Source organism: Heterodontus francisci, chromosome 2, assembly GCF_036365525.1.
Source record: "Heterodontus francisci isolate sHetFra1 chromosome 2, sHetFra1.hap1, whole genome shotgun sequence".
Taxonomy (NCBI): domain Eukaryota; kingdom Metazoa; phylum Chordata; class Chondrichthyes; order Heterodontiformes; family Heterodontidae; genus Heterodontus; species Heterodontus francisci.
Genome location: NC_090372.1, coordinates 57,309,990 through 57,454,168, shown reverse-complemented (window position 1 = coordinate 57,454,168; position 144,179 = coordinate 57,309,990). Strand labels below are relative to the sequence as shown.

Below are 144,179 nucleotides of genomic sequence, written 5' to 3'. Positions count from 1 at the left end.
GGTCACTGCTGAGTTCGGCGGTGAGCTGGTAAAATACAGCCCAAGGTGTTCAGGAAAGATAGGAAAGGGTAAAAAGGGGGAGGGGTGGCAGTATTGATTAAGGAGAGCATTGCAGTGCTGGAGAAGAAAGTTATCCCAGAAGGGTCGAGGTATCTAGCAGGTACCTCTCACAAATGGAGTAGGCTTTTTCCACATCAGTACGCACCCTGGAGGCAAACCCCACCAGTCTCTGCTTCCCATCACGCTCCTGCAAGAAGACCGCACTTAAGCATGCAGCTAAGGCGACTTCCTCAAGCTGAAACGGCAGCAAGGGATCCACTGTCTCCAGCGCAGGTGCTACCTGGAGCCTCCTTTTAGTTTCCTCAAAAGCTTTCTGTTGTTCTTCTCCCCATCCCCGTTTGACTCCTTTCCTCAGTAACACCTGCAAGGGCTTGGTGATTTCCGCATAGTCATCGATGAACTCTCGAGGGGGTGCAGTGCTGACTATTACACCGACAAGATGTGGATCACCATTGCCCAGACCAATCTCTGTTAATTGAATCAGTGAGCAATTGTTTTGTCTCTCCAAGTATGCAAATGTTTTTCTAGCCACTGCTGATCTCTTTCAACAAGTCATCTCTTTACCCCAGCAACAGTTTAAAATTGATGTTCATATGACGAAATTAATATGCCTCATTCTTGGCAGGTGGGGGTCTTCATGACAAGGCTACGCGGATTGAGCGGGGGAGTAGGACCAACAGGATAGTTTTGTGGAGAGCCAGCATGGGCTCAATGGGCTGTAAATGACTCTATGACTCTGAAGGAGTACTGAAGAGCCAGTATAAATGTCCACTTAGATTACTTCGATAACACAGAGTGAACATCTCTCTTGGTTGAACTGCAACAAAAGTTATTGGAGAAAGTAAGATCAATTCCTCCGAAAGTATTTCTGATCCATTACCTAATTTGACCTATGGTAATCAGAAAAAAAAATCTGGGATTATGTATGCCAGGGTCTGGAGAATCCAAGTAATCTATTCAAAATATTGAGCATAAACTGTTGTAATCCTAGGGCATGGGATTGTTAATGTAAAATATAAAAGCCTGTGCATAATATTTGGGCGGCACAGTGGCGCAGTGGTTAGCACCGCAGCCTCACAGCTCCAGGGACCCGGGTTCGATTCCGGGTACTGCCTGTGTGGAGTTTGCAAGTTCTCCCTGTGTCTGCGTGGGTTTTCTCCGGGTGCTCCGGTTTCCTCCCACAAGCCAAAAGATTTGCAGGTTGATAGGTAAATTGGCCATTATAAATTGTCACTAGTATAGGTAGGTGGTAGGGAAATATAGGGACAGGTGGGGATGTTTGGTAGGAATATGGGATTAGTGTAGGATTGGTATAAATGGGTGGTTGATGTTCGGCACAGACTCGGTGGGCCGAAGGACCTGTTTCAGTGCTGTATCTCTAATCTAATCTAATCTAAAAAAAATCAAAATCTAATCTCGCAGCTCCAGGGACCCGGGTTCAATTCTGGGTACTGTCTGTGCGGAGTTTGCAAGTTCTCCCTGTAACCACGTGGGTTTTCGCCGGGTGCTCCGGTTTCCTCCCACAGCCAGAGATTTGCAGGTGATAGGTAAATAGGCCATTATAAATTTCCCATAGCGTAGGTAGGTGGTAGGGAATATGGGATTACTGCAGGGTTAGTATAAATGGGTGGTTCTTGGTCGGCACAGACTCAGTGGGCCGAAGGGCCTGTTTCAGTGCTGTATCTCTAAATAAATATGTCTTTGTGTTATCATGGTAAATCCTGCAGTAAATCTTTTGAAACCATGAACTAGACACAGCTTATGAGTTATACATTCCCAGAACTTTGTATTTCGTTGTTGGGTTCAACCATTTTAAGGCAGATATCTTAGTTGTTTCTAAATCTCCATTCTATTTCATAACTTAAGTCAAAGCACCCTTTACTTCAGTGCAATCCTGAAGGAATGCTTCACTGTCTGTGGTACGAACAAACTTTCAGAAGAGGCATTATTCTGAGACCTCATCTGCTCCCTCAGGTGGACATAAAAGATCCCATGCCTCTATTCGAAGAAAAATAGAGAAGTTATCTTGACGTGCTGGGCAACATTTATCCCTCAACCAGCAGTTCTGAAACAGATTATCTGGTTATTTATCTCTTTGCCAATTGGAAGCCTTATTTTACAACAATGATTACACTTCAAAAGTACTTTATTGACTGTAAAGCACTTTGGGATATCCTGAGGATATGAAAGTTGCTCCATAAATCCAAGTTCTTTCTTTAATAGTGCCATCTTTGGGTTCAGAGGACAGTTATTAAATGGTTTAGGTAGTTTATGACATAGCCTGAAACCCTTTATTACTGCGGTATGTGATCACTGCTGGGTATCTCCATATCAATTAGGCTGCTTTTGCTGATCGACAGTAATGTGAGGTTAAGTCACTTCTTTTTGGGAGGTACAAATAGGTCAGAGAGGACAGCTTCAGCTTCACATTGTTGGCTGGGTGGTTTTTAAGCTGCCAGCATGGGATAGCCTGTTCATACTACACGTTTTGTTTGCACTGGAATGCTGACTTGGGTTGCATTAGACTGCTATAGTGGAAGTTTGGTAACTGAGGAAGTTCGGTGAGGAGGGAGCGAGGAGCTCCTTTCATTTCCTACCTGTCCTCAGAGTGAGGGGAGCCGAGAGCTTCCAAAGAGCACAGCTGACTGGGAGAAGACTCGGAGGGCGGAGTTCCAGACCGGTAAGTAGAAAAAAAACTTACCTCTGGTAAAAAAAACTGAAAGTGACGTCACAGGAAAGCTGTGACCTGATTGGCTGACAGGGAATTTTTACTGAATTTGAAAATAAAACATTGATAAAAATTGATAAAAACCCTAATTAACTAATAAGTATAGTAACTAAACTAGAGGGAGTAGATAACTGTATTTAGTTAGCATTTAATATTTATAATAGGAATCTAGCACTAGGGACCAAATTATAACAATTTAGTAAGGATTTAATAAGTATTTATTTATTTTAAATTAATTTGTTAATTAGTGCTAGAAATGTCAGTTAGTGGGGTGAAGTGCTTCACCTTTGAGATGTGGGAGGTCCGTGACGCTTCCAGCGTTCCGGACGACTACATCTGCAGGAAGTGTACCCAGTTGCAGCTCCTCACAGACCGCATGGATCGGTTGGAGCAGCAACTGGAGGCACTTAGGAGCATGCAGGTGGCAGAAGACGTCATAGACAGGAGTATTAGAGAAGTGGTTACACCCAAGGTGCAGGCAGATAGATGGGTGACCGCTAGAAGGGGCAGGCAGTCAGTGCAGGAATCCCCTGTGGCTATCCCCCTCTCGAACAAGTATACCGTTTTGGATACTGTTGGGGGAAAACAGCAGTAGCCAAAGCAGTGGCATTACGGCTGGCACTGTTGTTCAGCAGGGAGGGACAAAGCGCAGAAGAGCAATATTTATAGGGGACTCTATAGTCAGGGCCACAGATAAGCGCTTCTTTGGACGTGAAAGAGACTCCAGGATGGTATGTTGCCTCCCTGGTGCCAGGGTCAAGGATGTCTCTGAACGGACAGGGGGCATTCTGAAGGGGGAGGGTGAACAGCCAGAGGTTGTGGTACACATCGGTACCAACGACATAGGCAGGAAGAGTGACGAGGTCCTGCAGGGAGAGTTTAGGGAGTTAGGTAGAAAGTTAAAAGACAGGACCTCTAGGGTTGAAATCTCGGAATTACTCCCTGTGCCATGTGCCAGTGAGGCTAGAAATAGGAAGATAGTGCAGCTAAACACGTGGCTGAACAGCTGGTGTAGAAGGGTGGGTTTCAGATATCTGAACCATTGGGATCTCTTTAGGGACAGATGGGACCTGTACAAGAAGGACGGGTTGCATCTAAACTGGAGGGGCACAAATATCCTGGCTGCGAGGTTTGTCAGTGTCACTCGGGAGGGTTTAAACTAGTGTGGCAGGGGGGTGGGAACCAGAGCAGTAGGACAGCAAGTGAAATAAATGAGGGAGAACTAGTAAATAAGGCCAGTAAGACTAAGAGGAAGAGCAGGCAGGAAGATGTTGCGGAGCACAGTGGGACTGGTGGTCTGAAGTGCATTTGTTTCAATGCGAGAAGTATAACAGGTAAGGCAGATGAATTTAGAGCTTGGATGAGTACTTGGAACTATGATGTTGCTGGTATTACAGAGACTTGGTTGAGGGAAGGACAGGATTGGCAGCTAAATGTTCCAGGATTTAGAAGCTTCAGGCGGGATAGAGGGGGATGTAAAAGGGGTGGGGGAGTTGCATTACTGGTTAAGGAGAATATCACAGCTGTACTGCGGGAGGACACCTCGGAGGGGTCATGCAGCGAGGCAATATGGGTGGAGCTCAGGAATAGGAAGGGTGCAGTCACGATGTTGGGGGTTTTCTACAGGCCTCCCAACAGCCAGCGGGAGGTAGAGGAGCAGATATGTAGACAGATTTTGGAAAGATGTAAAGGTAACAGGGTTGCAGTGGTGGGTGGTTTTAACTTCCCCTATATTGACTGGGACTCACTTAGTGCTAGGGGCTTGGATGGGGCAGAATTTGTAAGGAGCATCCAGGATGTAGATAGTCCAACTAGGGATGGGGCCGTACTGGACCTGGTATTGGAGTATGAACCCGGCCAGGTGGTCGAAGTTTCAGTAGGGGAGCATTTTGGGAACAGTGGCCATAATTCCGTACGTTTTAAGGTACTTGTGGATAAGGATAAGAGTAGTCCTTGGGTGAAGGTGCTAAATTGGGGGAAGGCTAATTATAACAATATTAGGCAGGAACTGAAGAATTGAGATTGGGGGCAGCTGTTTGAGGGTAAATCAACATCTGACATGTGGGAGTCTTTCAAACGTCAGTTGATTAGAATCCAGGACCAGCATGTTCCTGTGAGGAAGAAGGATAAGTTTGGCAAGTTTCGGGAACCTTGGATAACGCGGGATATTGTGAGCCTAGTCAAAAAGAAAAAGGAAGCATTCGTAAGGGCTGGAATGCTAGGAACAGACGTAGCCCTAGAGGAATATAAAGACAGTAGGAAGGAACTTAGGCAAGGAGTCAGGAGGGCTAAAAGCAGTCATGAAAAGTAATTGGCAAACATGATTAAGGAAAATCCCAAGGCTTTTTATTCGTATATAAAGAGCAAGAGGGTTACTAGGTAGGGAAAGGGTTGGCCCGCTCAAGGACAGAGAAGGGAATCTATGTGTGGAAGCAGAGGAAATGGGCGAGGTACTAAATGAGTGCTTTGCATCAGTATTCACCAAAGAGAAGGACTTGGTGGATGATGAGCCTAGGGAAGGGAGTGTAGATGGTCTCAGTCATTATCAAAAAGGAGGATGTGTTGGGTGTCTTGCAAAGCATTAAGGTAGATAAGTCCCCAGGGCCTGATGGGATATACCCCAGAATACTGAGGGAAGCAAGGAAAGAAATTGCTGGGGCTTTAACAGAAATCTTTGTATCCTCATTGGCTACAGGTCAGGTCCCAGAGGACTGGAGAATAGCCAATGCTGTTCCTTTGTTTAAGAAGGGTAGCAAGGATAATCCAGGAAATTATAGGCCGGTGAGCCTTATGTCAGTGGTAGGGAAATTATTAGAGAGGATTCTTCGGGACAGGATTTACTCCCATTTGGAAACAAATGAACTTATTAGCCAGAGGCAGCACGGTTTTGTGAAGGGGAGGTCGTGTCTCACTAATTTGATTGAGTTTTTTGAGGAAGTGACAAAGATGATTGATGAAGGAAGGGCAGTGGATGTTATCTATATGGACTTCAGTAAAGCCTTTGACAAGGTCCCTCATGGCAGACTGGTACAAAAGGTGAAGTCACACGGGATCAGAGGTGAGCTGGAAAGATGGATACAGAACTGGCTCAGTCATAGAAGACAGAGGGTAGCAGTGGAAGGGTGCTTTTCTGAATGGAGTGATGTGACTAGTGGTGTTCCGCAGGGATCAATGCTGGGAACTTTGCTGTTTGTACTATATATAAATGATTTGGAGGAAAATGTAGCTTGTCTGATTAGTAAGTTTGCGGACGACACAAAGGTTGGTGGAGTTGCGGACAGTGATGAGGATTGTCAGAGGATACAGCAGGATATAGATCGGTTGGAGACTTGGGCGGAGAAATGGCAGATGGAGTTTAATCCGGACAAATGTGAGGGAATGCATTTTGGAAGGTCTAATGCAGGTGGGAAGTATACAGTAAATGGCAGAACCCTTAGGAGTATTGACAGGCAGAGAGATATGGGCGTACAAGTCCACAGGTCACTGAAAGTGGCAACGCAGGCGGATAAACATAGAAGAACATAGAACAGTACAGCACAGTACAGGCCCTTCGGCCCACGATGTTGTGCCAAACCTTTAACCTACTCTAAGATCAAACTAACTACCTACCCTTCATTCTACTATCATCCATGTACCTATCCAAGAGTCGCTTAAATGTGCCTAATGTATCTGCTTCTACTACCACCGCTGGCAGCGCATTCCACGCACCCACCACTCTCTGTGTAAAGAACCTACCTCTGACATCTCCCCGAAACCTTCCTCCAATCACCTTAAAATTATGCCCCCTGGTGATAGCCCTTTCCACCCTGGGAAAAAGTCTCTGGCTATCCACTCTAACTATGCCACTCATCATCTTGTACCCCTCTATCAAGTCACCTCTCATCCTTCTTCACTCCAATGAGAAAAGCATAGCTCCCTCAATCTTTCTTCGTAGGACATGCCCTCCAGTCCGGGCAGCATCCTGGTAAATCTCCTCTGCACCCTCTCTAAAGCTTCCACATCCTTTCTATAATGAGGCGACCAGAACTGAACACAATATTCCAAGTGTGGTCGAACCAGGGCCTTATAGAGCTGCAGCATAACCTCGCGGCTCTTAAACTCAATCCCCCTGTTCATGAAAGCCAACACACCATACGCCTTCTTAACAACCCTATCAACTTGGGTGGCAACTTTGAGCGATCTATGGACATGGACCCCAAGATCCCTCTGTTCCTCCACACTACCAAGAATCCTGTCTTTAAGCCTGTATTCCGCATTCAAATTCGATCTTCCAAAATGAATCACTTCACACTTTTCCAGGTTGAACTCCATCTGCCACTTCTCGGCCCAGCTCTGCATCCTGTCAATGTCCCGTTGCAACCTACAACAGCCTTCCACACTATCCACAACTCCAGCAACCTTTGTGTCATCGGCAAACTTGCTAACCCAGCCTTCCACTTCCTCATCCAAGTCATTTATAAAAATCACAAAGAGCAGAGGTCCCAAAACAGATCCTTGTATTACACCACTGGTTACCGAGCTCCATGCTGAATACTTTCCATCTACTACCACCCTCTGACTTCTATGGGCCTGCCAATTTTGTATCCAGACAGCCAACTTTCCCTGAATCCCATGCCTCCTCACTTTCTGAATGAGCCTACCATGGGGAACCTTATCAAACGCCTTGCTAAAATCCATATACACCACATCCACTGCTCTTCCTTCATCAATGTGTTTTGTCACATCTTCAAAGAATTCAATAAGGCTTGTGAGGCATGACCTGCCCCTCACAAAGCCATGCTGACTGTCTCTAATCAAACCATGCTTTTCCAAATAATCATAAATCCTGTCTCTCAGAATCCTCTCCAATAATTTGCCCACTACCGACGTAAGACTGACTGGTCTATAATTCCCAGGGTTATCCCTATTCCCTTTCTTGAACAAGGGAACAACATTTGCCACCCTCCAATCATCCGGTACTACTCCAGTGGACAGTGAAGACGCAAAGATCATCGGCAAAGGCGCAGCAATCTCTTCCCTCGCTTGCCGTAATATCCTTGGGTATATCCCGTCTGGCCCCGGGGATAAGTTAGTCAAGAAGGCATGCGGCATGCTTGCCTTCATCGGTCGGGGCATAGAGAATAAAAATTGGCAAGTCATGCTGCAGCTGTACAGAACTTTTGTTAGGCCACACTTAGAATATTGCATGCAATTCTGATCGCCACTCTACCAGAAGGACGTGGAGGCTTTGGAGAGGGTACAGAAGAGGTTTACCAGGATGTTGCCTGGTCTGGAGGGCATTAGCTATGAGGAGAGGTTGGATAAACTCGGATTGTTTTCACTGGAACGACGGAGGTGGAGGGGCGACATGATAGAGGTTTACAAAGTTATGAGTGGCATGGACAGAGTGGATAGTCAGAAGATTTTTCCCAGGGTGGAAGAATCAGTTACTAGGGGACATAGGTTTAGGGTTAGAGGGGCAAAGTTTAGAGGGAATGTGCGAGGCATGTTCTTTACACAGAGGGTGGTGAGTGCCTGGAATTTGCTGCTGGGGGAGGTGGTAGAAGCAGGTACGATAGCGATGTTTAAGAGGCATCTTGACAAATACATGAATAGGATGGGAATAGAGGGATACGGTCCCCAGAAGTGCAGAAGGTTTTAGTTTAGGCAGACATCAAGATCGGCGCAGGCTTGAAGGGCCGAATTGCCTGTTCCTGTGCTGTCCTGTTCTTGGTTCTTTGTTCTATTCAGTTTGAGAGTATTACCCCAGGGAAGATCAGCAAAATCAGCACAATCCAGTAACTGAACCTGGACCTGTACAGGTCCAACTAGAACAGTAATTTATAATTTGATTGTCTTTAGTACTAGAAAACCTTTTTTTTTTGCAGTTAGTTGATCTATACATTTTCCAACTTTTGTACTATTAAAAGATAGAAATGTAATTGCAACTGTTTTTGAATTTCTTTGGTACAGTAATAACAAAAACAAGAAGTTATCCTGTACTCAACAATTTTTTGTGGTTCCATTTCCTCTCTTCTGTCTCGTGACTATTTAATGGCTTTATTTCTTATCAGGAACAAAAGAGTCAATGCATTTATTTATTTATTTAGAGATACAGCACTGAAACAGGCCCTTCGGCCCACCGAGTCTGTGCCGACCAAGAACCACCCATTTATACTAACCCTGCAGTCATCCCATATTCCCTACCACTTCCCTGCACTCGGAGCAATTTACAATGGCCAATTTACCCATCACCTGCAAGTTTTTGGCGGAGGAAACCGGAGCACCTGGCAAAAACCCACACAGATACAGGAAGAACTTGCAAACTCCGCTCAGGCAGTACCTAGAATTGAACCCGGGTCCCTGGAGCTGTGAGGCTGCAGTGCTAACCACTGCGCCACTGTGCCACCCATTGGTGGAATGAAAATTGGGGATACTCAAGAGGCCAGAATTAGAGGAGCACAGATATTTCAGAGGACTGTGGGATTGGAGGAGATTTCAGAGATGGGGAGCAGCGAAGCCATGGAGTGACTTGCAAACAAGGATAAGAATATTAAAATCGAGACATTGCTTGACCGAGAGCCAATGTCGGTCAGCAAGCACAGGGGTGATAGGTGAACGGAACTTGGTGCAGCTAAGGACACGGACAGCAGAGTTTTGGATGACCTGAAGTTTATGGGGAGTAGAATGTCAGAGGCTAGCCACGAGTGAGTTGGAATTGTCAAGTCTACAGGTAACAAAGGCATGAATAAACATTTCAGCAGCAGATGAGCCGAGGCAGGGGCAAAGTTGGATGATGTTACAGAGGTGGAAAAGGCAGTCTTAATGATGGCATGGATATGTGGTCTGTAGTGCTGAAAACTTGTGCCCTAGAACTAACTGGGCCTCTAGCAAGCTGTTTGAGTACAGCTACAACATTGGCATCTACCCGACAAAGTGGAAAATTGCCCAGGTATGTCCAGTCCACAAAAAGCAGGACAAATCCAATCTCACCAATTACTGCCCCCTCAGTCAACTCTCAATCAATGTGATAGAAGGTGTTGTTAACAGTGCTATTAATTGGCATTTACCAATAACCTGCTCACTGGTGCTCACTTTGAATTCTGCCAGGACCACTTGCCTCCAGATCTCATTATAGCCTTGATTCAAACATGGACAAAAGATTTGAATTCCAGAAGTGAGGAGAGAGTGACTGTCCTTGACATCAAACATAGAAACATAGAAAATAGGAGCAGCAGTAGGCCATTCGGCCCTTCGAGCCTGCTTCGCCATTCATTATGATCATGGCTGATCATTCAAATCAGTAGCCTGTTCCCGCTTTCGCCCCATACCCTTTGATCCCTTTAGACACAAGAGCTAGAAGAACTCCTTCTTGAAAACATACAATGTTTTGGCCTCAACTGCTTTCTGTGGTAGCAAATTCCACAGGCTCACCACTCTCTGGCTGAAGAAATTTCTCCTCATCTCAGTCCTGAAAGGTTTACCCCGTATCCTTAGACTATGACCCCTGGTTCTGGACTCCCCCACAATCGGGAACATCTTTCCTGCATCTGCCCTGTCAAGTCCTGTTAGAATTTTATAGGTTTCTATGAGATCCCCCTCACTCTTCTGAACTCCAGCGAATATAAACCTAACCGACTCAATCTCTCCTCATACGTCAGTCCCACCATCCCAGGAATCAGTCTGGTAAACCTTTGCTGCACTCCCTCTATAGCAAGAACATCCTTCCTCAGATAAGGAGACCAAAACGGCACACAATATTCCAGGTGTGGCCTCACCAAGGCCCTGTATAATTGCAGCAAGACATCCCTTCTCCTGTACCCAAATCCTCTCGCTATGAAGGCCAACATACCATTTGCCTTTTTTACCGCCTGTTGCATCTGCATGCTTAAGTTCAGCGACTGGTGTACGAGAAGCATATTCCCCTCTCTCAGTTCACAGCCGTTCAAATAATAATCTGCCTTCCTGTTTTTGCTACCAAAGTGGATAACCTCACATTTATCCACATTATACTGCATCTGCCATGCATTAGCCCACTCACTCAACTTGTTCAAATCACCCTGAAGCCTCTCTGCATCCTCCTCACAACTCACCCTCCCACCCAGTTTTGTGTCATCTGCAAATTTGGAGATATTACATTTAGTTCCCTCATCTAAATCATTAATATATATCGTGAATAACTGGGGTCCTAGCACCGATCCCTGCGGTACCCCACTTGTCACTGCCTGCCATTCGGAAAAAGACCCATTTATCTCTACTCTTTGTTTCTGTCCGCCAACCAATTTTCTATCCATGACAATACACTACCCCCAATCCCATGCGCTTTAATTTTACATGCTAATCTCTTATGTGGAGGCAGCATTTGACTGAGTATGGCATCAAGTTGCCTTGGTTGAATTGACGTCAATGGAATTCGGGGGAAAACTCTCCACTGGCTGGAGTCACACTGAGCACAAAGGAAGATGGTTGTAAAACATAAGAGCAGAAGCACAGGTTAGGATATGTTGCCTTAATAACTATTATTTATACAAACACATGGAGTATAAGGAACAAACTGAATTAATTCAGGCGCAAATTCAATTTGGAGATAATGACGTGATAGCCATTACTAAAACATGGCTGTGAGATAGTCATAGAGTCATAGAGTCGTACAGCATAGAAACAGGCCCTTCGGCCCACCGTGTCCATGCCGACCATATAGCCTATCTATACTAATCCCAACTGCCTGCATTAATTCCCTATCCCTCTATGCCTTGCTCATTCAAGTGCCTGTCCAGATGCCTCTTAAATGTCGCTACTGTTCCTGCCTCCACCACCTCCTCAGGCAGCTCATTCCAGATACCCACTATTCTTTGTGTGAAAAATTTACCCTTTTGATCCATTTTAAACCTCCTCCCTCTCACCTTAAATCTATGCCCTCTAGTTTTAGTCACCTCTACCATGGGAAACAGACTCTGGCTATCTACCCTATCTATGCCTCTCATAATTTTATATACCTCTATCATGTCCCCTCTCAGCCTCCTTCGCTCCAGGGAAAACAGACCCAGCCTATCCAATCTCTTTCTAACTCAAGCCCTCCAAACCAGGCAACATCCTTGCGAATCTTTTCTGCACCCTCTCTAGTTTAATCACATCTTTCCTGTAGTGCGGCGACCAGAACTGCACACAGTACTCCAAATGCGGCCTAACTAACGTTATGTACAACTATAACATGACGTCCCAACTCTTGTACTCAATGCCTCGGCCGATGAAGGCAAGCATGCCATACGCCTTCTTCACCACCCTGCCACTTTCAGGGAACCAGGTACTTGCACCCCAAGGTCTCTCTGCTCAACAACACTCCCCAGGGCCCTGCCATTTACTGTATATGTCCTGCCCTGGTTTAACTTCCCAAAATGCATCACTTCACACTGTCTGCGTTAAATTCCATTTGCCAATCCATTGCCCACTTTTCCAGTTGATCGAAATCCTGTTGTAACTTTAGACAACCATCTTCACTGTCCACTATACCACCAATTTTGGTGTCATCTACTAATCATGCCCCCTACATTCACATCCAAGTCATTAATATATATGACAAACAACAGATGGCCCAAGACCGATCCCTACAGCAGACCACTGGTCACCGGCCTCCAATCTGAAAAACAACCCTCCACTACCACTCTCTGCCTCCTATCACCAAGCCATTTTTGTATCCAATTGGCTAGCTCACCCTGGATCCCATGTATTCGAACCTTCTGGACCAGCCTACCATGCAGGACCTTGTCAAAAGCCTTGCTAAAGTCCATGTAGACAACGTCCATTGCCCTGCCCTCATCAATCCTCTTGGTCACCTCCTCGAAAAACTCAATCAAATTCGTGAGACATGATTTCCCATGCACAAAGCCATGCTGACTATCCTAATCAGACCATGCCTTTCCAAATGCATATAAATCCTGTCTCTCAGAATCCCTTCCAATAACTTTCCCACCACTGATGTAAGGCTCACCGGCCTGTAGTTCCCTGGTTTATCCCTACTGCCCTTCTTAAATAAAGGCACAACATTAGCTATCCTCCAGTCTTCTGATACCTCACCCGTGGCTAACGATGATACAAAAATCTCTGCCAGGGCCCCAGCAATCTCCTCCCTTGCTTCCCATAGCATCCTAGGATACACCTGGTCAGGCCCTGGGGATTTATCCACCTTATTTATTTATTTTTTTATTTGGAGATACAGCACTGAAACAGGCCCTTCAGCCCACCGAGTCTGTGCCGACCATCAACCACCCATTTATACTAATCCTACACTAATTCCATATTCCTACCACATCCCCACCTGTCCCTATATTTCCCTACCTATACTAGGAGCAATTTATAATGGCCAATTTACCTATCAACCTGCAAGTCTTTGGCATGTGGGAGGAAACCAGAGCACCCGGAGGAAACCCAGGCAGACACAGGGAGAACTTGCAAACTCCATACAGGCAGTACCCAGAATTGAACCCGGGTCGCTGGAGCTGTGAGGGTGCGGTGCTAACCACTGCGCCACTGTGCCGCCTTTAATGCGCTTCAAAACCTCCAACACCTCCTCCTTTGTCAAGACTGGGAACTAAATATACCAGGTTAGCAGGTATACAGTTGAGATAGGGAAAATGGTAGAGGGAAGAGTAGCCTTAGTGATTAAGGATGAAATCACTTCGATGATAACAGAGGATATAATGAAAGATCAGCAGGCAGTGGGAGCTTTATGGGTAGGGTTAAGAAATAGAAAATGATTTCAGACTATAATGGGAATTGTGCGTAGGCCCTTTGGTAGCAGCTGTGAAAAGTAGATTGGACAAGCAGAGTGGTTTTAATGGAGGATTTTAACTTTCATACAGATTGGGATAAGCAGACTAGCATAAACCAGAAAGGTGAAAGACCTTAGAACTGGGGGGCACAGTTTCAAAATAAGCAGGCTTCCATTTAAGATGGAGATGAGGAGAAATTTCTTCTTTCAGAGGGTCATTAATCTCAAGGAGTCATAGAATTATACAGCACAGAAACAGGCATTTCCGCCCATCGTGTCTGTGCCGACCATCCAGCACCCAACTATTCTAATCCCATATTCCTGCACTTGGCCCATCGCCCTGTATGCTATGACGTTTCAAGTACTCTTCCAAACACTTCTTAAATGTTGTGATGGTTCCTGCCTCCACCACCTCTTCAGGCAGTCCGTTCCAGATTCCAACCACCCTCTGGGTGAAAAAGGTTTTCCTCAAATCCCCCCTAAACCTCCTGCCCCTTACCCTAAATCTATGACCCCTGGTTCTTGATCCCTCCGCTAAGGGAAAAAGTTTCTTCCTATCTAACCTATCAATGCCCCTCATAATCTTGTACAATTCAATCATGTCCCCCCTCAGCCTTCTCTGCTCTAAGGAAAACAACCCTAGCCTTTTCAGTCTCTCTTCATAACTGAAATGCTCCAGCCCAGGCAACATCCTGGATAATCTCCTCTGCACCCTCTCCAGTGCAATCACATCCTTCCTATAGTGTGGTGCCCAGAACTGTACACAGTACTCCAGCTGTGGCCTAACTAGCATTTTATATAGCTCCATCATAACCTCCCTGCTCTTATATTCTATGCCTCGGCTAATAAAGGCAAGTATCCCACATGCCTTCCTAACCACCTTATCTACCTGTGCTGCTGCCTTCGGTGATCTATAGACAAGTACACTAAGGTCCCTCTGACTCTCTGTACTTCCTCCGGTCCCACCATCCATTGGATATTCCCTTGCCCCCTAGTTCTAAATTCTCCCACGAGGGGATACATCCTCTCAGCATCTACCCTGTCAAGCCCCCTCAGAATCTTATATGTTTCTATTAGATCACCTCTCATTCTTCTTAACTCCAATGCGAACTTACTGATCATACCTCCTATATTCATGTCTAAATCATTAATGTACACTGCAAACAGCAAGGGGCCCAGCACCGATCCCTGTGGTACACCACTGGTCACAGGTTTCCAATCGCAAAAACAGCCCTTGACCATTACCCTCTGCCTCCTGTCACTAAGTCAATTTTGGATCCAATTTGCCAAATTGCCCTGGATTCCATGGGCTCTTACCTTCTTAACCAATCTCCCATGCGGGACCTTATCAAAAGCCTTACTGAAATCCATGTATACTACCATCTACTGCTTTACCCTCATCGACACATCTAGTCACCTCCTCGAAAAATTCAATCAAGTTAGTTAGACACGATCTCCCCCTGACAAAACCATGCTGACTATCCCTGATTAATCCCTGCCTCTCCAAATCCCTCAGAATTTTTTCCAATATTTTCCCAACCACTGATGTTAGACTCACCGGCCTGTAATTACCTGGTTTATCCCTACTACCCTTCTTGAATAATGGTACCACATTTGCTGTACTCCAGTCCTCTGGTACCTCATCCAGGGAGAAGATGCGGAGGGCGGAGTGCTGGTCCGGTAAGTATAAAAAAACTTACCTCGGGGATTTGCGGCCTACATCGAGGGAGAAGACTCGGAGGGCGGAGTTCCGGACCTGTAAGTATAAAAAACTTACCTCGGGGATTTGCAGCCGACATCCAGGGAGAAGACTCGGAGGGCGGAGTTCCGGACCTGTAAATTACCTCTGGCAAAAAAAAACCTGAAAAAAATATAAAAAACTGAAAAAGTGACGTCACAGGAAAGCTGTGACCTGATTGGCTGGTAGGGAATCTGTACTGAATTTGAAAATAAAACATTGATAAAAATTGATTAAAACCCGAATTAACTAATTAATTAATAAGTAGAGTAACTAAACCAGAGGGAGGAGATTACTGTATTTAGTTAACACTTAATATTTATAGTAGAAATCTAGCACCAGGGATCATATAGTTAATTGTAACATAATTTAGTAAGGATTTAATAAGTATTTATTTATTTTAAATTAATTTATTAATAAATGCTAGAAATGTCAGTTAGAGGGGTAAAGAGCTTCACCTCTGAGATGTGGGAAGACCGTGACGCTTCCAGCGTTCCGGACGACTACATCGGCAGGAAGTGTACCCAGTTGCAGCTCCTCACAGACCGCATGGATCGGTTGGAGCAGCAACTGGAGGCACTTAGGAGCATGCAGGTGGCAGAAAGCATCATGGACAGGAGTATTAGAGAAGTGGTTACACCCAAGGTGCAGGCAGATAGATGGGTGACCGCTAGAAGGGGCAGGCAGTCAGTGCAGGAATCCCCTGTGGCTATCCCCCTCTCGAACAAGTATACCATTTTGGATAGTGTTGGGGGGGGTGGCTTATCAGGGGAAAATAACAGCAGCAGCCAGAGCAGTGGCACCACAGTTGGCACTGTTGTTCAGCAGGGAGGGACAAAGCGCGGAAGAGCAATATTTATAGGGGACTCTATAGTCAGGGGCACAGATAGGCGCTTCTGTGGACGTGAAAGAGACTCCAGGATGTTATGTTGCCTCCCTGGTGCCAGGGTCAAGGATGTCTCTGAACGGACAGGGGGCATTCTGAAGGAGGAGGGTGAACAGCCAGAGGTTGTGGTACACATCGGTACCAACGACATAGGCAGGAAGAGTGATGAGGTCCTGCAGGGAGAGTTTAGGGAGTTAGTTAGAAAGTTAAAAGACAGGACCTCTAGGGTTGTAATCTTGGGATTACTCCCTGTGCCATGTGCCAGTGAGGCTAGAAATAGGAAGATAGTGCAGCTAAACACGTGGCTGAACAGCTGATGTAGGAGGGAGGGTTTCAGATATCTGGACCATTGGGGTCTCTTCAGGGACAGATGGAACCTGTACAAGAAGGACGGGTTGCATCTAAACTGGAGGGGCGCAAATATCCTGGCTGCGAGGTTTGCTAGTGTCACTCGGGAGGGTTTAAACTAGTGTGGCAGGGGGGTGGGAACCAGAGCAGTAGGACAGCAAGTGAAATAAATGAGGGGGAACTCATAAATAAGGCCAGTAAGACTAAGAGGAAGAGCAGGCAGGGAGATGTTGCTGAGCACAGCAGGACTAGTGGTCTGAAGTGCATTTGTTTCAATGCAAGAAGTATAACAGGTAAGGCAGATGAACTTAGAGCTTGGATGAGTACTTGGAACTATGATGTGGTTGCTATTGCAGAGACTTGTTTTTTTTTTAGAGATACAGCACTGAAACAGGCCCTTCGGCCCACCGAGTCTGTGCCGACCATCAACCACCCACATATACTAATCCTACCCTAATTCCATATTCCTACCACATCCCCACCTGTTCCTATATTTCCCTACCACCTACCTATACTAGGGGCAATTTATAATGGCCAATTAACCTATCACCCTGCAAGTCTTTGGCATGTGGGAGGAAACCGGAGCACCCGGAGGAAACCCACGCAGACACAGGGAGAACTTGCAAACTCCACACAGGCAGTACCCAGATTTGAACCCGGGTCGCTGGAGCTGTGAGGCTACGGTGCTAACCACTGTGCCACTGTGGTTGAGGGAAGGACAGGATTGGCAGCTAAATATTCCGGGATTTAGAAGCTTCAGGCGGGATAGAGGGGGATGTAAAAGGGGTGGGGGAATTGCATTACTGGTTAAGGCGAATATCACAGCTGTACTGCGGGAGGACGCCTCGGAGGGGTCATGCAGCGAGGCTATATGGGTGGAGCTCAGGGATAGGAAGGGTGCAGTCACGATGTTGGGGGTTTACTACAGGCCTCCCAACAGCTAGCGGGAGGTAGAGGAGCAGATATATAGACAGATTTTGGAAAGATGTAAAGGTAACAGGGTTGTAGTGATGGGTGATTTTAACTTCCCCTATATTGACTGGGACTCACTTAGTGCTAGGGGCTTGGATGGGGTAGAATTTGTAAGGAGCATCCAAGAGAGCCACTTAAAACAATATGTAGATAATGCAACTAGGGAAGGGGCCGTACTGGACCTGGTATTGGGGAATGAGCCCGGCCAAGTGGTCAAAGTCTCAATAGGGGAGCATTTCGGGAACAGTGGCCATAATTCCGTACGTTTTAAGGTACTTGTGGATAAGGATAAGAGTAGTCCTCGGGTGAAAGTGCTAAATTGGGGGAAGGCTAATTATAACAATATTAGGCAGGAAGTGAAGAAATTAGATTGGGGGCTGTTTGAGGGTAAATCAACATCTGACATGTGGGCGGCTTTCAAATGTCAGCTGATTAGAATCCAGGACCGGCATGTTCCTGTGAGGAAGAAGATTAGATTAGATTAGATTAGAGATACAGCACTGAAACAGGCCCTTCGGCCCACTGAGTCTGTGCCGAACATCAACCACCCATTTATACTAATCCTACACTAATCCCATATTCCTACCAAACATCCCCACCTGTCCCTATATTTCCCTACCACCTACCTATACTAGTGACAATTTATAATGGCCAATTTACCTATCAACTTGCAAGTCTTTTGGCTTGTGGGAGGAAACCGGAGCACCCGGAGAAAACGCACGCAGACACAGGGAGAACTTGCAAACTCCACACAGGCAGTACCCGGAATCGAACCCTGGTCCCTGGAGCTGTGAGGCTGCGGTGCTAACCACTGCACCACTGTGCCGCCCCGAAGGATAAGTTTGGCAAGTTTTGGGAACCTTGGATAATGCGGGATATTGTGAGCCTAGTCAAAAAGAAAAAGGAAGCATTCGTAAGGGCTAGAAGGCTGGGAACAGATATTCCCTTGAGGAATATAAAGAAAGTAGGAAGGAAGTTAAGCAAGGAGTCAGGAGGGCTAAAAGGGGTCGTGAAAAGTCATTGGCAAACAGGATTAAGGAGAATCCCAAGGCTTTTTATACGGAAAGTGTTGGCCCACGCAAGGACAGAGGAGGGAATCTATGTGTGGAGCCAGAGGAAATGGGCGAGGTACTAAATGAGTACTTTGGATCAGTATTCACCAAAGAGAAGGACTTGGTGGATGATGAGTCTAGGGAAGGGAGTGTAGATAGTCTGGGTCATGTCGTTATCAAAAAGGAGGAGGTGTTGGGTGTCTTGCAAAGCATTAAGGTAGATAAGTCCCCAGGGCCTGATGGGATCTACCCCAGAATACTGAGGGAGGCAAGGGAAGAAATTGCTGGGGCTTTGACAGAAATCTTTGTATCCTCATTGGCTACAGGTGAGGTCCCAGAGGACTGGAGAATAGCTAATGTTGTTCCTTTGTTTAAGAAGGGTAGCAAGGATAATCCAGAAAATTATAGGCTGGTGAGCCTTACGTCAGTGGTAGGGAAATTATTAGAGAGGATTCTTCGGGACAGGATATACTCCCATTTGGAAAGAAATTAACTTATTAGCGAGAGGCAGCATGATTTTATGAAGGGGTGGTCGTGTCTCACTAACTTGATTGTGTTTTTTGAGGAAGTGACGAAGATGATTGATGAAGGAAGGGCAGTGGATGTTGTCAGTATGGACTTCAGTAAAGCCTTTGACAAGGTCCCTCATGGCAGACTGGTACAAAAGGTGAAGTCACACGTGATCAGAGGTGAGCTGGCAAGATGGGCAGAACTGGCTCGGTCATGGAAGACAGAGGGTAGCAGTGGTAGGGTGCTTTTCTGAATGGAGGGCTGTGACTGGTGGTGTTCTGCAGGGATCAGTGCTGGGACCTTTGCTGTTTGTAGTATATATAAATGATTTGGAGGAAAATGTAGCTGGTCTGATTTGTAAGTTTGCGGATGACACAAAGGTTGGTGGAGTTGTGGATAGTGATGAGGATTGTCAGAGGATATAGATCGGTTGGAGACTTGGGCGGAGAAATGGCAGATGGAGTTTAATCAGGACAAATGTGAGGTAATGCATTTTGGAAGATCTAATAGGGCGGCACAGTGGCGCAGTGGTTTGCACCGCAGCCTCACAGCTCCAGCGACCCGGGTTGAATTCTGGGTACTGCCTGTGTGGAGTTTGCAAGTTCTCCCTGTGTCTGCGTGGGTTTTCTCCGGGTGCTCCGGTTTCCTCCCACAAGCCAAAAGACTTGCAGATTGGTAGGTAAATTGGCCATTATAAATTGCCCCTAGTATAGGTAGGTGGTAGGAAAATATAGGGACAGGTGGGGATGTGGTAGGAATATAGGATTAGTGTAGGATTAGTATAAATGGGTGGTTGATGGTCAGAAACTTAACTGGACCAGCTGTATAAATACTGTGACTACAATATGTAAGAGATGGTAATATTATTTGAATCGAAATTTGTGGTTGAAACCTGTGAGGCTATCCAACCCAACCCAGGAGCATTGACAGTTTAAATGAAATGCAGAAAGCTGTGCTGTATAGAAGTGTACAGAAAACTGAAAAAATCTGACCAGCATGCATTGCAAAGGCCAAAAGGGCTTTGTGACCTAAAGTAACCTGTTAACAGCTGCAAGCTGTTTTCATTACAGATAAACAGAGTCACTGGTGCAAAAACACTTTAAGGCAACAAAATGTTTAACAAGACGCAGAAAAGTCATATAAATTGAGTCAAAATCAATAAACAAATATACTTCGAAGCCATGTTTTGCTTTGATGCCAAGTTAGAACTTTGGAGAAGCTTTGTATACACATAATCATACAGTTACAGTGTCTGGAAACATAAAGATAAAAGATTGACATGACTTTTAAGGAATGCTAATTCAGCTGGCCCAAGTGGTCAGCTTTGAAAAGCTGCGAGAGTGACACAGACTGTTGTTGATTGATAACATCAGAGTTTGCCTTCTTTTGAAATGCAGAGAAGCTATAAATTCTCCAAGCAACAATTTGTAAAATGAAAAGGAATTTAAGGGACTTGGATTGTTTAATTATCTTGCTGGTCCTCAAATGTGAGTGTGACCAGGAAAGGAAGGTGCTATTGTGTTTACTGATAAAGATCTTGAAGGCATCAGTAACATCCATGAGAGGTAATGAAATTACTGAAGGGAATGTAAACATACGCTGATCATCAAGGTGGCCTCTTATATCATAGTTTGAACAAAGAATTAGACGCCCCATTGGACAATTGTAGTTTAAAGTGAAAACTGATAGGACAGTGCTGAAGAATTCATTAATTGGAAGTGACCGATTGCTGGGTGATTGTTTGTATAATTCCTTGTAACATATTTGTGACTAATGTTGTATCGTATTGTTAACTAGTATTACTACCAAACCTAGTAAACACATTAGTGTTTAATTTGGGCTTTGAGTGTTGTCTCGTTATTTCTCGTATCCAAACAGTACAGTAAACTGTCACAGTGTAGCAGGTTACATCTTACAGTTGGCGATGAGGATGGAATATGAGTGGGAATAATGACACACCCAAATCTCAAAGTGAAGACGATGGATGAGTTGGTCATTAAATATGTTGCAGGGAAGTTGCTCCTCTGGTAGGTGTCGGAGACAGGTCATTATAGACAGTAGTGATCGTGTATGCAGGGCTGAAGAGTGGATGCAGGGATTCACTTGCAGAATAGTCACAAAAGATCTGAAGAAAAGATGCCTCTCTGTGAGGGATGGGTATGGGTTAATCCCAGCGACTGTGTGTGTGTTTGATCACAAAGGTGTGACAAGGTGTTGCCCCTCAGAGAGGGGTGTGTATGGGTTCAGTCCAGGGACAGTATGTCCATTCGGTCACAAAGTATGTGACAGGAAGATGCCCCTAAAGGAGAGTGGCTCCCTTGTTCCACCTTCAGTTGCAAACTGCCTTCTCAATTCAAACTGTCCGTTGGCTATTCAAAAAACCTGGACCAGCCAGTTAATCATGTGACCAGCTGGTTTAACCAGTCCTGGCTTTGTGGATTGTATCATCTTACCAGGATGTTGCCTGGTCTGGAGGGCATTAGCTATGAGGAGAGGTTGGAAAAACTCGGATTGTTTTCACTGGAACGACGGAGGTGGAGGGGCGACATGATAGAGGTTTACAAAGTTATGAGCGGCATGGACAGAGTGGATAGTCAGAAGCTTTTTCCCAGGGTGGAAGAGTCAGTTACTAGGGGACATAGGTTTAAGGTGCGAGGGGCAAAGTTTAGAGGGAATGTGCGAGGCAAGTTTTTTACACAGAGGGTGGTGAGTGCCTAGAACTTGCTGCCAGGGGAGGTGGTGGAAGCAGATACGATAGCGACGTTTAAGAGACATCTTGACAAATTCATGAACAGGAAGGGAATAGAGGGATATGGGCCCCGGAAGTGCAGAAGGTGTTAGTTTAGGCAGGCATCAAGATCGGCGCAGGCTTGGAGGGCCGAATGGCCTGTTCCTGTGCTGTACAGTTCTTTGTTCTTTGTTCTTAGCAGTCCCTGGAATGCACTTCCTTACATCTTCAATGTCTGGTGATCAATATCCATTTGGGTTAATTGGATCAGGGATTAATTCTTTTGTCTCGCCAAGCACTGTCTCTTAGTATGCAAATGTTCTTCCAGCCAAGTGTCTGGTGATCTTCAAACAAGTAATTTCTTCACTCCAACAACAGTTTAAAATCAATGTTCATATGGCAAAATTAATATGCCTCATTCTTGACAGGCAGCTTTAACATTTTTGAATGTTTAATGGTGTTAATTGAAATTTGGGACATTCGAGGTGATTCTACTTGTTTAATCACCTTGTTTGTATTAAAAATCTTGGGTTGAAAATCTCTTTTTGAAAAGAAAGCCATAAGTTTGGAAACAATTACAGTTTAAATTTTAAGTTTCTAAATTGATTGATATGATTGGATAAATTAACCCATTAGGCTCTTAAGCAGAGCCACAATGGATTCCTTTTTCTCTTTTAAGCAGATTACCAGGTTCCCAGGTCCACATGAATACAGCAGCAAAGGATCTACAGCAAGTGATAAGATCGTATCTGCAGACATCCAATGTCACAGCATGGTGATGATTTGCCTTTCAAAGACTTGGCTTTAACCTATTTAGGGTGATTCACACCTTCGGGGATAATGCGCTCAAGAAAGGGAGATATTAATTACAAGGGTTCTGGCTTTGATGTAAAAATCACCGAGCCTTGTTTCTGAGATTGGAATCGATGCAATAAATAGATATGAGTTGCTATTTCAAGCACCCGGGAAAGGGAAGTTTTACTGAAGTTTAAAGGGAGGTTTAAATTTTCATTAAAAGGGACTAATGAAAAGTAGTCTAGGTGGTTCCTGAGTATCAAGGAATAAAGTTTCTTTTGGGTAATTTTGAAATGATATAATGTCAGGCACAAATTCAGGGATATTTCAGGGAAAGGCAAACAAAATGTGATAATGCCTGGAATCACGTGGATAATATTATGAGAACATTGTATTGAACTGTAAAGTTTCTCCAGGGCCAACCAATGAGTGAGTAATAATCCCTACTTGAAAGGTTCAAAATCATGATGTTCATGATGAAGGTACACTGGTAATTTTAAATTTAACAGGGTTAGGGATGCCGGAGTGGTGTAAACCTAAAACCGTGCAATTGTGTGATAGGTTGATGTCCAAATTGATTGTGGAATTTTGGGAAAGAACAAGTGATGCACTGGTAGAGAAATATGGAAGCTCTGTATCACAATGCCTTCCTGGATCATCATGGGTTTAATGCTACATCTGAATTGAATGACTTTGATTAATTAAGAATACTGAAGGAAACGACAGGAAGGAGAGGCATATCAGAAGATGGTGCAGCTTGTTGAATGATGTTGCTGCTATATTCAACATTGGCAGTTCCTTAGTTTTAGTCACGTTAGAAAACTCAGTGAAGATGGTGAGAAACCACTTAAGGAATCTTTTGAACAAAATGAATACTATAGAACATGGAGAAGTGAAGGAGGGCCAAGTCATGACCATACAGCGACAGGATGTGGTCAAGTATCTCAAATCCCATGCGAAAACAATCAATCTGATGTTAAAGGAAAATTGTAACACTTCTGACAAGGGTGTGAAATGATGTGTGTGCAATGTATGTGTGTAAAGTCCTGGGGAAAATTGATGTACAGAGAGATTTGGGTGTTCAGGTCCATTGTTCCCTTAAGGTGGAAACGCAGGTCAATAGAGTGGTCAAGAAGGCATACAGCATGCTTTCCTTCATCGGACGGGGTATTGAGTACAAGTGTTGGCAGGTCATGTTACAGTTGTATAGGACTTTGGTTCGGCCACATTTGGAATACTGCGTGCAGTTCTGGTCGCCACATTACCAAAAGGATGTGGATGCTTTGGAGAGGGTGCAGAGGAGGTTCACCAGGATGTTGCCTGGTATGGAGGGCGCTAGCTATGAAGAGAGGTTGAGTAGATTAGGATTATTTTCATTAGAAAGACAGAGGTTGAGGGGGGACCTGATTGAGGTGTACAAAATCATGAGAGGTATAGACAGGGTGGATAGCAAGAAGCTTTTTCCCAGAGTGGGGGATTCAATTACAAGGGGGCACGAGTTCAAAGTGAAAGGGGAAAAGTTTAGGGGGGATATGCGTGGAAAGTTCTTTACGCAGAGAGTGGTGGGTGCCTGGAACGCATTGCCAGCGGAGGTGGTAGACGCGGGCACGATAGCGTCTTTTAAGATGTATCTAGACAGATACATGAATGGGCAGGAAGTAAAGAGATACAGACCCTTAGAAAATAAGCGATAAGTTTAGATAGAGGATCTGGATCGGCGTAGGCTTGGAGGGCCGAAGGGCCTGTTCCTGTGCTGTAATTTTCTTTGTTCTTTGTTCTTTGTTCTTGTGGATCTTGGTTGATGGAATAAGCCTGGGAAAACCTGGAGGAAGGCTTCCTTCATGGATAACTAATCGACATTTGAGGGCTACCAATTCAATTTGACTGCATCAGGTCAGGAGATTAGTACAGCTGTACCTGGTAAGATATGAATGCAATTGGCTTGAACAGAGGGTATTACCCTGCTGGGACTGGTGTTGTATTACTCTGTCTTGCGTAGGAATGCAGCCCCTAGTCCTTTGTTTTGTGTGGAAAACATAGGGATACGTAAGGGTAACCACTTAGTGGAATATGAAGAACCCCTCGGGTATGTGATCCGTGTGGACGGGATCACCTGGGTGGCCCCAGACCTTATAGGGTGTACTCCAATGACATAGCTGAGCATACAGCTCCAGCTTGTGGGTTTAATTGGGATCACGGTGAATGGAATTGTACCATGAAGGTGACTGCAGGGTGGCACTTTCCCATGAGATCATCATACAGGGGGACAGTTGAATATTGTGTCACCACTATGCATTGGGAATACCAGTACAATAATCTGACCTGTCCTATTGTGACGGGTTTTAACCAGTCTGACCTGTAAGGATTGGAGCACGCATGTGTTATTCAAAATATATTCACATAAGGACGTGTGTATTGATGTAGAGGATTGATGTAGACCATAACCTGGGCACCTGGTAGAATTAATGAAGCATATTAATCAGTCTTAGAAGCTCTATTCTGGCTTATTGGAATTGTGAAATGAGGAAAGAAATACACAAGATTGGGGATGATACATCCTGGTGGGATATTGGTATGAATATTGAGATCCATCCATGGATAAGGATTATCTCCCATATTCTGGTCATTGTTCAACTGGTGATTGTACTGTATTTATTAATGATAACCTGCCATGTCAACAGGGGACGCAAGCAGTGAGAACAGATTAAGCTACTGCTGAAGATGCAAGACAAGGATGAGGATACCTCAGGATAAGTGTCTGGCACCATATCTCTTGGGGTGTACAGCTATTTAGAGGAGGGACTGTGAGTGATGGTAATATTACTTTAATTGAAATTTGTGGTTGAGACTTGCGAGGTTATCCAACCAAGGAGCATTGATAGTTTAAAAGAAATGCAGGAAGATTTGCTGTATGCAGGTGTATAGAAAACTGACCGAATCTGGCCAGCATGCATCACAAAGGCTAAAAGGGCTTTTCAAGCTAAAGTAATCTGTCAGCAGCTGCAAGCTGTTTTCATTAAAGATAAACAGAGTCACTGGTGATAAAACACTTTAAGGCTATGGAATGTTTAGCAAGAAGCAGAAAAGTCATAAAAATCGAGTTGAAACCAATAAACAGACATACTTCAAAGCTATATTTCACTTGATGCCAAGTTAGAACTTTGGAGAAGCTTCATGTACACAAAAAAATGAAGCCATGGTTTCTGAAAACACAAAGATAATTTAGCTCGGCTAAGTGATCCAAGTTGTTTTGAAAAGCTGCGAGAGAGTGACACAAACTATGGTTGACTGATGACATCAAGAGTTTGCCTTCTTTTGAAATGCAGAGAAAACTAGAAATTCTCCAAGCAACAGTTTGTAAGATGTTACTAATTTATGGGACTTGGATTGTTTAATTGTCCTGTTGTTTTAAAATGTGTGAAGAGACCAGGGGCTGAATTTTTCCAGCTCACCGCCGATCTCAGCGGCAAGCTTCAAAAATGGCACGGCGCACGTGCAACAAGTGCTTCACAGAGCCACCGTGATATTTACTGTGACGGCTCATTTACATGGCCGAGGCGGACTGCCACCCGATGATGTGAAGGGGGTGGGCGCTCTGTCCCGGCAACGGCGTCCGGTGCAACTGTGCCATTTTTAAAGGGCTTCCAACCCTTCCCTGTTATTTACATGTTTAAAGTTAGAGTAGTTTAAAAATTAAATTGGGAAATTCAATTAAAGTTTCAATCCCCTCTCCCACACCTCCAATGATTAAACAATTTATTAATTACCCCTTTCCCCCCCAAAAAACCATCTTTGTGATCCCGACCTTTCCCCCACAAAGTTTTTAGCCTTTTACCTTCAACCCCTTCCCACCATCCCTTCCCCTAATCGCAAGAGTTTTCCCCACTCCCCCACCCCAGCCCTGAAAACTTACCTGCTCCCCACTCCCAACCTCGGAACTCCGAATGGAGATCTGAAGGCACGGGAGTTCCGGCAACCGGCCGGAAAATCACAGCGGGACAACCTTCACGAAGAGGTAAGTATCTATTCATTCATTTAAATTTATTAACATATTTTAATTATGTTCCCTGCACTGAGTGGCGGGGGAGCTACCACGAGGCCTCACCACTGCCAGTAATATGGGGTGGGGCCTTCCCAGCATCAAGGCCCGTGGCAGGCCTCTCCCGGAGGTATTTTCCGGGACCCCAGGTCACGACACCTGACGTTGGGGGGGGTGGGGAGGGGCAGTAAAATCCAGCCCCAGGAAAGGAAGCTGTTATTGTATTTATTGAGAAAGATCTTGAAGGCATTTATAACATCCATGAAAGGTGATGAAATTACTAAAGGAAATGTAAACATATGTTCACCAAGGCAGTTTCTGATATCATAATTTAAACAAAGAATTAAATGCCATTGGATAATTGTAGCTTAAGGTGGATTTTGATAGGACAGTACAATCTTGTCAATGAAACATCCTGTCCACTTTGGAAAGAAACGTATAAAGATCGTTGCAAAGAGTGATTCGGTGCTTAAGACTAGCAACTTGGTCAGTTGCTATAGAGTACAATCAATGGGAGGTGACCGCTTGCTGGGTGATCGTATGTATAACTCCTTGCAAAGTATATGTGATGAACAGCTATATTGTATTGTTAACTGATATTCCTAACAAACTACTTCAGATATTAGTGTTTATTTTGGGCTTTGAGTGTTGGCTCATTATTTCTCATAATTCTCATATTCAAACAGTAGAGTAACCTATCAAGGAGTAGAAGATGACGTTTTACAGAATTAATGGTAAATTATTTTACAATTACCTTATTTTACTGTATATACTCACCTTATTTGTGATATTGAACATTTGGAATATGTCTGTCCCCGTATACCACAGCTGCAATGTGTGTGTGGGGGGGAGGGGAGGTGGGGGGGGCGGGGAGGGGGAGCAATGACGGTCTATGGGGACTTTTTAAAATATATGCTGTGGATCTACTTTTGAATAGACTAAAGTAAAAGGCATAGCACACAAGAGTATGTCCTGAGCATACTTGGCTTGGGTCACAAAATCCAGTGTGGAAGCAGCTCTTAAATGGTTGCAGCTCAACATTCAACAGCAAAAGGTGGACAAGTTATCCGAGTTGAACAAATGAACCTTGTAGGCAGCACTGCTTTCGCTGACTTAAAAGAGTTGGAGGTCCCACTGCCAGAAGTGTTTCAAAGGAGAGTGGCCTTATTTGGAATTGTTGATCATCTTCCAATTAGGTGCAGTGCCATATTTATAAAGGGCAAGAAAAGAAAGACTTACATTTACATAGCACCTTCACATTCTCAGACCATCCAAAGTGCTTCAAAAGTGATACATTACTTTTTTGAAGTCTAGTCACTATCATTTTGGAGGTAAACCTGGCCACCACTTTGTGACATCTCACAACAGCACTGAGGAGTCATAGAGTCGGACAGCATAGAAACAGGCCCTTCGGCCCACCGCATCCATGCCAACCATAATGCCTATCTATACTAATCCTATCTGCCGGCATTAATTCCATATCCCTCGATGCCTTGCTCATTCAAGTACCTGTCCAGATGCCTCTTAAATGTTGCGACTGTTCCTGTCTCCACCACCTCCTCGGGCAGCTCATTCCAGATACCCACTATTCTTTTTGTGAAAAATTTACCCCTTTGATCCCCTTTAAACCTCCTCCGTCTCACCTTAAATCTATGCCCTCTAGTTTTAGTCACCCCTACCACGGGAAACAGACTCTGGCTATCTACCCTATCTATGCCTCTCATAATTTTATATACTGCTATCATGTCCCCTCTCAGCCTCCTTCGCTCCAGGGAAAACAGACCCAGCCTATCCAATCTCTCTTTATAACTCAAGCCCTCCAAACCAGGCAACATCCTTGCGAATCTTTTCTGCACCCTCTCTAGCTTAATCACATTTTTCCTGTAGTGCGGCAACCAGAACTGCACACAGTACTCCAAATGCGGCCTAACCAACGTCATGTACAACTGTAACATGACGTGCCAACTCTTGTACTCAATGCCTCGGCTGATGAAGGCAAGCATGCCATATGCCTTCTTCACCACCCTGTCTACCTGTATTGCCACTTTCAGGGAACTATGTACTTGCACCCCAAGGTCTCTCTGCTCAAGAACACTCCCCAGGGCCCTGCCATTCACTGTATATGTCCTGCCCTGGTTTAACTTTCCAAAATGCATCACTTCACACTTGTCTGCGTTAAATTCCATTTGCCAATCCCTTGCCCATTTTCCCAGTTGCTCGATGTCCTCTTGTAACCTTAGACAACCTTCTTCACTGTCCACTATACCACCAATTTTGGTGTCATCTGCAAACTTACTAATCTTTGCCCTTCCATTCACATCCAAGTCATTAATATATAGGACAAACAACAGAGGGCCCAGCACCGATCCCTGCGGCACACCACTGGTCACCGGCCTCCAATCTGAAAAACAACCCTCCACTACCACCCTCTGCCTCCTATCACCAAGACAATTTTGTATCCAATTTGCTAGCTCACCCTGGATCCCACGTGTTCAAACCTTCTGGACCAGCCTACCATGCGGGACCTTGTCAAAGGCCTTGCTAAAGTCCATGTAGACACTGTCCATCACCCTGCCCTCGTCAATCCTCTTGGTCACCTCACCTCCTCGAAAAACTCAATCAAATTCGTGAGACATGATTTCCCATGCACAAAGCCACTCTGACTATCCTAATCAGACCATGCCTTTCCAGATGCATATAAATCCTGTCTCTCAGAATCCCTTCCAATAACTTTCCCACCACTGATGTAAGGCTCACCGGCCTGTAGTTCCCTGGCTTATCCCTGCTGCCCTTCTTAAATAAAAGCACAACATTAGCTATCCTCCAGTCTTCCAGTCCCTCACCCGTGGCTAACGATGATACAAAAATCTCTGCCAGAGCCCCAGCAATCTCCTCCCTTGCTTCCCATAGCATCCGAGGATACACCTGGTCAGGCCCTGGGGATTTATCCACCTTAATGCGCTTCAAAACCTCCAACACCTCCTCCTTTGTAATGCTCCAGGATATCGCTGTTCCCTCCCTTGAACTCACTAGCTTCCATGACCTTCTCCACGGTAAATATGGACGAGAAATATTTATTTAAGACCTCGCCCATTTCCTGTGGCTCCACACATAGATTGCCACACTGATCCTTAAGGGGACCTACTCTTTCCTTAGCTACCCTTTTACTCTTAATATACTAATAGAATCTTTTAGGATTCTTCTTTATCTTATCTGCCAGGGAAATCGAATGGCCCCTTTTTGCCCTCCTAATTTCCTTCTTAAGTGTACTCCTACATCCCCTATACTCGTCAAGGGACTCGCTCGATCCCAGCTGCCTATACCTGACATATGCCTCCTTCTTTGTCCTGATCAGACCCTCAATATCCCTCGTCAACCAAGATTCCCTAAACTTGCCAGCCTTGCCCTTCCATCTGACAGGAACATTCCGGCCCTGAACTCTTCCTATCTCACTTTTAAAAGCCTCCCACTTGCCAGACGTCCCTTTACCTGTAAACTGCCTCTCCCATACAACGTTTGAGAGTTCCTGTCTGATGCCATCAAAATTAGCCTTCCCCCAATTTAGGACTTCAACCTGAGGACCAGTCCTATCCTTTTCCATAACTATCTTGAAGCTAATAGAGTTATGGTCACTGGTCCCAAAGTGCTCCCCGCACTGACACATCAACCACCTGCCCATCCTCATTTCCGAAGAGGAGGTCGAGTGTAGCCCCTTCTCTAGTCGGGCTATCCACATACTGCTTCAGAAAACTATCCTGGACGCACTTAACAAATTCTTCCCCATCTGATCCCTTAGCACTAAGGCAGTCCCAGTCAATATTAGGGAAGTTAAAATCACCTACTATTACAACCCTATAATTCCTACACCTATCTGTGATTTCCCTACAAATATGCTCCTCCACTTCTCTCTGACTATTGGGGGGCCTATAGTATAATCCCATCAAAGTGATCACCCCTTTCTTACTTCTAAGTTCTACCCATATGGCCTCGCTGGACATTCCCCCCATGATATCCTCTCTAAGTACTGCTGTGATGTCCTCCCTAATCAATAGTGCAACTCCCCCTCCTCTCTTACCTCCACCTCCGTCACGCCAAAAAGATCGGTACTCCGGAACATTGAGCTGCCAGTCCTGCCCATTCCTCAACCACATTTCCTTAATAGCAATAATATCACAATCCCATGTACCGATCCATGCTCTGAGTTCATCTTCCTTACCTGTAAGGCTTCTTGCATTAAAGTAAATGCAGTTTAGCCGACCAGACCTTCCACGCTCCCTGTTCTGCCCCTGCCCAGCCTGCCTACTGGATTTGCTTGCTTTAACCTCTACATTTGCCTCAACTATCTCATCGGAGAGACTACTACTTTGGGTACCACCCCCCTGCAAGACTAGTTTAAACCCTCCCGAGTAGCGCTCACAAACCTCCCCGCAAGGATATTGGTCCCCCTCCAGTTTAGATGCAACCCGTCCTTCTTGTACAGTGGCGCAGTGGTTAGCACCGCAGCCTCACAGCTCCAGCGACCTGGGTTCAATTCCGGGTACTACCTGTGTGGAGTTTGCAAGTTCTCCCTGTGTCTGCGTGGGTTTCCTCCGGGTGCTCCGGTTTCCTCCCACAAGCCAAAGACTTGCAGGTTGATAAGTAAATTGGCCATTAGCAATTGCCCCTAGTATAGGTAGGTGGTAGGGAAATATAGGGACAGGTGGGGATGTGGTAGGAATATGGAATTAGTGTAGGATTAGTATAAATGGGTGGTTGATGGTCGGCACAGACTTGGTGGGCCGAAGGGCCTGTTTCAGTGCTGTATAACTAAACTAAACTAAAGGTCACCTCTGCATCAGAAGAGATCCCAATGATCCAAGTAGCTGAAGCCCTCCCGCCTACACCAGCTCTTCAGTCACGCATTCATTTGACTAATCCTCCTATTCCTACCCTCACTAGCACGTGGGACAGTGAGTAATCCTGAGATTACAACCGTAGAGGTCCTGCTTTTTAACCTTCTGCCTAACTCCCTATATTCATTTTGCAGGACCTCATCTCTCTTCCTGCCTGTGTCGTTAGTACCAATATGGACCACGACCTCTGGCTGCTCACCCTCCCCTTTCAGAATGTCCTGCAGCCGCTCCGAGACATCCTTGACCCTAGCACCAGGGAAGTAACATACCATCCTGGAGTCTCGTTTGCGGCCACAGAAATGCCTATCTACACCCCTTATGATAGAATCCCCTATCACTATAACTCTTCCAACCCTTTTCCTCCCCTGCTGTGCAGCAGAGCCCTCCGTGGTGCCACAAACCTGGCTGTTTCTGCTTTCCCCTGGGAGGTCAGTATCCAAAGCGGTATATCTGTTTGAGAGGGGGATGGCCACAGGGGACTCCTGCACTACCTGCCTGTGCCTACTGCTCCGTCTGGTGGTCACCCATCTCTTTTTTGCCTGTGCAGCCATTACCTGCGGTGTGACCACCTCACTAAACGTGCTATCCGCAACATCCTCAGCATCGCGGATGCTCCACAGTGAATCCACCCGCAGCTCCAGCTCCATAATGCGGGTAGTCAGTGGCTGCAGATGGATACACTTCCTGCACACATGGTCGTCAGGGACACTGGAAGCGTCCCTGATTTCCCACATAGCGCAGGAGGAGCATATCACGGGGCTGAGCTCTCCTGCCATGACTTACCCTTAGGTTAATTAGTTACTCACTGAATTAAAAAATACTAATTATACTAGGGGCCTTGTTCTCCCCACTTCAATCTAAAATTCTTTAAAAAAACACTTTAATAGTACTCACCTTATCTCCGGAGGTTTTATTTTCAACAAAAAAAAAATTTACCCTTTATTTTGTAAGATATTTTAACAGTTGCTACTCACCAACCAATCACCTTGCAGCTCTCCTGTGATGTCACTGTTGGCTTCCCCTTTCAAAACTCAGGCGCGCTGCTGCTGCTCTTTTTAAACACCGCTGGTCTCACTCAGTCTTGTTCTTTCCCACTGCCGCTGCAAATTTTAAACACCGCTGTTCTCACTCAGTCTCGTTCTTTCTCGCTGCCGCTGCACTTTTTAAACACCACTGGTCTCACTCAGTCTCCTTCTTTCCCGCTGCCGCTGCACTTTTAAACACCGCTGGTCTCACTCAGTCTCCTTCTTTCTTGCTGCCGCTGCACTTTTTAAACACCACTGGTCTCATTCAGTCTCCTTCCTTCCCCCTGCCGCTGCACTTTTTAAACACTGCTGGTCTCACTCAGTCTCCTTTCCCGCTGCTGCTGCACTTTTTAAACACCGCTGTTCTCACTCAGTCTCATTCTTTCTCGCTGCCGCTGCACTTTTTAAACACCACTGTTCTCACTCAGTCTCCTCAGGAGAATGGCCAATCTATTTTAGTGGTTTTGAGTGCTGGCCAGGACACCCAGAACTTCCTGCTTGTCTTTGAAAATGTGCCATGGGATCTTTTATGCCCACCTGAACATGCAGACTAGTTTGGCTTAACATCTCATCAAAAAGATGGCACCAAAGTCAATTCTGCGGTTCCCCTATATGGCACCTAAACAGTAGCCTAGATTATATGCCCAAGGGAGTGGCACAGTGGTTAGCACCACAGCCTCACAACTCCAGCGACCCGGGTTCAGTTCTGGGTGCTGCCTGTGTGGAGTTTGCAAGTTCTCCCTGTGACTGTGTGGGTTTTTGCCAGGTGCTTTGGTTTCCTCCCACAGCCAAAGACTTACAGGTTGATAGGTAAGTTGGCCATTGTAAATTGCCCCTAGTGTAGGTTGGTGGTAGGAGAATTGAGGGAAAGTGGGGATGTGGTAGAAGACATAGGATTAATGTAGGATTAGTATAAATGGGTGGTTGATGTTCAGCACAGACTCAGTGGGCCAAAGGGCCTGTTTCAGTCTCTATGACTCTATAAGGCTAAATCATGGTGGAAAAGGCACTGGGGCCAGATGATCTGATTTATCCCAGTTTACTGAAGGAAATGGCTGAAGTCATTGGTGATACTATTATAATAACTTCAAACAGTTCAGAGAACTGGACAAGTGGGACATGTTTGCAGGAAGGCAAATTTAAAATGAATAAAATCACAATTTAGAAACTATAGATTAGTGAGTTTACCCTCATTGGTGTGAAAATTAATGGAAAACATAATTAAGGACGCTGTTAGCGATCATGTAGAACACTTGGCTTGATAGGGATTTAATGATGAATATACAACATGGCTTCAGAAAACAGAGATCATATTTGACAAACCTGATCCAATATTTTGAGGAAGTCAATAGATTGGTAGATCAGAGAAATAATGTAGCTGTCTTCTACTTGGATTTCCGAACAGCTTTCAATATAATGCCAACGAGATAATGCTATAAAATGGATCACAAATTGGTTAAAGAACAGTAGCCAAAGGCTGGTTTTAAATGGAGTGGTTTCCCAATGGGTACGGTTCCTAGTGAAGTATCTGAGAGCTCTCTGCTGAGTCTCCTCCTGTTTATTAACAATCTAGAGTAGGACATAGGTAGTACGGTTATTATTTCTGCAGATGATACGAAGTTATGTGGCAGGTAAGGACCTCAATAGTAGAAGAAAAAGGTTACAACTGGACTTGTTTAGATTGAGGAAATGGGCTCAGGGTTGTTCTTCAATTTAGTAAGTATGAAGTTATGCATCATTTGCTGTGCAGGCATAGAGTAGAGCATGGGTCAGTGTTGGTTCAGGTGATAAGTAGGGAGAAATATTTTGCAGCTATCATTGGTTGTTCCCAAAGGTGATCAAGGTCCTGAGCTGCATAGCCCAAATTATTCAGGATAAAACTAGGGCCAAAATAATAGTATTATTTAAGCATTTGGTAAGACCTTACCTAGATGGAGCACTTTTGGTCCTCCATCTCAAGAAGGATATTTAGCTCTGGAGAAGGTATAGAGCAGAGTAACAAGGATGAGCTGAGTACATTGAGCTATGGAAATAGACTTGGATTTGGATATGCCAGAGAAGTAGTCATTTAAAAAGGACTTGATCTGATTCAGGTCTTTGAAATGATTTACAGTCATTGAGGTAGTCAAGAAGGTATAGGGCATGCTTGCCTTCATCGGTCGGGGCATAGAGTATAAAAATTGGCAAGTCATGCTGCAGCTGTACAGAACTTTAGTTAGGCCACACTTAGAATATTGCGTGCAATTCTGCTCGCCACACTACCAGAAGGACATGGAGGCTTTGGAGAGGGTACAGAAGAGGTTAAACAGGATGTTGCCTGGTCTGGAGGGCATTAGCTATGAGGAGAGGTTGGATAAACTCGGATTGTTTTCACTGGAACAACGGAGGTGGAGGGGCGACATGATAGAGGTTTACAAAGTTATAAGCGGCATGGACAGAGTGGATAGTCAGAAGCTTTTTCCCAGGGTGGAAAAGTCAGTGACTAGGGGACATAGGTTTAAGGTGAGATGGGCAAAGTTTAGAGGGGATGTGCGAGGCAAGTTCTTTACACAGAGGGTGGTGAGTGCCTGGAACTTGTTGCTGGTGGAGGTGGTGGAAGGAGGTACCATGGAGACGTTTAAGAGGCATCTTGACAAATACATGAATAGGATGGGAATAGAGGGATACGGACCCCAGAAGTGCAGAAGGTTTTAGTTTAGGCAGGCATCAAGATCGGCGCAGGCTTGGAGGGCCAAATGGCCTGTTCCTGTGCTGTACTGTTCTTTGTTTGTTCTTTAATGCTTTATGGACATCCCCATTCTCAATAATGGCACAGCCCAGCAGGTGAGTGCAAACAACAAGGCTGAAGTATTTACAACTATCTTTAGCCAGAAATGCCAAGTGGATGATCCATCTCAGTCCCCCTTCTGAGGTCCCCATGTGATATCAAGAAACAGCTGATGACACTGATTACGGTGAAGACTATGCACCTGAACAACATCTTGGCTGAAGATTCGTGCTCCAAAACCAGCCACACCTCTAAGCAACTGTTCCAATATGGCTACAACACTGGTATCTGCCCGACTAAATGGAAATTTTCCAAGGTATGATCTGTCCACGAAAAGCAGGAAAATCTAATTTGGCCTATTACCGACGCATTGGATACTTTTTTTCTTTTTGCACAGTTAAATTAAACTCAGTAATTACTGCATGGTAATTTAATACTTGCCAAATGAACTGATTCAAAGAACATTTACTGGAAGCCCTGAAGGATTCAATTCAACTCGAGTTGCCCTGACACAAGTCAAATGCCATTTGAAGGATTATAACTCTGATAGTCGAAATGAGCTTTTGGTTTAACATTCAAAGTTTAGCTGGTCCTTAGGTCGGACAGCACTAGTGTATACTGTTACTGCACTGGACTGCTAATTGCGTTGCTCATATGTTCGGAGAGCAGAAGATCTTGATTTAGACATACAGCTGGGACTAATTATCCATCTATTCTTTCAACAAGTTCATCACATAAATTCAATGACCATGTTCTGCTTATGAAACCATTTAATACTTGATTTATAGCTACCTTTTCAGGTGGTTTTCTCTCAATGTACATTGACTATTGAGTACAAACTAAGTGAGGGAATGTTTGAAAAGGCTAATGTGCGCACAGTATTTTTTGAAGAAGTTATTTTTGTGGGATTATTTTGAGTAAGTTTATGTTGAGAAGTTAACATAGCAGTGCCTATTTTAAGTGCCCAAAATTTGGCAGCAGAATCTGCATAGAATCGGTTCCTTCAAGTTGGTTTGGGTCTTAGAACAAAGTCTGAGGTGGGCCTGACCCAATTCAATGCCTGTCTTGAATTCTGGATTTCTCATCATTTAGATTCTAAAATACAGATCAGGTTCAGCAGAATTACTATGCAAATATGATGTTTGTTTGTAAGACTAAACAAATTACGGACATACTTTATTTAGGGTGAGATGGGGCATCATTTGCTCTGGTGTGAATGTTAGAGGATTTCCTTTGTTCACTTGCAAAATTGTAAAATCATTCTAAAAGAACAATTTGAATTTGTGACAAATAGCAATAAGAGGAAATCTTCTCATTGCCCTTCTGATGTTGCTAACACACCGCGAAAAGAGGAAATCGTCCCTTCCTGCTGTTGTAAACAGGGCCTAGCATTTAAAAGGACCACTTTGGTAAACTGACACTGCGGTTATATTGGCAGCAAATTCTGTGGATGTTCCTATTACCCCTCCTGTTCATTGGCACCTCCACTTGTTACCGTTGGATCATATAATAGATTATGTCAAAATTTCAACATTGAAACAAGCTGTTCAGCTGAACCAATCCAGTTGGTGTTTATCCCCCACATGAAGAATTGTCTTAATCTTATTTGCCCATTTGGTTCCCACTTCCCTTTATTTTCCCTTCCCTCAATCACATGGTTAAGCTACTCTTAAACTAAACTGTATTACAGTACAGTAAAATCTGCAATACCCAGATTGACTAAGATTAACTTTATCATCGTCAGTCCAATACAATCTGCAGATCTGAATAAATTAAATGACTATATTACAGTATGGTAGGTCCTGATAATAAAACATATTTTTACATTTGTACATGTGCAAATGGGGGAACACATTTGTCTGTTAATTTTTACCTGACACTTTATCTGAATAAGTCCTACCTGAGAAGGTATGTATTGTTTTAAAACATTAGACTAAAATTTTATGAAATCTTAACAGGTTCTTTTTTTTTCACTGATTGTCATTCAATTCGTTCTCAAGGCAAATCAGCTAGAAGATTTATTAGCAGTCATCTTTCATTTTTATGATCAATATTTAATGCACAATGGAAAAAATTAAGAAAGTTCTGATAATTTTTTGATTAACTTATGTTATTTGTTCTCAGGATAATGGGGATGCTGGCAAGGCGACTCATGTTACGGGATTTCTGTCTATATTACCACAGGGGACTTTGGTATAACATATATGAAAGAAACAACCGTATTAAATTGAGATGTCAAGTGTTGAGATTTACAGGACAGCATGACTGGGAGCTGTAGGTTTTTAAAAATGGCAGCTTGCAGGCACAGGCCATGTGCTGCCAAGCTTCTGCGATCGAGCGGCGGCGCCTCAGTTCCGTATGCGGGGCAGTCCTCCCCCTCCAATCATGTAGTGGGGGGGGGGGGGGCTCTGCTACACCGGCAATGGCATTAGCTGCCTCTGTACAGGCGCCATTTTTACAGGGCTGCCAGATCTGCACAGAGAGAAAAAAGTTCAACTCCGGACCCCCTCCCCCTCTACACTGTACATATAGGTGTGACCCATCCACCCCCCCAATACACAGAAAATAAATTGTAGCCCCATTCCTCCCCCACCCACAATACTTAAATTGAACAGCTGATCTCTGCCCCCCCACAACTGCCCAAAGTGCAGAGGTCACTCCTTCCCCCCCACCACACTAGAAATACAGAGTTGAACCCCCCACTGTAGCAGAGCCCCCCCCCCCACTACATGATTGGAGGGGGAGGACTGCCCCGCATACGGAACTGAGGCGCCGCCGCTCGATCGCAGAAGCTTGGCAGCACATGGCCTGTGCCTGCAAGCTGCCATTTTTAAAAACCTACAGCTCCCAGTCATGCTGTCATGTAAATCTCAACACTTGACATCTCAATCCACTAAAAAATCCTAAGTTCACCCCTTCCCCACCTTGGTGGCACTAGCTTTCCCTGGACAGGAAAGTGAGTCCCTGCTGTCGTACCGAAAATCGTGGACAGCCGGTAAGAGCATGGGGAATGGTATGTTAATGTATTCATGTCCTTTATTTAAATATTTAAAGTTGGGTCCAGTTGCCGAGTGACAGGGGGGAGGGGGTGCTGCCATGAGGCCTCGCCACCGCTGGGAAGATTGGGCCCGGCAATCCCGGCGTCGGACTCCGTGGCAGGCCACTTCCACTCCAATCTTCTGGCCCCACCCCCGCCGCCATGCAGCCCGAAGTTGGGAGCTCAATAAAATTCAACCTGATGTGTGAACTGGCGTGCTTCAGACAATTAAATTTAGTTTGTACATTTCAGTAACCAATTCTTGTCAAGGTGACTTAATTCATCAGAGTTTAGCATGAATAATTGTCGCAGGGTCCTCTGGTAAGATCCATTTCCTGACTAGAATTAACAAAGAGGGAACAAACACATTTTCAGGGCAAGTTACATCTAGCAAAGACTGCAAGAAAGTGGGTCTGGACCTGAGCTAGCCTCTTATGCCTGCAGAACCGGTTAGTATTTTGCTCCCATTTCCAGATACAAAGTACTGTTGGAATGTGTCTGTGCCTGGACTGCATTTGTCTCATATGAGATGAACCTGCAAACACAGGCAGAGCACATTTCAGTTGTGCTCACCTTGACTTGTGTGCAGGTGGGGAGGGGCGAGTTTATTGTTCTCATTCAACCTTACATGTCCTTTAGTTTCGTATCCGCAGTCCAGGTCAAATAGCCTGCTTACACTTCATCTAAGTTTCTCAATATTTTAAATCTGTGGATTATATTTGCCATTGGTATTCTTTTCTCCATTTAAAATAAATTCAGCTGTCTCCAAGCTGAGAGCCCAAATCCCAGTATCAACCTTGTCACTTTTCTTTGAATATTCCCCAACACATCAACGTTACTTCCTGCTGCAACTTATTTTTCAATTAGTTTTGTACTATATAAGATCAAACCTGTTTGCTACTGATTAAGGATTACATAAGAGGGCACAGAAAGATCTTATGGGATATTACTTCATGCCCTAAGTGAGCTGAACCTGGTGACATGCTTCAAGTCGCAAATAAATAATTTACTACCATTGAACCAGTGGAATATAAATCCCACTTGCTCTTTATTATATATTATTTTTACACCACAGGGCCAATTTTACAAACGTGCACTCCTCGGGGATGAGACTCCCATCCAGCAGCACTCATCCATGAAATCAGTCTTGACATAGTAAAAAAGTTAAGCAGATAGAGGTAGAAGAATTTAGTTTATTATTGTGCCCTAAAATTGCATCCTTGGCCCCAATATTATCTGTATGTTATCCCCTGGCAGCATTATCCATAAGAAAGGTATTATCTTTCATATGTATGCCAGTATTATACCGTTTAGCCTCATCACTGTCCTCGATTTCAGAAGTGTCATAAATGCTATTTGAATGCCTGTTCAACTTCAATTCTGGATGTTCCAGAATGTATTGTAGTTCTGCAATGGTAAGATTGAAGGCATTGTGAAAGATGCTCACAAGAAATGCCACAGATTAAACACTGATTTCATCTTTCTTCCTGAATGCCCACTTAAGATCACACAAGGTTTTAACCCCACTTCCCATTGTCGGGAACACCAATTTCAACTACCATTATGTTGCCAACCTTATCTCTGTCACACCCTCCTTAATGCCTTTGTTATCTCTAGTATTGACTCAGCCAATGTTCCCTTTGCTTGCTCAGCTTCACCCTACATAATTACCACAAAGGCAAAATACCGGATGCCGGAAATCTGAAATAAAAACAAAAAATGCTGGAAATGCTCAGCAGGCCAGGCAGCATCTGTGGCGAGAGAAACACTGTTAATGTTTCAGGGCGAAGATCTTTCAGCAGAACAGAACGTTCTGACAGGTCATGTACATAAACTCCAACTTGTTTAGAAGTCTGCCATTTGAATCCAATCCATACACAAAATCTTGTTCATCTATCTCCTTTTTCCAGTCAAACCACATTGGCTCCTTAACCATCAACTTCACATTCTTACTCTACAAATCCTTCCACAGTTTTGCTCCACACTATCATTGTAACCACCTCCAGCCATTATAGCCCTGCTTGCACCCTCCACTCTTCCAACAACAGTCTGCTGTGCATTCTCCTACTATTAGTAGTAAAGCCTTCAACTAATTTCTCCCCATATTTTTGAACACCCTTCCTAAACTTTCCTGCCTTCAAAAGCCTCCTTAAAACCTTTGCTTTGACTAGTCTCCCCTAATTTTTCCCTCCAACTCGTGTCTGATTCCCAACTGTGAAGTGCCTTGGGACATTTTTCTATGTTAAAGACACTATTTAAATGGAAGTAGGTGTCAGTCTCCCATTGTGGGTTGGTATGTGTTCCTTCATCCCTTTGATTCCCTCCCCTCCACCCCACCACCCCCCCCCCCCCCCGCCCCTTTGGAAAGTATCTTGGGCCATTCTTTCTGTTGAGGACGTTATATGGATTAGAAAATTTATTCTGCAGTTTTACAAAGTACATTTTTTTGCAGCAACACATTCACTGACACAAATGATGTTCATGTTGCTTGTGAACAGACATTGCTGAAAAACTTTTGCCAAACATTTTTGAGTCTTGAGTTTGAACTTGCTTGAGTTTTTTCATGAGGTAGCAGAGCGCTGATAAGGGTAATGTGGTTGATGTGGTGTACATGGACTTCCAAAAGGTGTTTGATAAAATGACACATAACAGGCTTATCAGCAAAGTTAAAGCCCATGGAATAATAGGGACAGTATCAGCATGGATACAAAGTTGGTTGAGTGACAGGTAACAGAGAGTGGTTGCGAACGGTTGTTTTTCCATCTGGAGCAAGGTATTTAGTGGGGTTCCCCAGGGGTCAGTGTTAGGATCCATGCTTTTCTTGATATCGATTAATGACCCAGACTTGGGTGTATAGGGCACAATTTTAAAATTTGTGGATAAAACAAAACTCAGAAGTATTGCGAACTGTGAGGAGGATAGTGATAAACTTCAATAGCACATAGACAGGCTGATAAAAGGGACAGACCAGTTACAGATGAAATTTAACACATGGAAGTGTGAAATGAATCATTTTGGTAGGAGGAATGAGGAGAGGCAATATAAAATAAAGAGTGCAATTCTAAAGCGGGTGCAGGAGCGGAGAGACCTGGGGTTATATGTGTCCAAATCATTGAATGTGGCAGAGCAAGTTGAGAAAGTGACTAATATAGCGTGCAGGATCCTATGATTTATCAATAGGGGCATAGAGTACAAAACCAAGGAAGTTATGATAAACCTGTAGAAAACACGGGTTCAGCCTAAACTGGATTATTGTATCTAGTTCTGGGCACTGCACTTTAGGAAGGATGTGAAGGCATTAGAGAGGGTGCAGAAAAGATTTACGAGAATGATTCCGCGATGAGGAACTTCAGTTATTGTAGAAGTTGAGGCTGTTCTCCTTGACGAGGAGAAGATTTAGATGAGATTTGATAGAGGTGTTCAAAATCAAGGATCTCGACAGAATAGCTAGGGAGAAACTGTTCCCATTGGCTGAAAGATCCAGAACCAGAGGACAGTGATTTAAGGTGATTGGCAAAAGAAGCAACAGCGACAAGAGGAAGAAGTTTTTTACACAGCAAGTGGTTAGGATCTTGAATGTACTGCCTGAGAGTGTGGTGGAGGCAGATTCAATCATGGCCTTCAAAACAGAACTGGATAATTAACTGAAGAGAAAACAAATTACAGTGCTCCAGGGTAAAGGAGGGGGAATGGGACTAGGAGAGTTGTTCTTGCAGAGAGCTGGCACAGACATGATGGACCAAATGGCCTCCTCCTGTGCTGTAACCATTCTATGGTTCTAAGATTCTATGTATCATAATGGCTTTAAGAGAAATGCTCCAAAACCCTCTCAGCAACATTCAAAACCCCGGATCAGCAAACGACACAACCACACCCTCCAAGCACCATATCTAAAACACATATTTGGTTGTTAGATCATTAAAGCCTTTTCATTAATTTGGCATTTGGCAAAGAAAATAAACATAAGACTCAAGTCACAATTCACCTCGACTCTTGCCACATTGTTTTGTCCCTTTCTCCCCCACTTGCGACCTGATCAGTTCTGGACCAGCTGCAAGTTTACACAGAGCACAATCTCAATATGATACATATTTATTCATTTGTCACAATTGCTTCCTAGTAAATTATGTTTCACAAGTATAAACATGCCTTGTCTTATTCCACAACACCCACATTAAAGTACAGATTTGACCAAGACGCCTTTGGGTTTCCTACATTCTCTCTGAGCGCATGAATAAAAACCCTGCTCTTTATTGGTGCTAGCAGCGTTGCTGTGTCTTGCTTTAGTTCCCATTTCTGCTCTTGTTGGGTTACACACTAACCTCCAGCTCAAACCCTGACCACCAGGCTGGTCCATTGAGCTGTCAATCTTAACTCAGATCCTCATTGGTTCATCACGTTTCCTCAGCGTAAGGTTGATTGGTTGTGTGAGCTGTCCGTCAGAATACGGTAGTTGCTCAAAGTGAAAGTTGCAGGAGCGACAAACTGAGAAGTGAGCTACAACAGGATGGGAGCTTTCCTCTCCAATCATAACATCAATTCTACTATGTCAGGTAAATGTTGCATCTCCGTTCATTGTTTGGAAAAGCCTTGTTAGTCAGCCTTGTAAGCTTTCGCCTGGCTGTGTGAAGGAGGATTCCGCAACCTTGGCGTCCCTGGGAAATGCTTTGAAGGGGAACACGCCTCTCTTGTGTATTTGGTTATTTGCTTTTGGGGTTTCGTGCATTTGCTTATTTGCAACAGATGATAAGCAGCATTTAGATTCACGGAGCGTGTGGTGTCCAGTGATGGTGGACGCGATATTCAGTGAATAAATGGGGTGCAAGAACGAAGAGTTAAGGTGAGTAGGTTATAGAGGAGAGAAAGGTATCCAGTGAGTGAGTGGATGTAATCCAGTAAATCGCTAGTAAGTGGATGGGCAGTAGCCGATCATTAAATATGAGCTTTTTTTATTGGGAATATTATAATTTATTCAAATGAACTCAGCCAAGCATTTTTAACACTTTACTTAGATTCTTTATAGGTTATTGACTCTTTTCAAACATATTTTTGAGTAATCTAACTTAGATGCTTTATTTTCTTGCTGATGTTCTATTCCTTTCATTAAGTTTTGACTTTTTATGGTTTTGCAGATACCCTAAGTGGTTTTTATCATTATGAGGTTGATCCCTTCAAAACCTCTCTCCTCCCAGTTTCCATAATCATCTTCAGTACGACAGCCTCACTAACTCCATTCTCACTGCTCCTCTGCATCTGATCCCTTAAACAAATCAAGACAATGTCTACCTGTTCAAGTGGATGTTAAAGATTCTATGGCACTTTGGCTGACATCCCACATTCTACATTCTGTGAACTTGAGGTCATCTAAAACTCAGCAGCCTGTTGTCCTTACTCGCACCAAGTCCTGTTATCTATCGTTGACTTACATTGGTTCCCGGTCAAGCGATGCCTTGATTTTAAAATTCTCATCCTTGTTTTGAAATCCCTCTATGTCCTCACCCTTCCCTATCTCTGTAGTCTCCTCCAGCCCAACAACCCTCTGAGATATTTACTCTCATCTTATTCTGGCCTGTTGAGCATCTGTGAATTTAGTCACTCAACCATTGTTGGCCTTGCCTTCAGCTGCCTAGGCCCTCAGTTCTGGAATTCCCTCCCTAAACATCTCTTGCTGCTTTTAATATGTTCCTTAAAACCTACCCTAATATTGCCTATGTGTCTGTATCAAATTTTGCCTTATAACACTCCTGTGAATTGCCTTGGGATGTTTTATTGCATTAAAGGTGCTATATAAATATAAGTTGTTCAAAGAGAAGGGCAGTTTTTCCAGTGTCTTAGTCAATGTTTATCCTTGCTGTGTTTGCTTACTTTACATCTCAAAAGTATTCATTGGTTGTAAAGAGCTTTAGGACAATAAATGATGCTGTATAAATACAGCTTTATTTGTTAACCATATCTCTTCCTTTCTCAACTCTCCTCTCAAACCACCTTCCTCCACTATTGCTCACCTCACCTGCAACCCTCCATTGAGTTCCCCAAAACATCCACCAAAGATTGGTGGTGAGAAGTCAGAGGCCCTTGCCCTGAACTAGTTTCCAACATCCTAAATTCCCCTACCCTCTGTTCCCATTTTCCTCAAAGGCTTTATTTACTTTCAAAATTAGGCTTGTGTTTTTTTTTAAAGAGAAAGTAACTTGAATGAATCTGCCTTTTTCTCTCTTCCCCATCTCCTATGTAATACAGGTGTAAGGTCTTACATCAATCTTTTCTCACTGTCAACAAAAATATAGCTGCAGATAATCATTTGGAGTTACAAAATGCAACTGCTATTTTTTCAATTGATCTGTGCTTATCTTTAAGAGTGACATATATATGAAAATTGGGCTACTTTTTAAATGATAGTGAGTGGAGACACAATACACAATAAACGGGAGGATATTGAGAGGGGTAGAAGAAGTGAGAGACCTTGGAGTGTATGTCCACAGGCCCCTGAAGGTGACAGGACAGGTAGATAGAGTGGTGAAGAAGGCATCTGGAATGCTTTCTTTTATTTGCCAAGTTCTAGAATACAAAAGCAAGGATGTAATGCTGGAACTGTATAAAACGCTGGTAGGCCACAGCTGGAGTATTGCGTACAGTTCTGGTCACTACATTACAGAAGGACATAATTGCTCTGGGCAGAATACAGAGGAGATTCACAAGAATGTTGCCAGGGCTTGAAAGTTGCAGCTATGAGGAAAGATTGGATAGGCTAGGGTTGTTTTCCTTAGAATAGAGGAGGCTGAGGGGTGACTTAATCGAGGTGTACAAAATTATGAGGGGCCTAGACAGAGTAGACAGGAAGTACCAGTTTCCCCTAGCGGAGAGGTCAATAACCAGGGGGCAAAGATTTAAGGTGATTGGTAGAAGGATTAGAGGGGACCTGAGGAAAAACTTTTTCACCCAGAGGGTGGTGGGTGTCTGGAATTCACTACCAGGAGCGGTGGTGGAGGCAGGAACTCTCAATTTTTTAAAAAGGTACCTGGATGTGCACCTGAAGTGCTGTAACCTGCAAGGGTACGGACCAGGTGCTGGAAGGTGGGATTAGATTGGGTGGCTAGTTTTTCGGCTGGCACAGACACGATGGGCTGAATGGCCTCCTTCTGTGCCGTAATCTTTCTATGGCTCTATTTCTATGGAGACAGGCCTGGTAGTAAAAGAAAGATTATTACAGTCCTGATTGCTAAATGACAATACTGCTAAGTTTTGTTAAAATTGCTGTGATATAGCCCTTTATCATAATGGGATACAATTGTGTTATAAGCACTTGGGACATTTCAAATATTTTTTAATAGTGGTCAAATGGAATAGTGTAGGTCAGATGGTTTCACAGGTCGGCGCAACATCGAGGGCCGAAGGGCCTGTACTGCGCTGTAATATTCTATGTAAATGTATATTAGTGTTGATAAATCTATTTAAATGTACAGTTATTTGTTTAAAGTTGCATTATGTCCTGCATATAAATGCTGTATGAGTTGATTGGGATACTTTAATTTATTACTGATTATTTGAGTCATGTACAATAATTTATATAAGCAAGTAAAACAAGACTTTTTACATTCTTTCGTGGGGTTGAGAGAGACTGTCGTGCTTAATAAACCTGGGCAGTATTTGTTTTTGGATAGAATTGCATTCACTGATAATACTTCATTTTAAGTTATGTATTACTGTTGTAACCTCTATTTTAAATATGGAGGATTGGATTGGAAATAAAGCACAGTAGCCAATGACCTGTGCTCATTAGCTCCTTTTTAATATAGCAAAGTGACCCAAGGCACTTCAATGGGAATGGACAACAAACAGGAGTTACAGGGTTGACATATGGTGCTGTTAATGAGGTAAGTGTTGGAAGTGGAAGAGAGGCATAGTACACCATACAGCAATCTCGTACTGCTGTGAAAGTGCTTCTGCTTTTCTAAATTTTTTTTGAGGATTCATATTTGAAAATCATGGGCATTGGTTTACTTGGGAAAACTGAGAAGACTCCATGGATGATTTTTTACAAGGGTCACTGAGAGGTCTTGTTTGAAAAAAAACTTTACCGAATGTCACATGCCTTAAGCTCAATAAACAATAGAAACTTTGGTGACTTGGGGGAGATGTTTACAGAGAAGTGACATGTCATGATTTAGTGGTCAGGAGGTTCTGATTTGCTGTTTGGGGTTTCGCTTCTGAGGTATTGTTTTGATTGAGTTGGGGTGTGGACTGTGTTGAAAAGCAGTTGGAGATCAACCTGCCAAGGGAGAAACACCCAGATTATCTTTCCTGCACCTCTCTAGGAGACCTAGGGAAATCCAGTGTGTCAGCTGCTCTTTCTCTACCTCTTTGTAAAACCTGCGAATCCAGAGTGGGATAACTAAAACCCCTGATGTGCCACATTTCTCCTAGAAAGCCTACCAGACTACTTCTCGACATCTCTAGAATGAACTGCTCCAGGAAAGATCCCAGTTATCCATCTCCATATACCCTGAGGCCAGACCAAAAGGGAACAACTGACATCCTAACATATCTTCTCTTCTTTTGCTTCAGGAATTAGCAAGTATTTAATAAAAGTATTCTTTTTCTTTTTATTTGTAAAAGCTCTGCAGAGAAAATCTCTTTATTTTTCTGTTAACCTGTGCGTGTGTGTGTGTGTGTACGCACACATGCGCGCATGTGAAGGGCTAAGGTAAAAAGGGAACTTTCATATTTCAATCTATGTGTTAATGCTTTGCTTCGTTACTGGTTAAGTCTTGGTTTATAATAAACTGATAATTTTGTTGCTTATTAAAGAAACCTGGTTGGTGTATTTTATTCTGGGATAAAGAGTAGAGTATATGATTGACTGACTGTATTGGTAACTGGGTAAATATTTAAATACATGTTGTGACCTGTGGAGAAGTAGAACTAGAAAAGACAGTGCACTCCTCCCACCTCAGTAGTAACAATACTAAGAAACAAAGACAAAGTTTAGATTAGATTAGAGATACAGCACTGAAACAGGCCCTTCGGCCCACCGAGTCTGTGCCGACCATCAACCACCCATTTATACTAATCCTACACTAATCCCATATTCCTACCAAACATCCCCACCTGTCCCTATATTTCCCTACCACCTACCTATACTAGTGACAATTTATAATGGCCAATTTACCTATCAACCTGCAAGTCTTTTGGCTTGTGGGAGGAAACCGGAGCACCCGGAGAAAACCCACGCAGACACAGGGAGAACTTGCAAACTCCACACAGGCAGTACCCAGAATCGAACTGTGAGGCTGCAGTGCTAACCACTGCGCCACTGTGCCGCCCTCTGGGTTGTATCTGGGTTGTTTTTGCGATAGAGTAGTATACTGGCACCTGTGAAGTTATTACAGCCTGTGGTGCCTTTCTTACACTTTTTCTCTACCCAAGCAGAAGGTATGGGATAATTTTTACAATAGAAAATGATACCTGATGATTGATCAGCATTAATTCATATATGCTGCTTCCCCCATATCTCTTAACTAAAACAAGGCTACAAATGATAGAACCTCGGGCAGGTGATGTTCATATGCCCAAAGATTATTCTGTCCAAATTATGAGTCTTTGTTGGCTTCTTTGCCAACCCCTCTCTTTTGATAAACTGTTTGTCACGTATCCATGTCTGTTCTCAGACATGAGTACCTGTTAAAGCATTGTCTTCGCCAAGGCCATGCTTGCATATACATGCTTATTTCTTGCTCGGAAGATGACATTAGTCTTGTACAGCTGTCATTTTCTCAAGCATCAGAAAAGGTTTAAAAAATATATTATGCTACCAGGCCAAAGCATAATTCAAATTACCTTTTGAATTTGATTATGATAGAGAGGTTTAGGAATTATTGACTGCAAGACCATGAGGGCTGAAGCTACTGCCACCAATGACAAAGTGGGAGGACAGGGAAGAAGAAACAGTAGGCTAGAGAATGTAAGTCAGGATGTAAAGCTGAAGAATGTTGCTATGCTAAAGTGCATTTTGGCCCTGGAAGGTTTTGTAAAACTATACGTTCTGAAAATATTTACAGGCTTTTTTTTTTACCCTTCCCCTCCACATCTTCAGTTATGATTTTCGTTTGCATCATTTTATTTGGGGGAAAAAAAGAAAAGAAAGACAGACTTGCATTGATCTAGTGCTTTTCACGACCACTGTTCACCCTCAAAGTAGCAAGTGAAGTACTTCTTGAAGTGTCTTTTCTTGTGCAGTGCCTCGGGATTGAGGATGACTTGCTTCCACTCCGGTTCAGTGGGTTCTGAGATGGCTGGTAAGTCTGATCTGCAGACTCTGCCACATGAAGGGCAGGTGGTGCTTGATGGGACAGGTAGATGAATAGTTTGGAGGTTTGTGAGCTCTCTCCATTTTCTCAACATTGTCTCCGCATGTTCCCGACCAAGTCCCTCCATGTGTATGGTGCCTTCCTGAATGAGCTTTCTCCACCTAGGATGATCACGAGCCAGAGACTCCCACAAGTCAATGGGGATGTTTGATCTCTTCAGGAATGCTTTGAGGACATCTCTAAAGCATTTTTACTGATCTCCTGGGAGTCTCCTGCCACAACCAAGTTCTGGGCAGAGCAGCTGCTTCGGGAGTCTGGCGTTAGGCATGCGAATGACATGTCCTGCCCAATGGAGCTGGTTTTGGATGCTGGGCAGGTTGGTTTGGGAGAGGACACTGCTGTTGGACTGCCTCTCTTACCACTGGATTTGGAGGATCATGCGGAGGCACCTCTGATGGTACTTTTTACAGTTCTTTGAGATGCCTGCTGTAGGTTGTCCAAGTCTCTGAAGCATATAGAAGTGCAGGGATCACTGTTGCCTGGTAAACCAGGATCTTAGTCTCGGGTTTGAGATCCTAATCCTCAAATACTCTTTCTCAGCCAGCCAAAAGCTGAGTTGGCACATTGGAGACAATGATGAACCTCGTCGTTTATGTCTGCCTTCGCCTAAAGGAGGCTCCTAAGATATGGAAAATGGTCCACATTTTCCAGGAACTCACTATTGATCTTGTTTGACGGGGAGCGGGCGGGGGGAGGTGTTGTGCTGTGGGAGCTAGTTGGAAGAGGACTTTCGTTTTCTGAGTGTTAAGTGAAAGACCCATTTTCTCATGCTTCGGAGAAGGAGTCAACAATGATCTGAAGTTTGGTTTCAGAGTGAGCGCACGTGCAAGCATTATCTGCATACTGAAGCTCGACTACTCAGATTGGACTGATTTTGTTTTTGGGTTGAAGGTGGCGTAGGTTAAACAGTTTCCCGTCTGTTCTGTAGATTATCTCCACATTCATTCGGAAGTTAGAACTGATTAGGAAACAGTGATTATGAAGAAAGCTATGCATTTCACAACACTATCGACAAGGCATGCTGAGACAGTGAACCATGAACTGTATTCTTCACTGATTGGCAGCTTAACAGACAAATTCAAACAAAAGTTTGCGGATTTCAGGAAACACTATGGTGAACTGAAGTTGTTCGCAGATCCATTTGGAACTGATGCCACTGACGCTCCTGACATGTTCCAACTGGAACTATTGAGCTCCAAAATGGCAGTGACATGAAGAGAGCTTTCATGGAGCATGACCTTCTTACATTTTATAGTCGATATGTTCCAGCAGTGTCTTACCCAAATGTGGGTAGTTTGCTGGAGGCGAGGTGCAGCATTGCAGCAAGGAAAATGGAGAAGAGGTTTGGTGCAATGACAGAGCCTTGCTTGAATCTGGTCTTGACTGAGATAGGGTTTGTAGTCTGTAGTAATGTAAGAAACATAGCAGCCAATTTGTGCTCAGCAACACCCACAAACAGCAATGTGATAATGACTAGATAATCTCTTTTTTGTGATGTTGATTGAGAGCTAAATAATGGCCAGGCCATCAGGGATAACTCCTCTGCTCTTCTTTGAAATAGTGCCATGGATTCTTTTACATCAGGGTTGTCCAACCTTGTCTGGTGAGGGGCCACATTCCAATTTTTGCTCGGCCTATGGGGCTGGTGAGCAAGTTTTGAAAGATAAAGATAAAATTTATCTTACTAATAAAAGCAACAACAAATGTGCATTTTTGTAAAGAAACTTAAATTGAACAAACTAATTAACTTACTTTCACACCATGATGTTGAACACTGATTTAGTGAGATGCCTGGCATTGTTTTTGCTTGCACAGGTCTTCCCGCACACTTGATGTAGCGATGCGGAGCATTCCAGAAAGATGTCCATCTGTCAGGAGTGACCTTGATCTTGTTTTGATGCTTTTCATTATTGAAATAAGCTGCTCGCAGCAATATGTGCTGCCAAACAGTGCAATGAATCGAAGGGCATGTTTGGATACATTTGGGTAAGACACTGCTGGAACATATTGATTATAAAATGTAAGAAGGTCATGTTCCATCAAAGCTCTCTTCATGTCACTGTCATTTAGGACCTCAATTAGTTCCAGTTGGAACATGTCAGGAGCGTCAGTGGCTTCAATTCCAAATGGATCTGCGAACAACTTCAGTTCACCACAGCGTTTCCTGAAATCCACAAACCTTTGTTTGAATTCATTCGTTAAGCTGCCGATCAGTGCAGAATATATTTCATGGTTCACTGTCTCAGCATGCCTTGTCGATTAGTGTTGTGACGTGCATAGCCTTCTTCATAATCAACTGTTTCTGAATCAGTTCTAACTTCTGAATGAATGCTTGGAAATGCTCATACAGTTTGTGGACAAATTGATCTTTTCCTTGCAGTTTCACATTCAAGTCTGCAAGAAACCTGGTGATGTCAGTAGCAACACCAAGTCATTCAACCACTCATCATTGTCCATGAAGCTTACATCTTTTCCTTTGCTTGTCATGAAGGTTCTTATTTCTTCATGCAGCCACCAGAATCTCGCTAGCGTGGCCGCCCTGCTGAGCCAGCCAACGTGGCTGAAATAAATGACATCATTATGGCCTGATCCTACCTCTGCAAGAAAGGCTTGAAACTGTCTGTGATTGAGCCCCTTGGAGCTTATGAAATTGACTGTAGAAATAACCTTTTCCTTCACATGTTTCATCTCCAGGGTCTTTGCAAACAGCTGTTCTTGTTGAAAAGATGCAGAACGGGTTTCCTATTGTTATGAAGTTGGATGGAAAGCCTGCCGATGAAATTAATGAGACTCTGCTTGGGAGTTGAGTGGTGGTTAAAATAGCCTGGGTCTCAAATCTTCTGCAGTAGGCGAGTTTTGTACTTGCTCCGCATGGAGTTAAAATCAGGGTAAAGTTTCTGAATTTTATTCAAACCCACACAGCACGCCAACACAATTAAACTACAAGCTACATAGTTGCATAACACTTATTTTTAGCATGGAAAACAGTTCTTAGAAACTCAGAGAGAAAACATTTTCACTTTCCTTCGAAATTCGCAAATCGATTTGGGCTTCTTGATCAGTTTAGATTTCATGGTATGACTTTCTTTCTTTTGGGCCTCCTTATCTCGAGAGACAATGGATACGCGCCTGGAGGTGGTCAGTGGTTTGTGAAGCAGCGCCTGGAGTGGCTATAAAGGCCAATTCTGGAGTGACAGGCTCTTCCACAGGTGCTGCAGAGAAATTTGTTTGTTGGGGCTGTTGCACAGTTGGCTCTCCCCTTGCGCCTCTGTCTTTTTTCCTGCCAACTACTAAGTCTCTTCGACTCGCCACAATTTAGCCCTGTCTTTATGGCTGCCCGCCAGCTCTGGCGAATGCTGGCAACTGACTCCCACGACTTGTGATCAATGTCACACGATTTCATGTCGCGTTTGCAGACGTCTTTATAACGGAGACATGGACGGCCGGTGGGTCTGATACCAGTGGCGAGCTCGCTGTACAATGTGTCTTTGGGGATCCTGCCATCTTCCATGCGGCTCACATGGCCAAGCCATCTCAAGCGCCGCTGACTCAGTAGTGTGTATAAGCTGGGGGTGTTGGCCGCTTCAAGGACTTCTGTGTTGGAGATATAGTCCTGCCACCTGATGCCAGGCTAGGGAAAGGAAAAATATACAGGCACAAGAAAGTTTCCAAATACACATTTGGATTTTTTTTCCCTCCCAGGTGAGAGATGCCCCTGTCATTAGGATGACACCTTACTTTTTCCACTCAGCATCATAGGTCAAAATACAGGTCTAATGCAGCGTGGACCATGCTTTACTCTGGTCTATAAGGGTACCCTTCAACAACAATAAATATATAGTACCTTTTAACATAATAAAACATCACAAAGTGCTTCACAGGAGCATTATAAAACAAAACATGACACTGAGCCACAAAAGGAGATATCAGATTAGATGACCAAAAGCTTGTTCAAAGAGGTAAGTTTTAAGGAGTGTCTTAAAGGAGGAAAGCGAGGTAGAGAGGCAGAGAAGGAGTGTGGGGAGCGTATTCCAGAGCTTAGGGCCTAGACAACTGAAGACATGGCTACCAGTGTTAGAGTAATTAAAATCAGGGATGCACAACTGGAGTATTGTCCAGTTCTGGTCACCACACTTTAGGAAGGATGTGAGGGCCCTTGAGAGGATGCAGAATGGTTGCACGCATGAGGGATTTTAGCTGCAGAGTTAGGTTAGAGAAGCTGGGATTGTTCTCCTTGCAGCAAAGGAGATTAAAGGGAGATTTGATGGAGGTGTACAAGATTCTGACAGGTTTAGATGAGGTAGACAAAGAAAAGCTGTTCCTATTATCTGTTGATACAAGGACTAGGGGACACAGATTTAAGGTTTTGGGCAAAAGATACAGGGGGGATGTGAGGAAGAACATTTTTACACAGCGAGTAGTAACGACCTGGAACTAACAGCCTATGAGGGTGGTGGAAATGAAGATGATGAATTATTTCAAAAGGAAATTGGAAGGGCAGTTGAGGGAAATAAACTTGCAGAGCTACGGGTAGAGCCAGTGAATGGGACTGATTTGATTGCTCTGCAGAGAACTGGCATGGACTCGTTAGGCCGAATGGCCTCCTTCTGTGCTGTTACGACTCTATGAACTCTATGAATCTTGAGGCCAAAATTAGAGGAGCACAGATATTTTAGAGGGTTGTGGGGCTGGAGGAGATTACAGAGATAGAGAGGGGTGAGGCCATGGAGGGATTTGAAAACAAGGATGAGAATTGTAAAATCAAGACCTTGCTTGACCAGGAGCCAACGTAGGTCAGTGAGCACAAGGGCGATTGGTGAATGGGACTTTGTATAAGCTAAGACGCGGGCAGCAGAGTTTTGGATGACCTCAAGTTTACAGAGACTGTTATGTGGGAGAACTGATGGGAGTGTATTGGAATAGTCAGATCTAGAGGTAATGAAGGCTTGATGAGCGGATGAGCTGAGACAGGGGTGAAGTCAGGCAATGTTACAGAGGTGGTCTTAGTGATGGCATGAATGAGGTCACAAGTTCATCTTGGGGTCAAATGTACCAAGGTTGCAAACAGACTGGCTTAATCACAGACTTTTGCCAGGGAGAGGAATGGAGTCGGTGGTTATGGAACGGAGTTTACAGTAGAGACCGAAAACAATGCCTTCAGTGTTCCCAATATTTAATTGGAGGAAATTTTTGCTTATCCGGTACTGCATGTTGGATAAGCAGTCTGATTTCGCAACAGTGGAGGAGTCAAGGGAAGTGGTGGTGAGGTAGAGCTGAGTGTCGTCAGCATACATGTGAAAAATAATGCTGTGTTTTTTGAGTGCCCTGTGAGCAGCGGGAAACAGCAGGAGTGGAGAAGGGCTAGCTGCTGCTGCTACTGCCAGTCTGTAGGTTCAGATCTGGCGTTCGGAAAGAAAAATCGAAGTGTGACGTCACAGGAAAGTAGGTAGGTGATTCGCTGGTGAGTATTTTCTAGTTATCTTATCTAAACTAGGGAATAAACTGGTGTGTCTTTTTTTTAAGGTAAGGTTTATTACTACTAGTAAGGTGTATTAAGTATTAGGGTTTATCAGCATTGGTAAAGTTTATTTGTATTGGTAAAGGTTTATTAGCAGTAGCAAGGTTATTAACTAACAGATAGAGAAATGGTAGGGCTGCTGCAACCTCTAGAGTGCACATCTTCTGCAATGTGGGAACTCCAGGATACTTCTCGTATCCTGGATAACCATATGTGCAGGAAATGTTATCATTTGCAGCAGCCTGAGCTCCGTGTTTTGGAACTTGAGCAGCAGCTGGCGTCACTGCAGTGCATCTGTGATGATGAGAGCTTTGTGGATAACATGTTTATAGATGTGGTCACCCCACAGCTTAAGAGTATGCAAGGAGAAGGAATGGGTGACTGTCAGACAGTCAAGAAGAAACAAGCAGGTAGTGCAGAAGACCCCTGAATGCATCTCACTCTGCAACTGGTATTGAGTTCTGAATACTGAAGAAAGTGTGGTTCCTCTGGGGAGTGCAGCCATGGCACCACGGCTGGCTCTGCTGCACAGAGAGGGCACAAGCAATACAGGAAGACCGATAGTGTTAGGAAATTTGATAGTCGGAGAACAGACAGGCATTTCTATTGCCATAGATGTGAATCCAGGATGGTGTGTTGCCTCCCTGGTGCCAGGGTCAAGGATGTCACTGAATGGCTGCAGAGCACCCTGAGGGGAGAGGGTGAACAGCCAGCAATCGTGGTCCACATTCATATCATTGACTTAGATCGGAAAAGGGATGTGGTCCTGCAGAAAGAGTTCAGTGAACTAGATAAGAAATTAGCAAGCAGGACCTCAAAAGTAGTGATCGCTGGATTACTCCCAGTACCATGTGAAAATGAGTATAGAAATAGGAGGCTGGTGAAGATGAATGCAGGAGGGAGGGCTTTAGATTTCTGGGACACAGGGACCAGTTCTGGTGAAGGTGGGACCTGCACAGGCCGGACGGGTTGCACCAGAACAGAACTGGGATAAATTTCCTTGCAGGGCGATTTGTTAGTGCTATTGGGGAGGTTTTAAACTAACTCGACAGGGGTGTGGGAACCAGGTGGAAATATCAGAGAGGAATACCAAGTTGCGTAGAATACTGGGAGAGATAGATAGCACGAGAGTAGGGAATAGTAAGTTATTAGGTGGGGGCAGAGTTAGGGAGAAAGTAATAAAGTCTAAATCAGGGTTAATGTGCATGTATGTGAATGCATAGAGTGTGGTTAATAAGATTGGTGAGTTACAAACGCAGATTGACATGCGGAAATATGATTTTGTGGCTATAACAGAGACCTGGCTCAACGAAGGGTAGGAACATAGGAGCAGGCCATTCAGCCCATGGAGCCTGCCCTGTCATTCAATATGATCATGGCTGATCATCCACTTCAATGCCTTTTTGCCACACTATTCTCATATCTCCTTATGTCATTTGTATTTAGAAATTTGTCAATCTCTGCTTTAAACATACTCAATGACTGAGCTTCCACAGCCCTCTGGAGTAGAGAATTCCAAAGATTCACAACCCTCTGAGTAAAGACATTTTTCCTCATCTCTGTCCTAAGTGGCTTCCCCCTTATTTTGAAATTGTGTCTCCTGGTTCTAGACTCCCCAACCGGGGGAAACATCTTTGCTGCATCTACACTGTCTATTCCTTTAAGTATTTTATAAGTTGTAAATATTCCTGGATACAAGGTGTTCAGGAAAGATAGAAAAGGGCAAAAAGGGGGAGGGGTGGCAATATTGATTTGAGGAGAGCATTGCAGTGCTAGAAAAAGAGGATGTCCCAGAGGGGTCGAGGACAATCTATTTGGCTAGAGCTAAGGAACAAAAAAGGTACAGTTACGTTGCTTGGTGTTATCTATAGGTCACTAACTAGCGGGAAGGATGCAGGGGAACAAATTTGCAAGAAATTAGAGATGTGCAAAAATTATAGGTTAGTTATAATGGGGAACTTTAATTATCCAAATATAGACTGGGATAATTGTAGTGTAAAGGGCGGTGAGCGGCAAGCGTTCCTAGAGTGTTATTAGGAAAATTTTCTACAGCAGTATGTTTCTAGTCCAACAAGAAAGGAGGCACTGCTAAACCTAGTTCTTGGGAATGAGGTGGGCCGAGTGGATAAATTATCAGTAGGAGAACATTTAAGGGACCGTGATCATTGTCTCCTAAGGTTTAGGGTGACTATGGAAAAGGACAACTAATGATCCAGAGTAAGAAGAATTAGCTGGGGGAAAGCCAACTTCAGTGGGATAAGATCAGATCTGGGACGAATAAATTGGAGTCAAAGGTTGGCAGGAAAAATGATAGCTGAACAATGGGCTACTTTCAAAGAAGAGAAACTTCAGGCGCAGTCAAGGTATGTCCCCTCAAAGGGGAAAGGTAGGATAAAAATAATCCAGAGCTCCCTCGATGACAAAAGAGATAGAGATTAAGATAAAGAAGAAAAAGTGTGCTTATGACAGATGTCAGGTAGAAAATACTATTGAGAACCAGGCTGAATGTAGAAGGTTCAGAGGGAAGTGAAAAAGCAAATAAGAGAAGCAAAGAGAGAGCATGAAAAGAGACTGGAAGTTAAATAAAAGGCAATCCCAAAGTTTTCTATAGACATGTAAATAGTAAAAGGGTGGTAAAAGGAGGAATGGGGCTGATTAGGGACTAAAAAGGGGATTTGCTCATGGAGGCAGAGGGCATAGCTAAGGCATTAAATGAATACTTTACATCTGCCTTTACTAAAGAAGAAGATGCAACCCAGGCAATGGTAAAAGAGGAGGTAAGTCAGACACTAGAAGTGTTTACAGTTGATAAGGAGGAGGTATTGGATAGGCTGTCAGTACTTAAAATAGATAAGGCACTTTATCTTCCGACCAAAATGTATCACTTCACATTTCTCCATGTTGAACTTCATCTGCCACATGTCTGCCCATTCCACCGACTTGTTTATGTCCTTTGAAGTTCTACTCTATCCTCCTCACAGTTCACAATGCTTCCAAGTTTTGTACCATCCGCAAACTTTGAAATTGTGCCCTCTGCACCAAGGTCTAGGTCATTTATATATATCAGGAAAGCCAAGGGTCCGGATGAGATGCGTCCAAGGATACTGAGGGAAGTGAGAGTGGAAATTGCGGAGGCACTGGTCATAATTTTTCAGTCTTCCTTAGACTCGAGGGTGATGCCAGAGGACTGGAGAATTGCAAACGTTACACCCATGTTCAAAAAAGAGTGTAAAGATAAGTACAGCAACTACAGGCCAGTCAATTTAACTTTGGTGGGGAAAATTCTAGAAAGAATAATTCGGGACAAAATTAATAGTCACATGGATAAATTAATTAAAGTTAATTAAAGAAAGGCGGCTTGGATTTCTTAAGGGAAAATCATGTTTTATTAACTTGCTGGAATTTTTTGAGGAGGTATCAGAGAGTGTTGATGAGGGCAATGCAGTTGATGTGGTTTACATGGACTTCCAAAAGGCATTTGATACAGTGCCACACAACAGAGTTGTGAGCAAAGTTATAGCTCATGGAATAAATGGGTCAGTAGCAATATCGATACAAAATTGGCTGAGTGACAAGAAACAAAGAGTAGTGGTTAATGGATGTTTTTTGGGCTGGCGGATGGTTTTGTAGTGGAGATCCCCAGGGGTCACTGTTGGGACCTTTGCCTTTCCTGATGTATATTAATGACCTAGACCTTGGTGTACAGGGCACAATTTCAAAATTTGCGGATGGTACGAAACTTGGAAGCATTGTGAACTGTGAGGAGGATAGTGTAGAACTTCAAAATTGGAATGGGCAGACAGGTGGCAGATGAAGTTCAACGTGGAGAAATGTGAAGTGATACATTTTGGTAGGAAGAACATGGAGCAACAATGTAAAATAAAGGGTGCATAAGCAGAGGGACCTGGGTGGAGATGTGTGTAAGTCATTGAAGGTGGCAGGACAGGTTGAGAGAGCAGTTAATAAAGCATACAGTATCCTGGGTTTCATTAATAGCGGCATAGAGTACAAGAGCAAGCAAGTTAAGTTGAACTTGTATATAACACTAGATTGGCCTCAGCTGGAGTATTGCGTCCAGTTCTGGTTGCTGCGTTTTAGGAAGGATGTGAAGTTGTAGGAGAGAGTACAGAAAAGATTCACGAGAATGGTTCCAAGGATGAGGAATTTCAGTTATGAAGATAGATTGGAGAAGTTAGGACTGTTTTCCTTGGAGAAGTGAAGGCTGAGAGGAGAGTTGGTGGATGTGTTCAAAATCATGAGGTGTCTGGACAAAGTAGACAGGGAGAAACTGTTCCCACTCGGGAAAGGATCAAGAATGATTTAAAGTAATTGGTAAAAGAAGCAAAAGTGACATGAGGAAAATCTTTTTCACACAGCAAGTGGTTAAGGTCTGGAATGCACTGCCTGAGAGTGTTGTGGAGGCAGGTTCAATTCAATATTCAAAAGGGAATTAGACAGCTATATGAAAAGTGTGCAGGGCTATGGGGAGAAGGCGGGGGAATGGTACTAGGTGAAATGCTGATTTGGAGAGCCGGTGCGGACATGGTGGGCCAAATGGCTTCCTTCTGTGCTGTAACAATTCTCTGATTCTGTGACTTTTGTGATTCTGCATGATGTCGCAGAGAGGTAGCATGTAGATGAGAAATAGGAGGGGGCCAAGAATAGATCCTTGGAGGACACCAGAGGTAACAGTGTGGGAGCAGAAAGAGGAACTATTGCAAGCGATTAACTGGCTACCATTAGATAGATAAGAATCAAACTAAGTGAGAGCCATCCCACCCAGCTGGATGACAGTGAAGAGGCATTCCTTAGACAAATAATACTGCTCCAATGCAATTTTATTTGTATTTCCTATCTTTATTTTCTTACTGAATAAAATGTCATTCTATTTAGAGCTATATAAGTTATTAATGTTTGCCTATAGACTTGCACCCAATTGGAACTGCATTGACATTATCCCAAACTTGTTGATATTCCAGACACATTTTCCATGAACTCTTGGAACCTGCAAAGAGAGGAGCTGTCATCTCATCCCACGCATTTGGATTGCATTTGAGTCCCGTTGCTAAAACTAATGCAATGCAGCATGTATCCCCCACTTTATGACAGTGTTTTCATAAGAATTTGAATCTTGATAATTAAGAAGATTCTTTCATCTTTGAGTCTTCACAGTACTTATACAGAGAAATAAAACCCAGTTCTATTAGTAAAAGCAAAATACTGCGGATGCTGGAAATCTGAAATAAAAACAAGAAATACTCGAACCACTCAGCAGGTCTGGCAGCATCTGTAGAAAGAGAAGCAGAGTTAATGTTTCGGGTCCTTCTTCGGAACTAGCAAATATTAGAAATGTCAAAGGTTATAAGCAAGTAATCCGGGGGTGGGGCAAGAGATAACAAAGGAGAAGGTGTAGATTGGCCAAGGCCACAGAGCTGACCAAAAGGTCATGGAGCAAAGGCAAACAATATGTTAATGGTGTGTGAAAGACAAAGCATTAGTACAGATAGGGTGTTAACGGACTGGAGATTGAACAGCAGCACGTACAAACATTAAAAAAAAACAATGGGTAAGCAAACTGAACAAACTAAGATGAAATGAAATAAACAAAAAAAAATTGTAAAAAAAGAAAAAATAACTAAAAATAAAAGTAAAATGGGGGGCCCGTCATGCTCTGAAATTATTGAACTTAATGTTCAGTCCGGCAGGCTGTAGTGTGCCTGATCGGTAAATGAGATGCTTTTCCTCGAGCTTCCGTTGATGTTCACTGGAACACTGCACCAAGCCCAGGATAGAGATGTGAGCACGAGAGCAGAGGGGGAGTGTTGAAATGGCAAGCAACCGGAAGCTCAGGGTCCTGCTTGCGGACTGAGCGGAGGTGTTCCGCAAAGCGGTCACCCAGTCTGCGTTTGGTTTCCCCAATGTAGAGGGGACCACATTGTGAGCAGCGAATACAGTATACTACATTGAAAGAAGTACAGGTAAATCACTGCTTCACCTGAAAGGAGTGTTTGGGGCCTGGGATAGTGAGGAGAGAGGAGGTAAATGGGCAGGTATTACACCTCCTGCAATTGCAGGGGAAGGTGCCATGAGACGGGGACGAGGTGGTGGGGGTAATAGAGGAGTGGACCAGGGTGTCGCGGAGGCAACGATCCCTTCGGAATGCTGACGGGAAGGGAGGGGAAGATGCATTTGGTAGTGGACATGGTAAGTGGTAGAGGTCATGGGTTTGGAAGGTGCTGTCGAAGAGACCGTGGTGAGTTGCTGCAGTGCATCTTGTAGATAGTACACACTGCTGCCACTGTGCATCGGTGGTGAAGGGAGTGAATACAAAGAACAAAGAAAATTACAGCACAGGAACAGGCCCTTCGGCCCTCCAAGCCTGCGCCTATCCAGATCCTCTATCTAAACATGTCGCCTATTTTCTAAGGGTCTGTATCTCTTTTCTTCCTGCCCATTCATGTATCTGTCTAGATACATCTTAAAAGACGCCATCGTGCCCGCATCTACCACCTCCGCTGGCAACGCGTTCCAGGCACCCACCACCCTCTGCGTAAAGAACTTTCCATGCATATCCCCCCTAAACTTTTCCCCTTTCACTTTGAACTCGTGTCCTCTAGTAATTGAATCCCCCCACTCTGGGGAAAAAGCCTCTTGCTATCCACCCTGTCTACCTCTCATGATTTTGTACACCTCAATCAGGTCCCCCCTCAACCTCCGTCTTTCTAACGAAAATAATCCTAATCTACTCAACCTCTCTTCATAGCTAGCGCCCTCCATACCAGGCAACATCCTGGTGAACCTCCTCTGCACCCTCTCCAAAGCATCCACATCCTTTTGGTAATGTGGCGACCAGAACTGCACGCAGTATTCCAAATGTGGCCGAACCAAAGTCCTATACAACTGTAACATGACCTGCCAACTCTTGTACTCAATACCCCGTCCGATGAAGGAAAGCATGCCGTATGCCTTCTTGACCACTCTATTTACCTGCGTTGCCACCTTCAGGGAACAGTGGACCTGAACACCCAAATCTCTCTGGACATCAATTTTCCCCAGGACTTTTCCATTTACTGTATAGTTCACTCTTGAATTGGATCTTCCAAAATGCATCACCTCGCATTTGCCCTGATTGAACTCCATCTGCCATTTCTCTGCCCAACTCTCCAATCTATCTATATTCTGCTGTATTCTCTGACAGTCCCCTTCAGTATCTGCTACTCCACCAATCTTAGTGTCGTCTGCAAACTTGCTAATCAGACCACCTATACTTTCCTCCAAATCATTAATGCATATCACAAACAACAGTGGTCCCAGCACGGATCCCTGTGGAACACCACTGGTCACACGTCTCCATTTTGAGAAACTCCCCTCTACTGCTACTCTCTGTCTCCTGTTGCCCAGCCAGTTCTTTATCCATCTAGCTAGTACACCTTGGACCCCATGCGCCTTCACTTTCTCCATCAGCCTGCCATGGGGAACCTTATCAAACGCCTTACTGAAGTCCATGTATATGACATCGACAGCCCTTCCCTCATCAATCAACTTTGTCACTTCCTCAAAGAATTCTATTAAGTTGGTAAGACATGACCTTCCCTGCACAAAACCATGTTGCCTATCACTGATAAGCCCATTTTCTTCCAAATGGGAATCGATCCTATCCCTCAGTATCTTCTCCAGCAGCTTCCCTACCACTGACGTCAGGCTCACCGGTCTATAATTACCTGGATTATCCCTGCTACCCTTATTAAACAAGGGGACAACATTAGCAATTCTCCAGTCCTCCGGGACCTCACCCGTGTTTAAGGATGCTGCAAAGATATCTGTTAAGGCCCCAGCTATTTCCTCTCTCGCTTCCCTCAGTAACCTGGGATAGATCCCATCCGGACCTGGGGACTTGTCCACCTTAATGCCTTTTAGAATATCCAACACTTCCTCCCTCCTTATGCCGACTTGACCTAGAGTAATCAAACATCTGTTCCTAACCTCAACATCCATCATGTCCCTCTCCTCGGTGAATACCGATGCAAAGTACTCGTTTAGAATCTCACCCATTTTCTCTGAGTCCAAGCATAACATTCCTCCTTTGTCCTTTAGTGGGCCAATCCTTTCTCTAGTTACCCTCTTTCTCCTTATATATGAATAAAAGGCTTTGGGATTTTCTTTAACCCTGTTTGCTAAAGATATTTCATGACCCCTTTTAGCCCTCTTAATTCCTCGTTTCAGATTGGTCCTACATTCCCGATATTCTTTCAAAGCTTCGTCTTTCATCAGCCGCCTAGACCTTATGTATGCTTCCTTTTTCCTCTTAGCTAGTCTCACAATTTCACCTGTCATCCATGGTTCCCTAATCTTGCCATTTCTATCCCTCATTTTGACAGGAACATGTCTCTCCTGCACGCTAATCAACCTCTCTTTAAAAGCCTCCCACATATCACATGTGGATTTACCTTCAAACAGCTGCTCCCAATCTACATTCCCCAGCTCCTGCCGAATTTTGGTATAGTTGGCCTTCCCCCAATTTAGCACTCTTCCTTTAGGACCACTCTCATCTTTGTCCATGATTATTTTAAAGCTTACGGTATTGTGATCACTATTCCCAAAGTAGTCCCCTACTGAAACTTCAACCACCTGGCCGGGCTCATTCCCCAACACCAGGTCCAGTATGGCCCCTTCCCGAGTTGGACTATTTACATACTGCTCTCGAAAACCCTCCTGGATGCTCCTTACAAATTCTGCTCCATCTCGACCTCTAACACTAAGTGAATCCCAGTCAATGTTGGGAAAATTAAAATCTCCTATCACCACCACCCTGTTGCTCCTACATCTTTCCATAATCTGTTTACATATTTGTTCCTCTATCTCACGCTCGCTGTTGGGAGGCCTGTAGTACAGCCCCAACATTGTTACCGCACCCTTCCTATTTCTGAGTTCTGTCCATATTGCCTCACTGCTCGAGTCCTCCATAGTGCCCTCCTTCAGCACAGCTGTGATATCCTCTTTGACCAGTAATGCAACTCCTCCACCCCTTTTACCTCCCTCTCTATCCCGCCTGAAGCGGGATGTTGAATGTTGAAGGTAATGGATGGAGAGCCAATCAAGCGGGCTGCTTTCTCCTATATGATGTCGAGCTTCTTGAGTGTTATTAGAGCTGCACCCATCCAGGCAAGTGGAGAGTATTCCATCACGATCCTGACTTGTGCCTTGCAGATGGCGAACAGGCATTGGGGAGACAGGAGGGGAGTTACTCGTCGCAGAATTCCCAGCCTCTGACCTGCTCTTGTAGCCACTGTATTTACGTGGCTGGTCCAGTTCAGTTTCTGGTCAATGGTGACCCCCAGGATGTTGAGCGTGGGGGATTCAATGATGGTAATGCCATTGAACATCAGGGAGAGATAGTTAGATTCTCTCTTGTTTGAGATGGTCATTGCCTGGCACTTGTGTGGCGCGAATGTTACTTGCCACTTATCAGTCCAAGCCTGGATGATGTCCAGATCTTGCTACATGTGGACATGGGCTGCATCAGTATCTGAGGAGTTATGAATGGTGCTGAACATTGTGCAATCATCAGTGAACATCCCCACTGCTGACCTTATGATGGAGGGAAGGTCATTGATGAAACAGCTGAAGATGATTGGGCCTAGGACACTACCCTAAGGAACTCCTGCAGTGGTCTCCGGGGACTGAGATGATTGACCTCCAACAACCACAACCATCTTTCTTTGTGCTAGGTATGACTCCAGCCAGCAAAGAGTTTTGCCCTTGATTCCCTTTGACTCCAGTTCTGCTCGGGCTCCTTGATGCCATACTCGGTCAAATGCTGCCTTGATGGAAGGGGTGGTCATTCTCACCTCACCTCTTGAGTTCAGCTCTTCTGTTCTCTTCTGTTTGGACCAAGGCTGTAATGAGATCAGGAGCCGAGTGGCCCTGGCGGAACCCAAACTGAGCAGGTTATTGCTGAGCAAGTTCCGCTCGATAGCACTGTCGACGACTCCTTCTATCACTTTGCTGATCATCGGGAGTAGACTGATAGGACAATAATTGGCTGGGTTGGATTTGTCCAGCTTTTTGTGCACAGGACATACGTGCGCAATTTTCCACATTACTGGGTGGATGCCAATGTTGTAGCTGTACTAGAACAGCTTGGCTAGAGGTGTGGCTAGTTCTAGAGCACAAGTCTTCAGTACTATTGCCGAAATGTTGTCAGGCCCCATAGCCTTTGCAGTATCCAGTGCCTTCAGCCGTTCCTTGATATCACGTGGAGTTAATCAGATTGGCTGAAGACTGACACCTGTGATAAGAAATAGGAGCGGGAGTAGGCCTGTCGAGCCTGCACCACAATTCAAACGGATCATGGCTGATCATCTACCAAATGCCATTTTCCCTAATATCCCCATATCCCTTGATGTCATTAGTATCCAGAAATCTGTCGATTTCTGTCTTAAACATGCTCAATGATTGAGCTTCCACAGCTATCTGGGATAGAGAATTCCAAAGATTCATCACCCTTTGAGTAAAGAAATTCCTCCTCATCTCAGTCTTAAATGGTCTGCCCCTTTTTCTGAGACTGTGTCCCCTTGTTCTAGACTCACCAGCCAGAGGAAACATCCTATCCACATCTACCCTGTCACGCCCGGTAAGAATTTTGTAAGTTTCGATGAGATCACGTCTATCTCTCTAGCCACCTCTTTCAGTGCTCTGGGATGTAGCTCATCTGGTCCAGGGAATTTCTCAACTTTCAATCCATTAAATTTTTTGAGTACTACCTCTTCATTGATACTAATTTCTCTCATTTCCTCATTTTTACAAGTTCTTTGGTTCCCTAATTTTTCTGGGAATTTTTAGTGTCTTCCTCCATGAAGACAGACACCAAGTTTAGACTCTCCGCCGTTTCCTCATTCTGCACCACAATTTTTCCTGTCTCCGCCGGTAATTTTGGCTAGCTTGTATTCATATTCCCTTTTTCGTTTCTTGGTTCTCCTTTGCTGGAGCTGCGGACTGACGAGTCCCCGGGTCCTCATGGGCTTCATCCTACGGTCTTAAAAGAGGTGGCTAATGAGTAGTAGATGCATTCAGGAGCGGAGAGCAATCGGACCTGTGTGGAAACAACCAGAACCGGGAGCGGATAAATCTAGCTCGGGGCCTTCACTTACCGTCAGGAGCAGAGAGCAGTCAGACCTCATACAGCACGCCAGAGTTTTGATAAAAAAAGCCAACAGTGTCGTCACAGGAAAGCTGCAAGGTGATTGGTTGGTGAGTCACTGCTGTTAGGGCATAGCTCTAAATAGCTGGATAAGTATCGAAGGTAAGAAAGGTTTACAGTTTATTTCATATATAGAAAGTAGTGTTTTTTTAGGGAGTCCTGTAGTAACGAACACCAGGGAAGAAGGGCCGTAGAGTAACTGATATTATTTGACATTAAGACCTTCCAAAAGATTAATTTGAAGGGTTAAGTCATGGCCGGGGAGCTCAAAGCCGTGGTGTGCTCCAAGCCGTGGTGTGCTCCTCGTGCTGCATGTCGGAAGCGGAGAACATTTCCAGTGCCTGGGACCGGCATGTATGCAGGAAGTGTCTCCAGTTGCAGCACCTGGAAGCCCTCGTTTCGGAGCTGGAGTGGCAGCTGGGGACACTGTGGGGCATCCACGAGGCGGAGAGTATCGTGGATAGCACGTATTGAGAGGTGGTCACACCGCAGGCTCAGACTCCACATGCAGGAAGGGAATGGGTGACCACCAGGCAGAGCAAGAGGACTAGGCAGGTAGTGCAGGAATCTCCTGTGGCTATTCCCCTGTAAAACAGATATACTGCTTTGGATACTGTTGGGGGGCATGGCCTCTCAAGGGAAAGCAGCAACAGCCCAATTCGTTGCACCACAGTTGGCTCTGCTGAACAGGGGAGGAGTAAAAAGTGTGGGAATGCAATAGTTATAGGGGATTCAATTGTAAGGGGAATAGATAGGCGTTTCAGTGGCTGCAAAAGAGACTCCAGGATGGTATGTTGCCTCCCTGGTGCAAGGGTCAAGGATGTCTCAGAGCGGTTACAGGACATTCTGATGGGGGAGGGTGAACAGCCAGTGGTAGTGGTACACATTGGTACAAATGACAGAGGTTAAAAAAAAAAAGGATGAGGTCCTAAAAGCAGAATATAGGGAGCTAGGAAGTAAGTTCAAAAGTCGGACCTCAAAGGTAGTGATTACAGGATTACTACCAGTGCCACGTGCTAGTCAGAGGAGGAATAGCAGGATATATTTGATGAATACGTGGCTGAAGAGATGGTGTGAGGGGGAGGGTTTTAGATTCTTGGGACATTGGGACCAGTTCTGGGGGAGGTGGGACTTGTACAAACTGGACGGGTTACACCCGGGCAGGACCGGGACTGATGTCCCAGGGGGAGTATTTGCTAGCGTGGTTGGGGAGGGTTTAAACTAAAATGGCAGGGGGATGGGAACCTTTGCAAGGAGTCAGAGAAGGGGAGATCAAAGCCAAGAACAAAAGACAGGGGAATAAGAAAAGTGATAGGCAGAGAAATCAAGGGCCAGAATCAAACAGGGCCACGGTGAGAAATAGTGGGAAGAGGACAAGTAATGTTAAAAAGACAAGCCTTCAGGCTTTGTGCCTTAACGCACGGAGCATTCGCAATAAAGTGGATGAATTAATCACACAAATAGATGTAAACGGCTATGATATAGCCGGGGTACGGAGAAATGGCTGCAAGGTGACCAGGGATGGGAAATGAACATCCAGGGGTATTCAGTATTTAGGAAGGACAGACAAAAAGCAAAAGGCGGTGGAGTTGCATTGCTGGTTAAAGAGGAAATTCACGCAATAGTGAGGAAAGATATTAGCTCTGACGATGTGGAATCTGTATGGGTAGAGCTGTGAAACACCAAGGGGCAAAAACATTAGTGGGGGTTGTATATAGACCCCCAAACTGTAGGGGTGATGTTGGGAATGGCATTAAACAGGAAGTTAGAGCTGCATGCGATAAAGGAACATCTGTAATTCTGGGTGAATTTAATCTGCATATAGATTGGGCAAATCAAATTAGTCACAATACCGTTGAGGGGGATTTCTTGGACTGTATACGGGATGGTTTTCTGGACGACTACGTTGAGGAATCAACTAGAGAACAGGCCATCTTAGACTGGGTATTGTGTAATGAGAGAGGAATAATTGACAACCTAGTGGTGCGAGAACCCTTGGGGATGAGCGACCATAATATGATAGAATTCTTCATCAAGATGGAGAGTGACGTATTTGATTCTGAGACTAGGGTCCTGAATCTTCGTAAAGGAAACTACGAAAGTATGAGGCATGAGTTGGCTATGACGGATTGGGAAACATTACTTAAAGGGATGACGGTGGATAGGCAATGGCAAACATTTAAAGAGCACATGGATGAACTGGAACAACTGTTTATCCCTGTCTGGCGCAAAAGGAAAACAGGAAAGGTAGCCAAACCATGGCTTACAAGAGAAATTAGAGATGGCATTAGATCCAAGGAAGAGGCATATAAATTTGCCAGAAAAAACAACAGAGCTGAGGATTGGGAGCTGTTTAGAATTCAGCAAAGGAGGACCAAGGGATTGATTAAGAAGGGGAAAATAGAGTATGAGAGCAAGCTTGCGGGCAACATAAAAACTGACTGTAAAAGTTTCTATAGGTATGTGAAGAGAAAAAGATTGGTGAAGACAAATGTAGGCCCCTTACAGTCAGAAACAGGGGAATTTATGAAGAAATGGCTGACCAACTAAATGCATACTTTGGTTCTGTCTTCACAAAGGAGGACACATATCAAAGAAAAAGGAAGCATTTGTAAGGGCTGGAAGGCTAGGAACAGACGAAGCACTTGAGGAATATAAAGACAGTAGGAAGGAACTTAAGCAAGGAGTTAGGAGGGCTAAAAGGGGTCATAAAAAGTCATTGGCACACAGGATTAAAGAAAATCCCAAGGCTTTTTATACATATATAAAGAGCAAGAGGGTAACCAGGGAAAGGGTTGACCCACTCAAGGACAGAGATGGGAATCTATGCGTGGAGCCAGAGGAAATGGGCGAGGTGCTAAATGAGTACTTTGCATCAGTATTCACCAAAGAGAAGGACTTGGTGGATGATGAGCCTAGGGAAGGGAGTGCAGATAGTCTCGGTCATCTAATTATCAAAAAGGAGGAGGTGTTGGGTGTCTTGCAAAGCATTAAGGTAGATAAGTCCCCAGGGCCTGATGGGATCTACCCTAGAATACTGAGGGTGGCAAGGGAAGAAATTGCTGGGGCCTTGACAGAAATCTTTGCATCCTCATTGGCTACAGGTGAGGTCCAAGAGGACTGGAGAATAGCCAATGTTGTTCTTTTGTTTAAGAAGGGTGGCAAGGATAATCCCAGGAAATTATAGGCCGGTGAGCCTTACGTCAGTGGTCGGGGAACTATTAGAGAGGATTCTTCGGGACAGGATTTACTCCCATTTGGAAACAAACGAACCTATTAGCGAGAGACAGCATGGTTTTGTGAAGGGGAGGTCGTGTCTTACTAATTTGATTGAGTTTTTTGAGGAAGTGACGAAGATGATTGATGAAGGAAGGGCGGTGGATGTTGTCCATATGGACTTTAGTAAAGCCTTTGACAAGGTCCCTCATGGCAGACTGGTGCAGAAGGTGAAGTCACACGGGATCAGAGGTGAGCTGGCAAGATGGATACAGAATTGGCTCGGTCACAGAAGACAGAGGGTAACAGTGGATGGGTGTTTTTCTGAATGGAGGGATGTGACTAGTGGTGTTCCGCAGGGATCAGTGCTGGGACCTTTGCTGTTTGTACTATATATAAATGATTTGAAGGAAAATGTAGCTGGTCTGATTAGTAAGTTTGCGGACGACACAAAGGTTGGTGGAGTTGCGGATAATGATGAGGATTCTAAGAGGATACAGCAGGATATAGATCGGTTGGAGACTTGGGCGGAGAAATGGCAGATGGAGTTTAATCCGGACAAATGTGAGGTAATGCATTTTGGAAGGTCTAATGCAGGTGGGAGGTATACAGTAAATGGCAGAACCCTTAGGAGTATTGACAGGCAGAGAGATCTGGGCGTACAGGTCCACAGGTCACTGAAAGTGGCAACGCAGGTGGATAAGGTAGTCAAGAAGGCATTCGGCATGCTTGCCTTCATCGGTCGGGGCATAGAGTATAAACATTGGCAAGTCATGTTGCAGCTGTACAGAACCTTAGTTAGGCCACACTTAGAATATTGCGTGCAATTCTGGTCGCCACACTACCAGAAGGACGTGGAGGCTTTGGAGAGGGTACAGAGGAGGTTTACCAGGATGTTGCCTGGTCTGGAGGGCATTAGCTATGAGGAGAGGTTGGAAAAACTCGGATTGTTTTTACTGGAACGACGGAAGTGGAGGGGTGACATGATAGAGGTTTACAAAGTTATGAGCGGCATGGACAGAGTGGATAGTCAGAAGCTTTTTCCCAGGGTGGAAGAGTCAGTTACTAGGGGACATAGGTTTAAGGTGCGAGGGGCAAAGTTTAGAGGGGATGTGCGAGGCAAGTTTTTTGCACCGAGGGTGGTGAGTGCCTGGAACTTGCTGCCAGGGGAGGTGGTGGAAGCAGATACGATAGCAACGTTTGAGACATCTTGACAAATATATGAATAGGAAGGGAATAGAGGGATATGGGCCCCGGAAGTGCAGAAGGTGTTAGTTTCGGCAGGCATCAAGATCGGTGCAGGCTTGGAGGGCCGAATGGCCTGTTCCTGTGCTGTACTGTTCTTTGTTCTTTGTTCTTTGTTCATACCAGAAATGTTGGGGAACCCAGGGTTTAGTGAGAGAGAGGAACTGAAGGGATTCAGTATTAGTAGAGAAATGGTGTTGGGGAAATTGATGGGATTGAAGGCCGATAAATCCCCAGGGCCTGATGGTATGCATCCCAGAGTAAGTAAGGAAGTGGCCCTAGAAATAGTGGATGCATTGGTGGTCATCTTCCAAGATTCTATAGACTCTGGCACAGTTCCTACAGATTGGAGGGTAGCTAATGTAACCCCACTATTTAAAAAGGGAGGTAGAGGGAAAACAGGGAATTATAGACCAGTCAGCCTGACTTCGGTAGTGGGGATAATTCTAGAGTCCATTATCAAAGATTTTTTATAGCAGAGCACTTAGAGAACCCTGGTAGAATCGGGCAGAGTCAGTACAGATTTACGAAAGAGAAATCATGCTTGACAAATCTACTTGAATTCTTTGAGGATGTAACTAGTAGAGTTGATGAGGGGGAGCCAGTGGATGTGGTTTATTTGGACTTTCAGAAGGCTTTCGACAAAGTCCCACATAAGAGATTAGCGTGTAAAATTAAAGCGCATGGGATTGGGGGTAGTGTATTGCGATGGATAGAAAATTGGTTGGCAGACAGGAAACAAAGAGTAGGGATAAATGGGTCTTTTTCCGAATGGCAGGCAGTGACTAGGCGGGTACCGCAGGGATCGGTGCTAGGACCCCAGTTATTCACAATATATATTAATGATTTAGATGAGGGAACTAAATGTAATATCTCCAAATTTGTAGATGACACACAACTGGGTGGGAGGGTGAGTTGTGAGGAGGATGCAGAGAGGCTTCAGGGTGATTTGGACAAGTTGAATGAGTGGGCTAATGCATGGCAGATGCAGTATAATGTGGATAAATGTGAGGTTATCCACTTTGGTAGCAAAACAAGAAGGCAGATTATTATCTGAACAGCTATGAACTGAGAGAGGGGAATATGCAGTGAGACCTGGGTGTTCTCGTACACCAGTCACTGAAGGTAAAGCATGCAGGTGCAACAGGCGGTAAAAAAGGTAAATGGTATGTTGGCCTTCATAGCGAGAGGATTCAAGTAGAGGAGCAGGGATGTCTTGCTGCAATGATACAATTAACACCAACGTAAAAACATAGAAAATAGGAGCAGGAGTAGGCCATTTGGCCCTTCGAGCCTGCTCTGCCATTCATTCTGATCATGACTGATCATCCAACTCAGTAGCCTGTTCCGGCTTTCGCCCCATACCCTTTGATCCCTTTAGATCCAAGAGTTATATCTAACTCCTTTTTGAAAACATTCAATGTTTTGGCCTCAACTGCTTTCTGTGGTAGCGAATTCCACAGGCTCACCATTCTCTGGGTGAAGAAATTTCTTTTCATCTCGGTCATTGAATATTTTTAAGGCAAAGTTAGATCGATTCTTGTTGGGCAAGGGAATCACAGATTATCGGGGGTCGATGGAAGTGTGGAATTCGAGGCAGAAACAGATCAGCCATGATCTTATTAAATGGTGGAGCAGGCTCGACGGGCTGAATGGCCTACTTCTGCTCCTAATTTGTATGGTTGTATGGTCGTATGGATTCTAAATTGTTCCCAATCCTCGGGCTCACCACTTTTTCTGGCAACCTTATAATCCACTTCTTTTGATCTAATGCAATCCTTAACTTTTGTTGTTGGCCATGGTTGATTCATCTTCCTTGTTGGGTTTTTGTGTCTTAGGGAAATGTACATTTGTTGTAAATCATGTAATACCTCTTTAAATACTAGCCATTGCCTGTCTGCTGTCAAATCTTTTAATGTATTTTCCCAATCCACCATAGCCAACTTTCCCCTCATACCTTCAGATTTGCTGGGGATCGCAGGAGGAGGCCAAGATGGATCATCCACTCGGCACTTCTGACTGAAGATGGATGCAAATGCTTCAGCCTCGTCTTTTGCATTGATGTGTTGGGCTCCCTCATCATTGAGGATGGGGTTATTTTTGGAGCTTGGTCTGCCAAGTAAACAGCTACAGATAATTGGTAGCTAAGATTCATCATTAAGATTCATCTCCTGCTAAGGTTTCATTGCTGAAGGTTTATTGGATTTTTCAGCTCAGACTGCCTCTGGCATTTGGTCTGTATTCCCTTCCAATTCATAGCTGTGACCTATATATCTTGCAGTACCATCTCAATATTAAATTTGCCCTCTCTTTAAGTAAGCTGCTTTTTTTCCCCATGAGTACTTGTCTCATTTTAAGTCTGTTCCCTTTCAAGAGAAAATGGCCAAATTAAGAAGGGAGGGACCCCATTCTTCTGCACCAATGTTGTAACAATAGGCGCAGCATTCTGGAAGAAATGACCTGAAGTGCCCTTATCATCAAACTTAATTTACTAACTTGAGTGACATGGCCATGTTTATACACTTCTACCTAGTGTAAGTAGTTTATAACTATTAGTGGAAAAGTAAATACTTATAGTGTGCTCCACAGAATAGTTTACAGAGCAAGCTAGCCCCCTATTAGCTGAGTGCCCAGTGAGGTCTGGCATTTTCACTCCTGTTAGATTCTGGTTGTTAGCTTGTAAACTGATCGGCAATTGACACAAAAGCATTTGTAAAGAGGAAACTGTACTATATTTATCTGCACCAATACAGTCCTGTTTACTATGGCCACTGCCTCCTGACACAGTGCTTGATTTTTAAGGGTCAGTTTTAAGTTCCCTTACTTCCAGTTATTGTTAAACTGCATTCACTTTATTCTGTGCGTGTCCTGCAGTCTCAAAAAATTTTCAATAGAATGGCCAGTTCTTTACTGAGCACTCATAGCGGTAGAAAAACTACTCCATCCCTGGGACAGAGCCATGCAACAACAACAAATTCTATTTTTAGAGCGCCATTAATGTAGTAAAAAGCCCCAAGCTGCTTTACGGAGTGTTAGCAAACAAATTTTGACACCAAGCCACATATGGATATATTGGGGCAGATGAGCATAACCTTGATTAAAGAGGTAGGTTTTAAGGAGTGCCTTAAAGGAGAAAAGAGAGGAAGAGAGGCAAAAAAAGTTTAGGGAAGAAATTCCAGAGCTTAGCATTAAATCCCAGAGATGGATTGGGTTCTTTGTTGCTATAAATGCCAGGTAAAGTGCTTCCCTATTCCACAAAAAACAATTATTTCACAAAACGCGCTGACCAGCATGCCCTGTGTTTTAAGTTGTAAAAGAGCTTAGTGCAATGAAGACTGTTTGTAGTTTACAAGAGTCCATTTTTTTTTCAGAGTACCTCTTGTATATTTTACCATGCAAGTTTATTTGGGTCTTTCAATGTGTTCATTTTTTTGGGAGTCTCAATTTTTACAGTTTTCACTGTATATTGAGTGCCATTTGAAAATCTAGGGTCAACTTCTTCAATTGTTCCAGATCCTCCTTCAATCTGTGTTACTCTTAAAGGTAAACCTCAATTTGATGTCATCTGCAAATTTAATTGCCACACTGTCACATGGTATTGTTTCTTCCTTTTGGGTGGCTGTGTGTGTTTAGGAAATGGAGCATAATTTTCACTGTGTAGATGTTAGGATGGCTTATCTCAAATATATTAAATTATCTTGCTGATTTGATTTTTACAACAGGGTCTAAGGGCCACGTGTAGATCATGAAACCTTGCAATTCAGCCCTTAGCTGAGGCAGCTCTGTTTTAGTGGAATTGTATTTCTTACTCATTGATTTGTCCATTTGGAATACTGTGTGCCAGGATATTTAGAAATGGCTATTATTAGTACTGGTGCCTCATTGCTAGATAAATCATAAATCATCAGCTTGAGATGCATACAAATTACTGGCAACATGTATATATCTCCCAAGGCACCAAGGTATGCACCTATGTGTCCCTTGAAGCCAATAAGCTCAGGTGCTACTATCCTGCTGTAATTATTCACTGAGAATGTGTACTCACTCAAGGTTAACAATTGATTTACAATGTGTATAGTATAAAAAATAATTACCTGCAGAGAATGCCTGAGTGGCTTGAAGAACTTTTCAGTTGACCTTTGGCTACTTCAGAAAGGTTGTCTTCAATGTCCATTGTTGCTTGTTGATGGATCTGGATCAGTGGTTCTCAAACTTTTTTCAAATGGATTAGTAATCCCGGTCTTCCCGCCATCTAAATTATACCACGATATAATACCCATAATATGAAAGTCCTGCATGTAGAGTGCTCTAATAATTTTTTTTTCAAAAAGTCTTTATTTACAGATATCAGTGAGATGGGTATACTTACTTCTCACTGCAGAGTCTCATCCCCCAGTTTGAGACTCTCCGTGCTATAGGATTAAATGTCAGCTTTATGCTTTAAAGTTTAATGCAGTTTAGCTGCATTTTAAATGTCAATGATTTAATTAGTGAAATGAAGGAGTGGCTATAAATTCTGTGAAATTGCAGCCTTATGCAGGAGCACAGAAATAATCTGCGATCTGTGAATCTGTGCTTCACACCAACACTTTCAGACTGCGTGTCTCATATTTTCTGTTCCCCAAAGTTGTTCAAACAATATTCTGAGCTTTGGGGTGTTTTATTTTCCCCCTCTGCATTTTTTGGTTAAATAGTTTTTATTATATAAGATGATTGGGTTGAAAGTGTTAACGGAACCTGTTTGTTTACTGACTGTGGTTAATATCAGCTTGCAGTGATATGAACCATCTCACTGGAGGATTGCTGCCAACTGTAAGTGAATGTTTCCCTGTCCTTTCTTCATGTCAGTTGAAGCATTGACCCTTGCACAAACCTTTTTCATTGGCACCAAAATAATGGAAGTATGTCAAACAACTGATCAAATGATACTATACACACTTTATTCTGTAGAAAAGATTTAATATCCCCTCCTTGCCACTATGGTGAGTGTCTCTATCCAGCTATGTGCAGTATAAGGATGTAAAGGGTTAATAGGACAGCGAGAGAGATTCCTCCCACTATATGAGCGATGATTTAACAGTCACATGAGAGGCTTGAGAAGAAGAAGGTATAGCAACACGAAGGATGCTAGCTTAGGTGGCTTGCAGAGAGAGTATGTAATAATTGTAAATAATAGACTTGTTAGTTAACCTTTACCAGAGTCTAAGACTTTCTCTAGAATGCCCGACAACGCTACGAATACAAACCCAACAACACAATATGGTGGCAACGGTGAAAGGAGAATTTGAAGGTCTTGCCTTTGGAAGAAACACCAGGAGAAGAACAGAGAAATTTAAAGATAAGTACTGGTCTGGTACAGTAAGAAAACTACTTACCGGCAGAAGAGGCTGTGAAGCGCTCTGCAGCCTCTCCGACCTCACCACAGCAGCGTGGGGCTCTGCATCAGTACTTCCAGCACATTTTATTTATTTAGAGATACAGCACTGAAACAGGCCCTTTGGCCCACCGAGTCTGTGCTGACCATCAACCACCCATTTATACTAATCCTACATTAATCCCATATTCCTACCACATCCCCACCTTCCCTCAATTCCCCTACCACCTACCTATACTCGGGGCAATTTATAATGGCCAATTTACCTATCAACCTACAAGGCTTTGGCTGTGGGAGGAAACCGGGGCACCCGGCGAAAACCCACGCAGTCACAGGGAGAACTTGCAAACTATCCAGAATCGAATCCGGGTCACTGAAGCTGTGAGGCTGCGGTGCTTGCCACTGTGCCGCCATGCAGCATTTGGGTCCGAGTCTTCGTGCCAAGCGACGATCCAGGATCGGTGAGTTTGTGAAACTCGCCATTTATTTAAATGGCACACTGGGGAAAAAAATCAGGTGCAGAACGCGATCACGATCGAATCGGCGACAAGGGAGGTGAATACAGTCGGCAGCCATTGTCAGCCTCGCCGAGGAGAAAAAGCGAGGTAATTGTCACAAAGCGCAGGTAAGACCAGGGAGCGCGGAAAGCCCCGAACAGAACACGCGCACCTCAAACCAAACCTGAAAAGTTTAAAATTAAAGCGGAACAAAGCCTCGCAAACAAAAGGATGCAATATGGATCCAAAATTGGGAATGCCTGAGATGTTCCAGAATCAAGAAGTTCCCAATCAGGTCCAAAATTGGCTAGTATGGAGAGAAAGGTTCTTCAGGTTCAGAATTGCTTCTCAACTCCAAACCAAATTTGAAACAGAGCAAATGAACACCCTCCTGTATTCAGTAGGAGCAATAGCAGGCGACATAATTGTCCAACAAGGGACCAATGAGGCTACCGACAAATTCGAAGAGATACTCCAAACCTTTGATAAATATTTTAATCTCTGTACCAATAAAATCTTGGAAAGAGACAAATTTAATTAGCGGGCGCAGATTGGTGAATTTGTAGACTTTTTTTTATTCATTCATGGGATGTGGGTGTCACTGACTGTGCCAGCATTTATTGCCCATCCCTGATTGCCCTTGAGAAGGTAGTGGTGAGCTGCCTTCTTGAACCGCTGCAGTTCATGTGAGGTTGGTATGCCCACAGTGCTGTTAGGAAGGGAGTTCCAGGATTTTGACCCAACGACAGTGAAGGAACGGCGATATAGTTCCAAGTCAGGATGGTGTGTGATTTGGATGGGAACTTGCAGGTGGTGGTGTTCCCATGCATCTGCTGCTCTTGTCCTTCGAGGTGGTGGAGGTCGCGGGTTTGGAAGGTGCTGTCTAAGGAGTCTTGGTGCGTTGCTGCAGTGCATCTTGTAGATGGTACACACTGCTGCCACTGTGCTTCGGTGGTGGAGGGAGTGAATGTTTGTGGATGATGTGCCAATCAAGCGAGCTGCTTTCTCCCGGATGGTGTCGAGCTTCTTGAGTGTTGTTGGAGCTGCACCCATCCAGGCAAGTGGAGATTATTCCATCACACTCCTGACTTGTGCCTTGTAGATGGTGGACAGGCTTTGGGAAGTCAGGAGGTGAGTTACTCGCCGCAGGATTCCTAGCCTCTGACCTGCTCTTGTAGCCACGGTATTTATATGGCTACTCCAGTTCAGTTTCTGGTCAATTGTAGCCCCAAGGATGTTGATAGTGGGGGAATTCAGCAATGGTAATGCCATTGAATGTCAAGTGGAGATGGTTAGATTCTCTCTTGTTGGAGATGGTCATTGCCTGGCACTTAAGTGGAAAGAAACATTTGCGCCACATATCAGCCCAAGCCTGGATATTGCCCAGGTCTTACTGCCTTTCTACACGGACTGCTTCAGTATTTGAGGAGTCGCGAATGGTGCTGAACATTGTGCAATCATTAGCGAACATCCCCACTTCTGACCTTATGATTGAAGGAAGGTCATTGATGAAGCAGCTGAAGATGGTTGGGCCTGGGATACTACCCTGAGGAACTCCTACAGTGATGGCCTGGAGCTCAGATGATCGACCTCCAACAACCACAGCCATCTTCCTTTGTGCTAGGTATGACTCTAACCAGCAGAGAGATTCCCCCCTGATTCCCATATTAATGACCTTTATGGATTGGCAGAGGGCTGTGAATATGCCAAATTAAAGGCAGAACTAATCAGACAGGATAGTTGTTGGCATAGTGGATGAATCCTGGTCAGACCTGTTGCAATCCAAGGAAGACCTTGCACTGGAAAAGGCCATTCAAATTGTAAGACAGGCTGAAGTTCACAAACTGAATAGGGACGTCCTACGAGCTGCAGACAAACTGTGGATGAAAAGGCGTCCAGTGCCCATCCAACTGGTTAATCCAAGGAAACACTTTGAGGAACAGAAAAAGCTTACAGGTGAGAAGGCGCATGAAATAGGAAAACCTTGCCAACGTTGTGTAGCCAGGAAGACTCATGGACGAGAGCAGTGCCCAGCAAATAAAGCTGAGTGTTTTAATTGTGGAAAAACTGGACACTGGATACCTCATCTCTTATTAACCAAAGTCAAAGAACAATTGGAGGCGATGACAAGAATGGGCATTATCTCTCCAGTGACATGGCAGGACACAACTGCGAGTAAAAGGCGAACTCCAAGCAACTCTTCAGCATAGAGGCAGGTAACTGGTAGAGACTTTATATGTCCTACGCAATCAAGACTTTTCTTTACTGAACATGCATGCTTGGAACTGCAGTCGATTAAAAAGGTAACTGAAATCAAGCAAACAAAGTTAAACAATTCCTTTCAAACAGAATTCCTGAAGCTGTTCAGATGGCTCAGAAAACTAAAGATGGAGTTTTGGATCACTCTGAAGGCCAGACCGGTGTGTATCTTCACACCAAGAAAAATACCTCATCCCTTTTTAACCAAAGTCAAAGAACAGTTGGAGGTGATGATAAAAATGGTTATTATCTCTCCAGTAACACAACCAACTGATTGGTGTTCAGCCATGGTTACTGTCCCGAAATGAAACTCTGCAAATATGCATGGACTTGATGCAGCTCATCAAAGCAGTAGTGCGTGAAATTCGCCCATAGTTTCCAGTGGCTGACAGTTTATCGAAACTCTCCCAGAGCACCATGTTTACAAAACTCTATGCCAATCGTGCATTTTGGCACATACCCCTTGTTGAGACCTCCAAGATTATTGACTACATTCAGGGCAGTTTTGTTGTAATAGGTTACTGTGCGGAATAACCTCCGCACCACAGATTTTTCAACGATCAATGTCCAATATCCTAGAAGGGCTCACAGGAGTGATATACCACATGGATGATATTCTGATACACGGAAAGTCAGTGGAGGAACATGACCATAAAGTCAGAGACGTTCTACGGAGACTTCAAGAAGCTGAACTGACTTTAAATGAGAAGTGTGAATTTTCCAAAACTTCGATTCATTCTTGGGCCACATTGTGAGTGGAGAAGGAATAATGGCAGATCCTCAGAAAACAAGGGCCATTAAGAGATTTCCTATTCCCTACAATAGTTCAGCAACTCCAAGATTTCTTGGAATGATAAATCAACTAGCAAAGTTTTTACCTCACTTAACTGATCCACCGAGACAACTTCTAAGAAAACAGCATGCATGGTGTAGGGATGCCCATCAGGAACAAGCGTTTCAGAAAATTAGAGATGTTAATTTCTCCAAACGTGTTACAATCCTACACTGCCTACAATGATAGCAGCAGACTCCACTCAGATGGCTTGGATGCTGTTCCTTTTCAGGAGCAACCTGATGGTTCATGTAGACCCATTCTATACATCAAGCGGACTGTCAAATATGGAGACATGCTACGCAGTTATCAAAAAAGCTCTAGCTGTCACATGCGCGTGTGAAAAATGTTCAGACTGCATCATTGGAATACTTGTGGTAATCGAGACAGACCACGTGCTATTAGTTTCCTTGATAGATGAAAAAGAAATATCAGAAATGCCTCCATGTATACAAAGGTTTCATCTCAGATTAATGAGGTACACATATAAAACTGTATACGTCCAAGGGAAATTCCAATCATCAGCTGATGCACTATCGAGGACAACCGTAGAACGTCCATCAGAGGAAGACTCGAATTTTGTAGGAGACATAGAGCCATTCTCTATGCACCGCACAAAATTGATCAGCAAGCACACAGAAATTGCGAGAAATATGACCAGCACAGAGGAATGGCGCAGAGTGCAATCACATTAGACAATATTGTACAGATAGGTGGCCACAAGAAAGTCCAGAAGGGAGAAAAATGAAGACATTCCATGAGTATAGGAAATACTTCACCATAATTGAGGACTTATTAGTTTGCAATGACATAATTGTTATTCCTACTTCAATGAGATCCAATATCTTGGATTAATTACATCAGCCCTATCGACCCTGCAAAGTCTTCCTTACGAACATTTGGGGGCTTGTGCCAAAATTGGGAGAGCTGTCCCGCAGACTATTCAAGCAACAGCCTGACATAGTTATGGAATTATACCTTGTAGACAATGTCCCAGACACCACCATCACCATCCCTGGTTATGTCCTGTCCGACCAGCAGGACAGACCCACCACTGGTGGCACAGTGGTATACATGCAGGAGGGAGATGTCCTGGGAGTCCTCAACATTGACTCCAGAACCCATCAAGTCGCATTGCATCAGGTCAAACATGGGCAAGGAAATCTGCTGCTGATTACAACCTTCCACCTACCCCCCCCCCCCCCCCCCCCCCTTCAGCTGATGCATCAGTGCTTCTCCATGTTGAACAATTGGAAGAAGCGCTGAGGGTAGCAAGGGCACAAAATGTACTCTGGGTGGGGGACTTCAATATCCATCACTAAGAGTGGCTCAGTAGCACCACCGTTGGCCGAGTCCTAAAGGACATAGCTCCTAGACTGGGTCTGCAGCAGATGGTGAGGGAACCAACAACTACTTGACCTTGTCCTCACCAATCTACCTGTTGCAGATGCATCTGTCCATGACGGTATTGGTGAGAGTGACCACCGCACGGTTCTTTGTGAGACGAAGTCCAGTCTTCACACTGAAGGTACCCATCAACATGTTGTGTGGCACTACCACTGTGCTAAATCGGATAGATTTCTAACAAATTTAGCAACTCAAAACCGGCGTCCATGTGGCTCTATGGGCCATCTGCAGCAGCAGAATTGTGTTCAATCACAATTTATAACCTCCTGGCCTGGCATATCCTCCACTCTACCATTACCATCAAGCCAGGGGACCAACCCTGGTACAATGAAGAGTGCAGGAGGGCATGCCTGGAGCAGCACCAGACATACCTAAAAATGAGCTATCAGCCTGATGAAGCTACAACATTTGTATGCCAAACAGTGGAAGCAACATGTGATAGACAGGGCTAAGTGATCCCACAACCAACGGATCAGATCTAAGCACTGCAGTCCTGCCACATCCAGTCATGAATGATGGTGGACAATTAAACAACTGACAGGAGAAGGAGGCTCCACAAAGATCCCCCAGTATGTGAGTGAAGAAGACAAGGCTGAAGCATTTGCATGCATCTTTTGCCAGAATGCCAAGTGGATGATTCATCTCTGCCTCCTTCTGAGGTCCCCAGCATCACAGATGCCACTCTTCAAGCACATCTGATTCACTCCACGTGATATCAAGAAAGGGCTGAAGGCACTATATACTGCTAAGGCTATGGGCCCTGATAACATTCTGGCAATAGTACTGAAGACTTGTGCTCCAGAACTAGCCAAACTGTTCCAGTACAGCTACAACACTGACATCTACCCGGCAATGTGGAAAATTGCCCAGGTACGTCCTGTGCACAAAAAGCAGGACAAATCCGACCCAGCCAATTACCCCCCCCCCCCCCCCCCCCCACCTCCCATCATCCTACTCCAAATCATCAGCAAAGTGAAGGAAGGTGTCGTTAACAGTGTTACCAAACAGCACTTGCTCAGCAATAACCTGCTCACTGACGTTCAGTTTGGGTTCCGCCAGGGCCACTCAGCTCTTGACCTCATTACAGCCATATCCAAACATGTACAAAAGAGTGAACTCAAGAGGTGAGGTGAGAGTGGCTGCCTTGACATCATGGCAGCAATTGAACAAGTATGGCATCAAGGAGCCCCAGCAGAACTGGAGTCAATGGGAAATAGGGGGAAAACTCTCTGCTGGCTGGACTCATACCTAGCACAAACGAAGATGGTTGTGGTAGTTGGAGGTCAATCCTTTCAGTCCCAGAACACCACTGCAGGAGTTCCTCAGGGCAGTGTCCTAGGCCCAACCATCTTCAGCTTCTTCATCAATGACCTTCCCTCCATCATAAGGTCAAAAGTAGGGATGTTTGCTGATGATTGGTGCTGAACATTGCACATTCGCGACTCCTCAGATACAGAAGCAACCCATGTCCAAATGAAGCAAGACCTGAACAACATCCAGGCTTGGGCTGATAAGTGGCAAGTAACATTTGTGCCACACAAGTGCCAGGCAATGACCATCTCAAACGAGAGTCTCTAACCATCTCCCTTTGACATTTAATGGCATTACCATCACTGAATCCCCCATCATCAGCATCCTGGGGGTCACCATTGACCAGAAACTGAACTGGACCAGCCACCTAAATACTGTGCAAGACCAGATCAGAGGCTGGGAATTCTGCGGCAAGTAACTCACCTCCTGTCTCCCCAGTGCCTGTCCACCACCTATAAGGCACAAGTCAGGAGTGTGATGGAATACTCTCCACTTGCCTGGATGGGTGCAGCTCCAACAACGCTCAAGAAGCTCGACACCATCCAGGAGAAAGCAGCCACTTGATTGGCACCCCATCCACTACCTTCAAAATTCACTCCCTCCACCACCAAAGCACAGTGGCAGTAGTGTGTATCATATACAAGATGCACTGCAGCAACTTGCCAAGGGTCCTTAGACAGCACCTTCCAAACCTGCGACCTCTACCACCCAGATGGACAAGGGCAGCAGATGCATGGGAACACCACCACCTGCAAGTTCCCCTCCAAGCCACACACCATCCTGACTTGGAACTATATCACCGTTCCTTCACTGTCACTGGATCAAAATCCTGGAACTCCCTTCCTAACAGTTCTGTTGGTGTACCTACACCACATGGACTGTAACGCTTCAAGAAGGCAGTTCGCCATCACCTTGTTGAGGGCAATTGTGGATTGACAATAGATGTTGGTTTAGCCAGCGACACCCACATCCCGGAATGAATAAAAAGGAAAACAAGGCCATTTGGTTTTAACCAAGTGCAGAGTGAGGGCACAGTCTTTAGTATCTGGGTTATCTAAGGATATCGAGACCATAATCATCAACTGTCATACAGGATACAGAGGCCAGAACAGCGCAAACCACTGCTGACTACCTGATTTCCATCTAGACCTTGGTAAAAATTAGGCATGGACTATGTTTGGTGGGAAGTCATATTTCATCATTATCGACTACTTTTCCGGTGGGTGGAAGTCAGGCTATTACATTCTATGACCACCAAGATAGTTATGAGAATCCTTACGGACATATTTGCGACACATGGGATTCCGAATGAAATATTATCAGACAACGGACCACCGTTCGCGAACGAATGTTTTACCCAGTATGCCGTGAAGATGGGGAGATGTCAGAGGTAGGTTCTTTACACAGAGAGTGGTGGGTGCGTGGAATGCGCTGCCAGCGGTGGTAGTAGAAGCAGATACATTAGGGACATTTAAGCGACTCTTGGATAGGTACATGGATGATAGTAGAATGAAGGGTAGGTAGTTAGTTTGATCTTTAGAGTAGGTTAAAGGTTCGACACAACATTGTGGGCCAAAGGGCCTGTCCTGTGCTGTACTGTTCTATGTTCTATTACTGCTGAGCGGATTATCACCAGCAGGATTACTAGTGGGAAGGAAGTTAAGAACACAACTTCCAGTATTGCTTCAACAATTAATGCCAGGATTGAAGACTAAAGATTACGAGAAAGTTCGAGAAAGAGAAAACTCCTATAGAAGGCAACAAATCCCAAATTACAATAGGAGATTTCGAGCCAGCAGCATACCCAAATGAGACAATGGTCAAAAAGTTTGGATACATGACCTGGAACAAGAAGCTACAGTAATCCATACACATGAGGACTATCAGCAATCATATGTTATACAAACGAATAAAGGGAACATTCAAAGGAATCGGAGGAATATCATTCCTATTTTGCAAAAGCAACAGCCAGTAATCCATCTGCAAGATCCTGATGAATATAAACAAACCCAAACTGAATGGAATACTACAACCTGTAGAAACGAAAAACCAAATCAGCAACCCAGACTTCCTAGAAAGACTACTGATCATCCCAGACAGATTACAACCATATTGGGGAGAGTTGTCAATTCTCTGAGACTGAATCTGTAAAGTCAGAGACTTTGAGGGGGGGAGAGAGAGTAGTAGAGAAGTCCTAAATGTATATATGTTTAGAAAAATGTTGGATAAAGACTTAGTGGGAGATGTAGTATAAGACTGTAAAGGGTTAATACGAAGACAGTGAGACCCCTCCCACTGTACGAGCGATGATGTAATAGTCACATGAGAGAGGCTTGAGAAGAAGGTATAGCAGCATGAAGGATGCTAGCTTAGGTGGCTTGCGGAGAGTGCATATTGTAACTGTAAATAATAGAGTTGTTAGTTAACCTTTACCAGAAAGACTTTCTCTAGAATGCCCTACAACACTACTGTTAGAAACCCAACAATGGAGCACTTTGAATTCAAAAGACCTTTTGTAACTGTTATCCTTATTATCTGTTTCCTGCTATTCAACAGTCAATGATCAATGGTATTTAGTGCATTCCCTGCACCTCCTGAGAATTCAGCAGGGATCTGGCAGATTGATCTCATCAATAACTCATTATTTTGTGGACCCCCTTGAATGTCTCTACGAACCCCAGTTTGAAAACCACTGATCTAGATCCATGCTCATTTGAGTATGTATACCTTCTTTGGGCCTCCTTATCTCGAGAGACAATGGATATGCGCCTGGAGGTGGTCAGTGGTTTGTGAAGCAGCGCCTGGAGTGGCTATAAATGCCAATTCTGGAGTGACAGACTCTTCCACAGGTGCTGCAGAGAAATTTGTTTGTCGGGGCTGTTACACAGTTGGCTCTCCCCTTGCGCCTCTGTCTTTTTTCCTGCCAACTACTAAGTCTCTTCGACTCGCCACAATTTAGCCCTGTCTTCATGGCTGCCCGCCAGCTCTGGCGAATGCTGGCAACTGACTCCCACGACTTGTGATCAATGTCACACGATTTCATGTCGAGTTTGCAGACGTCTTTATAGCGGAGACATGGATGGCCGGTGGGTCTGATACCAGTGGCGAGCTCGCTGTACAATGTGTCTTTGGGGATCCTGCCATCTTCCATGCGGCTCACATGGCCAAGCCATCTCAAGCGTCGCTGACTCAGTAGTGTGTATAAGCTGGGGGTGTTGGCCGCTTCAAGGACTTCTGTGTTGGAGATATAGTCCTGCCACCTGATGCCAAGTATTCTCTGAAGGCAGCGAAGATGGAATTAATTGAGACGTCGCTCTTGGCTGGCATACGTTGTCCAGGCCTCGCTGCCGTAGAGCAAGGTACTGAGGACACAGGCCTGATACACTCGGACTTTTGTGTTCCGTGTCAATGTATACCTGCAGCAGATAATATTTAATTTGAACAATTAAAGGGAATGCATTTCCTTATTTTTACCTATATCTTCACTCCTAGCCTTTTTCCCTTAGAGCAAATGTTTTAGCTTTTCACTTTGGTGCTCAATTTGAAGAATTAAAAAAAAGGATCATTCTCACCTGAATCAGAAGGATATGGTTTGAAGCCCTGCATTAGGAATTCAGCACATAATCATCTGAGATTTCAGTGAGGAAGAGCTACATTGTTGGATGTGGTGTCTTTCAGATGAGATGTTAAACTGAGCTCCTGTCTACCTTCTGAGGTGAATGTAAAAGATCTCATGGCACTATTCGAAGAAGAGCTGGGGAGTTCTCCTTGCCAACATTTATCACTCAACCAACCACATCAGAAAACAGATTATCTGGTCATTTATCTTGTTGCTGTTTGTAGGACTTTGGCAAATTATCTGCCACATTTTCCTGCATGGCAACAGTGATTAGACTTCAAAAGTAATTCATTGACTTGTAGAGAAATTTTGAGCATCCTGAGGACATGAAAAGCACTATATACATGCAAGTTAATTTTCTTTCCCTTCCTCCTTCATTCCTTCAGATCAAAACTGTTTTGAAATTACAGTGAAGCTGAATCTTTTGCACAGTGCTTTTGTTCCTTTATACTGAATGTAAAGGGAAGATGTCCTAAAGTTGGTTATTTTTCTCATTGCAGAAACAAAGATCCACTCCTCAAGACAAATTGTCTCCTGGATCATAGGCTGTACCTGGAAACAACTTCAGAGTCCATTCATCGTTGGAATAGTAACAATATTGTTGAGTTCCTGGTTTTTCAGAACACCTTACATATGGGTAGGATGTCTTGTAAAATGGTAAGTGTACTGATTTTATCTGCTATAACTTCATGTGTCCAACTGCTGTGTTGTTCTCCTTTCTTTAATCTGTCTCTCTTTCTCCCTTCCAGGTGAGGCTAGCTATCTGTACCTTTTTCAGTATCACTTATCTAGGTTACCCTAGTAACCCTCTAATGTCAGCTCCTGAAAGTCAATGATGTGTAGCTAGCCACTACTCTGCATGTCTGTGTTCCAAAACCATCACAGCAGGCCCCTGCTTGAAATCATGCCAATCCCCAGTTACAATGGCAGGTGGCAACAGCAAGAAAAAAAAACCACACTTTTTACCACCAACAGTAACTAGAGTAAGTTTGTCTCTTTAAACTTGCTTTGAGATTCAGGGCAATGCCTATCAACCCTGGACGTCAGTATCTAGAGAGCAGTTAAAGGGGAAGAAAAGTTTATGAACTGTACTTTTGTTCAACTTACTTCCCTGAAACTTTTTTGGAAAACTGATAATCATTTGTGCTGATGTTAAGCTTATAATATAAATGTCGTCCATATATCCATTCCAAAACCATAATCCAGTTTCGATTAATACATTCATTCACTGGTCAAATAATAATTTTACCACAAGTTAAATTCTAGGATCTTAAAAAGAGCAGTACAGCACAGGAACAGGCCATTCGGCCCTCCAAGCCTGCGCCGATCTTGATGCCTGCCTAAACTAACACCTTCTGCACTTCCGGAGCCCATATCCCTCTATTCCCTTCCTATTCATATATTTGTCAAGATGTCTCTTAAACGTCGCTATCGTATCTGCTTCCACCACCTCCCCTGGCATGTACAGTGTTGGAAGACACTGCACCAAAATACTGTTAATCCTGTATATTAATGGCTAACTGGATGTTATGAATTTAGGAATTCTGTATTTTAAAGCGCTCCATACAATGCATTATACCTGTGTGGAGGGGCCACTTAATAGCAGAGATGTGCTACTTAATAGCAGAGTTCAGAAACTTGCCATGTGAGAAATTGTGACATGGATTATTTGCCATTGCACTGTTAGTTTGAATTGATCCGAAATAATGGTGAATATTTTGTGTTTTATATGCACCTTTTTGAAGAGTAAACTAGAGCATGATTTTTTTTCTCATTTTACCATTACAGGCTATTTAGGATAAGAAACACAAGTAAGAGATGATTTTTTTCTGAATCATTTATGAAGTTTTACAACGATTTTATTCCATAGATTAAGCATTGGAATAATATTTTTGTGCCTTATTTTGGTTCAGAAAACATTGCTGTTGGTCCTTTAACGGACATTTTGGAATATGTAAACATCGAATGGAAGGGAGATACCAAACAAGCTGAGAAGATGCAAAAGGTAACAATAATAATAATAATATGACTATTGAGACACCCATTCTAAGATGCTTCCAGAACAATACAATATGTGCATTTAGAATGTAATTGCCTCCTAATGTAAATGTATAGCTGTGACATAATCTATAGCTATGAGAGGTTGCTGTGCTGGCCTCAACTCCATAGTTATAATTTCATATGTAGCAATTCATTATCCGTTCTAATTTCAAAATTCTACGCTATTTAGATTTCCTCATCCACTCAGCACTTCCCTTAGCATGGCTGAGACTGAAAGCTGATCTTGCAAAGTGGATTAATACCAATAAGGATCTTGGCACTATCATGTACATAATACTTGTGCAGCAAGTTTCTCTTGCTTGCCTAATTGCTTAAACCTTTCATCAATCCTTTGTCAAGGAAAACATGGGCCAGGATTTTGTCCTGACGACACGGGTCTCGACCACTGGCAAAAGCATCGGCGAGAGCCCTGTGTCACCTCCTCTGGGGAAGTCTGCCGGATCATGTGCCAAATAGGCACTTAAGTGGACAGCAGCGGGCCTTCCCTGGGATAAAGGACCCCAGTGACGGAAGTCCCAACTGCTGAGAGTTGCCGGCCATTCAGAGCCTGGCTTTTTTTCCCCCCCAAAAATATACTTTATTCATAGAAATCTGTAAAATAAATACATTACAAACCTGTTCCAAATTGACATTCCAGAAAGTGCAAAAGAAATCAGTTTCCTTTGATACAGAAAGTGAGTTGCCTCACAACCCTTGCCTTTCCATTTTACATGCAATGTGCATTTGCATTACATAGCAAAACCATATTTTGTTGCATACAGCCCGAGGGGTTTTACATGGGTTCCAGCCCCTTGGAGGGAGGGCCTGACAGAGTGGCCTTTCCCCATTGAGCCTTTGCGGTGGTTGTCCCCAAGCTTTAGTGCATCCTGCAGCACGTAGTCCTGGACCTTGGACTATGCCAGTCTGCTACACTCGATTCAGAGCATTAATTGCACACTTAAGGGCCTCAGTTGGCGGGGCAGGAGGGCTGGTCATAGAACTTCCCACCTTGGACTTAATTTGGGTGGAGGCAGGAAGGTTCAGGGATTCCCTCCCCTCCTCCCCCCCCCCCCCCTCCTCGCCGCCAACTCACCCGATTAAATGCTCTCCCTGCCTCCAAACCCGACGCGGGGGAGAGGGTCAAACTCCCTCCATGGTGTGGAAGGTCAGTTCCTGCAGGTTTTCCCGTTGGAGGAGTTGGTGAGCAATAACTGAGAACTTGAATCATTGGGCTGAATTTTAACCTTTTTTTAAAAAAAAGGTGGTTTTGGGTGGGGTGGAGGATTAAAGTCTGAAATATCTGGGCTGAAACTTCTGTGCCCGCCGCCGGAGAAAAACGGCAGCCTTCCCACGCTGTCCGCATGTCGCGGAGCTGCCGCAGTTTTCCGTGTAGCATTTCATTTGAATAGCCGGGGCGGACTGCCCCCCTCCCCAATCACATGGTGGCGGTGAGCTGTCTGTCCCCAGCCATTTTTAAAGGGCTGTCAGTCCTACCGGCAGATTTAAATATTTAAAGATAAAGCGAATAAAAAAAATTAAATACATTTATTTTACCCCCCCTCCCACACCCAATAACCATAAAGTGATTAATTTTCCTTCCCCCCCCCCATCCCAAAAAAAACCTCCTTTACAATCTGACCCTCCCCGCACCTGCCAAACTGCATAAACTTTAACCTCCAACCCTTCCCACCATCCCCTACACTGAAACGTATCTCCTCCCCCTTCCCCACCAGTGTGGTGACTTGTTTCCTCGGACGGAGATCTGAAGGCACAGGAATGCCGGCGACAGGGCCGAAGATTGGTGCGGAAACTCCGGCGGCAAAGTAACTATGGTTAATTCATTACTTTTAATTTATTTCAATATGCAAATAAGGGTCTCGACCGGTGGTGGGAGGGGCCGCCACGAGGCCTCGCCGCTGCCGGCAATGTCGGGCTGGGCCCTCCTGGCGTCTGGGTGCATGGCGGCCCCCTTCCAGATGTATCTTCAGGAAACTCCCCCACCACCTCCCCCCCGCCCCCCCACCTTCATCACGGACCCCGCGCCTGGAGGAGAACTAAATCCAGCCCTCTGTTTCCAGACCCAGCCCCACCTCCAACCTGCCCATTGTCCAGCTTTAATTGAGGTTGGAAGGTGGGCGGGTGACCAACCCATTCCAAGGAGGCGAGTTAGGAACATTGGAACGTAGGACTTTGCAGCAAGAGTAGGTCATTCGGCCCTTTGAGCATGCTCTGCCATTCAATAAGATCATGGTTGATCTGGTTGTGGTCTCAACTCCACTTCTCTGTCTGTCCCCCATAACCCTTGACTCCCTTGTCTACCAAAAATCCATCTAACTCAGCTTTGAATAAATTTAATGACCCAGCCTCCGCTGCTTTCTGGGAAGAGAATTCCACAGATTAACGACCCTTTTGAGAAAAAATTCTCCTCATCTCCGTCTTATCCTTAAACTGTGTTCCCCAGGTCTAGTCTCCCCCACAAGGATCTTATATGTTTCAATAAGATCACCGCCCCATTCTTCTAGACTCCAATGGGTATAGGCCCAACCTGTTCAACCTTTCTTCATAAGGCAAGCCCTTCATCCCCGGAATTAGTCGAGTGAACCTTCTCTAAACTGCTTCTAACGCACTTATATCCTTTTTCAAATAAGGAGACCGAAACTGTACACAGTACTGCAGATGGATAGTCTTTAAAGAAATATTACATAGTTTGCAGCAACTATATATTCCTTCAGGGCACAAAAACCCCAAAAAGTAAAGGCAGTCAACTGTGGATAACTAAGAAAGTTAAGGATTGTATAAGATTAAAAGAAAAGGCCTATAAAGTTTCCAGAAATAGTAGTAAACCTGAGGATTGGGAGGATTTTAGAATATAGCAAAGGAGGACAATGAAACTGATAAAGAAAGGGAGAAGAGAATATGAATGTAAGCTAGCAGAAAATATAAAAATGGCCTATAGAAGCTTCTACAGGTACATAAAAAGGAAACGTCTGGCTAAGACAAATGTGAGTCCATTACAGGCAGAGTCAGGAGAATTTGTAATGGAGAATAGAGAAATGGCAGAGAAGCTAAATGATTACTGTGTCTGTCTTCACTGAGGAAGATAAAAGAAATCTCCCAGTGGCGCAGTCGTTAGCACTGCAGCCTCACAGCTCCAGCGACCTGGGTTCGGTTCTGGGTACTGCCTGTGTGGAGTTTGCAAGTTCTCTTAGTAACATCCTCAAAAAACTTCAATAGGTTCGTCAAACATGATTTCCCATTCATAAATCCATGTTGACTATGCCCAATCAGATCATTATTATCCAAGTGTCAATTTATCACATCCTTTGGAATAGATTCTAGCATTTTCCAGTGACATTCTAATTTGTACATTGTGTGACTAGAATACAGACAACTCATGAACTTTTTTCATCTATAAATTTGTAATCTTCTCAAAATACATTTCCAAACACCTTAATATGATAAGTATTATACATTGAATTGATGCTGTTAAATCCAGTGTATGATATTTAAGTCTTAATGTGGTGCATCTTAATGCTAAATATAAAAAAAATCCAATATTATAACTGATTAAGGTTATGAAGATAAAACTATGGCTGGGATTTTACTCTTGGCAGATGGGAGCCGTCCACAGACTGAAAAGTCGGTGGCGAACCCGCTTCCGCCTGGCCTGGGGATCCGACCCGTATTTTGCTGGTCCCCAGCCTTTAATTGCTCTGAGGCGGGACTTCCACCCGCTTGAGGCAGGAAGTCCCGCCTAATAGAGCTGCCAGCCAATCAGCGGGCTGGCAGCTCTTAGTCCCAGCAGCACCACCGGGAGCGTTGGCAACTGCTGGGGCTGCAGCCCAGCCACCTGAAGATGATGTCGGGGAGCCCGGAACCAAGGTAAGTTTTTGGGGCCTTGCTGGGGGTGATTGGTTGGGCAAGGGTGGTCGATTTGGGGGGACGGGGTGGTGGGGGGGCGGTGTGTGTTGGGGGTGGTTGGGGCAGTGGGGGCGGCCCTCCATCGGGCACAGGGTGTCCAATCATGAAGGTCCCCCCGCCCTCCCCCCCCCCCCCCCCCCTGCCCCAAGGCCATCAGAGAGCTGTCTGCTTTTGTCAGGCGCCGTCTCTCGGGCCTCGGTAAAATCCCTGTGGTGGTGAGCGGAGGCCCAAAAGTGGCCGTTAAGTGGCAACCCCCGCCACCTTCCCGCTCTTTGGAGGGGTGTAAAATTCAGCCTTATTTGTCAATTTGTAAAATGTTTATTGTATGAATCTATTTCTGTGTTCTAGGCTTATAAAGAAATTTATTTGGCACACAACATTAAAAAATTGCGAAAAATCAGAGGAGATAACTACTGTGCACTGAGGGCAGTTTTATTTCAGATTCTATGCCAGGGTATACCTCTTCCATCATGGATGCGGGAACAGGATGTAACCAAGGTAACTTGATTGTAAAGAATGCGCAGGCCAGTGCACAACTATTGCAGCTCAATCCGTCAAAGCACTGAAGGGTTGTCAAATGCACATTTTTTCCCTAATTTGTATGTAAGTAAAAGAAAACTGCTGCATGTAAAGCAGAATTTGGAAACCCTACATGATAAAACAGTTTCTTGTTTAAATGTGTTTTTATTTGGAATACACCAATTTTTCTTCTATGGCAGAATTTGATTTTTGTGTTGTGTAAATGCGGATCTGCGGTACCTAAAATATCAAATCATATTCAGTCTTTTGCTTCTTCCCTTCTATCTGTCTATATTGCTAAGAAGAGGGTCTGCAATATGTGATCTAAAAGTTCAGAGCACTCAAACTGCTGCCATCACACATTAGAAAATTACAGATGTAGTAGTTGAACATGGTGCATGATGCATTGCTATGTGTCACTTTGGAGTAAAAATAGAAAATGCTGGAAATACTCAACAGATCTGGCAGCATCAATGGACAGATAAACAGTGACTGTTTTAGGTCGATGACCATTCATTTACCTGACAAGGTAAAGTGAATAACCTGAGCAAAAGATGAAAAAATGTCTTGTGCAGCAAATGTTAATTTGTAAATGGGCTAGTGTTGTTTATAAAGGTGTTTTTAGCTTTACCAGGGATAATGTTATAGGTGAGCGACTTACTGTGCATTGCCTTCCTGCATTTATGCTGTCACCTTACCTGGTCTCTATAGGCTGGTTCAGGAGTTGTGCTGGGAATGTTCTGTCATGATGCAGTTGAATGTAATAGTTTGAACTATTTCTATGTGTCAACATGCTTGATTTATGATTTTACTCTGTATTGTGATGCAAGTATATTGGTGCACTGAACTGGCTCAGCATGTTTTGCAAGGCTTTGAACACACACAAAAAGAGTGTGTGTATCAATAACGGCTTTGAGAAACTCCAGTTGTTTACACCTTGAGTGCCATTGGTGATCTGAGATGTGTTGGCAGTCAACTGCACTAGAATAAGGTAAAAGTGGCTTTAAACATAATCGGAATAAAATATGTTATCTATTAAGAACTTCTTGAAATTTGTGATGCTGCAGTAAAATTAATATCAACCCCCCAAGCGGGTCATGAACCTGAGGCCTTTTAGACCAGAGGTCAGACACTGTACATATTTTTGTTCAACACATATAAACATTTGTGAGGTATGAGCCATTAAGTCCTGTTTGTGATACAAATACAGCAAACAAATTTTCTGTACAACTGTTTTGAAAACTGCCATTTTCTTTTAATCACGACTCCTGAACTGTCTGAACATATTTGATTGGTAGTTGAAATTTAAGAAAGAAGTAATTTTTGTTTGATTTTTTTTGTTTAACTTAATTTCTAGATTCCTGAAAAAGTATTTACACAAGGCTGCAACTGGGTACAGCAATATAATTTTGGTCCTGAGAAATATACTGGGAATAATGTATTTGGAAAATTACGCAAGTACCTGGAATTATTTAAAGTGCAGGTAAAGTGTTTCTTTGGAAATAAAGATAAGCCAGAAATAAGCAGCTGAGCACTCACAGAAAGGAAGGAATTACATTTACATCCCACTCTTCATGTTCAAGATGTCTCAAAGTGCTTTACAGCAAATTAATTAATTTTAAAGTGTAGTCACTTATGTCAGGAATGTTTTGTAGGCAAATCTGGCAGCCACAAAGTCAAACTAACACTAATGAGATGAATGACTAGTTAATAAGTTAATGTATATATTTAGCAGGCACATTGTGCCAAATGTAAATATGAGTTGAAGCAACGTGTTAGTTCCAGTAGTGGAGTGCTCATTATTTAACCGGAGGATCACTAAGTTTAGAATTTTTTGACCAGGTCCTTGCATGGACATCTGACAATAGATGGAGTCATCTGTTGACTAGTGGTCATATGTAAAATAACTCTGAGACCTACTTTCTGTCACCAAAGAGAGTTGCATGTTTTTGACACTGTATTCCATGAGAAATACTATAGGCTATCAACAGGTTGAATCAAAGAATGACATCTTATAATTTTGCATCAGTTAATCTGAGATTCTCTTTAAATTCTCAGATAGAATACAGTATATTGGTTTTATATATTTTCGTTGCATTATGAGTATTCCGAGTTCCTGTTTTCAGTTTATTAAAATAGTTACTTTTTTTAATGTAAGTATATTGAAATCTTGGATTTAAGTTCTTTCTCACTTCCCATTAACTATTTGCCTTCTGTCTCGTTTTAAATCATCCGTCAGCCCTGGTATTTAAATGTCTCATCGGTGTCTTAATTGCTTCCTTTTCCTTCTGCAGTGTTCCACATCAAACCCTACCTGACTGCTGTTCTTACTTCTTTTAAACTGCTGTATCAACTTATTAACCCAGTTTGAAGGATCTGTGTAACTGTATACCAAAGGATCTCTCCTTTTAAAGTTGCATCATTTATTGTATACTTCCTAATTCTTCCAACCAACATTACATTTCTTCACATTAAATTTTATCTGACATCAATCTGCCTTATCTACTAACCTGTCTATGTTCTTCTGAAGTTGCTGAGTAGTTCCAGGATTTTCTGTTTTTCTTACTGATGTTAGACTGACTGGTTTATGGTTTCCTTGTATCCTCTTTTCACTTCTTCAACAGAGGTGTTACATTGGCAACCCTGCAGTCCTCTGGCACAATTTCCATACCCAGTGATATTTGCAAGATAGTGGCCAGAGCCTGTGTTATTCTTTACCCTGACTTCCCTCAGCATTCCAAGATTCATGTCATCAGGGTCCCATACCTCTTCCACTTGAATTACTACATCCTTTTTCTAAGTACTATTAATGCTTCCCCACACCAATTGTGAAATGTGTGGTAATGGATTGTGTAATGATCTGCTACCTCTAGCACTTGGATGAAATCCAGGCCAGACTGATTAATATATAAGTCTTTTCTGTTGCTGGCTATAAGGGACTCCTGCACAAATCTGTCCTGAATTCAACAACAACTTGCATTTTAAAGCACATTTTACATGGTAAAGCATCCTGAGGCACCTCACAAGCATAAGTAGAAAATGCAGCACTGTAACATCCTGCATTAACTGTTCATCAGTTGCAAACAAACAACAGAAAACAGAGTCGGGATAAATGAGTCCTTTTCGGGTCGGCAAAATGTAACTAGTGGGGTGCCACAGGGTTCGGCCCTCGGGCCCCAACTATTTACAATCTATATTAATGACTTGGATGCAGGGATAGAAGGTACTATTGCCAAATTTGCAGATGACACTAAAATAGGTGGCATAGTAAGTTGCAATAAAGAAATAAGAAATTTACAAATGGATATGGATAGGTTAGGTGAATGGGCCAAAATTTGGCAGATGGAGTTTAACGTGCATAAGTGTGAGGTTATGCATTTTAGTCAGAAGAATAGAAAGGTAAATTATCTAAATGGAGAGAAACTTCAGAGTGCTTCGGTGCAGAGGGATCTGAGTGTCTTCGTGCATGAATCGCAGGAAACTAGTATGCAGGTGCAGCAGGTAATAAGGAAGGCAAATGGAATTTTGGCATTTATTGCTAAAGGAATAGATTATAAAAGTAGGGAAGAGTTGCTGAAACTGTACAAGGCATTAGTGAGACCGCACCTGGAGTATTGCGTACAGTTTGGGTCCCCTTACTTGAGGAGGGATGTAGTTGCATTGGAGGCAGTTCAGAGGAGGTTCACTAGATTGATCCAGAGATGAGGGGGTTTGTCTTATGAAGAGAGATTGAGCAGTTTAGGCCTTTACTCTCGAGAGATTAGAAGAATGAGAGGAGATCTAATTGAGGTATACAAGATGATTAAGGGGATTGACAAAGTAGACGTAGAGAGGATGTTTCCTCTGGCGGGGCAATCTAGATTGAAAGGTCATAGTTTTAGGATAAGGGGTAGCAGATTTAAAACAGATGAGGAGAAATTACTGCTCTCAGAGTCGTGAGTCTGTGGAATTCACTACCCCAGAGTGCGATGGATGCCAGGACATTGAGTAAATTTAAGGAGGAGATTGACAGATTTTTAATTAGTCATGGGTTGAAGGGTTATGGAGAACGGGCAGGAAAGTGGAGTTGAGGCCGAGATGAGATCAGCCATGATTGTTTTGAATGGCGGAGCAGGCTCTAGGGGCTGAATTGCCTACTACTGCTCCTAGTTCTTATGTTCTTAAACAAGCAACTAAGACAGCTGAAAACACTCCTACCCTTTATTTTTCTTAAAGTCCTTGGCCTTCTTTAGCAATATGTTTGAATTTCTCTTTCCTGACCTAGATTCTTCATGAGTCAGATCAGAGCCGGGGATTCTTGCTCCTTTCTTTAAGTTGGCTGTATCGTAGGAAATTGAATGGCCAGAACTAGTCTAAAATGGCCTTTCATTGGAGTTCACCAGAAGGACGTGGAGGCTTTGGAGGGGGTACAGAAGAGGTTTACCAGGATGTTGCCTGGTCTGGAGAGCATTAGCTATGAGCAGAGGTTGGATAAACTCAGATTGTTTTCACTGGAACGACGGAGTGGAGGGGCGACATGATAGAGGTTTACAAAGTTATAAGCGGCATGGACAGAGTGGATAGTCAGAAGCTTTTTCCCAGGGTGGAAGAGTCAGTTACTAGGGGACATAGGTTTAGGGTGAGAGGGGCAAAGTTTAGAGGGGATGTGTGAGGCAAGTTCTTTACACAGAGGGTGGTGAGTGCCTGGAACTTGTTGCCGGGGGAGGTGGTGGAAGCAGGTACCAGAGAGACGTTTAAGAGGCATCTTGACAAATACATGAATAGGATGGGAATAGAGGGATACAGACCCCGGAAGTGCAGAAGGTTTTAGTTTAGGCAGGCATCAAGATCGGCGCAGGCTTGGAAGGCCGAATGGCCTGTTCCTGTGCTGTACTGTTCTTTGTTTTCTTTGTTCTTTGTGTCCATTTTCTGCAGAAGATTCTGCTGCATCATCATTTTCTGTATTCAGAAATAATGAGCAGTTGTGTTCGGAGGGATCACAGGATAGCTGGTATGAAAGATGGAAAAGATGTCACATTGGTGCAGTGACTGCTGAGGTCAAGGCCTTAGTCTTTTTGATGTGGGTAGAAAGAGCTATACTAAACTGGCTGGGAATTACCTTATCTGAAATGGAAAGACTTCCATTCTCTGGCACGAACATCTCTCACACTTTGAAATTCTACTTCATATCAATTCTTCTTGTTTGTCCAACAGCAGGATTTTACTTTTGTGTCAAGCCAATTGTCTGTATGCTCTCTTCACAATTATTCAATTGAATCTGTTTCATAGAGCACCGTTTAAACCAATTTGTTGTGCTTTTATTAAAAACCTATTCATTTTGTTCCAGTGGATCAAGATTCATGGAATTAAAGACCAGGGAAAAAGAACAGAAATGTGTATGAAATTATTCAGTGAGCAGGAGAATGAGTACAAGATGTATGAAGCCATGAAATTTCTTATGTTATATGTTGTGGTTGAGCTTCATGAGGATATGAAAAGTGGAAAAGATGTTCCCAGCTTTTGTGCTTTCTTCTTTGCCCGAGATTCTTCACCTGATCCTTTAAGTTTCATGTTGAATCACCTGAACTGTGTTGGTGACACAGGTGGACTGGAGCAGGTATGTAGCTGTTATGGTTTGGACTCTCTACCAATTTTCTTTACTTGTGTGAAAAAGAAAGCTTATTATCTAAATACTGAGAGATTTGAGAGTTCTGAGATGCAGAGGGACCTGGGTGTCCTAGTGCATGAATCGCAAAAGATTAGTATGCAGGTTCATCAAGTGACTAGGAAAGCTAATAGAATATAATTGTTTTTTGCGAGAGGAATTAAATGCAAAAGTAGGGAGGTTATGCTTCAGTTCTACAGGGCATTGGTGAGACCACATCTGGAGTACTGTGTACAGTACTGGTCTCCTTATTTAAGGAAGGATGTAAATGCTTAGGAAGCAGTTCAGAGAAGGTTTACTAGACTAATACCTGGAATGGGTGGGTTCTCTTATGAGGAAAGGTTAGACAGGCTAGGCTTGTATCCGCTGGAGTTTAGAAGAGTAAGAGGTGACTTGATTGAAACATATAACATCCTGAGGGGGTCTTGACAGGGTGGATGTGGAAAGGATGTTTCCCCTTGTGGGAGAATCTAGAACTAGGGGTCACTGTTTAAAAATAAGGGGTCGCTCATTTAAGACAGAGATGAACATTTTTTTCTCTCAGAGGGTCGTGAGTCTTTGGAACTCTCTCCCTCAAAAGGCAGCGGAAGCAGAGTCTTTAAATATTTTTAAGGCAGAGGTAGATAGATTCTTGATAAGCAAGGGGGTGAAAGGTTATCAGGGGTAGGCAGAAATATGGAGTTGAGGTTACAATCAGATCTGCCATGATCTCATTGAATGGCAGAGCAGACTCGTGGGGCCAAAGTGGCCAACTCCTGTTTCTAATACATATGTTCGTATGGAAGTGGCATGCATCAGTTCAGCAGATGAATTATTTTATTTTGTTAGTTCGTGGAATTGGGCATCGCTGGCGAGGCCTGCATTTATTGCCCATCCCGAATTGACCTTGAGAAGGTGGTGGTGAGCTGCCTTCTTGAACTGCTGCCATTTAGGTACTGAAGCAGTTTGTGTCCCGATGCAGCAAGACCTGGACAACATCCAGGCTTGGGCTGATAAGTGGCAAGTAACATTCGTACCAGGCAGTAACCATCTCAAACAAGAGAGGATCTAACCATCTCCCCTTGATGTTCAATGGCATTACCATCATTGAATCCCCAACTATCAGCAGCCTGGGGGTTACCATTGTCCAGAAACTGAACTGGACCAGCCATATAAATACTGTGGCTACAAGAGCAGGTCAGAGGCTAGGAATTCTGCGGCAAGTAACTCGCCTTCACCATCCAGGACAGAGCAGCCCACTTGATTGGCACCCCATCCACCACTTTCAACATTCACTCCCTTCACCACCGATGTACAGTGGCAGCAGTGAGTGCCATCTGCAAGATGCACTGCAGCAACTCACCAAGGCTCCTTCGACAGCACCATCCAAACCCGCGACCTCTACCACCTAGAAGGGCGAGGGCAGCAGATGCATGGGAACACCACCACCTGCAACTTCCTCTCCAAGCCACACACCATCCTGACTTGGAACTATATCACCGTTCCTTCACTGTCGCTGGATCAAAATCCTGGAACTCCCTTCCTAACAGCACTGTTGGTGTACCTACACCCCAAGAACTGCAGCGGTTCAAGAAAGCAGCTTACTGCCACCTACATGGATTTCAGAAAAGCCTTTGACAAGGTCCCACATGGGAGACTTATCAAGAAAGCAAATGCACATGGGATACAGGGTAACCTGATAAGGTGGATTCAAAATTGGCTTAGCTGTAGGAGACAGTGATGACAGACGGCTGTTTTAGTGACTGGAAGCCAGTGTCCAGTGGCGTACCACAGGGATCTGTGCTGGGTCCCCTATTGTTTGTCATTTATATAAACGACATAGATGACTATGTGGGAGGTAGGATCAGTACGTTCGCGGATGACACAAAGATTGGCCGAGTGGTTAACAGTGAGGTTGAGTGTCTTGGGTTACAGGAAGATATAGATGGGATGGTCAAATGGGCAGAAAAGTGGCAGATGGAATTTAACCCTGAAAAGTGTGAGGTGATACACTTTGGAAGGAGTAATGTGACACGGAAGTATTCAATGAATGGCCTGACACTGGGAAGTTCTGAGGAACAAAGGGACCTTGGCGTATTTGTCCATAGATCTCGGAAGGCAGAAGGGCATATGGGACACTTGCCTTTATCAATTGAGGCATAGATTACAAAAGCAGGGAGGTCATGTTGGAGTTGTATAGAACTTTGGTAAGGCCACAGCTGGAGTACTGTGTGCAGTTCTGGTCGCCACATTATAGGAGGGATGTGATTGCACTGGAGGGGGTGCAGAGGCGATTCACCAGGATGTTGCCTGGGATGGAACATTTAAGCTGAAAAGAGAGATTGGATAGGCTTGGGTTGTTTTCACTGGAGCAGAGAAGACTGAGGGGTGACCTGATGGAGGTGTACAAGATTATGAGGGGCATGGACAGGGTGGATAGGGAACAGCTGTTCCCCTTAGTTGAAGGGTCAGTTACGAGGGGTCACAAGTTTAAGCTGCGGGGCGGGAGGTTTAAGGGGGACTTGAGGAAGAACTTTTTTACCCAGAGGGTGGTGACGGTCTGGAATGCACTGCCTGGGAGGGTGGTAGAGGCGGGTTGCCTCACATCCTTTAAAAAGTACCTGGATGAGCACTTGGCACGTCATAACATTCAAGGCTATGGGCCAAGTGCTGGCAAATGGGATTAGGTAGACAGGTCAGGTGTCTTTAATGCATCGGTGCAGACTCGATGGGCTGAAGGGCCTCTTCTGCACTGTATTATTCTGTGAGTCTGTGATTCTCGAGGGCAGTTAGGGATGGGCAATAAATGCTGGCCTAGCCAGCGATGCCCACATCCCATGAAAGAATAATAAAAAGAAATACAGTACTAGATGTCTAAAGATCATTTGCAGGGGGAATTAACTAAATATGTGCATCTCTTTGTAGTTCTTGACATTGGTGTACAATTTTTTTTACATATGATTTGAATTTCTGGTTCCAGTTGCAGCATTACAATTCCTGGCCTCCTCTTTGCATATGAACAAAGTGTTTGCATTTTCTCATCCCTGATTAACATGCTTAGTCAGCAACAGGGAAAGGGGTGAAATCTCAAATTGTATTTCTTTAGTTGAAGTGGAACAAGTTTGTGTGGAGGGAGGGAAATGGAAAACACCTGGCCTGTACTGACCTTTCTAATGTCGGAAAATCCGAATCAGCATTCAGGACTGGGAGGGAATGTCAATCCCCACTGAAACAATGAGACCCACCCAAAGGCAGATACACCATTTATATCATAAAAGCAAAATACTGCGGATGCTGGAAATCTGAAATAAAAACAAGAAATGCTGGAAATACTCAGCAGGTCTGGCAGCATCTGTGGAGAGAGAAGCAGAGTTAACGTTTCGGGTCAGTGACCCTTCTTCGGAACTGGCAAATATTAGAAATGTCAAAGGTTATAAGCAAGTAAAGCGGGGGTGGGGCAAGAGATAACAAAGGAGAAGGTGCAGATTGGACAAGGCCACAGAATAGCTGACCAAAAGGTCATGGAGCAAAGGCAAACAATATGTTAATGGTGTGTTGAAAGACAAAGCATTAGTACAGATAGGGTGTTAACGGACTGAAGATTGAACAGCAACAAGTACAAACATGAAAAAAAACAGCGGGTAAGCAAACTGAACAAACTAAGATGAAATGAAATAAACATACAAAAAAAATGTAAAAAAGAAAAAATAACTAAAAATAAAAGTAAAATGGGGGGCCCGTCATGCTCTGAAATTATTGAACTTAATGTTCAGTCCAGCAGGCTGTAGTGTGCCTAATCGGTAAATGAGATGCTGTTCCTCGAGCTTGCGTTGATGTTTATTGGAATACTGCAGCAATCCCGGATTGAGATGTGAGCATGAGAGCAGGGGGCAGTGCTGAAATGGCAAGCAACCGGAAGCTCAGGGTCCTGCTTGCGAACTGAGCAGAGGTGTTCCGCAAAGCGGTCATCCAGTCTGCGTTTGGTTTCCCCATTGTAGAGGAGACCACGTTGTGAGCAGCGAATACAGTATACTACATTGAAAGAAGTACAAGTAAATCGCTGCTTCACCTGAAAGGAGTGCTTGGGGCCTGGGATAGTGAGGAGAGAGGAGGTAAATGGGCAGGTATTACACCTCCTGCGTTTGCAGGGGAAGGTGCCATGGGAAGGGTCGAGGTGGTGGGGGTGATGGAGGAGTGGACCAGGGTGTCGCGGAGGGAACGATCCCTTCGGAATGCTGACCGGGGAAGGGAGGGGAAGATGCGTTTGGTAAAGGCATCACGCTGGAGCTGGCAGAAATGGCGGAGGCTGATCCTTTGGATATGGAGGCTGATGGGGTGGAAAGTGAGGACAAGGGGAACCCTGTCACGGTTCTGGGAGGGAGGGGAAGGGGTGAGGGTAGAGGTGCGGGAAATGGGCCAGACACGGTTGAGAGCCCTGTCAACAACAGTGTGGGGGAATCCTCGGTTGAAGAAAAAGGAAGACATATCAGAAGTGCTGTCATGGAAGGTAGCATCATCAGAGCAGATGTGTCGGAGACGGAGAAACTGGGAGAATGGAATGGAGTCCTTACAGGAGGCAGGATGTGAAGAAGTGTAGTCGAGGTAGCTGTGGGAGTCGGTGGGCTTATAATGGATATTAGTAGACAACCTATCCCCAGAGATGGAGACAGAGAAGTCGAGGAAGGGAAGGGAAGTGTCAGAGATGGACCATGTAAAGGTGAGAGAAGGGTGGAAATTGGAAGCACAGTTGATAAAGTATTCTAGTTCGGGACGGGAGCAGGAAACGGCACCGATACAGTCATCCATGTACCGGAAAAAGAGTTGGGGGAGGGGGCCTAAGTAGGACTGGAACAAAGAATGCTCAACATATCCCACCAAAAGACAGGCATAACTAGGACCCATGCGGGTACCCATAACAACACCTTTTACTTGAAGGAAGTGAATGGAGTTGAAGGAGAAGTTGTTCAATGTGAGAACAAGTTCAGCCAGGCGAAGGAGGGTGGTGGCGGATGGGGACTGGTTGGGCCTCTGTTCAAGGAAGAAGCGGAGAGCCCTCAAACCATCCTGGTGGGGGATGGAGGTGTAGAGAGATTGGACATTCATAGTGAAGAGGAGGCAGTTGGGGCCACAAAACTGAAATTGTCAAAATGACGTAGGGTGTCAGAAGAGTCACGGATGTAGGTGGGAAGAGACTGGATCAGTGGAGAAAAGATAGAGTCAAGATAGGAAGAAATAAGTTCAGTGGGGCAGGAGCAGGCTGACACAATGGGTCTGCCGGGACAGTCCCATTTGTGGATTTTGGGAAGGAGGTCCTGGGCTTGCTGCAGTGTTCCAGTGAACATCAACGTGAGCTCAAGGAACAGCATCTCATTTACCGATTAGGCACACTACAGCCTGCTGGACTGAACATCGACTTCAATCATTTCAGAGCACGACGGGCCCCCCATTTTACTTTTATTTTTAGTTATTTTTTCTTTTTTACATTTTTTTTGTATGTTTATTTCATTTCATCTTAGTTTGTTCAGTTTGCTTACCCGCTGTTTTTTTTCATGTTTGTACTTGCTTCTATTCAATTTTCAGTCCGTTAACACCCTATCTGTACTAATGCTTTGTCTTTCAACACACCATTAAATATTGTTTGCCTTTGCTCCACGACTTTTTAGTCAGCTGTTCTGTGACCTTGTCCAATCTGCACCTTCTCCTTTGTTATCCCTTGCCCCACCCCCGCTTTACTTGCTTATAACCTTTGACATTTCTAATATTTGCCAGTTCCGAAGAAGGGTCACTGACCCGAAACGTTAACTTTGCTTCTCTCTCCACAGATGCTGCCAGACCTGCTGAGTATTTCCAGCATTTCTTGTTTTTACACCATTTATATCGGTGGAATGGCTCTCTTCCAGTTTTTGGACTGGACACACCACATCTCCAGAAAGATGTATTTAGTTGTTCAAATAGAATTTGCCAGGTAGAAGAAGTTAATATATCATGAGGATTTCTCATTCTAATCCATTATAGAATTTCCTCTTTCAAAAACTGAAAGTTCTTGTTTGCTGGAAATCTGAATTCTCAAATACAGTTCTTATTGAACGGATGTCTTGTGTTTTGTTTCCTTCAGCAATGCTGCTCTAAATATTTATTGGCAGATCTGCTTTGACTACATCGCACATTATCGTGCTTTGCTGTCTTCAGCCAAAGCTCTTCCCCTGCCCCCTAACTCCAGGAAAGAGAACACAAGGCTTTTCTTCATTACTAACCACCTGCACATCCCTTTTACCTTGAACTCCTGTTCCCACTCCAACACAAGGTATGAAGATCTCAGAGGTTTTAATCCCCAAGATTTAGGCAGTCTGTGTGACGGCCTTTGTTACTATTTTCCTATCTTATCTTCCTTGATTTGATACCTCCCCACAACTCTTATTCAATCATAGGAAATAGGAGCAGGAATAGGCCATTTGGCCCATTGAGCCATCTCCACCATTCAAACATATCATGGCTGATCATCTACCTCAACCACATTTTTCCCCAATATCTCCATATCCCTTGATGTCATTAGTATCCAGATATCTATCGATTTCTGTCTTGAACATGCTCAATGATTGAGCTTCCACGGCCCTCTGGGATAGAGAATTCCACAAATTCACCACCCTCTGAGTAAAGAAATTTCTCCTCATCTCAGTCTTAAATGGCCTGCACTTTACCCTGAGACTGTTTCCCTGGTTCTAGACTCACCAACCAGAGGAAACATCTCATCTACATCTACCCTGTCACACCGTGTAAGAACTTTGTATTCAATGAGATCACCTCTCATTCTTCGAAACTTTAGAGAATACAGGCCCAGTCTCCTCAATCTCTCCTCATAGGTCAATCCCACCATCCCAGGGATTAGTCTGGTGAAGACCTGCTGCACTCCCTCTATGGGAAGTATATCTTTCCTTAGACAAGGAGACCAAAACTGTACACAATATTCCAGGTTCAGTCTCACCATGGTTCTATACAATTGCAGCAAGACATCTTTATTCCTGTACTCAAATCCCCTTGCAATGAAAGCCAACATACCATTTGCCTTCCTAATTGCCTGCTACACCTCCTGCTTTTAGTGATTCATGAGCAAGGACACCCAGGTCCCTTTAGACATCAACACTTCCCAACCTCTCACCATTTCAGAAATACTCTGCATTTCTGCTTTTTCTACCAAAGTGGATCACCTCACACTTATTCACATTATATTCCATCTGCCATATTCTTGCCCATTCACTTAGCCTGTCCAAATCCCCTTGAAGGCTCCTTGCATCCTCCTCACAACCTACATTTCCACTTAATTTTGTGTCATCAGCAAATTTGGAAATATTACATTTGGCCTCCACATCCAAATCATTTATATCGATTGTGAACGGCTGTGGCCCAAGCACTGATCCTTGCGATACCCACAAGTAACAGCAAGCCATCCTGAGAATGACCTGTTTGTACCTACTCTGTCTGTTTTCTGTCTGTTAACCAATTCTCAATCCATAGCAGTATATTACCCCCAATCCCCTGTGTTCTAATTTTGTTTACTGACCTCCTGTTTGGGACCTCATCAAAACCCTTCTGAAAATCCAAACACACCATATTCACTGGTTCTCCTTCATTTGTGCTGCAAGTAACATCCTCAGAAAACTCCAACAGGTTTGTCAAACATGATTTCTCTTTCATAAATCCTTGTTGACTCTGCCCAATCATATCATTATTTTCCAAGTGTCTAGTTATCACATCCTTTATAATAAATTCTAATATTTTCCCTACTACTAACATCAAACTAACAGGTTTGTAGTTCTCCGTTTTCTCTCTTGCTCCTTTCTTAAATAGTGGGGTTACATTTACTACTATCCAGTCTGCAGGAACCCTTCCAGAATCTATAGAATTTTGAAAGATAACCACCAATGCATCTACTATCTCTATAGCCACCTCCTTCAATACTCTGGGATATAGCTCATCTGGTCCAGGGGATTTATCAACTTTCAATCCAGTTAGTTTTTCTAGTACTACCTCTTTACTGATACTAATTTCTTTCAGTTCCTCATTTTTACAAGTCCCTTTGTTCCTTAGTATTTCTGGGAGATTTTCTGTGTCTTCCTCCATGAAGACAGACACAAAGTTCTTCTTTAGTCTCTCCGCCATTTCCACATTCTCCGCCACGAACTCTCCTGTCTCCACCTGTAATGGACCCACTTTCTTCCTTGCTAATCTTTTGCTTTTCACATACCTAAAGAAGCTTTTACAGTCCGCCTTTATGTTTCTAGCTAGCTTGCATTCATATTCTGTTCTCCTTTTCCTTATCAGTTTCTTGGTCCTACTTTGTTGGATTCTAAATTGCTCCCAATCCTCAGGCTTACCATTTTTGCTGGTGACCTTATAAGTCACTTCCTTTCACCTATTGCAATCTTTAACATCTTTTGCTAGCCACAGTTGGTTGATCTTTCCTGTTGGGTTTTTGTGTCTTAGAGAAATGTATATTTGTTGTAAACCATGTAAATACTTCTTTAAATACTAGCCATTGCCTGTCTACCCTCAAATCTTTTAATGTATTTTCCCAATCCTCTATAGCCAACTTGCCCCTCATACCTTCATAGTTTCCTTTGTTAAGATTTAAGACACTAGTTTCAGAATGAACTGTATCTCTTTCAAACTTAATGTAAAATTCTGTCATATATCATATAAATTATATCACTATTTTCTAATGGCGCCTTTTCAGCAAGGTTATTAATTAGCCCTTTCTCATTGTGTCATACTAAATCTAAAAAAGCCCAATCCCTAGTTGGTTCTTCAACAGACTGCTCCAGAAATCGATCTTGTACACACTCCAGGAATTCATCCTCCACAGCCTTAGTGCTAATTAGGTTTACCCAATCTATATGTAAATTGAAGTCACCCATTATTTACTGTATTGCCCATGTACATGGAGCTCTAATTTCCTGATTTATACCGAGCCCAACATTACCACTTTTGTTCATTCTTGCCACTATAAACAACTCCCACCAATGTCTGCTGCCCCCTGCTGTTTCTTAGCTCCACCCAAACTGATTCTACTGCTTGCTCCTTTGATCTAAGATCCTCTGTCGCTAATGTATTGAACTTATCCCTTATTAACAGTGCTTCCCCTCCGCCTATCCCTTCTAAATGATGAATATCCCTGAATATTCAGTTCCCAGTCCTGGTCATCCGGTAACCACGTCTCTGTAATGGCAATTAAATCTCTATTTATCTCTATTTGTGCATTCAAATCATCTACCTTGTTGTGAATGCTGCATGCATTCAGATAGCATGCCCTTCACTTTGTTTTTATTATTCCTCATTCTGATCCTATTTGATGTTTGTCTCGTCTGCCTTCCAATTTTGCTTGCTACTTTTCTACTTCCTGTTACCAGTTTTGCTTCCCTTTTAATCTGAGCTCCCTCTTATTTTCCCAACCCTCTGCCAATTTAGTTTAAACCCTTCCAACAGCACTAGCAAATCTCCCTGCGAGGATGTTAGTCCCGATCCTGCCAACGTGCAGCCTGTCCATCTTGTACGGGTCCCACTTTTTCCAGAACAGGTCCCAATGCCTTTGAAACCTGATGTCCTCCCTCCTGCACCAATTCTCCAGCTATGTGTTCAATCACTTAATCCTCCTATTCCTATGTTCACTAGCACATGGCAATGGGAGTAATCCTGAGATTACTGCTTTTGAAGTCCTGCTTTTTAATTTCTTTGATAACTCCCTAAACTCTGCTCTCAGGACCTTATCCCTCTTCTTGCCCATGCTGTTGGTACCAATGTAGACCATGACCTCTGGCTATTCACCCTCCCCAGAAGGATGTCCTGCAGCCGCTCTGTGACATCCTTGACCCTAGCACTAGGGAGACAACATACCATCCTGGTCTCATGTCCGCAGCCGCAGAAATGCCTGCCTGTTCCTCTAACAAATCCCCTTCCACTTTTCTTCCTCCCCCACCCCCCCGTGCAGCTGAGCCACCTGTGGGCTCGTGTACTTGGTTCTTGCTGCACTCCTCTGAGGAACCATCACCTTCACCAGTATCCAAAATGGAAAACCGATTAGCAAGCGAGATCGACTCGGGAGACTCCTGCTGTACCTGCCTGGTTCTCTTAGGCCGACTGGCGGTCACCCATTTCCTCTCTGTCTGCACACTCTTTAACCTGCGGTGTGACCACCTCCCTAAAAGTGCTATCTATGTAGTTCTCTATCTCACAGATGCACCACAGTGTCTCCATCTGCTGCTCGAGTTCCAAAAGCCGGAGCGCTCACTTCTGCAGCCGGTGACACTTCCTGCAGATGTGTTTGCCGAGGACACATGGTGCATCCACAAGTTGCCACGCACCACAGGAGGCAGATTCCACTCGGCCGAGCTGCCCTGTGCTACCTAGGGTTGAATTTTGTTGAGCTCCTGACATCTGGCTCCATGGTGGCAGGGGCTGGTAGATCGTTGACGCAGCATCCTGCCACGGAGCCCGACGCCAGGATAGCCGAGCCCGATCATCCCGGCAGTGGCAAGGTTCCATAGCGGCCACCCCCCTGCCGCTCGGCGATGGGACCCAACTTTAAATATTTAAATAACAGACATGAATAAATTAACATACTGTGATCTTGTCAGCTGTCCGCGATCTTGCGTGTGGCGGCCCACACTCGTGCCTTCACTTACCAGTCTAGGGAAAGCGGGCGCCACCAAGGTGAGGAATGGGGAAATTTAGGATTTTTTGTGTAGTTGGGGTTGGGCAAGTGGGGAACAAGGTCAAATCTGCATGGGTAGTGTAGGAGAGGGGTGGGGGAAGGGGTGACCTCTGCACTTTGTGCGGTTGTGGGGGGAAGATCGCATATTAAATACAAGTGTTTTTGTGGGGGGGCAGGAGGTGGGGTGAACGGGGCAGCTATTTATTTTCTTTGTATTGGGGGTGGTGAGTGGGGTGGGGGGGTGTGGCTAAAGGCCAAAAACCAATTCAGTGTTTTTGGGGGGTGGGGTACAGGCTTCAACTGTGCAGGTCTGACAGCCCTTTAAAATGGCATCAGCACCTGCGCAGAGGCAGCTGATGCCGTTGCCGGTATCGCAGAGCCCGCCCTCAACATGTGATTGTGTGGGGGTGGGGGGTGCGGAATGCCAAGTGTATGTAGATGAGCTAGATTGCGGCACATGCGGGCTGCCATTTTTTCCGCCCACCAGCATTCCCAGCAATGGGAGAATAAAATTCAGCCCCTTATCTTTACACACTAATTATTGTTAGTAGCATAACTTACCAGTTACTCACCAATCAGCTTCTTCCCCTGTATTGAAGTAAGAACCGAATACTGGAGGCTGCAAAGGCAGAAAAAGAAAAGAAAGAGACAAAGGAGCACCTTCTTCCCCTCTAGTTCTGATAACGACTCACATTGCAATCTCTAATCTTTCTCTCCCCATTGACCTTTCTTAGACTTAATTCTTCCTTGATTCCTAACTCACTGAATTACTCATGGACTGCATGCTCACTATCATTGTTAGTGGCTCCCTTTGCTTAGGCACAATTGTGCTCCCTTTCAAAATTGCCATTATCACCCCTTCTGCAGAATACCCACTCTCAATCTGTGCATTTAACTACCAACCATCTCTAACCATAACTTAATAAAGCCCACAAATTTGTCTTCTTCACCCAGCGCCACACCGATCACCAAACATCCATCCAAGCTTTGCCATGCTTCTAACACCAAAACTGCTCATACATGTGGAAGCTGACCCTTGTTTTACAGGTGATGTTGGCAAGGAGCACCGTGTAGATAAGCGAGAGGAAGGGACTCAGGATAGGTCCTTGGGGGGACTCCTGAGATGATGAGGGGCAGGATAAGAAGCTATTGCTGGAGATCTGGCAACAATCGGATAAAAGTGGAATCCAGCAGGAGCAATCCCATCAGTTGGCAGTGCAGGAGAGGTTTTGGAGGAGGAAGATGTGATTGACTATACGAAGGCTGCATAGAGACCGAGAAGAGAAATACACCATGGTAATAGTCCCGCAGAGTGGAATTTGTGACTTTTGCTTTTGTGCTGTTTCAGTGCTGTATGAGGAGCAGAACTGTGATTGGATGGATTCCAACATAGTGAGAGAGAGAGCTGGGCATGGATCTGGAAGGTGATACCTTTTGAGAGCAAAGGAAGGCTGAAAATTGGATAGTTGGTAGTAGTGAGGACAGGAGGATAGAAAGGTTCTTTTTTGAGGGGAAAAGAAGAACTGTGCGTGAAGGATGATTGTTGTATGGTAATATCTTGACCGTACTTTTTTTTTTATCTGTTTGGGGGATCTGGGCATTGCTGGCTATGCCAGCATTTATTTCCCAACCCTCATTGCCCTTGAGAAGGTGGTGGTGAGCTGCCTTCTTGACCTGCTGCAGTCCTTGGGGTGTTGGTACACCCATAGTGCTGTTAGGAAGGGAGTTCCAAGATTTTGACCCAGCAACAGTGAATGGGCAGCGATATAGTTCCAAGTCAGGATTGTGTGTGGCTTGGAGGGGAACTTGGAGGTGGTGGTGTTCCCATGAATTTGCTGCCCTTGACCTTCTAGGTGGTAGAGGTCATGATTTGGAAGGTGCTGTTAAAGGAACCTTGGTGAGTTGCTGCAGTGCATCTTGTATATGGTACACACTGCTGCCACTGTGCGTCGGTGGTGGAGGGAGTGAATCTTGTAGGTAGTGGATGGGGTGCCAATCAAGTGGGCTGCTTTGTTCTGGATGGTGCCAAGCTTCTTGTGTTGTTGGAGCTGCACCCATCCAGGCAAGTGGAGAGTATTCCATCACACCCCTGACTTGTGCCTTGCAGATGGTGGACAGGCACTGGGGAGTCAAGAGGTGAGTTACTCGCCACAGAATTCTCGGCCTCTGACCTGCTCTTATAGCCACAGCATTTATGTGGCTGGTCCGATTCAGGTTCGGGTCAATGGTAACCACCAAGATGTTCATAGTGGGGGATTGAGCGATGGTAATGCCACTGAACATCAAGGGGAAATTGTTAAATACTTTCTTGTTTGAGATGGGCATTGCCTGGTACTTTTGTGCCGCGAACATTGCTTGCCACTTATCAGCCCAAGCCTGGATATTGTCCAGGTCTTGCTGCACATGGACATCGGCTGCTTCAGTATCTGAGGAGTCGCGAATATGCTGAATATTGTGCAATCATCTGCGAACATCCCCACTTCTGACCTTATGATTGAAGGAAGGTCATTGATGAAGCAGCTGAAGATGGTTGGGCCTAGGACCCTAAGGAACTCTTGCAGTGATGTCCTAGGACTGAGATGGTTGACCTGCAACAACCACAACCATCTTCCTTTGTGCTAGGTTTAGATTAGAGATACAGCACTGAAACAGGCCCTTCGGCCCACCGAGTCTGTGCCGAACATCAACCACCCATTTATACTAATCCTACACTAATCCCATATTCCTACCAAACATCCCCACCTGTCCCTATATTTCCCTACCACCTACCTATACTAGTGACAATTTATAATGGCCAATTTACCTATCAACCTGCAAGTCTTTTGGCTTGTGGGAGGAAACCGGAGCACCCGGAGAAAACCCACGCAGACACAGGGAGAACTTGCAAACTCCACACAGGCAGTACCTGGAATCGAACCCGGGTCCCTGGAGCTGTGAGGCTGCGGTGCTAACCACTGCGCCACTGTGCTGTATGACTCCAACCAGCAGAGATTTTTCCCCTGATTCCCATTGACTCCAGTTTTGCTAGGGCTCCTTGATGCCCTACTCAATCAAATGCTGCCTTGATGTCAAGAGCAGTCACTCTCACCTCACCTTTGGAGTTCGTCTTTTCTGCATGTTTGGCCAAGGTTGCAATGAGATCAGGAGCTGAGTGGCTCTGGCGGAACCCTAATTGAGCATCAGTGAGCAGGATATTGCTGAGCAAGTGCCGCTTGATAGCACTTTGCTGATGATCGGGAATAGATTGATGGGGCGGTAATTAGCCGGGTCTGATTTGTCCTGCTTTTTGTGTACAGGACATACCCAGGCAATTTTCCACATAGCTGGGTAGCTGTGGTGTTGGAACGGCACTGGAACAGCTTGGCTAAAATCTTTTGTCTGAAAGTTGCAATCATTATTTCTGTTTTGTGTGTGTTTTTTTTCTTTCTCCTTCTAGATTGAAATGTTTCTCCTTGGATTCACATTTGATTTGAAGATCAGAACCTTCAGACTGTACAAATATGGCACTGAAGAATTTGAATCATGTTATCCTGTAGATTTCCATAGGGAATGGCATGAAGTTCTCCTTATAACTGAGGATGACCGGCATTACAATGTTCCCATTTCCTGGAGCTGAATGACATTACTGAGTTTGAGGAAACATTTTGTCTACATTGTAAATGTCTTTGGTATTTATATTGGCTTAATGCAGCTATGATAATCATTGTATGCTAACCTTGGTGCATGAAAGACTATTATTTTAACTTGATTGTTGTTTTTTGAATACAGGCATAGTTACCATATACTACAAGCCTAAAGGTATCCTGCAAGATACAAATCTTAATCTAAATAATGGGAAACATTCACATCAGTAAACAAAACTAACATTATATAAAGAGTGAACCAGTTGATGTTTTAAATGTTTCTGTCCTTTTTCTGCCATCTTTCTCCTGTCTCATCCCCTCTACCTCTGCTGAAACTTTCCACCCTCTGGTATATGTAAGTTTAGACAATGTGCTCACAGTCATCAGGTATGTTGCCAGCAAAGGTCACTCAATAATCAGTAAACAAAGACTATTGTTTTTGGACGGGGTGAGAGTTGGTGATAAGAGAGAGAGAGACTTCTGGAATGCCTTATATCATTTTGTATTCGGGAGCTCTTGATCACCCAAAAGCAGATCTGTTCTCTGCTCGTATGAAACAGACCCAAGCCGAAGTGAATAGTGCCTAGAGACTCAAACTCCACATCCCTCTCCCTATTCATGTTTATTGTGCTGCTGCTCCTCCAAAGAAAACACACCATTAAGTGAGGACCAGTAAATCTATTCAATATCTGTCAATGGTGATTAAGGGGGTTCCACACCAACTTTAATAAAGTAAAGCAGCCACTGTGGAAGTGATGTTTATTGGTTTAGACAGTGGTTCTTGAATTATTTTTGACTGCACCACAGAATTCTCATGGAATCTTGTGTTCTCTAACTTCTCTGCTATGGAAAATTGCAGTGTGTGGAGGAGGTGGGATATGGAGGAGGTGGGATATGGAGGAGGTGGGATGTGGTGGAGGAAAGAATCATTCTTTTGCCTTTTCTCTTTTTCTTTTTCTGCTTCTGACAAAGAGCTGAATGCCAGAGGTGAGCTGAGAGTGACTGTCCTTGACATCAAGGCAGTATTTGTCCAAGTATGGCGTCGAGGAGCTCTAGTAAAACTGAAATTACTGGAGATCAGGGGAAGCTCTCCAATGCCTAGAGTCATATCTATCACAAAGGAAGATGGTTCTGGCCAATCATCTTTGCCCAAGGAGATTTCTGTAGGAGTTCCTCAGGCCCAGTGATTTTTAGCTGCTACATTAATTACCTATTCTCCATCGTAGGATCAGAAATAGGAAGTTTGTTGATGACTGTACAATGTTCAGCTCCATTTGCAATTCCTCAGATAATGAAGCAGTCTATGCCTGCATGCAGCAAGACCTGGACAACATCCAGCCTTTTGGTGACAAGTAACATTAACGGCCATCTTCAAAAAGATAGTATCTAACCACCTTCAATATTCAATGGCATTACCATGGCTGAATACCCCACCATCAACATCCTGGGTGTTACCTTTGACCAGAAACTCAACTTGACCAGCCACATAAATACCATAGCTACTAGGGCAGGTCAGAGGCTGGGTATTCTACAGTGAGTGGTTCAGCTCCTGACTCCCAATGCCTTTCCACGACCTACAATACACAAGTCAGGAACATTATGGAAATATACTCCACTTGCCAGGAACGAGTGCGGCTGCAACAACACTCAAGAAGCTTGACGTCATGCAAAGTTTGAGCGGCGGTCTATCCACCTTAAACAACCACTTCCTCCACCTCTGGCACACGTGGTTGCACCACAGCAACTCGTTGAGGCCTCTTTGACAACACTTCCCAAACCTGCAACTTCCAGCACCTAGAAGAACAAATGCAGCATGGAACACCTTCACCTCCAAGCTTCCCTCCATGTCATACACTATCCCAGTTTGGAGATATATCCACATGACTGCAGCACTTCTCAGGGGCAACTAGGAATGGGTAATAAATGCCAGCCTTGCTAGCGGCATGCATATTCCCCAGAATGAATAAAAATTAAAAAGTTAACTTGTATTGTGATAGCATCAACTGCAGAAAGAAACTGTTTGACTGGTATATAATATACATAATGGACAGTTTTGATAAATGAATATATGTGAGTATATATTTAGGTGAGACAGTACAGGAAACAAAACTCCTTCTTGGTCTTCTATGATATTAGGAGAACATAACCCTTAAATCCAAAACTTATGATTAATGCTATCAGAATTGAACAAAGATTCCAGACATGACATGATGAATGTAGTGCACAAATTCTGAGATTAGATTTTGTTATGTATTTTGTTCTTCACGATTTAATGCTTAGACATATATTTTAACACATATATGATTCATGAAATATCAGTGGGTCCAACATTTTGTTTCAGTACTGTATTCTGGAACACCAGAGAAGTTGAGTATTACTATAGTTAGCAATATAATACAGGCTACTGAAGCCTCATACTCCTCCTTCAGGTGGTATAAGTTACTGCACATCATTTAAACAGCAGATTCAGGGAGACATTTTGTATGTTTTCAATTCAAACATGATAATGGAAATATAGTAATAAAGTTGCTCAAACATAAGGAATATATTTATTATTATAATTTGCTCTTCAGACTTCTCTGTCACTCTGACTCATTTCCCTTTTTTTTAAACATATCTTGTCAAATGAGCTTTCAGTCACCCTTTCTAATCCCTTCCTTCCTGGCTTGGTTTCTCTTTCCTTACACCTATGAAGCCCCTTGTGACATTTTAACATAGATGCTGTAAAAATGCAAATTGTTGTAAACTACCAAAATAAATAAGTGAAATATAGCTATATGGAAAAACTCATTGGTGTGTGCCCTTTTAAGTAATCTAACATGTGGTACATTATGGTTTAACAACTTTAGTGCATCCAACATCTCCTTTTGGTTCTTGCTAGGAAGGATAGAGATGATTTCTGAAAAAGCATTTAGGGCACATCAAATAAGAAAAAGTTTCTGGAGTACTTTTTTTATAGTATGGTAAATGTGATTGTAAAAATTGGTTGTAATTGCAGCTTGAGGGGAGTCCTTCTGATTGTCAGGAGAGTGGCCAATATGTAAGACTGACAACATTAAGTTTATATAAGAATTGTCTGGGATTCTTTGGTACCAGAAACTAATTAGGTCAAAGTTTGCATGGCAGCTCGGTAGTCTCTCTTAGATTAGATTAATTCATTGTCTCAAATTCATAACCCTTGGAAGGGTATGCTTGAAAGAAGGATAGTTAATATCTCGATAATAACACCAGTGACATGAACATTTTTCACATTGAAATACTGCTTTGTAGCTTTATCTTTGATTCAGTACACTTGTGAAATTGAATTCCATGAAAGCAATCTAGAAAATGCACCACATGGTAGCTGATCAAGTTAGGGCGTTTACAGAAGTCTTTTTCAATTGCAAATTTTGAATGAAAAATATTCTAAAGATGATATTTTAATCCTGTATCAGTGTACCTAACCTCATTATTGGAGTGCCATAATCACAAGCAGTGGTTCAAGGAGAAGGCCCATGAACATGTTCTCGGGACAACCAGGAATGCTCAAATAAATGTGTCCTTGCTAGCGTTTCCAAGTTCCAAGAATAATTTTTATTTAAAAAAAAACTTGTGCCATCAGTACCTACTTTGTCTTCCTGTTTCTAAATATAGTTGACCATTAATTTCAACCTCAACTTAAAGGACAGGCAGACAGGGTTCTCAGTTTAATATCTCATCCAATGGATGGCAGTTCTGTTGATTCAGCATTCTTTTAGAATTCTCAACCTAGATTATGTACTGAGTCCCTTGTGTGCATCTTGAATTCATGTCCTTCTCGTTCTGAAATTAGAGTATAACATTTAGGACAAACTAAACTCCAACAGTCTTGTTATGAGTTTGTGGCATTACTGGTCTGTAATGATCCAGTTGGAAGTCTATGATAGCAATGTTGAGTTTTCCTCCTATGTTAAAAATGAACACCAACAAACCTCGACTTATGTTGCATTGCTCATTCAAGTAGCATAAATACTTGACAGTGACTCAATTGACCAGACAGTGAAAAGAAATAATTTGGTGCTTTTGATAAAATGACTGCACTTCAAAAGTATTTCATTGGCAGTACAACACTTTGGGATGGCCTAAGATTGTGAATGGCGCTATATAAAGGCAAGTTTTTCCTTTCCTGTTATTTATGCTAACTGATGAATTTGTTCTTTACTCTCCTGTCCACCCAACCCCCACCCCGACCATCGCTCCTCCCAAGAAGAGGATAAAAAGCTTGTGTGAGTTACTTTCTCGACCAATCTTTTTGAAGCAGTAACCTATTGTAATACCCTATAGTGAATATCCTCATATTGATACCAGTGGAAAGGTCTGCTTTTAAAGGATTTATTTGCTTCTTCGTGGCAACTTGGAAAATGTTAGAGAATTTTGTACTGCATATGAAAACTTAGGTGACAATATAGGAATTCTGTTGCACCCTTTCAGTAATTCACAACAATACGGTGAACAAATGGGCAGCAAAGTTATTTCAAAATGATTAGCTGCCTTTATCATGTAAAACTTAATTTCCCATCATTTATAAATGTGATACTTTTGTATATTTTGGTCACAAAAGCTTATGCTTCTTCTAATAATGATAGAGACATTGTTTACTAGTCTTAAGATGTTTTAGTTTTGTTAAATGGTGAAAGATTATGCATTCCATAATGTCTACTAGTCATTAAGATTTTGGTACTGTAAAACAGAACAACTTCAATATAGATTTATTTGTTTGGAACAAGGAAATGCATAGTATATGAAAAACGTTCATTGTAAGCTGTTTAAGATCAAGTTTTGGAAATGTACTGTAATTTCCTTGTATATTTTATGACAACACTGAACTACGGACAAGGCCAGACCCCATATATGTTTGTTCAGTTTGTCCAGCTGCAGTGCATTCCAGTGATGTAAGGTGGTACTGTACTCATTCAGACTGTAGTCTTCCCCAGTAAAAGCTCTAAATTTCCATCAAAACCATCTATATTGTCTGCTTTATAAAAGGTGAGAATAAACTGGTTCTTTCTGTTACAGTAATTCTAAATATTTTTTGAATGTGGGATCTTTCTTGTACTTGTAAAAAGGTTCCTAAACATAAAAATGTGACTGAAGAGCAATTAATGTCTTACATAAAAACTTTTCCATAAATCAAATTCACATTTCTGATATTTTTAAATTGCTCAATTTTTTTGTTTTGCAGGAGATTAATTTAGAAAAAAATCATAGTCATTTATAGTGATTTTTGTAGTTAAGCTTGGTACTAATACAAAGCTTGGCATTAATACAAAACTGAGTAACTTCACTGTTTTACAAATACTGATTTTAAAATTGTATTCAATTTTTTTATGGCAAGTGTAGATTGAAACTTTTATATTGATGTATTTGAGCATTTGTTGGAATTAACAGACTGATATCGGCCATGAACAATAAAGTATTGTTGAAATCTTTTCTTTCATTTTGTTTCTTAGAATATATATCTTGAGTATCTACAAGGCTAAATCATATTCAACTTGTAAAACTCTTCTGTATTGAAATGATCCTTCACCTCTACTTTTAACATCTCAGATTCCTCCATGGCCATCCCTGTATAGGTCCTGTCCCACTGGCAGGACAGACCCACCAGAGGTGGAGGCACAGGAATATACAGTCGAGTGGGATTGGCCTGGGATATGAATAAACGCTGGCCTTGCTAGCACTGCCCATATCCTGAGAATGAATTTTTAAAAACGTGTATTCCTAACACATCACTCACCATCACCCATTCTTGCATTCCCCAGTACAGTTTCCATCTTCACTGCCTTGAATCCTAGAACAGCAATCTTGAGAGCAGTCTTACACACGGCAGCTTAATCATTTAGTGCCAGATTTGGTTTGACCACATTAAACTACTGTGCTTCATTCTCCTCAAACAAATGTTACTCCAAGATCCTGAAACTCCTTTCCTTGAACCCTCCAACATCAAGTTCAAAGAGATAATGGATGGGCTGGATTTTATAGAGCCCTCGACGCCAAGATCCGTGGTGGGGAGGGCATGAAGATTACCCCGGATGAGACCCGCCACAGACTTCAATGCCGGCTGGCCTCGGCCTGATCTTGACGGCATGATACCTGTGGAGAGGGGGGAGGAGGTACATTTCTCAGTGCGCGAGCAGGATCAAACTCTTTGGATTGGTTGGGGGGATGATGGGAAGGGCTTGAGGGTTAGAGTTTATGAGCTTTCGGGGAAGGAAGGTAAAGATTTCTGGGGGTTAGTGGGCAAGGAATTAAATGTAAGACTTTGGGGGGTGGGAGAGGGGATGGAAAGAGTTATTTAATTTTTTCAATATTTTTCAGTGCACTGTGACATTAAAAATTCAACCTGCTCTAAGCCCTTTAAAAATGGCACCTGCACAGCGGAGCCAGATGCCGTTGCCGGTGACGGCTCGCCTCCCCCTCCCCATCATTGGGGTGGGGGGGAGGTGGCCGCCCCGGGCCATGTTAACGAGTTGCTGCGTGTAAGATAGCGGCAGCTCCACGGAGTGAAACCCACATGTGGGGGCTGCCATCTTTTGCGGCCACCGCCGCACAGGGCGGCAGCCACATAAAATGCAGCCTGATTTCTTTGTCCTTAAGATTGAGACATTGATGCGGATGTTGCTGTTGCCATTTTCTCTCTCTTTTCTCGCATGCAAATGGAATTTAATCCTGAAAAGTGTGACGTAATGCATTTTGTGAAGACGAACAAGGCAAGGGAACATACAATGGATGGTAGGACCCTAGGAAGTACAGAAGGTCAGAGGGACCTTGGTGTACTTGATCATAGATCACTGAAGGCAGCAGCACAGGTAGATAAGGTGGTTTAGTAGGCATATGGGATACATGCCTTTATTAGCTGAGGCATAGAATATAAGAGCAGGGAGGTTATGATGGAGCTGTATAAAACACTAATTAGGCCACAGCTGGAGTACTGTGTACAGTTCTGGTCACCACATTATAGGAAGGATGTGATTACACTGGAGAGGGTGCAGAGGAGATTCACCAGGATGTTGCCTGGGCTGGAGCAATTCAGCTATGAAGAGAGACTGAAAAAGCCAGGGTTGTTTTCCTTGGAGCAGAGAAGGCTGAGGAGGGACATGATTGAGGTGTACAAGATTATGAGGGACATTGATAGGTTAGATAGGAAGAAACTTTCTCCCTTAATGGAGGGGTCAAGAACCAGGGGGCATAGATTTAGGGTAAGGGGCAGGAGGTTTAGAGGGGATTTGAGGAAAAATTTTTCACCCAACGGTTGGTTGGAATCTGGAACACACTGCCTAAAGAGGTGGTGGAGGCAGGAACCCTCACAACATTTAAGAAGTATTTAGATGAGTACTTGAAACGCCATAGCATACAAGGCTACGGACCAAGTGCAGGAATATGGGATTGGAATAGTTAGGTGCTGGATGGCCGGCACAGACACGATGGGCTGAAGGGCCTGTTTCTGTGCTGTATAACTCAATGACTCTATAACTCTAACTAATCTTTGATCTTTCACTCTGCAGTTTCTCTTCCATCCTATGTTCACTTTCCAAGTGGATTCCCTCCATGAAACCTACCTGCTTCCTCATTCAATCACTTCCCTACCCAACTTCTGACCAGTTTATTATCTTTCCTAAGCTCCCTTAGGCATCTGACTCTTTCAAAATGGCTGTCATCATCCCTTATAAAGACCATTCTCAGATCCGTCATCGCACTGTGCATAGCAGTCAAAGAATTCGCAGACTTTTTTGAGGCAGTGATCTGCCTTCTAGAAAAATGTGTTTTGAGAGTTTGTATTACTGATTGTCCCTTTACACATCACTCTTGCTTACATTTGAGGATTTGGCAGTGGAATCATGAGGCTTAGTTTCATTCTTCACCCCCTATCATTTGACAGGAGATTCTGTGGTCGCGAACGAGACTCCCGGGTGGTATGTTGCCTCCCGGGTGCCAGGGTCAGGGATGTCTCGGATCGAGTCTACAGGATTCTTAAGGGGGAGGGGGAGCAACCAAAAGTCGTGGTACACATCGGTACCAATGACATAGCTAGGAAAAGGGATGAGGACCTGAAAAGCGAATATAGGGAGTTAGGTTGGAAGCTAAAAGGCAGGACGAGCAGAGTAGTAATCTCAGGATTGATACCGGTGCCACGTGCTAGTGAGGCTAGAAACAGAGAGCGAGTGCAGCTGAACACGTGGCTACAGAGCTGGTGTAGGAGGGAGGGCTTCAGTTATGTGGATCATTGGGATACCTTCTGGGGAAGGTGGGGCCTGTACAAGAAGGACGGGTTGCATTTGAACTGGAGGGGCACCAATATCCTGGGCCCGAGGTTTGCTGCAGCTCTTCGGGAGGGTTTAAACTAGTTTGGCAGGAGGATGGGAACCGGAGCGACGGAAAAGTGGATGGGGTAGCTGTTGAACAGGCAGATACAGAGTGCAGAGAGTCTGTGAGGAAGGTTAGACAGTTGACCGGGCAAAGTTGCAGCCAGTATGATGGGTTGAAGTGTGTCTATTTTAACGCAAGAAGTGTCAGGAATAAGGGTGATAAACTTAGAGCATGGATCAGTACTTGGGAGCTACGATTTTGTGACCATTACGGAGACTTGGATATCACAGGGGCAGGAATGGATGTTGGATGTTCCGGGGTTTAGATGTTTTAAAAGGAATAGGGAGGGAGGCAAAAGAGGTGGGGGAGTGGCATTGCTAATCGGGGATAGTATCACAGCTGCAGAAAGGGAGGTCGTCGAGGAGGGTTTGTCTACTGAGTCATTATGGGTGGAAGTCAGAAACAGGAAAGGAGCAGTCACTTTATTGGGAGTTTTCTATAGACCCCCCAATAGCAACAGAGACACGGAGGAACAGATTGGGAGGCAGATTTTGGAAAGGTGCAGAAGTAACAGGGTTGTTGTCATGGGTGACTTCAACTTCCCTAATATTGATTGGAACATCCTTAGTGCAAATAGTTTGGATGGAGCAGTTTTTGTCAGGTGTGTCCAGGAAGGTTTCCTGACTCAATATGTAGATAGGCCGACTAGAGGGGAGGCTATGTTGGACTTGGTGCTTGGCAGCGAACCAGGCCAGGTGGCAGATCTCTCGGGGGGAGAGCATTTCGGTGATAGTGATTACAACTCCCTGACCTTTACAAGAGTCATGGAGAGGGACAGGAGCAGACGGGATGGGAAAATATTTAAGTGGGGGAGGGGGAATTACAATGCTATTAGGCAGGAACTGGGGAGCATAAATTGGGAACAGATGTTCTCAGGGAACTGCACGACAGAAATGTGGAGGTTGTTTAGGGAGCACTTGCTGCGACTGCTAGAGAGGTTTGTCCCGATGAGGCAGGGAAGGGATGGTAGGGTGAAGGAACCTTGGATGACAAGAGATGTGGAACAGCTAGTCAAGAGGAAGAAGGAAGCTTACTTAAGGTTGAGGAAGCAAGGATCAGACAGGGCTCCAGAGGGTTACAAGGTCGCCAGGAAGGAACTGAAGAATGGACTTAGGAGAGCGAGAAGGGGACATGAAAAAGTCTTGGCGGGTAGGATTAAGGAAAATCCCAAGGCGTTCTACACTTATGTGAGGAACAAGAGAATGGCCAGAGTGAGGGTAGGGCCGATCTGGGATAGTGGAGGGAACTTGTGCCTGGAGTCGGAGGAGGTAGGGGAGGTCCTAAATGAATACTTTGCTTCAGTATTCACTAGCGAGAGGGACCTGGTCGTTTGTGAGGACAGCGTGGAACAGGCTGAGATGCTCGAACAGGTTGAGGTTAAGAGGGAGGATGTGCTGGAAATTTTGAAAGACATGAGGACAGATATGTCCCCGGGGCCAGATGGGATATACCCAAGGATATTACGGGAAGCGAGGGAAGAGATTGCCGCGCCTTTGGCGATGATCTTTGCGTCCTCACTGTCCACTGGAGTAGTACCGGATGATTGGAGGGTGGCAAATGTTATTCCCTTGTTCAAGAAAGGGAATAGGGATAACCCTGGGAATAATAGACCAGTCAGTCTTACGTCGGTAGTGGGCAAATTATTGGAGAGGATTCTGAGAGACAGGATTTATGATTATTTGGAAAAGCATGGTTTGATTAGAGACAGTCAGCATGGCTTTGTGAGGGGCAGGTCATGCCTCACAAGCCTTATTGAATTCTTTGAAGATGTGACAAAACACATTGATGAAGGAAGAGCAGTGGATGTGGTGTATATGGATTTTAGCAAGGCGTTTGATAAGGTTCCCCATGGTAGGCTCATTCAGAACGTAAGGAGGCATGGGATACAGGGAAAGTTGGCTGTCTGGATACAGAATTGGCTGGCCCATAGAAGACAGAGGGTGGTAGTAGATGGAAAGTATTCAGCCTGGAGCTCGGTGACCAGTGGTGTTCCGCAGGAATCTATTCTGGGACCTCTGCTCTTTGTGATTTTTATAAATGACTTGGATGAGGAAGTGGAAGGCTGGGTTAGCAAGTTTACCGATGACATGTAGGTTGCTGGAGTTGTGGATAGTGTGGAGGGCTGTTGTAGGTTGCAATGGGACATTGACAGGATGCAGTGCTGGGCTGAGAAGTGGCAGATGGAGTTCAACCTGGGAAAGTGCGAAGTGATTCATTTTGGAAGGTCGAATTTGAATGCAGAATACAGGCTTAAAGACAGGATTCTTGGTAGGGTGGAGGAACAGAGGGATCTTGGGGTCCATGTCCATAGATCGCTCAAAGTTGCCACCCAAGTTGATAGGGTTGTTAAGAAGGCGTATGGTGTGTTGGCTTTCATTAACAGGGGGATTGAGTTTAAGAACCGTGAGGTTATGCTGCAGCTCTGTAAAGCCCTGGTTAGACCACACTTGGAATATTGCGTTCAGTTCTGGTCGCCTCAAACTAGGAAGGATGTGGAAGCTTTAGAGAGGGTGCAGAGGAGATTTACCAGGAGGCTGCCTGGACTGGAGGGCATGACTTACGAAGAAAGATTGAGGGTGCTAGGGCTTTTCTCATTGGAACGAAGAAGGATGAGAGGTGACTTGATAGAGGGGTACAAGATGATGAGAGGCATAGATAGAGTGGATAGCCAGAGACTTTTTCCCAGGGCGGAAAGGGCTATCACCAGGGGCATAATTTTAAGATGATTGGAGGAAGGTTTCGGGGAGATGTCAGAGGTAGGTTCTTTACACAGAGAGTGGTGGGTGCGTGGAATGCACTGCCAGCGGTGGTAGTAGAAGCAGATACATTAGGCACATTTAAGCGACTCTTGGATAGGTACATGGATGATAGTAGTATGTAGGTAGTTTGATCTTAGAGTAGGTTAAAGGTTCGGCACAACATCGTGGGCCGAAGGGCCTGTACTGTGCTGTACTGTTCTATGTTCTATGTTCTCTGTTCTAAAATGAAATTAGCAGCATCCAAAAGCAACACATGCTGATAAGCAAATATGTTGCCTAATAAACACCCACAATCAGTTCTGGATATCAAAGCCCCTCCAGTCTTGTCCTTAATTGGCAATGTTAAAACTGTCTTGGGAGCTGCTGCGTAATTGTCATTGTTACGACCAGCTGAGAAAGAGGTCTCGGGTTCCCTTTCAGCTTTCACCTGGTCTCACTCAGTCAGGGTTTAATTTTAAACACACCGTGTTTTTCGCTCCCCCTTGGTGAATCCTTGTTCACCGCTTTCCAATTATAAGGCAAAGAAACCAGCACAGACAGGCTATCTTAGGTTTAAAGATGAAAAGTTCAAATTTATTAAACTTAAACTCTAATTCGGTTGATGTCTACGGATACACGCCCCCACGCTAGCCTGCATACGTGATATACACATGCAAATAGAGACAGAAAAGAGCAGAAGAAATAAAGTGGAAAAGTTTGAGGCAATATCTGAAGGGTTTTTGTTACGTGTCTTCAAGCTCACTGTACAGTCCTTGATTGCAGGTAAATCTTGCTTTTTGTTGGGGCCCAGTATTCTTCTTAAACCTTCTTCGCTATAGGAGACTTTTCTCTCTGAGGGTTCATTTGTCTTCAATGGATTCAGAGGCTTGTGAGAAAGAAATGGGAGCAGGCAGACAGGAAAGGCTGTTTTGAGCCAGCCAGGAGAGATCTTCTCAGTCCAGGAGCATTCTGCTTTCTGCCCAAACTGTTTGTACAAATTCAAAAACTCAGGTTGCCCAGCAGGTTAGTCAAGTGACTAGCTGGTTTGACCATGTCCGTTTGTGTTTTCAGCCATCTTAGCAGTCAACCTGGAATGCGAGCTCCCCCACCTTCAACATCTGATGACCAAAAGTCCATTGTGGGTTGAATGTGTCAGGGAATGGTCCTTTTTCCTTTCCAAGCACTGTGTGTTAATATGCAAATATCTTTCCAGCCAAGGGTCCATTGTGGGTTGAATGTGTCAGGGAATGGCTGCTTTGTCCTTCCAAACACTCTCTGTTAATATGCAAAAGTCTTTCCAGCCAAGATCTTGCAATTTTTTTTAAAGCAAGTCCTTTCTTCACTCAACAACAGTTTGAAATTTAATGTCCATGTAGTGAAATTAATATGCCTCATGCTTGGCAGGTTACTAACTAATGGTGTCATTGACACCGGCACTGGCATATTGTAGAAGAGAGGAGAAAACACTATACTGAAAATTCTCTGCACAATATTCTCCTTTAAGGCAGAAATTAATGTTGTTGAAGTAGAAGTCATATTCCATTTGAATCAAAACAGGGCATCAATTTCTCACCTTTAATTTCCCATCCCTATCTGCATTTGAGTATGTAGTGGTGAGCCGCCGACAACTGAGCAGCTTGCTAGGCCATTTCAGAGGGCAGTTAAGAGTCAGCCACATAGATGTGGGTCTGGATTCACATGAGGACCACATTGGGTAAGGAATCTAGATTTTGTCCCCTGAACGGCATTAGTGAACATGATGGGTTGTTATGACAATTCAGTAGTTTAATGGCCATTGTCAGTGAGACAAGCATTTTATTCAAGATTAACTAATTGAATTTACATTTTATCAGCTGGATATGAACTCCTGGTCAGAATTTTACTTTTGTCATACAGGAGCCATCCACTGACCGAAAAGTTGGTGGCGATCCCGCCTCCGCTGGGCCTGGGGATCCAGACTGCTTTTTATGGGGCAGGAAACCTTATTGAGGCAGGAAGTCCCGCCTAATGGAGCTGCCGCCCAATCAGCGGGCCGACAGCTCTTAGTCCCAGCAGCACCACCGGGAGTGGTGGCCACTGCTGGTACTGCAACCCAGTTTCAAGGTGAACAAAGAGTACAGCACAGGAACAGGTCATTCGGCCCTCCAAGCCTGCGCCGATCTTGATGCCTGCCTAAACTAACACCTTCTGCACTTCCGGGGCCCATATCCCTCTATTCCCTTCCTATTCATATATTTGTCAAGATGTCTCTTAAACGTCGCTATCGTATCTGCTTCCACCACCTCCCCTGGCAGCAAGTTCCAGGCACTCACCACCCTCTGTGTAAAAAACTTGCCTCGCACATCCCCTCTAAACTTTGCCCCTCGCACCTTAAACCTATGTTCCCTAGTAACTGACACTTCCACCCTGGGAAAAAGCTTCTGACTATCCACTCTGTCCATGCCACTCATAACTTTGTAAACCTCTATCATGTCGCCCCTCCACCTCCGTCGTTCCAGTGAAAACAATCCGAGTTTTTCCAACCTCTCCTCATAGCTAATGCCCTCCAGACCAGGCAACATCCTGGTAAACCTCCTCTGTACCCTCTCCAAAGCCTCCACGTCCTTCTGGTAGTGTGGCGACCAGAAGTGGAAGGATATCCCTGGAAAAGAGGTGCGTTTTTGGGGCCTCGCCAGGGTGATTGGTTGAGCACCGGCGAGGCAAGGGGGGTCTATTGGGGGGGGGGGGCAGCGTGTTGGGGGTGGTTGGGGCATTGGGGGTGGCCCTCCGTCAGGCACATGGTGCCCGATCGGGAGGGCACTCCCCCAGGCTGGCAGAAGGCCACCTACTTTTTACAGGCAGCTTTTCTCAGGCCTAGGCTGCCCGCTTGCCAATGGTAAAATGGTTGCCACCCCGTGTAAAATAGCGGCGGAGGTGGGTCAGGAAGGGCCCCCTGAACCTACTACTCCATGTTACACCAACCGCCCCCCCCACCCCCCCGGCCATCATCATCATCTCACTCTTTGTGGGGCATAAAATTCCGGCCCATGTCTTCCAGGTCTCTGGATTACTTAGTGCAGTAACATTACCGCTATGCTACCATCTTTCAAAGCTGTTAATACCTTTACCAACCTCACCTGAAGCTAAGTCTGAAACGGACGCCACCATCTTCAGCTATAAGTGTCTTGTGGATTATCCATCTTGGCTTCCTTCTGAGGTTCCCACTATCACAAATGCCAGTTTTCAGACATTTCAATTCAGTCCATGTGATATCAAGAAATGGCTGAGCGCATTGGTTACAGCTAAGACTTGAGCTCCAGAACTAGCTGCACCTCTAGCCAAGCTTTCTAGTACAACTATTACACTGGCATCTACCCAGCAAAATGGAAAATGTCTCAGGTAAGACCTGTCCATAAATAGCAGGACAAATCCAATCCAGCCAATTACTGCCTCGTCAGTCTTCTCTCAATCATCAGCAAAGTGATGGAAGGTGCCATCGATAGTGCTATCATGCAGCACTTATTCACCAATAAGCTGCTCACTCATTTAGGTTCTGCCAAGGCCACTTGGCTACAGAGCTCATTACAGCGTTGGTAGAAACATGGAAAAGTAGCAGTTCCGAAGAAGGGTCACTGACCCGAAACGTTAACTCTGCTTCTCTTTCCACAGATGCTGCCAGACCTGCTGAGTGATTCCAGCATTTCTTGTTTTTGTTTCAGATTTCCAGCGTCCGCAGTATTTTGCTTTTATTTTATGGAAAAGTAGCTGATCTCCAGACGTGAGGTGCGAGTGACTGCCCTTGCAATCAAGGCATGTGGCACTAAGGACCCTAGAAAAATTGAAGTGACTGGGGATCAGGGAAAACTCTCCACTGACTGGAGTCACACCTAATAAAGGAAGATGGTTGCTCTTGTTGGAGGCCAATCATTTCAACCTCAGGACTGCAGCAGTTCCCCTGGGCTGTGTTATTGGCCCAACCATCTTCAACTGTTTCATGAGTGACCTTCCTTTCATCATAGGGTCAGAAGTGGAGATGCTGACTGATGATTGCAAGTGCTTAGTTCCATTCACAATTCTTCAGATACTGAAGCAGACCTTGCCCACATGAAGCAAGACCTGGACAATATCCGGCCCTGGCAAGTGGTAAGCGGCAAGTAACATTCATGCAAAACAAGGGCCAGGCTATGACCATCTCCAACAAGAGAGTCTAACTACCACCCCTTGACATTCAATGGCATTACCATTGCTGAATCACCCACCATCAACATCCTGAGGGTGACCATTGACCAGAATTTTAACTGGATGAGCCACTTAAATACTGTGGATGCAAGAGCGGGTCAGAGGCTGGGAATTCCGCATGAGTGCCTCATCTCCTGACCCCCCCAAGACTTTCCACCACCTACAAGGCACAAAGCAGGAGCATTCACCACTTGCCTGTATAAGCTCTGTTCTAAATTTTCAGCACAAAGTAGCCCGCTTTATCGGTGCCCTGTCCACCACCTTAAACATTAATTTCCCTCCACCATTGGTTCAAGGTGGCTGCAGTGTGTACCATCTACAAGATGCACTTCAGCAACTCACCAAGGATTCTTCAACAGCACCTCCAAAATCCGCAAGCTCCACCACCTTTCTAGGGCAAGGGAAGCAGACTTGATCTGAACACCACCAGCTCCATGTTCCCCTCCAAGTCACACACCAGCCTAACTTTGAAATATATCACTGCTCCTTCATTGCCACTGGGTCAAAATCTTGGAACACCCTACCTAACAACACTGTGGGAGTACCTTCACTACACAGATTGCAGTTATTCATGAAGGTGGCTCACCATCACCTTAGAACATAGAACATAGAACATAGAACAGTACAGCACAGTACAGGCCCTTCGGCCCACGATGTTGTGCCGAACCTTTAACCTACTCTAAGATCAAACTACCTACCTACCCTTCATTCTACTATCATCCATGTACCTACCCAAGAGTCGCTTAAATGTGCCTAATGTATCTGCTTCTACTACCACCGCTGGCAGCGCATTCCACGCACCCACCATTCTCTGTGTAAAGAACCTACCTCTGACATCTCCCCGAAACCTTCCTCCAATCACCTTAAAATTATGCCCCTGGTGATAGCCCTTTCCGCCCTGGGAAAAAGTCTCTGGCTATCCACTCTATCTATGCCTCTCATCATCTTGTACCCCTCTATCAAGTCACCTCTCATCCTTCTTCGCTCCAATGAGAAAAGCCCTAGCTCCCTCAATCTTTCTTCGTAAGACATGCCCTCCAGTCCAGGCAGCATCCTGGTAAATCTCCTCTGCACCCTCTCGAAAGCTTCCACATCCTTCCTATGTTGAGGCGACCAGAACTGAACACAATATTCCAAGTGTGGTCTAACCAGGGCCTTATAGAGCTGCAGCAAAACCTCGCGGCTCTTAAACTCAAACCCCCTGTTAAAGAAAGCCAACACACCATACGCCTTCTTAACAACCCTACAACCCTATCAACTTGGGTGGCAACTTTGAGCAATCTATGGACATGGACCCCAAGATCCCTCTGTTCCTCCACCCTACCAAGAATCCTGTCTTTAAGCCTGTATTCTGCATTCAAATTCGACCTTCCAAAATGAATCACTTCGCACTTTTCCAGGTTGAACTCCATCTGCCACTTCTCAGCCCAGCTCTGCATCCTGTCAATGTCCCATTGCAACCTACAACAGCCTTCCACACTATCCACAACTCCAGCAACCTTCGTGTCATCGGCAAACTTGCTAACCCAGCCTTCCACTTCCTCATCCAAGTCATTGATAAAAATCACTAAGAGCAGAGGTCCCAGAATAGATCCCTGCGGAACACCACTGGTCACCGAGCTCCAGGCTGAATACTTTCCATCTGCTACCACCCTCTGACTTCTATGGGCCTGCCAATTTTGTATCTAGACAGCCAACTTTCCCTGTATCCCATGCCTCCTTACTTTCTGAATGAGCCTACCATGGGGAACCTTATCAAACGCCTTGCTAAAATCCATATACACCACATCGATTGCTCTTCCTTCATCAATGTGTTTTGTCACATCTTCAAAGAATTCAATAAGGCTTGTGAGGCATGTCCTGCCCTCACAAAGCCATGCTGACTGTCTCTAATCAAACCATGCTTTTCCAAATAATCATAAATCCTGTCTCTCAGAATCCTCTCCAATAATTTGCCCACTACCGACGTAAGACTGACTGGTCTATAATTCCCAGGGTTATCCCTATTCCCTTTCTTGAACAAGGGAATAACATTTGCCACCCTCCAATCATCCGGTACTATTCCAGTGGACAGTGAGGACGCCAAAGGCGCGGCAATCACTTTCCTCGCTTCCCGTAATATCCTTGGGTATATCCCGTCTGGCCCGGGGACTTATCTGTCCTCATATCATTCAAAATTTCCAGCACATCCCCCCTCTTAACCTCAACCTGTTCGAGCATATCAGCCTGTTCCACGCTGTCCTCACAAACGACCAGGTCCCTCTCACTAGTGAATACTGAAGCAAAGTATTCATTTAGGACCTCCCCTACCTCCTCCGACTCCAGGCACAAGTTCCCTCCACTATCCCTGATCGGCCCTACCCTCACTCTGGCCATCCTCTTGTTCCTCACGTAAGTGTAGAACGCCTTGGGATTTTCCTTAATCCTACCCGCCAAGACTTTTTCATGTCTCCTTCCAGCTCTCCTAAGTCCATTCTTCAGTTCCTTCCTGGCTACCTTGTAACCCTCTAGAGCCCTGTCTGATCCTTGCTTCCTCAACCTTAAGTAAACTTCCTTCTTCCTCTTGACTAGCTGTTCCACATCTCTTGTCATCCAAGGTTCCTTCACCCTACCATCCCTTCCTTGCCTCATCGGGACAAACCTATCCAGCAGTCGCAGTAAGTGCTCCCTAAACAACCTCCACATTTCTGTCGTGCATTTCCCTGAGAACATCTGTTCCCAATTTATGCTCCCCAGTTCCTGCCTAATAGCATTGTAATTCCCCCTCCCCCAATTAAATATTTTCCCATCCCGTCTGCTCCTGTCCCTCTCCATGACTATAGTAAAGGTCAGGGAGTTGTGATCACTATCACCGAAATGCTCTCCCTCCGAGAGATCTGCCACCTGGCCTGGTTCGTTGCCAAGCACCAAGTCCAACATAGCCTCCCCTCTAGTCGGCCTATCTACATATTGAGTCAGGAAACCTTCCTGGACACACCTGACAAGAACTGCTCCATCCAAACTATTTGCACTAAAGAGGTTCCAATCAATATTAGGGAAGTTGAAGTCACCCATGACAACAACCCTGTTACTTCTGCACCTTTCCAAAATCTGCCTCCCAATCTGTTCCTCCGTGTCTCTGTTGCTATTGGGGGGTCTATAGAAAACTCCCAACAAAGTGACTGCTCCTTTCCTGTTTCTGACTTCCACCCATAATGACTCAGTAGACAAACACTCCTCGACGACCTCCCTTTCTGTAGCTGTGATACTGTCCCTGATTAGCAATGCCACTCCCCCACCTCTTTTACCTCCCTCCCTATTCCTTTTGAAACATCTAAACCTTCTCAAGAGCAATTACTGATGTGCAATAAATTTAGGCCTTGCCAGTAGTGCCCACTTCCCATGAACATCCATGTCCAACTAAATGTTTAAAAATCTCAGCTTGAGCTGCTGTGGGGTACTACGATTGGCTTCATCATTTTTGAGCCAAGGAAAAGGAAAAAAAACTACTTGCTCATATCATCCATGGCTCAGATGGTAGCATTCTTGCTTCTAAGTCCACAGGGTTGTAGGTTTAAATCCCACTCCAGAATTTTAGTATAAAAATTTAGGCTGATACTCCAATGCAGTGCTGAGGAAGTGCTGCACTATAATGTTTCTCAGATGAGATGCGATCTGAGCTAAAGCATGGCTACCTGACCCAAACATGACCAGACCCGACGACATGGGTCGGGCCTGGCATTCGGGCTTGGGTCGGATGCGGCTAGACATGGACACAATGCTGCCTTGTTCAGAGAGGGAAGTAATCTTCAAAATTTGAATATTCATCCGGGACGTCAAAGTGGGACACGTGCTGCAGGAACGGAGGATCACAACATTTGGACAAGGTAGAGCACGATGACCTGTTTGGTATAATTTATTACGGTAGTCAGGTCAGGTGCGGGAAAAAAAATCAAGGGACATGGGTTCGGGTTGGATGTGGTCGGGCCCTGGTTGGGTTTCACTTTCATACCCGAGCCGGCCTTTAATCTGAGCTGTATCTGCTCTCTAAGTTGGATGTAAAAGGTCGTATGGCACTATTTCTAGGAAGAGTAGGGGAGTTATCCCTGGTTTCCTGGCCAATATTTATCCTTCAATCAACATTGCAAAAACAGATTATTTGGTCAATATCATATTGCTGTCTGTGGGAGTTTGCTGTGTGCTAATTGGCTGCTGTGTTTCCTACATTACAATAGTGACTTCACTTCAGAAGTACCTCATTGGCTGTAAAGCACTTTGGGATGTCTGATGGACATGAAAGGTGCTTTATAAATGCAAGTCTTTTCGTTTTTTGTTTTGCTGGTGCTGACATTGTTTGTAACTCCTTTTCAAGATCTGCAAGTCTTGCCTTCAGTGCTGGTTGAAGATTTGACCCCAGGTATTAAACTCCTTCAATCAGAGCAGTCCTAACAGTGAAAAGTTGTGGTGATTGAAAAGGTATCCAGACCTGAAAAAGGTGTCTGAATTGAAATCTTTCTTAGGGTTTTAAATTATTTCAGACTTTTTTAAATTAACTACATCATCATCTTGCAGCCTTTGCAGGTCTTTTGAAAAATGAGAAATCTTGGTTAGAAATTACAATTAAGAATTTCTTAACACAAACAGTAGTTATTAGAAAATAGAGCTTTAGTGCACCACAGCATGAGAAAACCATTGTGTTTAGCCTATGGCACTTATTTGTTTAGGGTGGTGACTGTAATCTCTCATGATAGGAACAAAAGAGTTGACTTTTGCTTTCTAGACAGTACCACTTATGAACAAAAGTATATTCACATTGAAAAGGAGGCTCTTTGAGTGAAAATATTCCATAAGTGTCTGTATGGTCATAAATTCACTTTGGTCATCAGTCAGAAACCATTATTGGTTACTCTGGGACTCAAGTCAGCTATCTCCACCCTAGTTGCTTTGATGATGCAATGATGGGCATCATTTTGATCATATATACGTATGAAATTCTGTATTAAAGATCCACCTAACATGCAAGTACCGATATTCTACTCAAGTTATTAAGAATTAATTTGGAAATATCTGAAAAAGATGTAAGCATCTTTTATTCCCCTTATTTAGAAGGAATACTTATTTTGAACATGTGCAGGAAAAAATAATAGAAGACTAGGATACAATGGGTTGAAGTCATGCTTCAGTTATACAAAGCCCTGTTTAGACCACACCTGGAGTACAGTGAGCAGTTCTGGGCACCATACCTTAGCAAGGATATATTAGCCTTGGAGGGAGTACAATGTACATTTACCAGAATGATACCTGGACTCCAGTTAAATTACATGGAGAGATTACACAAATTAGTATTGTATTCCTTGGAATTTAGAAGGTTAAGGGGTGATTTACATTAGAACATAAGAATACTAGGCGGCACAGTGGCGCAGTGGTTAGCACCGCAGCCTCACAGCTCTAGCAACCTGGGTTTGATTCTGGGTACTGCCTGTGCGGAGTTTGTAATTTCTCCCTGTGACCACGTGGGTTTCCGGCGGGTGCTCCAGTTTCCTCCCACAGCCAAAGACTTGCAGGTTGATAGGTAAATTGGCCATTGTAAATTGCCCCTAGTGTAGGTAGGTGGTAGGAGAATGGTGGGGATGTGGGATTAATGTAGGATTAGTATGAATGGGTGGTTGTTAGTTGGCACAGATTTGGTGGGCCGAAGGGCCTGTTTCAATGCTGTATCACTCTATGACTCTCTATAAGAACTAAGAGCAGGTATAGGCAATTCAGCCCCTTGAGCCTGCTCTGCCATTCAATACAATCATGGCTGATCTCATCTTGGCCTCAACTCCACTTTCCTGCCCATTTTCCATAACCCTTCAACCCATTCTTCTTCTTTGGCCTCCTTGTCTCGAGAGACAATGGGTAAGCGCCTGGAGGTGGTCAGTGGTTTGTGAAGCAGCGCCTGGAGTGGCTATAAATGCCAATTCTAGAGTGACAGACTCTTCCACAGGTGCTGCAGATAAAATTGGTTGTCGGGGCTGTTACACAGTTGGCTCTCTCCTTGCGCTTCTGTATTTTTTCCTGCCAGCTGCTAAGTCTCTTCGACTCGCCACGCTTTAGCCCCGCCTTTATGGTTGCCCACCAGCTCTGGCAATCGCTGGCAACTGACTCCCACGACTTGTGATCAATGTCACAGGACTTCATGTCGTGTTTGCAGACGTCTTTAAAGCGGAGACAAGGACGGCCAGTGGGTCTGATACCAGTGACGAGCTCGCTGTACAATGTGTCCTTGGGGATCCTGCCATCTTCCATGCGGCTCACATGGCCAAGCCATCTCAGGCGCCACTGGCTTAGTAGGGTGTATATGCAGGGGATGTTGGCCGCCTCGAGGACTTCTGTGTTGGAGATACGGTCCTGCCATCTGATGCCAAGGATTCTCCGGAGGCAGCGAAGATGGAATGAATTGAGACGTTGCTCTTGGTTGACGTACGTTGTCCAGGCTTTGCTGCCGTAGAGCAAGGTACTGAGGACACAGGCTTGATACACTTGGACTTTTGTGTTCTGTGTCAGTGCGCCATTTCCCCACACTCTCTTGGCCAGTCTGGACATAGTAGTGGAAGCCTTTCCCATGCGCTTGTTGAATTCTGCATCGAGAGACAGGTTACTGGTGATAGTTGAGCCTAGGTAGGTGAACTCTTGAACCACTTCCAGAGTGTGGTCGCCGATATTTATGGATGGAGCATTTCTGATGTCCTGTCCCATGATGTTTGTTTTCTTGAGGCTGATGGTTAGGCCAAATTCGGTGCAGGCAGCCGCAATCCTGTCGATGAGTCTCTGCAGACACTCTTCAGTATGAGATGTTAATGCAGCATCGTCAGCAAAGAGGAGTTCCCTGATGAGGACTTTCCGTACTTTGGTCTTCGCTCTTAGACGGGCAAGGTTGAACAACCTGCCACCTGATCTTGTGTGGAGGAAAGTTCCTTCTTCTGAAGAATTGAACGCATGTGAGAGCAGCAGGGAGAAGAAGATCCCAAACAGTGTAGGTGCGAGAACACAGCCCTGTTTCATGCCACTCAGGATAGGAAAGGGGTCTGATGAGGCGCCGCTATGATGAATTGTGCCTTTCATATTGTCATGGAATGAGGTGATGATACTTAATAGCTTTGGTGGGCATCCGATCTTTTCTAGTAGTCTGAAGAGACCACGTCTGCTGATGAGGTCAAAGGCTTTGGTGAGATCAATGAAAGCAACGTAGAGGGGCATCTGTTGTTCACAGCATTTCTCCTGTAGCTGGCGAAGGGAGAACAGCATGTCAATGGTGGATCTCTCTGCTTGAAAGCCACACTGTGCCTCAGGGTAGAAACGCTCAGCCAGCTTCTGGAGCCTGTTTAAAGCGACTCGAGTGAAGACTTTCCCCACTATGCTGAGCAGGGAGATTCCACGGTAGTTGTTGCAGTCACCGCGGTCACCCTTGTTCTTATAGAGGGTAATGATATTGGCATCACGCATGTCCTGTTGTACTGCTCCCTCGTCCCAGCACAGGCAAAGCAGTTCGTACAGTGCTGAAAGTATAGCAGGCTTGGCACTCTTGATGATTTCAGGGGTAATGCTGTCCTTCCCAGGGGCTTTGCCGCTGGCTGGAGAATCAATGGCATCACTGAGTTCCGATTTTGTTGGCTGTACATCCAGCTCATCCATGACTGGCAGAGACTGGGCTGCATTGAGGGCGGTCTCAGTGACAACATTTTCCCTGGAGTACAGTTTTAGGTAGTGTTCCACCCAGCGGTCCATTTGCTTGCGTTGCTAAGTGATTGTGTCCCCTGATTTAGATTTGAGGGGGGCAATCTTCTTGATGGTTGGCCCAAAAGCTCTCTTAATGCCATCATACATTCCTCTGATATTTCCAGTGTCAGAGACCAGCTGAATATGACTGCATAGGTTTGCGCAGCGCCTAGCTGTTCTTTGTGCAGCACTTCTGGCTGCTTTAAGTGTTACGGATGTTAACTCGCTGGGGGCTTTCTTGTAGTTCAGCAGTGCAATGCGCCTAGTGGCTATGACAGGTTCCAGCTCTTCAATGTGAGATTGAAACCAGTCTGCATTCCACTTCACACGTTTGCCATAGGTGGTCATTGCTGATGTCATAGATGGCGTCTCTGATGTGGGCCCACTTCGTCTCTGAATTCCCTGTGGGAGTGTTTTAAAGGGCTTTTTCAAGTGAATTTAGAAACTTACGTAACAGCTGTGTATGATAAATTCTGCTAGTGTTGATGCGCGGGCGGCCCTTCTGCTTGGAGTGATGCAGCTTCTTTGGTTTGAGGCTAACCTTGCTGCACACCAATGAGTGGTCTGTGTCACAGTCCGCACTGTGGAAGCTGCATGTGATTTGAACACTGTTTAAAGAGGCTCGCCTTGTGACGATGAGGTCCAGCTGGTGCCAATGACGTGACCTTGGGTGCCTCCAAGAAACCTGGTGACAGGGTTTAGTGTGAAAGAATGAGTTGGTGATGCAGAGGTTATGATAGGTACATCTTGGCCTCAACTCCACTTTCCTGCCCGTTCTCCATAACCCTTCAACCCATTACTAATTAAAAATCTGTCTACCTCTTCCTTAAATTTACTCAATGTCCCGGCATCCACCGCACTCTGGGGTAGTGAATTCGACAGACTCATGACCCTTTGAGAGAAGTAATTTCTCCTCATCTCTGTTTTAAATCTGCTACCCCTTATCCTAAAACTATGACCTCTCATTCTAGATTGCCCCACCAGAGGAAACATCCTCTCTAAGTCTACGTTGTCAATCCCCTTAATCATCTTGTATACCTCAATTAGATCTCCTCTCATCCTTCTGAACTCTAGAGAGAAAAGGCCTAAATTGCCCAATCTCTTTTATAAGACAAACCCCCTCATCTCTGGAATCAATCTAGTGAACCTCTTCTGAACTGCCTCCAATGCAACTACATCCCTCCTCAAGTAAGGGGACCAAAACTCCAGGTGCAGTCTCAGCCTTGTACAGTTGCAGCAACACTTCCCTACTTTTATACTCTATTCCTTTAGCAATAAATGCCAAAATTCCATTTGTCTTCCTTATTACCTGCATGCTAGTTTTCTGCGATTCATGCACGAGGACACCCAGATCCCTATGCACCGAAGCACTCTGAAATTTCTCTCCATTTAGATAAAGATTTACCTTTCTATTCTTCGAACCAAAATGGATAACCTCACACTTATCCACGTTAAACTCCATCTGCTAAATTTTGACCCATTCACCTAACCTATCCATATCAATTTGTAAATTTCTTATTTCTTTATTGCAACTTACTCTCCCACCTATTTTATTATCCCACCATCTGCAAATTTGGCAATAGTGCCTTCTATCCCTGCATCCAAGTCATTAATATAGATTGTAAATAGTTGAGGCCCGAGGACCGAACCCTGCGGCACCCCACTAGTTACATCGTGCCAAACAGAAAAAGACCCATTTATTCTGACTCTCTGTTTTCTGTTGGTTAGCCAATCCTCTATCCAAGCCAATAAATTGCCCCTAGCCCCATGTGATCTTACCTTGTGTGTTAATCTTTTGTGCGGCACCTTATCAAATGCCTTCTGGAAGTCCAGATATACTACATCTACAGGATTCCCGTAATCCACTTTGCTTGTTATATCTTTGAAGAACTCTTGCAAATCAGTCAAACATGATTTACCCTTCATAAAACCATGCTGACTCTGATGGATTGCGTTTTGACTTTCTAAATGTCCTGTTATTACTTCTTTAATAATGGATTCTAACAATTTCCCAATGACAGATGTTAAACTAACTGGTCTATAGTTTCCTACTTTCTGTCTCCCTCCCTTTTTGAATAAGGGCGTTATATTAGCATTTTTCCAATCCACTGGAACCTTTCCCATATCCAGAGAATTTTGGAATATTATAACCAATGGATCCACTATCTCCACTGCCACTTCCTTTAAGACCCTAGGATGTAGGCCATCAGGCCCTGGGGACTTGTCTGCCTTCAATCCCAATAGTTTGCTCAGTACTTTTTTCCTAGTGATGATGATTGTTCTAAGTTCCTCCCTTTCTATAACCTCTTCATTACCTGTTACTATTGGGATGGAACTAGTGTCCTCCACTGTGAAAACTGAGGCAAAATACTGATTTAGTGTCTCTGCCATTTCTGTGTTCCCCTCTATTAACTCCCCAGTCTCATCCTCCAAGGGACCAACATTCACTTTAGCTACTCTCTTCCTTTTTATATACTTACAGAAGCTTTTGCTATCCATTTCTATATTTTGCGCTAGTTTTCTTTCATAATTTACCTTTGCTCTTTTTATTACTATTTTAGTAACCCTTTGTTGATCTTTAAAAGTTTCCCAATCTTCCAGCCTGCCACTGGCTTTTGCAATATTGTATGCCTTAGTTTTTGTCTTTATGTTATCCTAAGCTTCCTTGCTCAGCCATGGATGTTTGTTCCCCCTCTTACAATCTTTCTTCCTTTCTGGAATATATTTTAGTTGGGAGGAATTGAATATCTCCTTAAACATCTGCCACTGCTCATCAACTGTCCTGCCTTTTCGTCTTCCTGGCCAGTCCACTAGGGCCAAATCTGTCCTCATACCTATGTAATTATCTTTGTTTAACTCCAGAACACTAATGTGGGACTCTAGTTTCTAGCCCTCAAACTGAGTTTGAAATTCTAGCATGCTATGATCACTCATCCCTAGAGGATCCTTAACTATGAGATCATTAATTAGTCCCACCCCATTACACAATGCCAAATCTAAAATAGCCTGCGCCCTGGTTGGTTCCACAACTTATTACTCCAAAAAACAATCTCTAATAGATTCAATGAACTCTCCCTTGAGGCTACCCTTACCAATTTGATTAATCCAGTCTATATGCATATTAAAATCACCCAAGATTATTGCCATGCCTTTCTTACAAGCCCCCAGTATTTCCTGGTTTATACAGTGCCCCACTGCGGAACTACTGTTTGGGGACCTATAGATTACTCCCACCAGGGACTTCTTTGGTTTAGTTTTAGTTTAGTTTAGAGATACAGCACTGAAACAGGCCCTTCGGCCCACCGAGTCTGTGCCGACCATCAACCACCCATTTATACTAATGCTACACTAATACCATATTCCTACCACATCCCCACCTGTCCCTATATTTCCCTACCACCTACCTACACTAGGGGCAATTGCTAATGGCCAATTTACCTATCAACCTGCAAGTCTTTCTCTTTCTTTTTTTTATTTCTACCCAGACTGATTCTACGTCTTGACCTCCAATGCCTGTATCATTTAACACCACAGCACTGATCTCTTACTTTACTAACAAAGCTACACGACCTCCTTTTCTTTCCTGCCTATCCTTCCGAAATACTGAGTACCCTTGGATATTCAAATCCCAAACCTGGTTTCCCTGTAACCACGTCTCAATAATCACCACTAAATCATACCTATTTGTCTCTATTTGCGCTGTTAACTCATTTATTTTATTCTGAATGCTTTGTGCATTCAGATACAAAGCCTTTAAGTTTGTTCTGTTATCAAATTTCCCTACTCTTGTACAATTCCTTGGTGCAATATGACGTTCACACATTCTGTCCCCCTTCCTTTTATTTTCTGGTAACAATCAGCCTCACCACTAACCTGCATTCCTACCTTCTCCTTTAACTCTGACTTCCTAATTTTCTATGCAACTGAACCCTCCCTCCCCACTATTGAGTTTAAAGCCCTACAGCCCTAGTTATGCGATTCGCCAGGACTCTGGTCCTAGCATGATTCAGGTGGAGCCCGTCCCATCGGAACACCTCCCTCCTGCCCCAGTACTGGTGCCAATGTCCCATGAATTCGAACCCATTTCTCCCACACCAATCTTTGAGCCTTGCATTTACCGCTTTAATTTTATTGACCCTGTGCTAATTAGCTCGTGGTTCCGGTAGTAATCTGGAGATTATTACCTTTTTGGTTCTTCTTTTTAATTTAGCCCCTAGCTGCTCATATTCCCTCAGCAGAGCCTCTATCCTCTTTCTACCTATATCGTTGGTACCTACGTAGACCACAACAACTGGATCTTTCCCCTCCCACTCCAAGTTCCTCTGCAGCCCAGATGAGATATCCTGAACCCTGGCACCAGGTAGGCAACACAGCCTTCGGGACTCTCGATCCTGACCACAGAGTACAGTGTCTATGCCCCTAACTATACAATTCCCGGTTACGACTACATTTCTTTTTTCTCCCCCACTTGAATGGCTCCCTGTACCACAGTGCTATGGTCAGTTTGCTCATCCTCCCTACAGTCTCTGCTCTCATCCACACAGGGAGCAAGAGTCTCAAACCTGTTGGACAAGGACAAGGGCTGATGCTCCTGCAACACTACCTCCTGGATCCCTCTACCTGCCTCACTCATAGTCACACCCTCCTGTCCCTGACCACTGGCCGAATTCAAGGTAGTTAATCTAAGGGGTGTGACAGTCTCCTGAAACACAGCATCCAGGTAACTCTCCCCCTCCCTGATGTGTCGCAGTGTCCGAAGCTCAGAATCCAGCTCATCAGCTCTGAGCCGGAGTTCCTCAAGCAACCAACTACAGATGTGGTCACTTGGAACGACAATGGGGTCCACCAGCTTTCACATCATGCAAGTACAACACATCGCCTGGCCCTGTATCTCAGTTTTATTTAATTAGATTTTAATTTGTTTTTTAAATTTCCAACTGGTCTTTAGTTTTTTAATCCACTTTAGTTTTTAGTTTATATACTAATAAATCGCTCAAGTCTTACTTTGTGTTTGATTTCAATTCAATTAAAAACTTACCTGAATACTCATCCCAGCTGTTTTCTGTTTCCCTGCTCCCACTGTTGAATGTGACATCACTCTGATGTCACTTTTCAATTTTTTTCCCCCTGGCTTTGCTCCCACTGTGTTTTCTCTCTCTCTCTTACCGGTCTCCGAGTTCTTGGCACGCTAATTAAAGCTCTGTTTCCACTGTATCTTCTTTCTCTCTCTCTTTCCAGTCTCTGAGTTATTGGTGCTCTATTTAAAGCTCTATTCCTGCTGTGTTTTCTCTCTCTCTCTCTCTCTGGTCTCTGAGTTCTCTGCTCGCTTTTGATCAAAGTGTTCAAAATATTAAGGGGAACTGATAACAGATATTAAGGGGAACAGATGGTCGGCACAGACTCGGTGGGCCGAAGGGCCTGTTTCAGTGCTGTATCTCTAAATAAATAAAAAATAAATAAATAAGGGAGATGGAGAGAAACTATAAATTAGAGCTGGACCTTTCAGGAGTGAAATTAGAATACACTTTTATGGAAGTTTGGAACTCTCTTCCGCAAACAGCAATTGATGATAGATCAGTTGTAAATTTTAAACCTGAGATTGATCAACTTTTGTTAACAGAGGTATTAAGGAATATGGAGAAAGGCAGGTATATGGAGTTAGGTTGCAAATCAGCCATGATCTCATTGAATGGCGGAACAGGTTTGAGGGGCTAAATGGCCTACTACTGTTGCTATATTCCACAAATCTATCACCCAATTTGTGTTTGCTCTCCCCAGTGCGAAGGAGACCACAACTTGAGCAGTGAATACAGTTGAAAGACATTTTTTTTTTTAAATCACTGTTTCACCTGGAAGGAGTGTTTAGGGTCCTGGATGGTGGGAAAGGAGGAGGTGAAAGTTTTGCATCTCCCTGCTTTCCCTGCCTCTGTACTTGCTTAAAACCTAACTTTTTCCTGTTCTGATGAAAAGTCATTAAGCTGAAACATTAACTGTTTCTCTCTCCACAAATGCCTGATCTGCTGAGTATTAACAGCATTTCTGTTTTTACATCAGATTTCCAGCATCCACGATATTTTGCTTTTGCCTATTTCTGATTTGAGTTTTTAAACTTAAAGTCTCAGTTTTGACAGTTCTCATCTTGGAAATCGTGCCTCACCAGCCATTCTTTACTCTTTTAACTTTCTGGACTCTTCAGATTTATCCAAGTTTCTCTGACCTTCTGTAACTTCTCTGTAAAATGACGTCTGTCCTTCTGAACACATCTGATCATTTCATTTCTCTGAAGTGCCAGAATTACCAGGCGAGATTTTGCTGGCAACGACAAAGTCCCGACATCGGGATTTAAAGTGGGTGGTGGAAGTGAGAAAGCAATACTGTTGGGACTGTCCAATTATTGAATGGCAGGTGGGCAGGTGGGGGAGGTGGCTAATTAAGGAAGGCGGGCAGGCCTTCTACGCAGCTGGTCCAATCAGAAGGCCGGCAGCTCTGCAGCCTGGCAGCGCCACCGAGAGAGGTGGCCACTGCTGAGGCAGGAAGGACAACGCGAGGTCGCCTCCATTTTGAGACCCCCTTGCAGGGGTAGCAGAGATATGTATTTGTTTTTGCTGGGGCCACGCAGGTACGCCCTAGCAATCAGAGGGCAATCCCCTCCAGTGCTGGTGTCAGGGTAAAATGCCGGGAGCCCTGGAAAATAATCCTTAATTGGGCCTTTATTGAAATTGGTAGTCATTGAGAAACTTCCCTAGCGGCATGACTGCATTGGGGAGCTGTCCCAATGCAACTCCCAGCATTTTACCAGTTTACTCACCTCCAAGCCTGTTGCACCGGGGCCGGTAAAGTCCTGGCCGCCATCTTTTATATTTTTGATTTGCAAAATAAACTTCCATATTTCACCTTCCATACAATATTAATCCATTTGAGTGTTATACCTTATTGCAACAGTTCCCTTTTTTGGTGATAATACTGTTAAGGACAGGTGGGAAATGGCTGGTTTCCACTGGTCACCTCCCAACTGACCACAGATGGTGTTTTTGTTTAAATTAGTGTTTCAGGTCCTGTGTTTTGTTGGGCAAATAAACAGACAATGAGAGATTTTCTTCCCTGCTGCAGTTGGTTGCCAACTCATCTCAGCAGGGTTCAAACTGTCTTAGCTGGAATTGATGTCTCTCTCTCAGCCTTGTGCTGCAATTCAAGATGGCTTTCAATGTTCTCTCTGTGGCTGGAGATCTCAGACCAATGTTCTGATGACTTGACGACTGATGACTCCCTTTGTTCTCCAAAAAGATTACCTTTAAAGGTAAATTCATGAAGCATTAGCTTTACGCATGCCGGTTCCAGAGGGGCTATACAATAGCTTCTGATTTTAGCTCATTTTGATAAGATGAGAGCTGTTCACACTTTATTGTAGACATGAACGTGTATTTCAATGTAGGACAAGGTATGTGTCATGTGACCTAGTCCTCCATCTTGTTGAAGGCATGTATACGAGTCTTTTTAAATTGTTCTTTTTTTAATAACTCTTCTGTTTATTTTTATATTTCCATCACTGCATTTCCCCTGAACGTGACAATACGCGAATGAGGCATACATCAATCACTTATAATAAGCATATTTTAATTACTTGAGAAAAAGCCTGTTTATTAGTTTAGTTTAGTTTAGAGATACAGCACTGAAACAGGCCCTTCGGCCCACCGAGTCTGTGCCGACCATCAACCACCCATTTATACTAATCCTACACTAATTCCATATTCCTACCATATCCCCACCTGTCCCAATATTTCCCTACCACCTACCTATACTAGGGGCAATTGCTAATGGCCAATTTACCTATCAACCTGTAAGTCTTTGGTATGTGGGAGGAAACCGGAGCACCCGGAGGAAACCCACGCAGACACAGGGAGAACTTGCAAACTCCACACAGGCAGTACCCAGAATTGAACCCGGGTCACTGGAGCTGTGAAGCTGCGGTGCTAACCACTGCGCCACTGTGCCGCCACTGAAATAACAACAGGGAGACAAAGTGAGATAAGGATGCTGTTTTCTCACAGATCTATGTGCTTTACCTTGTCATTAACAATATGATCCTTCATTCAATCGTAACAAGTCTGGGTGTGCCTAGCTCTGGCCTCTCGTTGAGTCCATACTAACTGTGAAAGATTATTTGGTCTCTTATGCAGTCTTGGAATGCCCATGGTTCTTAGCATTAACTCCTCCTGTTTTCTCAGACCTCAGCATACTAAAACCCCTTTTTACAGCACTTTAAGCATTTTCAGGACTCGTTTAGGCAGTTTCATCGATCTCAGGCTGTCCAATCTGGAAATTCAGGTCATGGAGGGATTACAGCGCAGAAGGAGGCCATTTGGCCCATTGGGTCCATGCTGACTCTCTGCGGAGCAATCCAGCCAGTCCCTATTTTTTATTCATTCATGGGATGTGGGTGTCGCTGGCTCGGCCAGCATTTATTGCCCATCCCTAATTGCTATTGAGAAGGTGGTGGTGAGCTGCCTTCTTGAAATGCTACAGTCCATGTGAGGTAGGTACATCCACAGTGCTGTTGGGAAAGGAGTTCCAGGATTTTGACCCAGCGACAGTGAAGGAACGGCGATATAGTTCCAAGTCAGGATGGTGTGTGACTTGGAGGGGAACTTGCAGGTGGTGGTGTTCCCATGCATTTGCTGCCCTTGTCCTTCTAGTTGGTAGAGGTCGTGGGTTTGGAAGGTGCTGTCTCAGGAGTCTTGGTACGTTGCTGCAGTGCATCTTGTAGATGGTACACACTGCTGCCACTGTGCGTCGGTGGTGGAGGGAGTGAATGTTTGTAGATGGGGTGCTAATCAAGCAGGCTGCTTTGCCCTGGATGGTGTCGAGCTTCTTGAATGCTGTTGGAGCTGCACCCATCCAGGCAAGTGGAGAGTATTCCATTACACTGCTGAGTTGTGCCTTGCAGAAGGTGGACAGGCTTTGGGGAGTCAGGAGGTGAGTTACTCACCACAGGATTCCTAGCTTTTGACCTGCTCTTGTAGCCATGGTATTTTTATGGCTACTCCAGTTCAGTTTCTGATCAATGGTGACCCCCCAGGATGTTGACAGTGGGGAATTCAGCAATGGCAATGTCATTGAATGTCAAGGGGAGATGGTTAGATTCTCTTTTGTTGGAGATGGTCATTGCCTGGCACTTGTGTAGCGCAAACATTGCTTTCCACTTATCAGCCCAAGCCTGGATATTGTCCAGGTCTTGCTGCATTTCTACACAGACTGCTTCAGTATCTGAGGAGTCGCGAATGGTGCTGAACATTGTGCAATCAGCAGCGAATATCCCCACTTCTGACCTTATGATTGAAGTTGGTCATTTATGAGGCAGCTGAAGATGGTTGGGCCTAGGACACTACCCGGAGGAACTCCTGCAGTGATGTCCTGGAGCTGAGATGATTGACCTCCAACAACCACAACTATCTTCCTTTGCATTAGGTATGTCTCCAACCAGTGGAGAGTTTTCCCACAATT

General features: G+C 44.2%; 1 protein-coding gene across 3 annotated transcripts; it reads left to right on the top strand.

Annotated features, from left to right (window-relative positions):
• Positions 1–42,777: 42,777 nt before the first annotated feature.
• On the top strand, positions 42,778–117,047 carry LOC137384471 (inactive ubiquitin thioesterase OTULINL-like). Of its 3 annotated transcripts, none has more exons than XM_068058614.1 (8): positions 42,778–42,877; positions 85,670–85,826; positions 86,958–86,980; positions 87,083–87,174; positions 91,479–91,628; positions 93,007–93,132; positions 96,976–97,245; positions 115,829–117,047. In XM_068058614.1, the coding sequence occupies exons 1-8, from the start codon at positions 42,832–42,834 to the stop codon at positions 115,880–115,882; spliced, it is 918 nt and encodes a 305-aa protein (XP_067914715.1). In that variant the 5' UTR covers positions 42,778–42,831; the 3' UTR covers positions 115,883–117,047. The 3 variants fall into 3 exon arrangements, with proteins under 3 accessions (XP_067914715.1, XP_067914707.1, XP_067914696.1); XM_068058606.1 differs by having other exon boundaries at positions 112,889–117,047; XM_068058595.1 differs by lacking the exon at positions 115,829–117,047 and adding an exon at positions 111,414–112,981.
• Positions 117,048–144,179: the final 27,132 nt, after the last annotated feature.

Excerpts from the sequence above, each read along its gene's own strand:
- LOC137384471 (XM_068058595.1), top strand. The coding sequence starts at position 42,832 with ATGGGAGCTTTCCTCTCCAATCATAACATCAATTCTACTATGTCAG. Across the intron at positions 42,878-85,669 it reads CATCAATTCTACTATGTCAG|AAACAAAGATCCACTCCTCA; the intron begins GTAAATGTTGCA and ends TTCTCATTGCAG. Across the intron at positions 91,629-93,006 it reads GGGAACAGGATGTAACCAAG|ATTCCTGAAAAAGTATTTAC; the intron begins GTAACTTGATTG and ends CTTAATTTCTAG.